Source organism: Natator depressus, chromosome 4, assembly GCF_965152275.1.
Source record: "Natator depressus isolate rNatDep1 chromosome 4, rNatDep2.hap1, whole genome shotgun sequence".
NCBI classification, from domain to species: Eukaryota; Metazoa; Chordata; order Testudines; family Cheloniidae; genus Natator; species Natator depressus.
The window spans coordinates 109,118,377-109,262,555 of record NC_134237.1 but is presented as its reverse complement, the minus strand read 5'-3'; the positions used below and the strand labels follow the sequence as shown (position 1 = coordinate 109,262,555).

The window sequence follows — 144,179 nt, the reverse complement described above, 5'->3', positions numbered from 1 at the left end:
GTTGCTGTTTGTTATGGGCGTATTTTAACTGTTATATTTTAGGGTCCATTTTGTAATGCTTCTCTATAATTCAACATTTTGTCTTCCACCAAAAGCAATATATTGGAAGTGTAAAAAACAGCCCAATGTTTCTGTTATGCTGAGGAAGTGAGTCTGACTGGAGAAGCATCTGAAATTAATGGGTCTGGATGTTTCAAATTAGCCATATTTGCACTGAAAAAAATTCAGGAAATGAAATTAATGCCAAATAAAACATCTGGAAAATCACAACAATACTGTTCATAGTCTGAATTACAAACAGAATTTCAGCTGGAGAATGGAGGATGGAGCTATAGCATTACTGCTATGATAGCTTAGACCATCTGACCCAAATGTGCTTTCAGAAGAGTGCACACCTGTGCTCCCCAGGCCCACTGTTTGCAAATCAGAATATGCAACTTCAACTTGCAAATGCGCTGTAGGCATTGCTCGTGGATAAGCTGGGAACATGCAGAAATGCACGTGCACGTCTGAAAATATGAACCTGCAGCTGTATGCACAATATAAAAGTGTCAGTCTATTTCTCTGTCATAAACAACAACAAAGAATAAGGGGCTGGATTTCAGATGAGGCCTTAGCCCAATTTGTAACTTTTCATGAGTAATTTTAGCCTTTAAATAATTATGCCTACAATGAACTGCAGGTGTGGCTGGCAGCAAATAGACTGCTTACTAGCTTATTTGTTTGTACAAACAGGCAGGGGTGCTGGAACAATTTGTATTGTAGGGGTGCTGAGAGCCATTGAACCAAACTGTAAATCCTGTATATGCTGGAAACCACTTCAAGCCAGGAGGTGCTGCAGCATGCCCAGCACCCCTAGTTCCAGCACCTATGCAAACAGGTAGTGAGATACCAAAGTGATTCCACTTGCACCTGCAAAATCAGAGGTCATCATTGAAAATCAAGCCCAAATGATATAATTCTGTTTCCTTGTTGTCTGTGAACAGGTGGTTTTATTTTGCTGAGCTAACCTTGTCGAGGAGGAGTTGTTCTTTTCATTATTCCAGGTGGATGAGTGGACTAATTATTTTGTGTTTTAAAGAGAATGTTTCCTAAGAGAGTTTTGACTTCCAAGACACAGCCAGTGGAGCAGCTGAGCTATGGATGAGCACAAAGGACAGCCTAAGGTCAACATCATCTCCATTGTATCGCATGCTCCTTGAAATGTATATGGACCCAGATCCGGAATCATGTGCTCATAGAATCATAGAATAGAATCATAGAATATCAGGGTTGGAAGGGACCTCAGGAGGTCATCTAGTTCAACCCTCTGCTCAAAGCAGGACTGATCCCCGACTAAATCATCCCAGCCAGGGCTTTGTCAAGCCTGACCTTAAAAACTTCTAGGGAAGGAGATTCCACCACCTCCCTAGGTAACGCATTCCAGTGTTTCACCACCCTCATAGTGAAAAAGTTTTTCCTAATATCCAACCTAAATCTCCCCCACTGCTCCTGAAGTCCTTACCAAAACCCCTTTATCTAAAGCCCTCAGGTAAAATGTCTTCAATTTATGCACAAAGGTCTCAAACCTGCAAATGACCCCATTGACATCAGTGGGGCTACCCATAAATGCAGGGATATGCTTGTATGGAACAAGTTATGGGGTTGGGACCAAGTTGTGATGGGTGTCTTGAGTGGAAATTCAGAGAGTGACAGGATTAGTCTTAAGATTCTTTGGTTGACCATTACTGTGTTAACATCTAATACTAGTTAAAGTGTGTGGGGTGAAGGGGAGGTGGGAGGAGGTTCTTGAGTTAGGGGGTGAGGTACCTAGGTGCTAAATAAAATGTATTATTTTTATTTTATTATTTTATTATTATTATTTTATTTATTAAGAAAGAACCAATATTCTGTTGAGAGTCCACCCTCTCCCCCTCCCCAAAAGACAGATATTTACAATCTTTACTTTTCTTGTTGTGACACTTTCTATTTCTAACTCTGGGAGTATTATCTTACTTTTGATTATATACTTTCTTACAAAAAGAAATACCAACAATCCAGTTTTATTAATGAGGTATGATAGCTTATTAAAATTGCACATAGATACTCAATGACATTCCATACCTCAAGAAATGATAATTTGGTTAAAAATCTGGTAGGGTGCAAACATACTGGAAACTGTGAAAACTCATGGGGCTTTTAACTGACAACATATTTTACCTATAAACTGCCCATAATACCTAATTTGTAACAATATTTTAATTTAAAACTGATTTTCTTAGGAGCAGATCCTCATCTGCTTAAAATCAGTATAGCTTCATTGACTTTGATGGAACTACACTAATTTACTCCAGATAAACTGAGAGTCTGTCCCTTAATGTTTTTTTTAATTGTATTTTCCTGTGAAACTCTAAGTCACCACTTTTTCTTAAATGTGTGGTAAGTTACATTCTGCTGGTCCGTAAGACATTTAACCATAGACAAATCTGTGCTATCAAAACAGGCTTTTAAAAGTTGAACCAAATCCAAGAGAAAGAAGGCTATATCCATAATAAAAGTTGGCATCAGCTTATCTATAAATTCTTAAACATAAGAAAAACACTAAAATTGTCTTAAGAATCTGAATTTTCAGACTAGCTTGTTTAGCTCAAGGGCATTTGCAAATGTAGGCGATCTCACATCTCAAAGGATACAAAGGCATCACATTTATGCTTCATATTTATTTGTTATGACATTGCCCCTAAGAAAACTAACACTACTGTTAAAAGAGTAATATGGATGGTGCAGTGCGTGATAGGTTGATACATTGTGACAGAAGCTAGGAAGCATAGGAAAGGACTGTTGTCTCCAAATTTGGCTCCTTGAACTTTTGGAAAAAAATGATGCAAGTTATGGCAATTTCAATTAAAACCAGAACTATTAGTGCAAGACATAGCCAAATGCCATACATCCTGGGAATAATTTAAACATCACTAACTATCCAGTTGCTTTCTTTTTTATGTTCATAGGTGATTTAGAGCACTATGGATGTGATTCTCATTTACAGTAAGGACAGTGGCAATATAAAGAGGCCTTAAAGTGGATGGAACAGTAAGTGTAATTCATGCCGACTTTAGGGCCACTTTGCACTGCCAGAGTGGCGTACAGAAACCTTCGTGTAAATGAGAATTAACCCTATGACTCTGATCCTGTAAGACATTCCACACAGGACCAAAGGTTGTGCATGCACAGAGCGGCTTGTTGGAGTGGGACCTATGTTACTTCTATGATTACAAGCAGGGCTGAACTTCAAGTGACAGTGAGTTCTTGAATTTTCTACATTAATTACTTTAAGAATTCACATTTTCATCTACAGCTGTACACAGTGTCGTATATATGGATTCTTTGCTAAACATGCTACTCCAAAACAAACATCTCCACTAAATAAACTATTAGAATCACCATGGTTAGGGTTATGTCAACACTTCTACAGTTTTTCCAGGGGCTATAGTTCAATTAGGAAAAAATTGCCACAGACTGAAGCTCAGTTCAAAGATAAATCAAAGTTCACCAAATATGGAAGAAAACCTCTTTGACAATTTATCACCCGTAGGAATGCAGAGCAAAGAAAATTAATGAGATCTCAGGAGCTGTTTTACATCCTTGTAGATAATAAAGGATTTTTTTAAAGGGAATCATGCAGGATTTTTGACCATAATGCCTTGGCTATTTGGGTGGATAGAGGTAAATTCTGTCCCCCAGTGCAGCCCCTGTTGCTCCAGCAGTACAAAAAAGGGGATTATAAGGACTTCTCCTTATAATTATAAGGACTTCTCCTTCCTGCACAGCCCCAGGCATATTATTGTGACTATGCGTGGAAAGGGGCAGATCAGGAGAGAAGGGGATGTGCCCAGAGAATTTAATGTTCCAGGTAATTGGGCTGATTTAATTTGCTTTGAGGACTGCATCAGCTCAGAACTAGGGAGATACAAAGAGCTGTGGCCTGCCTGAACCATGACCTTCTTGAGGTGCAGTATAGAATCTGACCCACATAGGTAAAAATAAGATGACTGAGCTATTTTTTGGGAACGGGGGGAAGCCATGCACACAAATCCTCCCCACATTTCTGAAGGAGTACACAGCATTTTAGCTATACAATTCCCCATGTCTTTAACGGGAGATGCAGTCTAACACTCTGTGTACTCTTCTGAGACTTGAGTCCTTACTCTGTTTAATGTGTGGAATTTTTGGATGGCTGGCAACAGGATTAGTAGAGGTGACCATAAGGACTCCTGCTGAGCAGTCTATTGAGCTAAGAAAGATTTACACAGTGGACACAAACAGCTCCTTAACAGCTGTTCTGTTCTAGTGCATCAAAAATCCCCTTTTTAAATAGTGCCCAAATATAGTTCGATTGTTCCATCAAAGTCATTCAGTTGGGGATATGTAAGAAGTAAATATAATGTACTAACCTGAACATTTAGTCCCTTTTTTAACCCTTTCTTTATTCCTTTTTTTCTCCCATTACATCTATTGTGCTCATCTTTGCATTTCATTCCAATTTCTCTTATTTTTTCATTCTAAATATTGCTTTTATTTTTTCTTACTATTTCCTGCCTTCCATCTTCTCACCACCTTCTCTCTATCCATCTCCAGCTACCCTCATTTTTCTTCTTCCTCTATGTTGCTCCTCATCTTCTCCACACATCCTCCTCCTTCTGTTTTTTCTCTATCTGTTACCCTTTACACCAGATCTCACTCTTCTTTTTCCTTGCCTCCACTCTATTTCTGTCCCCTTCCTGAGTCTCATCAGTCCATGGGGGTCAGTTTACCTTCAGTTGATTTTTAAAAAAATGTAAGGAAATTTACCAACAAAAAAGCATATTCAAATAGCCCTATAAGTTATAATGAAATATAATAACACAAGCCAGGAAATTCAGTCTGACACTGTCTTTAATTCATACTGCTACACTCTATTCCTTGTTAACCATCACAGGATGAAATATGAATTTCCTGATTTTATTGGGTTTTTTTTTCTAACAAGAAAGTTTCCCCATACTTTTGTTCAATGTTCTTCTAAATTATGGATGGGTTGTCTCACTAAGATTGTCAGAATATACATATAACAGAAACAATGGTCTTTTGAAAACTCTTAAATACTGATACATTTTAGACATGTATACTAGATCTATGAAAATTCATATTTTATATTTAATTGCTATTTCTGCTCATGTTACAGAATTAAACAATATAATTCTGAACAATTATTGGAAAAGATTTTGAAAATAATAATAAAACCATCAACCAATTCCTGAAATGCTACCATAATGAAATAAGCATGATTCATAATAATCCTTCCATAAAACTTAACTATTGGTTATCCACTGCTAGTAATAATTTAGTTGAAATATCAAACCTTAATGGTAGCACTTATGAAAAGTTAACTTCTAACTAGCATATTTCAAAGAGGACTAAAAATCTCTATGGCAGTGATAGTGAACATTTTTGGTACTGCATGCCAAGAAATTACAGAAGACTGACTCATCATCATTTGGCCAGTTGGCAATACAGAGGCATTTGTCCAGCAATCAGCAGGACTTCTGCTGTTACAATTTGAAAGACATCATTTTAATTCTAGTCTGTTACTTTGTGGTTTTCAATGCAACATATGCCACACTTATCTCACTCACTGCTGATTCATATTGTTATATTGGATGAAGCTGTTCAAACAAGTACATTATATTGAAGGTTGTCAACAATGCTACCAGGAATTCTCTCTCTCGCTCTCTCTTTTCCCCCTGTAGAAACAAAAGAATCAGGCAATGTATTCCAAATTTGCAAAATTGCATATTTGGGATTGATTATTTTCCTCAATGCTGCCATGCTCAATATTTTATATGTAGGAACTGAGATTAAATATGAACCATTTATTTTCCACACAGTGCTCTTTTGAAACTCAACCATTTCCATCACAAGTCTATTGATTTCTAACCACTGGAGATCTGCGATGCAGAGATCTTCAAACTTGATTGTGTGTGGCTGCCTGCTGTGTGGTGACATATTTCCAAGCAGTTGGACCTTTAGAAGCCCTTATGGAAAGATGCTCTTTCCATATGATTGGTGCACTTTTTTGATGTTGCCAGCATTGTATTTGAAAGTATCTGAATTTTTTAGATGTTCCCTCAATAAAGTAAGTAAAGCATTTCATCTTTCAGTGTCCCAATATTTCTTGAGTATTCTGCACTTCTTTTCAAATATAGAATAAGATCTTGGCTTAATTGAATCAGTGGGAAAATTCAATGGGCCAGGATCTCACCAATAGTGTCTACCATGATGCCTTAATCTTGAAGTTTTATATTTAGTTCATTGAAGTGTTGAATGGAGTCAGGAAAAATCAGAGCATTCATCCATTCGAAGCTTGTTAGTTCTGGGTAATCTTGTCCTTTATGAACTAAGAACATCCTGATTTCTTCCAAACATTCCAAAAATCAACCAAGAAAATAGCTTCAGCCTAGTCCTCTGGCACTATTGTACCTCAGGAATTCCAAATATTGAGAGCTTACTTCTAAAAGTGTTTTAAACTCTCAGTTATTAAAGCTCTTGCAGCAATGAAATTCATAGCTTTATCACCACCTTTATATGCCTTCAAACACAGCTAGACTTTCTTTAGCACAGGGCACCTTTTGATGATTGATATAATTAAATTCTACCACCCAGTGACTGACTTCCTGAACAAGATATTGACTGAAATCTGCATTACAACCAACCACAGAGGGAACTTCAACTGTTGTTACTCACGCAATGTTTGAGATGCCTCAGCCACTGCACTGAAAATATTTACGCAGTTCTTTTTGTATTTGGTATTTTGCTTTGTGTCTCATGATAAGCACAAGCCCAAGAATTTACATCTGTATAGTCATCCAAATGACTCAAGAGTGTACCAACAGTTTTCAAGTCCATTCTAAGCTGCTCGTGCATGTCTTCATTCATAGGTTGAATCAGTCTTTAGTCAAATTTCTGCTTCACAGCAGCTCTTTAAAGCATTCTCTGATTTTCTGTTTGTTCAGAAAATCTTTGAATAAAATAGTAACATGAAAGAGTATTTATTACCTCACTAATATATTCCCCATCAGGAAACGGTTTCCTTGGCTGTGTGATACATGATACTTAAACTGCAGCAGCAACAAAATCATTTGAACTATGATCTGTGTAAATACTTGAAGTGAAATTCGGGCCCCAGTGAAGCCAATGGTAAACCTCCAAATGACTTCAATGGGGTCAGGATTTCACCCTTGATCTTCAGCATCCTTACCCCTCATCCAACCTTGTGGATGCTCAAATAGCCTATTAGTGCACTCCCTACAGTGACATTTTGTTATATTTAGAGACAAAACTACCCCTTTGGAAGTGGAAATGTCAGATTCATATCTGTGTGCAGAGTTGCAGTAATTGTATCCACAAATGCAGTTGTGCAATTGCAATTCATTTTTGCCTGCAAACTTCCACCTTATTTAAAAATAGAAAAGTTAGCTTAAAGGATTATTCATTACGTCATTTGATAGTTTGTCTTGATAAGAGTCATAGCATCAGGTGGAGTCAAGATATTATAGGGGTCAGCTTTCAATAAGATACGATTACAAACACCATTAAATCATATAAGGTGCTTTAGATTTATATACTATTCATAAACATTTGAGGGATCAGAAATTTAGATTTTTATTGCCTGTTTTTATTTAAAGTCAATTCTAGGTTCCAGTGTGATTTGCTGGTTCTAATATTGATTTAATCTAAAATGTTCAGACGTGTCCACCAACTTGGGGTGCCTACTCAGGGACAACTTGGTGGATCAAACTGAGCAACTAAAACATAAGTACCCAAAATTACTGAACACTTTTGAAAAGAGTTGTCCTCAGCCAATAGCAGTCACCTTTGTGTGTGGCATACAGTGAGTCTGGTTTTTTTTCTCCCCCTCACCCTTAACTGTGCATGTTGGAGTTTGCAGTAGCTTAAGTGGGGAAAAGATATCTCTCATTATTTCTACAATTCCTCAAAAAGGAGGTGTCCATTTTAAGCAAACTGATGGGAACTTCAAGAAGCACTGGAAACGTATTACTTTTAATTCAAAATATAACACTAGGTCCAAAACTACCAACCAAATCAAACGTTAGGGAAGTACAAATCTTGATCTGAACTTAATGGCTTTGGTATTCTCCTATAATGCAAAACACCAAATCCAAACATGCAGACCTTTTGGGACGCTTGGATTTCTATTGGATCCGAATTCCATGTCTCAGTCCTCGTTTTAATCAATGTAGCATTCACTAGAGAAAGAGGCTGATATTTTAGTTTTCAAATGTCTGATGCTTTAGTTTATTTTTCTAATAACCATTTTATACACAAAACTATGTACTGATTAGCACTGAACCTCACCTAACTCACAACAGTGTGAATCAGGAATAACTTCACTGAAGTTAATGGAGTTGTATCATCATAAAGCAGGTACAAGATGAGAATCAGGCCCGTAACTTTCAAAAAAATCACTCATTTTATTATTTGATGTTCTGCTAAAAAAACAAACAAGCAATTTTTCAGCCCCTCAAGAAGTTTTTCTTTTAGAAAACATTTTCTCCTCTTTGCACTCTGTTCCCATTCCTGCTGTTGAGAACTGGAAATGCAAGAAATGTCTTTTCATGGCTATTATACATATCTCTACTGTCTAACTGGGTGCAGGGGGTTCTAATGCACATTCAGTTCATACCTTCTTCTCCCTAGGCTCAAAACTATGACTGTTCCTCTGGGATTTCTTTTTCTTTTTCTCCTTTAAAAGAAAAGCAGTGTCTTTTCACTCATGTAACCAAGATTTGGAAGTCTGCCAGCAGCTGTCTGACTCATCATTTTCCAAAGATACTGCGAATGCTGGGAATCAAGTTCTAGCTGTGAGACCGAAGGTAGACACTTAGAGTGCCAAGTTCCATTGCATTTCACTATTTGAGTCCACTGTAATGAAAGGGTGCAAAGCAGAAAGCAAAACAGCTCTTTCTGTTGCTATCCTGCTACCAATCATATCAGAGCCAACATCACTCTTTTTGCTAAGAATATGAATAATGTACAAAAGAATTTTTGAAAAATATCTTTGGGCTAGAAAACTGAGACTAATCATAGTATTGTTTTTCATGAAAATAAGTCTTGCTTTGAAGTATTTATTCTCCTTCCTTACTATTCCCTTGGCTATATTTTGTTTTCATAATGTTTATTCAGTTAACTTAGTTATTTTTGTACTTATCTGGTCTTACTGCTTTCTCTCTTTCCCCCGCCTCTCTTTTGATGCATGCGGTTTTGGTTTTCTCAAGCTGATTTATCTCTGTCAAAAATTGCTTCATTGCATAATGCACTGGACATAAATCCATTACTTATGGTATGTCTATTGCTGCTGGAAAATGTGTTTCATGTGGAGATGGATTTTTTTTCCAGTTTTTGAACACTATTTTCCATTCATGCAACATCAAGATTGATCTTTAAACCCACACACCAAAGCCTGACTGGGGTGCTGAATACTTCAGCTAAATATTTATAGGTATTGGTATGAGAAAATGTAGGGGTGGGGAACCAAATAACTTTAGCACTACTTCAGACCTTCACCAGCAACTTGTAATAAATCCATACCTTTTCAGAGGTTCAAAATAGTTTGGATTTTGAGTTTGCCTATTCTCACAGTTTGCAGCCCAAATAGGTTCAGATCATGTTCAGAAAAGCATTCAAACTTTTGATTTCTTATCCAAATATATATTTTGGACTTTTCTTTATTCCCACTTAATTTCAGTACATTTTGAATGCTGGGGATAAAATGCTAGCTGTAAGACAGAAGGTAACATAAGAACGGCCATACTGGGTCAGACCAAAGGTCCATCAAGCCCAGTATCCTGTCCTCTGACATTGGCCAATGGCAGGTGCCCCAAAGGGAATGAACAGACAGGTAATCATCAAGGGATCCATGCCCTGTCACCCAATCCCAGCTTCTGGCAAACAGAGGCTAGGGACACCACTCCTGCCTATCTTCCATGAATCTATCTAGCTCCCTTTTTAACCCTGTTATAGTATTGGCCTTCACAACATCCTCTGGCAAGGAGTTCCAGAGGTTGACAGTGCAGTGTGTGAAAAAATAGATAGACAATCACTGTCTTCTTGTTAGCGTATGCCTCACGTGGCACATAAACAGGATTCATCACTGAATTTGGTCCGGTGGTTGGATCATTAGTTTCCCTGGCTCATGCCAGGTACTGAAAGGAAGTGCATGCCGTGAATGCCGATCCATGCCCCTCACAATCACTGTGAACTGGGATGATGCTCAGAAGAGGCTAATATTCATGCACAATGTGTTTAGACACACCTAGTTTGAATTTGTGTTGCTTGAAGACTACCCAAAGCTTCTCCCTGACTGGCAAAAATCTAATCAAGGATCATTGGGATTTAGTTTGCAAGGTCTTACAGCTTGCCTATCCTGTGGTATAAGTTTTTTGTGTTAAGATAAGTTTTAGGTTTACAGTAAATTACATTTCAGTACATTTTTGGCTAACAAATGAGATTGAAGTCAGGGGTTTTCCATCACTTTTCTGTAATATAAATATACAGTACAGGGTTAAATTCTTAGCCTCATTGAAGTAACTGGGAGTTTTGCCACTGCTTCTGTGGGGTCAGGATTTCACAAAGGCCTTTCCAGGCAGGGCTGTGCTTGACTTTTATTGAGTCATGATGGTTCTTGTGACTCTAAGTAAAGCAATATTTAATATTTAAAACCTTTTTATGTTTACCAATTTATTGTTATGATCCACATTGCTGATACTAATGTGACAATTGTGTTTTATACACTTTTGTGAGGTTTCCTTTTTGGAATAAGGAGATTTTAGTTACAGTATTGTATATATATGATGTAATGTTCTCATTTATTTTGTACTTCATACCACTTGATATGATTCTCACTTGAGGAAACAAGTCAATTTTGTTCTTTTAGTTTGTCAACCTGGCCCTAATTTGGCAACTAGAAATTTCATGCTTATCCAAACTCCCAGCCCTTTTCAAATTCATCAACAACTAGCAAAACCTTACTTCTCCACTCCTTGTTCATTTTTTTATTAGGATTTGATTCATTTTCTGGTCCAATTACAAATCCAGATTTGCATTCAATGTTTTCTATGATCCTGAAGTCTAACTACTGACTGAAAAGAGTATAACTAACAGTAAATACTACCTTCAGATTTAAACCATGTACCTTTATTTTAAATTACTCAAATGAGAAGCTGGAATTAGCTTCCATGTTTAAATCTTATCTTCCTAAATTCTCCAATCTTTCAAAACTAAGGAAGATTTTTTTTCAAAAATTGTAATGTCCAGTTATGTTCCTGTCCTTAATCTATACACACATCACCTATTGTATAGAGGATAGCTCCTCAGGCAGCTAAAAAATAACTACGCTGTCAAAATGAAAGGTCAAGACAGCACTCTGCCTTGATCAGTGGGTCAAATTCCTTTTGCAAGTAGGCAAATCTGAAAAGAAACAAAACGAGAAACACCTTTGCAAGATTTAGAACACAGATCTTAGATGAAAAATACAACTACAGCTCCACACACTTTAAACAATCAAATAATTTACATTTAATATTGGAAATACCAACTATTCTTCAGCTAACAGTTGTTGAAATATTGTCAGCTTGGATGTGAATGAGTTGAACACAACTGAGCCTAAAAAGCTTTTTCAAGTATTATTTTTGTGATACTGCCGGGCCAGATGCTAGCTCTCGCCCAGGCTGCTGGCATTAGCTAAGACGTGACGGCCTCATGGATGAGGACTAGACCAGGTCACCTGTATGTTAGTATTGCTCAAAATAGGTATTAGTCTTATAAGAATGTATTTAGTGTTTGTTGTCTGTGAAATGCTTGTAAATTGCTGCATGCATTAATCTCACTTGTAAAGTCAGTATTCCATGCTATATGAAAATATGTAAATTTTGCTTTATAACTTTGAAAATATTTGCACTGATTTTGTGAACTTAGGCACAGGAATCAATCACTTCCCTACCCCCACTCACACCATCCAAAGGGACTATCAAAATCAGATTGGCCATCAAGAATCATTGCAATACAGAGGATTGGTTAATAGCGCTATCGCAGCTGGGAAATGCGACGTGCAAGGAAGCTTGTTCTGTGGGCATGGAAGCTGAATGAAGGAAATAAAACAAAGCCACAGGAAAATTTTCCATCTTTTTGGCTATCTGAACTCTGATGGGCCAGAGACTCTAAACTGAAGCCTGAGATCCCTAAGGGCTTCCCTGCCTCCGGCTCTGCCCTGAAAGACACTTTGAATAGACAGATCACTACAACTCTGTCATTCTTAGGATTTTTATGATAATGCATTTGTGTGTTTATGCTTGCTTGTTTTAGCCTGTAAATAACTCTTATTCTTTTTTTCTTAGTTAATAAACCTTTAGCTAGTTTATTATGGGATTGATTACAGGCATTGTCTTTGGTATAGGATCTAGAGTACCAGTTCATCTGGGGTAAGTGACTGGTCTCTTGAGACTGGAAGCAACCTAAATGTAGTGTGATTTTCGATGTAAGTGACCATTATCACTAAGTCCAGTTTGTCTAGGTGGCAAGATAAATTGGAGAGTCTAGGGGACTGTATGTGATTCCATGGTAAGACTGTTATAGTGATCTAGTTCACATTTGTTGCTGGCATGGCGAAATCTAATTATAGAACACACCACCAGTTTTGGGTGGCTGGCCTGTTTTTGACACTCTAAGGTGGGCACTTATGGTCGTGAGCCACTCCAGACAGCATGTCAACTTCCTCCTTATTTCTTCTTGGTATCTGTTTTTTATGGCTTGATTCACCACTGTGTGACACCAACTTTTATATTGGCAAGTCATGCTGATCAGGCTGGATGACGTGTAAAGCTGACGTGTAAAGCTGGACTGGTATTTTTCTTTTAATTTCAATGGTAGTGTCTTTCAAGTATATACTATTTACTTATCAAAGAGATGTTCTAATGCTGTGTAGCACAGACAGGGTAACATACTTAATCACACATTTATGGGAAATGAATTTCTGAACCATTTACAAATTTATTTTTACACCTTTGCATTAAAAACAAACAAACCAAAACTGGATTATATTTTTCGCTGTTTTATTGTGGTTTGCCACATGGAAAGTTTCTTCCTTTTATAACATTGAAATGTTACCCCTTGAATGCTATCTGACTGGACAAATATTTACCTGCAATAGCACTGACCATCTTATTAACTGAGTGTAGCATTAGCCATCTTATTAACTCTGAAGAACATTATGCAAGGAATAATCAATGTTTGGATGGAACTCCAAGGTCACAACAGTTCAGTCTAGGCAACATTACCTGTCAGAGAATTCTGGACAAGATTTACAATATATCTTCCCCCTTTCCAAATGTGGTATTTATTCTATAGTCCTGGATTCCTGTTGAATAATACTCCTTCAGATTAGCTGTTGGGACTCTGGAGCTTCAGCTGAACATTGATTTTCTGTAGATAATGCTATTCCTAGTGAGTAACATCGCCAATGGCATTTTGGAGAAGGTGGTAGGGGGAGGAAGAATGTTCAGTATTTGGAAGTCAGCTAATTTATACCAGCTGAGGATGTTGCCTTAATATTTCTAAAGAACTTTCCTTTACATCCCTACTGTCACTGCAATTTATTAATGTAATATTTTTGTTTCCTAATGATGTGATGCTAATTGTTAAATTCTATCTGTAATATGTTAGATACTCAGACATAATTGTTATTAGATAAGATGTGATCAAACAGAAAAACAGCTTGTTGTAGGCTGACTACCATTATCAATCCCTTAAAGCCAAAGCTGCCCTCTAGTGTCACATCTGCATTCAACAAAATGGCATCTGACCACACCCAGCCAAGTACAAACAGCTGTACTTTCATGGTATTAAAAAGCAAATATCTACAGGCAGCGTTCATTTTCTGAGATGTTGTTCTCTATGTACACATTTATACTCTATTGGATTTGCCATTGTTCTGCCAAGTAAATTCTGTTGATTTGAAATCCTTTTGAATTATAGCTATGTTCATGCTGTTATAATCCTCCGCATGATTTCCTGATCATTGCTGATAATCCCTGCTACTTGTTGCAGAATTTAGTTAGCAGTGTGTTACGATATCAAAAGTATCCATGAATTATTAGTTTATTGTGCACCAACAGCGTGCTCCATGCTGTGCAGAGCTGGGAGAAGACATGGTCCTCACTGAACAAATTTACAATCTAGAAGGCCAAAATCAGCAGAAAATGGATTTATCACACAATGAACAGTTTTCTTTTTATTTCTTTTCTTTTATTCTGGTTACAAACTAATAATACAACTGGGAAAATAGGAAGGCAATTTAAAAAATGGACACACATAGAGGTAAGCAACATTTCTTGTAGAAAAACAAATGATGTGGGTCACAGCCAGAGAAAGGGCCAGTTCTTCCTCTGGTGTAAATTGACTTCTTGCCACTGAAGTCAATGGAGCGACACTAATTCGCATCAGCTGAGGGTCTGTCCTGGAGACTACAGTGTAAATGACATAAGAAACAAGTAGGGAGAAAAGCTATTTTTTGAATAAAAGTTGTTGTTTTTTTAATCCAGCAAATAATGTCAGCATTAGCAATGAAAAGTAGCTCTTCATTCAAATACATTTTGGATAAATCTTAAATCTTGTCATTTCTTTCCACGGCTAAGACTTAACAGATTTTCATTATGCTCCTTTGGTTAGTGGATTGACACCAATAGGACTCAATGCAAACACACAAACAAAATGTATTTCATGGAGGGATTTGAATAGACACACATTTCTAAATGTTGTATCCACAGCTCTCTGTACACATTAGACTCTTAAACCCCTGTCTGTCACTTCCTGGTGGACTTTACTCTCATGGGGTGCATAAGTAACAATATAGTAGGAAGGGAGGCCATCTTCTGGGCAAGTCAAAGGAGGCTTAGGATAGGAAGTAGATTGATGGTAATAGCTTCAATATTCTGATTCCAAATGGCATATTTGAGCCATTCATATTTATGAACACCCAGCTACCTTGTACTGTCCCCTCACCTTTGGATTGATTGCAGAGCTGATTTTGAAGACAGTTCATGTTTTTTAAAATTTCCAAATAAAAACTGTCTTCTGCAGCCAAGACAACAGTAACATCCTGAAATCAGAGCAGTCAGTGCAAAAATGCTTCAGGATGATGGGGCAACTAGGACTTGAAGATTTCAGTGGGAGTGAGTTTGTCAATTAATACAAATGTTTTGGATATCAGTAAGATCAGGGAATGTCACTGTCAGTTCTCTAGACCAAGAATTATTATAAAAATAACCTCTGCCTCCATTTTCACTACCCTTGGTAACACACTTAACAAAGGCAAAAGAATGAGTCAGCTGGAGAAATCATTCCACTGGGAGAGCAATGAGTTGTTTTTGAAAGCTATACCACTGGATCTTATTGCTGTACCAAGAACATTAAATATAAGAAGCATGCCTGTGAGATGAAAAATATTTTGTTGAGCATGAAATGGTTTCAAGAGGGACCATTTGTTTATAGGGCGAAGAAATATATAGTAGGATTCAGGGACTTATTTTACAGCCACTTTCCTAAAAGTGTTCAAGCTTGTGTCTGACACAATGGTAAGTGTTTTTTTCATATTTCAGTTCTAATCAGGTTTCTAGCACATTTTCCATTAAGCCTTTCCCATTCACTCATGAACAGGATTTTCAGAGCTAGGGAATTCAAACAGGAAATATTAACATGCATGTACTGAGTTTGCAGACAATTAGATTATCCTCATATCACCAGAGGAAACCCTATCATACATTGTTGGGTAATTCAGTGCCAAGTTTAGTGCAGCTTAGATGACAATAAACACATTAAAGAATGAGACTCTAGTTATCTCAAACTCTTACCCTATCTGCTATTCAAGTAAACAGGGAGAAGTTAGAACGGGTTAAAGAATGGGCTGTCTTGAAATTGGTCTTCTGCAGATAAAACACAATCCAAAAGAGTACCTGTATTCTGTGCAGCTAAAGCACTAAGATTTGGATTTTGAAATTGAGTGTGAGTTAGGTCCTCAGGCGATGTCTACACTGCAATGTAAGCCTAGAGTTTAGAAGAACTCACGTTAACAGGTCCTGGGTTTGTTAACCTAGGACTTGAGTATCTACACTCATGTGTAAACCCAGGTGGGGAATTGTTGAACTCTGGGTCCCAACGTGGGGGTCCTGTGTATATACAGCATTATGCGAGCCTGGGTTCAACAACTCATATCCCAAACTTTTTACTGCCTTCCCAAACTGTGGCCGCTCTAGCACTTTGTTCATGGTGCAGTGTGGGAAAACTTGACTGTCCACCAACATCTATGTCCAGAGGACAAAAAATACTTTCGGTGGACTTCTAGAACATGGCTCGAGTGGGGCTATGTCTACACTGCAAAGCAATAAGGGTTAAACCCTGGCCCCATCTTGACTCAGGCTCAGACTATCCTCCCTGTAGGATCCTGGGACCCTGGTTCTGAGCCCTGGGTTAGCATGATTTATGTTTAGATAGAAGGGGGGGGGGTAGGCTTGAGCCTGAGTTTGACCCTGGTTGACATTGCAGTGTAGACATACCATTAAGCTCCTTTGAAGATTCCAGCTTAACTGTGCTAAGGGAGATACACAAAAGTATCTAAAGCAGAAGTTTCATATAAACTGCAGGCCTTCCTGACAGGCAATGGTATTGTTGAACTCTATGTGTGAAATATATATGATGGTCAGAGAAAAGAAATTCAGGGTAGAGCTGGAAAAATACATTGTATAGTGAAGTGCTGTCGGTACGACAAGGAGGAATTTTAGCATTGATTCTTCACAATATAATATTACTGAAAAAGATTTTGGACAATATATTACATATATTGGGGCAGGAGGCACAAAGGGAAGAGACTGGCTAGATCATCCAATCTGGGGATTACTCTGATGTGAGATTCTCGGCAGGGGTAGTGGCAGTTCAAGTGGAGCCTGTGCCACTACTCTTGCAGTCCCGGGGCGTATTAGATGGGGAAGTGCAGGAAGGAGGCATGGCCAGAACATGCTGAGATCGGACTAAGCTCAGCTGGTGTACAGTCCCTTGGGTTAGCGCATCCCCTGGCTGTTGTTAGCTGTGTTGAAGTTGGACAGTGAATCAGTGAGTCATGACTGTCTCTCTAACAGCCACCCCTATCCTGCCTCTGCTTTGCCCAGCATAATATAGGGGAAGCAGAGAATCTCCCACACAAACTCTAGGGAAGCTGTAAAAGAATTTGTAAAATTAATATACTGGGCCTGTTGCACATAACTGACTATTAAAGGCATTGGTTTGCCAAAATCTTCAGTACTTTTAAGGACATTCCCTGCAAAAATAAAAATAGCTACAATTAAATTGCCATCAGCAACATCACTATGAGAATAATCAATAGATTAAACACTGCTGTCTTGGAGCTTCAGTCTTAGCTTCATGGAAAATGACTGGTTGAAGCTGAGATTCATTAACAGAATAATAAGAGATACTGGGGCAGGTTCTTGCTATTTGCCAAGTTGCACATTGTATAAATTGGGGGTGCCATAGAGATGTGGTTTAAAACTCACCTTTGCACTACCCTGATTGGTTCTACTCATTGCAAACTGTTCCCTGTGCACTCTTGGAGAAGCATGAGGGCTGCTCTAATTTATGTCATTCTCCAATGGCTGCAGAGGTGTTTAAAAGGCCAGACAAGGATTACAGTAATGCAGCAGTACTTTAGCTAAATACCCGTTTCTTTGTCCTCCCTCCCTTTTCCCAGTCAGCAGCAGAGATGGTGAATATATTAAGTCCCTCTATACCATCAGAATTTCTGTCTGTTATATTTGAATGATCTTCCCTGGTCTGAATTAGCTGTTTTCAAGGTCAGATTACAAGGATGGTCTAGCACAAAATTGGTGCATTGTGGGATCTGGCCTTCTACATCTTCATTCTCACAATTTAGCATATCCACTACCCTTCATTTTTATTTATCTTAATTTTAGAAGGAATATATGATAATGTTGCAACTCTTGTGACTAATATATTATACTGTACAAAGACTCTGAACTGTTTGTTACAAATGATAGTGACTTAGACTGTGATTGCTGCAGTATAAATTCTTACTTGTTCCTGTTTTTACACTGTGGAAATATTCATAAACACACATGATTCAGCTCTTAAAACTGAAATACATCTCATGTCAGTGTTCAGCCCACTTGTACCCTTCGAAAGAGTAAACCTTGGTTCTGATTCTCTTCTCATTCTAGTTTTAAGACCATCTTAATCTCACTGAGTTTACTGGAGTTTGCTTTGATTTACCCTGGTACAACTGAGAGGAGAATCTGGTTCATCAATATTTTGCATGGACAGCACTGCATCATAAGGTTGTATGAGGCAGTAGACTCTGCCATTACTGTTGAACACAACTGGCCAGGTAGATGATGAGTGAGCAATACTGGGGTCACAAAGAATTCAATGCTCAATAAGGGCTGGATCCAAAATTCATTGAAATCAATCAAAGTTTTTCCATTTATTCACTAGGCTGTGGATCAGCCACTATAGCTTTAGTCTGGAATATTCAAAGAAGCCTAAGAGAGTAAGAACTTGAACCTGCAAGAGGCTGCTCAGCATTCTGACCCTGATCCAGCAGAACACTCCATCTGTGATTATAAGTGGTCTTAGTGAAGTCAATAGACTACTCGTGCACTTAAGATTAAGCATGTGTGTAAGTGTTCTGCTGGTTCAGGACCCAGAGTGCTCAGCACCTTGCAGGACTGAGCCTGTAGGATGGTGGAAACCATAGCCTTGTTTTGACAAATATAAAGATAAGATCCTGACATTTTCTAAGACTTTTTTCCTGTGCCTCTTGCTAATGCTGTCAGCATTTTGGGATTCAGATTCTACCTTGTTGTGGATCCTGGGTCTCCTCAATAATACTGCTACTGGGTCATAATTAGATATAATATTCTCCTGGTATTTCACTACTCAACATGTAAAACTCATATTCAACTCAAAACGTTCATCCTTAATCAAGGGCTTAGAATAAATCAGATCTGATTTATTGAGTATTACTCATTGTTTGTCTCATTTCAATTGCTTGAATACAAAAAAAACAAAACAAAAATCAGCAACTTGTGAATTGTTAGTGGTCCAACACTCTTTAAAGGTCCTCTTGCTATGATCCAGTGTGGTAAAAGCAACATAATCACTATAGTACAGTAAATGCAACACAATTCATCATGGTCAACATTCTGTATCAGGCAAGAGGGGAGCCAGTTGACCATGCCCACCAACACTACTGTCTTTGACCTGAATCTGTGTGATGAATGAGAAGATGCCAGTTGGTGAAAGACAGAGAATTTTGGCTAACGGGGGTGGATCTGCAGTTTGAGGATAGGTGTATTTGACAGGCAAGAAGATTCTTTTACTGGATGCGGGCAGAATTACAAATGGGAAAGTGATATATTAACTATATTCTGTTAAAGTGTAATGACTGATTTATGTTTAGAAGTCAGATACATCACAGAAGTAAAGCATGGACTATTTTTCCACATGCTGCCACTGCTGTTTCTCTGAGAGTCCTTTATTTCTTCCAAGAAACTCAATTTTAATTTTACATCTTAGATAAAGGCTGGGGAGATACCACACACAGCTATTCCAGAGCTCAACCTCCTCTGTGTGCCTATGTTTTTACAGTACTCCTTATTCTTTCTGGTCTGCAGTACTGTACAAATGCTGCTCGAATTGTGGTGCTGTCATTTCATAATAGCATTAACAATTTTTAGTGTCCTTCATGTTTAAGAGGAAGATATGCACTGCTGGTAGGCCAATGGTTCCTGATGCATTCCCGTCTTCTAGTTCCTTAAAAGATCATGAGTCAAACACAAAAAACTCATGAGATTGGTTTGCAAATCTGTCATTAACTGACTCAAAAGGGGATAGAACATCTACTCTGTCTCTAAACTGCATTTCAATTAATTCACAACACTTCAATAATATGTGACTATTTGGAATGCAAAATAGCATTGGTACTATATTCTCCAAGCATCTGGTTGCTGGTCTTTGGTGCATACATGCATTCCAGAACTCTGTTCCAAAGACTGGCCCTTTAAAACCAGGGGGTTGCTGGGAGTGGTAGTCACCAGACAAGACACATGATGGGTAAGGATCAGCTGACTAAGCGTTATATGACTGCCAACTGGAGACTATAAAGGAGTGCTCCTGGCCCAGTTTGGGAAAATTGGGGTTGGGCTGAGGCAAGGGGGAGGGAAGTCTTTCCATGGGGAAAGTAGTAAGAAGCCTAGTGGATAAACAGGAAGAGTTCTCTAAAGAGGAAAGATGTGCCCTCTGTCTTCGTGGCTGGTAAAAAAAAAACAAGACAGTACTCTGTTATCCTCTGTGTGTATATATATTTGCATTTTTTAATGAAACCAGCTATGAATAAAAGGTTACAGACTGAATGGTTGTTGGGAGTTTTATTCTACCTTTCCTGGCCAGTGAGTTTGGCCATTGGCTTACTGGTCGTAAATATGCATAGTCCTTAGGCCTTCTAGAATTTCTCCCTGGGAGATGAATCACCCTTACCTGCGCACCTGATAAAAATCCAAGCCTTGTTAAATTATCATCTGGAAAAGTTTGTCCAACAACACAGAAAAACAGAGATGAATAATTTACCAGTGAGTTCTCCCAGGTGTAGGGGTTCCTCTTACTGTTTGTGCATGAGTATTGCTGTCATGGGATTGTTCATTCCACACATTCCTCCAGTAGTTTCTGATCCAAAACCACTTAAGTCCCTGTCATCTGCTATATGTAACCATTGTATGGGAACTGAGGAAGGTATTTGCTGCTGTTTCTGATCACCTTCATAAAAAAAAGGTATAAATAGAAGTAATGAGATGAAATTAAGGAACGGGAAAAGTCTGACTTGCCCACAAACTTCCTGATGGTATTAGAGCCTAGAATAGTTAGGCAAGGGAAGTGATGGAAGCCCAATTGCTAGCAATTTCATAAGAAACCTCAAGAAAATAGACAAAACAGTCCTGCTTTGATAGAAAAATGGAATGCTGATCTAATAGGCCTTTCCCAACTCTAAAGTCTATGGTATAATGGTATCATCAGAATGGGGGGACCAGCAATCACCAGTGTAAGTTTTTAAAGGGTGGTTGGGGTTGAGGGGGAACAACAGCACAGAGAGTGGCCCGTTCTCAGCCCAAGTTCCTCAGAGTCACAGAGCCATGACTCCACAGTACACGTAGGGGCCTGATTCAAAGCCCACTGACTTCAATATCCTTTGGAGCAAGCTTTTCATGCAATAAGAGGAAGAGGGGAACGAAGCTGAGAACATAGCAGAGAAGATGATTGGGACAACTATATTACGATAGTGATAATTTCCCATATAAAATTCCAATATTCAAAATTTTAGTATATTTCACAAAAGATGTGAAGTACAATAGAACTTATTTTTTTTATTTTATTAGCTTCACTTCTACTGCTTCCTTGTCATTGGTTTCCAAATAGTTTCCTTGTAGGAGTTAAAAAAAAAAATTGAAATCCTGACATTTTCTAAACTAAACTGAAAGTACTTTGATAATTTACATACTGCATCTATCTGTATCCATACCTATAATGAGGTGGAGATGGGAGATGCTAAACACTGATGGATAGCCACTTTATCACAATTCTTTGTAAAACATTCTTTAGGATAAAAAAACCTGTACTTTCTTGCATGAACTGCAGAGCTTAAATCAGGAAAATTTTCAATCTCTCTACCAGGCTGATTAATTTTATTTTGTTTTCTTAATTCACAATTCTGTCTCTGTTCCTGAATCCATTCTCTTGTACAATTTGACATGTATAGTTTTTAGAATTTCATATAAAAATTACAGTGCTTTTATACAATGCAGATCAAATATCAGAGCAGCTTCTGCCTGACTATATTTGGCAGGAAGAACACTATCTAAAATGTTGTCTGCATTGCAATGTCTAATGGCAGGGTTGTTGTTTATCTTGTTTGCTATTTTTAAAGGTTAACTAGCTGTGCCTTATATTATTGAAATGAATTAATTTTTTTAAACTCAAAGATTTATACAATGTATTATTTTCCCTCTAACTGCAGTCTTTTCAGGGCTAATTGAAAATTTCTATAATTTCTAACAATAAGAAATAACATAAACAACTACCTAGTAAAGATAATTTGGGGCTTTATATGTATTTTCTCTAAGAGGAGCCAGAACTGGTAAAAGAGAGACTTTCTTTAAAGAGTCCTGGTATTTCCGCTTCTTGGTATCATCACAGCTCTCAGTCTACCAAGGTCCAAATGCAGGACATCATGCATGACAGAAATCCAAAATGATTGAGGAACATAAAAAATATCATGCAGGAAGCTTAAAATGCTGAGGGCTTTGTTCCTTTAGTGTAAATAAGTTTATGGCCTGAGATTCTTGATATCTGATGTAAACAATTTTCAATAATAAAAGTGAAGGGATGCCAATTTTGTATGGCACATAAGTAATTGTGAGAGATATGCTAAATAATTTGCTGTGTCAGGGCCTAAATTACTTGTATACTGACCCTTTGATGTCATCTGAAGTTGTAAGTGCTCAGCACCTCTTGGGATTTGAGCCACTGACTTTGATGGGCATTGGTGCTGCTCAGCACGTTGCAGGTGGCAGTCATTCCTTTGCAAAACTGGGTCCTTTAATTATAATGTGAGGGCAGAGACGTGGCAAATTTAATGATCATGCACTTATAGAGCAGTATTCATTAAAAAAGGAATAATTGTAATAATCATCATAATACTATCCCTTCCAGAGATGGACAGACTTTGAAAGGTTCAGATAAGTTGTTCCAACATACAAAACTTTAATTACTCCTCACTTACTCTATCTGAACATCTTGATTTTTTCCAAACTCTTCCCTTCAGTCCTCAGCCATCTAATGATATCCCCCCTAGTTGGATCCCAGTTTCACTCTGCTGACCATTCTATACTTATCAGTAGCCACCTTTCCAACAAGACAGTTGCCTTCCAAGTAGATCCCAGGCCAACCAGAAACTTCTCCTTCAACCTGCACACAGCTGCACATCCCCAAAAGTCCTACGTCTAGTGCTCTGTCCCAGAGCTCAAGGCCGGCCTTGAGGAAAATGGCGCCATGGGTGAACTTTTGGTGCCTTTTCTTTGAGTCTAGATGCATGGAGTTTGGATGGCTGGGGAGTCAGTTCCCCCATCCATACAGTGACCCCTCCCCCCACAGCTGGGGAGCGATCGGGGCAGGAACCAGGAGTGGGGTGTGGCGCTTTCTGCAGTTGGGGTTGAGTCTGACCTGGCCCCAGGAGCCACCCATGCAGGGGAAGAAGAAGAAGTCCAATCCCTCCACAGCCTGGCCAGGACTAGCAGCTGGTGCCTGGGGTATGGTAGGAGCTCCTGGCTGGAGCACCTCCAGCCCAGTTGCTGCTAGGCTCTGGGCCCAGAATTCAGGAGTTGAAAGGGGCCTTAGACTGGCTGTGTATGTGGTGGTGGTGGTGGGGGGGGGTTGACCACAGCGTCCCCTCTGACCATGGCACCCTGGGCAGTCGCCCATGTTGTCCACCGGTAGGGCCAGTCCTGCCAGAGCTACCATACTATTGCAATTGTTTAAGTCAAACCACTTGGATTTAGTTTGAAGATTCTTTGACTTATGTCTGGTCTACTATATGGAGCAAAAATACATTATGAAAAAAATATTTAGGATTACCACTATTTTCAGTTCCCCAAGACAAGGTGCTTTAATTGAGGCTGTCAAGATACTCTTTACCAACATCATAGCACTTAAGCAATTCAAAGTAACATGGTGAAGGGGATAAATTAAATAATCATACCCTTAGGTACTGAGAATCATAGGGCTTGGATGAATGGCTATAACCTTTCCCTTTCATTTCTCCTATCCTCAGGTACAAGTTCCTCATAACCACACCCTATGGAGTTTTTCTTTTCTTTGTATTTGAAAGAATACGTGGAAAAAAATGAAGGTGACAGTTTAGAATGCTAAGCAGCTGTTCCATCAAAGCTGTGTCCACGTGCCTCTGGCTCCCACAGATGAATCTGTCCCTTTAGAATGTCCCTCAGAATGCTCTCAGAATACGGGGAGCTTTATAATAAAGTTTGAAGGACAATGAGAACAAAGCGGCTAAATAATTGATCTTCAAAAGGCCTAGACAGGGTTAACTCACTGATTGTATGCACATCAGAAGCAAATTTTAATGAAACCCAGGATATTTCAGAGATATTTTTACAGTGGTAGTCACAGCAAAAGTGAAATAAAACTCTTGATCATACTTGACATATTCATACTAACCCAAGGAGCATAAACAGGTAAGATTCTGTAACGTGATCCTACACTACTGCAGAGCACACCTCTTCACCTTGTTGATCCTGCTTCCTTATGAATAATCTTATGCAGTACTCTGACTTAAAACCAATACCAGGGATAGTACAGACAGATAGTTCAGGCAAAGTTTTGGCTCTTCTGTGCCACTGATCTGATAACTGCCAATGAAAACATTTGAGCAGACAGTGATGAATATCATATTCCACCTGATTGTAAATGTGGTTTCTCTTGAAGAGGTACCATCAACTTCAAATTATTTTTCTGCCTGAAAAAGTTTCATTTTCTATTGTTACTGGTAACACCTATGATTACTCTGTCTGAAAGAAATTAGTAAAGAAAATATACATTTTTCTCTATTTCTAAATCTGTTTATTTTGGTGCATTTGCCAGTACCTCCTGTACAGTCCATTTCATTATAGTCAATTTCCCCTTTTATTTGTGTGGTATTTCCACACAGGAGAGAGAAAAATTAAAAAATAATATATAGTTGCAAAACCCACAAAAATTAGCAGGGGATCTCAAGGACTGGTTTGGTATCTGAAAAGATTTTTAACTCATTTTAAATTGACTAGATTTCAGATAGACAGTGTTCCTGTAAAAAGACACCTTCCAAATTTTTCAGAAAACACTTTTAGCTATGTTGATGAATTGTATCGTCTATTGCTTGAGCACACTTTGGTTCATTATGAAATGTATTCAATAGGCCAAATAATCAATGTCAATCAGGTTTATTGCTCGAAGCCAATCATAATATATTACAGGAAAAAGGTGCAAATACCAGTCTCCAGGAAACTGTCTCATCCAGCAATGTTCTGTTCACCTTACGCTGAAGATGGGCTTCCAAAGTTACACATTTAACCTGTTATATATATGATGATTTTACAAGTTACACATCTCTTTACATGTCACTAAAATCCTACCTATCAGTTTTTTGTGGTTCCCTACTTGTTGTTCTGTTCTTTCCTTATCTGTGTTTTGGATACTAGCATTCCAGGTACTGGTCTGTGAAGGCACTTCCCTAGCTTATACTAAGATATAGAACGAATGTTTCTTGTTTTAGACAAGTTTCCTATCTGCTTATGCCAAATGCTTACTTCAGCAAATGCAAGGTGTTACTGGAAACAGTATAAGTGAATAGGATTATGATATATGTCAGTTTAGGCTATACCACTTGTAGCCTTTTATTTATTTAACGTGAATTTAATAATATTGTATTACCCCACCATGCAGTCCTCTGGTGCCTACAGTTTCAAGCTCAACAGAATGAAAGTCACTGCTACTTGCTTCAGATTTAGAGTCTCTAGGAACACATGAGAACCAAGGATAGTGACCACAAATACATTCACAAGCACAAGGTCTAGTCTGTTTTACAAGTATTATTAAAGTTACAATTACTCATGCATGTAGAAATTTTATAAAGACCTATGCATGAATTACAAATATAGTGATACTCACATCCTTAACAATATTTTTAAGGTCTAAGGGCTGCTGGGTTTGAAAATCCCTCCCCGATATGCTCTAGCACATGCCTGCTATGGCCAGCTGGAAGGGGGGAGACACCCGCACCTGTTCTTGCCCGACTGCTACAGCTTGGAGATGAGCTTAAGATTCGATTCTCCTCCCCTTCCGCTACAAACTGCCTGATTTCTGCAGCCACGGGCTGGAGGGAGCTACCCCACAGTTCTGGTTGGTCTGCTATGGTTCCGAGCTACATCTGAAACTAGTTCATCCTCCCTTTCTGATACCAAACCAAACTCCTGCTTTTTCCTCTCTGCACACTGGAGAGGGGGCATTCCCCATGCCCATTTCCCTGTTCTCACTGGTCTGATACCACATGGCGCCATGAGAGAGCAAGACTGCTAAGTGGAGTCCTTGCTGCTCCGTGCAGCCAAAGTAAAAGAGGGCTTTTCCTGCACCAGCATGGACCTATATAGTCTCAGCTCTCTTCCAATCATCTGGCAGGGGGATGGGTCAGCGCCTCAATACTGACCTGGTTTGCAGCAGCAGCAGAAAGTCACTCCCTGGCTCTCTAACTCTTATGGGGGCACACACCTTTTCCAACAAGCCAGACAACAGCCCCCACTGCTTAACGTGCAGCAAGGTCATTTTACATCTTTAATTTAGTGAAATTACTCTTTGCACCAGCTAATGCTAGAATTATACTACCTTATTCAAACAAGTTGCCTGATCAAAATTCTCGCACTGACATCAATATAGGATATACAAACTGTGAATAGTTTTAATTTTCTTATTGTCTCGTATTTAAAAGTAGTGAATTTTGATGTTATATATGTTAGTGGGCTTTAATAAAATGTAAATTTAAAAGATTTCTCTAAGCTCAAAATTTGAAAATCAAGGCCCTGCACTTTTATGAAAAGCACCCTGAAGAACAGAATATGGGGAAATGAATAGGTTATCTGTAATTGGTATGTCTAAGCATCATTCACTGTGCTGTCTGATGGAAAAAAAATCAATTGTTTTCTTTAAAGAGAAGATCTTTGAAGAGCACAGGGTCTGAACAGCTCAGTAGTTTGTGAGTCCATCTATCTGACAGCAAACAGCACTGAGAGTGGCAGTGCAGCTCCACTCCCTGATTTGAATTGCCAAGTACTAAACATTTCATATTCTTGTGACGCCATCTTCGGATGAGCCGGTACAGGGAAGCTCGGTGCAGGAAGGCACCTTTCATTTGTGTTGCTTCATGGCATAGCTGGTCAGCAGTGGAACCTGAAGCCAAATATCCAACAATAGGTGGCTAAAGTAAGGCTTTTAAATCAATGTTTAGGTCTCTGAATAAGTCACCTGATTTTTCAGAGTTGCTCAGCACCCACTAATGCCAAATCAGGCCACTTTTATTTCCAAAGTGTAACAGACCATGAAATAGACAATTTTAATATGAAATAAATAATGACCTTATGATTCTGCATATGATTTGAGCTTTCTAACTACTGTAGTTGCCAGTGACATAATACAGCATTCATTTAAGACCTGTGTCTGCAATTCCTCTGTTCCTTCTATTTTTTTGCTCTGATTGCACTCCTTACCCCTCAAAAGTTAAAACTATCACCTTTGGCTAAACTTCCAGCTTGCCATCTCCTGTCCTCCCACCACTCTCAAATGCCCAGTCTTCATATACTTACTAAATAAGAACTATGCTTACCCATGAGAAAACATATTATTATTATTTATATTAGTATTGTGCCTACAGGCCCCTACTGAGATCAGGACCACGTTGTAGTAGATACTATACATATACATTGTCAACATTGCCCTTGCCCTGAAGAGGTTATAATCTAAATGAGACGGTCAAAGGGTGGGAAGGGAAACAAAGGCATAGGCAGGTGAAGTGACTTGCCTAAGGTTACAAGGTAAATCAGTGGCCAAACTTGGACTAGAACCAAAGTCTGGGGGCTCATAGTCCAGTGTCCTATCCACTGGACCCCATACAATAGGACTTAAAGTGTAAAAAGTAGATTCCCCATGCCCAGTAGTCTAAGTATAGGTATTAAAAATAGAAATGGGTCTAAACTAAACTCCAAGACTCCAACACTCCTAAAGCTCAGGTCCACATCCATTATTGTCACAGCTCTATCGCTAAAGGGGCAAACACAAGGCAGGTTACAGTCTCTGCTTGAACCCTCTCAACTAGATGGAGTCTCTTGTCTACGGCTACCAAGACCACTATCCACTGGAGCTCACTTTCCAAAACTGTGTTTTGAAAGTGATACCCAGCCATTCCTTTACCACCTTCTGACTAGGACATGTTCATAGTCCTTTCGTTCGCTTGTAACCCAGGAATGTAGTTGTGGCCAACTGCAGAAAAAGCTAATATTCTCTACCTAGTGATGTCATAGACACCTTTGGGTAAGCTCTTTGGGTTAGAGACCATCTTTTTGTTGTATATTTGTACAGCACATAGCACAATGGGTCCTGGTCCCTAGCTAGGGCCTCTAGGCATAACTACAATACAAATAAATAATACTATTTATATTAGCAGTACATTCCTCCACAGTATGCCTGATGACGCTGAAACAGCAAGTCTGTGAAAAGCCATGATTAATGTAGATGATGGGCACTAGGGATGGATGATGATTTGGCTCTGATAAAATCAAAACAGAACATAACCTTCAAACAAAATGGAAATTGAACATACAAACTAAAACTGGGTTGAAGTTCTCTTACTTACTGTACACTGGCTTTACAATGGTGTAACTCCCTTAACTTCAAGGAATGCATTGCATTGGCTTCAATGATTTACACAGGTATATGTGTCCGTAGAATCAGACTACAGATACTGTAATGCTCAGACTGGTTGTATTCATGATGGTTCTGGCCTGATTAAGAGCAGAAAGTAATAGAAATCTCGCAAGAAGATATTCTATTCCTAGCCCAATTTTGCAGGCCAAATAGGTGTGACATTTTCAGAAAATACCTGTATTTTTAGTACTTATCTTAATGACACTTTTGAATCTTTTGAGGTTTGCCAGTTATACTTGTTGGGTGCTTTACTGTCAAAAGTAGAAAATATCTGATTTTCTATATCTGACTTCAGATATATACTGCCAAGGCTGAGACAGACCAGAGAGGAAATTAGGAGAATTTGTGAAGTACACTTTTTTTGAAATTATGGGTGGTAACCAAAACCAGAGTGTTGGTTAGGTTGTAAATAAAGGGCCTGATTATAAAGGTCCTGCTTCTGCTCTCATTATATACTAAATGATATGTATCTCATGAGTAAAGGGTGAGTAACTAATAAAAAGTTGGTCCAAAAATTGGAATATTAGCCTGCATAGTGTCAGATACTAGATATACAGGCATATGTATAACCTTCTGTTTTCTGTCTCTAAAATGCAAAGAAACATAGCTTTCCCTATCAGATCAACTGTAAGCAACCTCTGCTTTAGTAGAAAGAGAAAAATCTCATACGGGTGTAAACTGACATCAGTGGAGACACTCCAGATTTATTCTGAGATCAGAACCTAGCCCTATGAATTCCATCTATGGCATTTTTATAAGGTAAGAGTGAGATTTTATTGACACAACACCAATGTCAACGTTTTAAAAGACCAACCTCATCACATCACCCACATGATTATTTTCCCCCTCTGCTTTCTACATTACAGCAGCTGAATTTTGATATTTCTAGCCAAGTGACTGATCCAATATAATTTATCTTTTTCAAATTTTCATTATTGTTTTTCAGCTGTATGTACTAAGCTAGTCCTGTGCTGCTGTACAGGGATGCATTTATTGATCACTTCTTCCCTTGGGACCTTGGATATTTAAATCAAAGTGCCCTTTGGCCCTTTTAAAATCTGATAATGTCTCTCATCACACCCGAAGACTTGCACGGCAGGAAATAGTGTCCAACCATTAAAGCAAAATATGGAGCATTCTTTTGAAAGAAGAAGTGATTACACTGATTTCACAGTTGAAAAAGAGAGAGTCAGTGGGACAATTTAAATTTTTAAAGATCAAGAGACCAAGCCATATGGTTTTAATCAGTATACATCCATCATCTGAATTAGCCACATAATTAAGGACCTCATAAAAAACCGCTGTGTGAGGAAGAACTTTTGAGCTCCATAATTCAGAAATAATTCTCTGTAAAATAAGTACTTCATGTTTCCCTTATACATACAAACACACACACAAAGAAAGATCTTTAATTAAATAGATAAGGTTAAGATTGTGTCAATGTTTCCAACAGAAGCTTACTGATTTAAGAGGCTTTTTGTGATGGTATAGCTATGGAAAATACAGTAGCTGTGACTGGAAAATTACCATTTGGGGTAATTAGTCTATAATGTAGTCTAATTACTTTATATATTTTCAATATTTTGTTAAAAAGTGGGAGGGAATTATCACATTAGAATAATCTGGGAGGACAACAATATTTGTGCACAAAGTATTCAGCAAGGTTTCCTTTGTTGTTTTTGCAGACGGTTAATTTTGAACTGGAGTTTCCTTCCTCTCCCCAAACCTAGTTCTCTGCTTGATCCTGCAGTAAAATGGGTAACCATGGAATTGACTGTGATCATGCAAATATATATAGGACGAGATTCTGGGCCCTGTTTTATGGTTGCTCAAGGAATGGCCAGTAGCAGTCGCCGGGAGCCCTTCCTAGCCTGTGCAGAATTGCACATGAGAGAGCCAGAATACCACTAGCATTCTGTGGGGGCATTAGTACTTCCACTAGTGCTAGATATTCCAAAGAGGCAGAACCATGTCTCTGGTGGTAAGAGGCTGGTACTGGAGGATCCCATGCTGTACCCTCTGAAAGGGTCCCCCAGTGCCAAAAGACTGTGTCCTTCACGAAAGATATCTACAGAGGATTGCCCCCCCCAAGGCCACCCTAAAGGCCTCCCTAATGGTTTTTACAACAGCAATGGACTCCTTCAAACTATAAAACGAAGGAAAAGGCAGAATATTAAAGAGGAGAAAAAAAATCATGTACGAATACCTTTGACAATAAATTATACTGAGCACTTCATATCTTTAAAGTAGGGTAAAAAAACCACCAAAAATCACAACCCATCATGGAAGATAGGTAAGATTAGTATTATCCACCTTTTACAGATGGGGAAATGTAAGGAGTCTACTTCAGAGCCCTGATTAGGGTTTTCTGCACCCGTTTGTAGCTCAGTCTACTAGACCCTGTACCCTCAGCCTTATATTGGTAATAATCAATTATTGAAAAGAAGAAGAAGATGACAAGGACTAAGGCCCACCTATACTTCCTTCTCTAATTTGCATAAATTAGAGAAGGAAGTATATTAACTATGCTGGTTAGGCCGAGCTGATCTGAAAGGATCCCCCAGCTCAAACATTATTGACGATTTAACATTTGTGTGTAGCGCAGTGCAGCATGCATGGCATATGTATTTGTCACTTGATGCTCCAGAGCAAGGAAAAAAACTACCTGAAAGTCTTGACCAATACTTCCTCAGTAAGCTCCTTTTCAACCCCATGTTTCAGGCCAAATTGCAGTGGCCAAAAGAGGCAAGGAAGAGTTGGGGTCATTTCCCATTCCAAACAGTTTGGCGGAAATGGTTTCCCATGCTGTTCCCCTTATAAGCAGGAGAGATCTTCCCGTGCTCGTAGGAGGTATCAGAGGCAATGCATTCCCAGTTCTTGCTGAGACACTGCAACTCCACACTATCCACAGCATGGGACTATTCACTAAAGTTAAATCATCTAATCCTATATAAACACAGACTTAACATTGGCCGTCAGAGACCATGCCTTTGTCTTGAATCCTCCTATAATGTAATCTTCCAGCAACTCAAAAGGCAAAAAATTCCAGGCCTTGATTATAGGAGCTAAACTATCCACTGCATAATTATTTTTTTTAAATGTCTAGTAATGTCAGTGGGTGTTGCTCTTGCTGCTAATACATATGTATGGTGAATAAATGTGCCTGTGTAATACGTTGAAGAGTTTTTCTTGCCTTCTCTAAATTAGGAATGATATAATTTAAAGTAGTGACTCTAATCTATTTAGGCCTGCCAGGCACCCTTTCCATTCTTAAACTCATAAGAACAGAGCAATGATCTATCTAGTCTGGCACCCTGTTTTTGTGAGTGGCCCATACCAAAGGCTTCAGAGTAAGGCAAAAAGCCCTCTGAACGAAACTTGCCAGATGTGCTATGTTAGATCATGGGGGTGGGACAAGAGGAGGGTTCCTTTCTAATCCAAGCAGTGATCATTTTATCTCCTGAAACACCTGGTCCCTGAAATTTTGATACTTACCTATTCCTTTCTGTGTGTCTGACTATTTCCAAAGCATCCATCACCATAGTGTCTAAGACTTATTAATTATAGAAGTCTGTCCCCTGCCACAGCATATGGTGTATGCATTCAGAAGAGTCAAAATAAGGTGATTTTATTTCTTTCTCATTGAATAATTCAGGGATTTCAAATCATGCAAGAAAACATACCTAATCTGCATTACTGATGAACAGCATGTAACATTTCATTATAAAGAAAATCACTCGCTCCTCTTCATATAACAGAATCTGTAATCAGTCAGTCAGACAAGGGTTATTGTTTTGCACCTTCCTACCTTCTAAAGGAGCAATGGGGAGTTAAAAACAAAATTTAAAAAAATTAAAATTGCTTTTGAGCTGAGCACTTCTATGCCAAGTCTCAGCATGGAGGGAATTTTAGCTGCTGAGCAACCTCATACAATAGTGCTTTAGAACAGAAATGCCAAAGAACAGACCCTTAACTACAGTATTGAGGCTTTGGTATGGGTGCCACTGTGATGAAAGTACTCTGATATAAAAGTGTCTGCCTTGAAAATAAAGACATAGCGACGGCTTTGTAGGTGGAACTTGAGCTCTTTTATATAAAGGCTGACCCAGGCAGTCAGAAAGGGAGAGTAAGAGGGCAAGGCCTACATCATGTGGGCACATAGCTGCCTGAACAAGGGAGACAGGGAAATAAATGTTGTGCAGTACAGGGGTTATTCCAGCATCGTTTCCAGCTCAACCATGAATGCATTTGTACAGCTTCCATATACTCTCATAGATGCAAATAAGACTTACACCCCTAGTTACCTCCTCACTCTCCTGCAAAGTTTTGAGTGTGGTACTTTGGGAAATATCAGAGGGGAGCGTGTTAGTCTGGATCTGTAAAAGCGGCAAAGAGTCCTGTGGCACTTTCTAGACTAACAGATGCGTTGGAGCATAAGCTTTCATGGGTGAATACCCACTTAGTTGGATGCATGAATATTTTGGGAAATATTGTAGCCTTCAGTGTCCCAGAAGAAGAGCAAAAAATACTGTATTTTAGTGCAGGATGAGCTTTTTCTCCTCAAGCAGCATGGCTGATGTCAAACTAGCCACATTAATCTATGTAGAATTACATGCTTACAATATATATATGGAAATACTTATGAGTTTAATAGGAACAAAAACTTTTAAGAATGTTACTGATTTCCTGCTGACCTGGTGCAGTCAGACCTCAGACATAATATAAAACACTGACTTTAAGGAGGAACAGCCTAGTATTAGTCTTGCCACCTGTCACTTATTTGCCAATCTATAGTCACTTGTTTCAGATTAAGTATATCTATGTGATTAGAGAGTAGTGTTTTAAAAAGGATAGTAACCCCCCAAAATCCCAATATTCCAATCTAGTCTACTGTACTCTATTCTATGTCGGTTCTTATACGATGCTCTTCACTATAGTATTTGAGGTACCAGTGAGTATTCCAACTTCATATGCTTTAGCATTGCTTCAGTACATGTAACTTCCATCTGGCACATAAGCAGACAACTGTATATCCAAATTGGTAATATTATTACTCACAATAATTCCTTTTGGGGAAGTGGGAAGAGGAAACTAGGATTGTCAAACTTTCTGTTTTTCTGTATTAACTAAAGGTTTGGGGACCTTTCTATAGGGAAACTAGAGCAAATAACTGTTTTCTTCTGTTGCAGGACATTGTAGGTAGATTTCAGAAAGTAGTTTTTGTGCTAATTATTATTGGTATGGATTCTTTTAAATTATTATTTATTTACTTGTTGGCTTTATATACCATCTAAGGCACCTATCAAAATATTCTAGGCCCTCCATGAATGCATGCTTTTATTTTTCCTCACAGGGGTTTGTTACAGAATAACTTTGAAATGGGAACGTACAAGCTGTTGATGGCTAATGCCTGGATTTATTCAAATATATGACAAGTCATTACAAATTTGCAATCTACTGGTATTTTGTCAGAGAGAGTTGGCAGGTATGTGATGTTTTTATCAGTCTTGTGAAAAAAGAGGTTATGTCCACTGCACATGGATAGTGTAACAGTGAGATCAAGCTATTCCTCTAGGCAAAGGGCTGGGCAGCATCCGATGGTTGGGGATGCCTCATTCTTAGGACTGCTGTCCTGCAAACCTTACATTATATTACCTCTTCCATATCTGGACTAGTTCATCTGGGAAATGTCTCTTCTAGTAGAAAATGGTTATGTAATAAACCACTTAAATTTTGTTTGTATTTTGCCACTTGAGGGCATCCTGTCATTATGTTTTGTAATAAAGCTGCACTTCTAAATTCCCATAAAAATAATGGATCTCTGCCGAAAAGTGATATTTGCCAGAAATGCTGATGCAGCACTGGAAATGATAATTTGCCGTGCTAAACAGGCATTTCCTGGAGTACCAGGTCAGAAAGGACGGTATTTCAGGAAATGTTAAGTCAACAGAGGGGGAAAAGTGGCACAGATACAAGTAGATGAAGTTTTTCTGGCAGAGACCAATGTGCATTTTAGAGATGTGCAGAGACTGTTGTAATTAGTCAAGTCCAGGCTGGTCAGCCTGATTAGGGTGGTGTGTGAATGGACACCACTCATTCCCTCCCTATTGCTAGTTCCAGTAAACTAGGTTTTGGATACCGTAAGGTTCCTAATAAGGCCAGGGCAGGAGTCTTAACCCCTGAATAAGAATCCTGAATGAGTTAATAAATTGTTAGGAATCACTTTATTTAGATCTGATCCTCAGTACTCACAGAAGTACACATGCCAGGCCTCTTAATGATGCTGGCTCTTAAACTCCTAGATGCTTGATCCCCTCTGTTCAGACTGAGTCCTGGTTTTGGTGCAACAGCCAAGTCACATTGATCCTGAGTCTGATATCCCAGTCGTTTTACACCAGCTGAATTCCATTGACTGTAACGATAGTACTGCTGAGTTACACCAGTGTAAGTGAGATCATAGTCAAGTCCCGTGTCACAGGCACTTTGGAGTGTCGGAGTCTTTTGTCTCCTGGCTGGGGAAGAGATTCCTCTCTTGGAATATCTGAGGCTGAGTACAGAACTTTAAGCACACCTGAGCTATTACATTGGCCTTCCATAGTATCATAACCTACTTTCCCTTTTCTAGACTATGGCAAACTGTGACAGCTTCAAATCACGGTGTACATTGATGTCACACTGACTCGAATGGGGAGTTGCATCCAATGGGATATTCAGGCCTAAAACTGCAATGCGTGGAAAGGAATTTACTAGCCCTGATGATGCAGCAAGCTTTCGGTATAGCCCTGAGCAATATGATCATACACTCTTTCTGCTTCCTTGCATGCATCTTGCATGCTCCATGGGACATTTTGACCCAAAGAGAAGAAAGATCAGGGCTACCATAAATTATCCCAACCACAAACAACTTCCCCATATTAAATAAGGAATATGATGCTCCAATATGGACCTGTATCCCTGTAAGGTTTCTTCCCTCCACATTTGGCCTACATTCAAACTTTTTGCCCATTCCATCTTATAACTTCTCTCCACCTAGACCAGAAACCACATGCTGTCCCTTTATTAACCTCCCATTTAACCAACCTTTCTCACTAGGCCCATAAACACAACCCTTGCAATAAAACTTTATGTACAAGGAACATGATTACATTTAAAAGTCAGTTTAACCTCCCCCATCCCTGTTTGCTACTCACATTGGGAAAGAGACTCATTGACACACCTTTCCACATGCTCTCTTCACCTCCAATCACACTGTTGTGCAGCAAACCGAAGTCCTCCCACCCCAAGCAGACGCCCTGACTGCTGCTCCTTTTGGCTTAGTGTGCTTCACCTCTCCTGTCTTCCTATAGAAGAGAATGTAGGAGAGTGGCTGAGTGCACCCTAAACCTATGCATACAGATAGCTCCACCACAGCCCTGCAACAGCTGGCAGCTAGTCAACATTGACAGGGTTAGAATCCGTGGCCTCCTCTCATCTGTGAAATGCTACTCTTCTCCAGTCTGCTGACACAGAGCTAGCCTTTTACCTGGTAGGCTCCACTGCTCCAGACCACCAGCATGGCTGGCTCCACCTCTTAGGCGCTCCACTTCAGTGACTTGCACAGGCCCAGGACCTTCTGTGTCCTGGTTTACTGGGTCACCCTGTCTTCCAACTCTCCTTTGTGCAACTGTCTGGACCTCAGTGACTCTCCAAACAGGCCCAGGTTACACAAAGCTACAGGTAGTGTCAGGTGAGTTCTTGGACCTGGGCAAGGCCAGGAATAGTCTTCGAGTTTTATTGTACAGATTATAAGAAACTAAACAAGCAGAACTCTTTCTTTCAGCAGCTGGGCACCGCTCTAAAGGGGTTGAGGGCTAGGAAAACGAGAGGGAATCAGAACCTTTTAATTAGCCAGTAAGTTAACAAAACTCACGGTATTTATCTCAGAACCTACCAGGAAGTACTCTGCTTAGAATCAGAACTGTTCAACGATGTGTCATGGGTCCTTTATTGATAACAGTTAATGTAGATTTTATTTAGATTGTAAGATTTTATTGAGCTTGCTAGCATAGATTTATTTAGAGTGTAAGTTCTGTGGTATGGTACATAAAGTACACAAAAGGTTGTTACAAGGAGGAGGAAGAAAAATTGTTTTTTTTAAACCTCTGAGGATAGGACAAGAACCAATGGGCTTAAATTGCAGCAAGGGCGGTTTAGGTCGGGACATTAGAAAAAACTTCCTAACTGTCAGCGTGGTTAAGGAATAAATTGCTCAGGGAGGTTGTGGAATCTTCATCATTGGAGGTTTTTAAGAACAGGTAAGACAAACACCTGTCAGGTATGGTCTGGGTAATACTTAGCCCTGCCATGAGTGCAGGGGGCTGGACTCGAAGACCTCGTGAGGTCCCTCCCAGTCCTACGATTCTATGGGGCTGCTTCTCAACATTTTTGTGCACTATGTGAGGAAAGGCAGCATGGACTGGTGGACAGAGCACTGGACTAGGACTCAGGAGACCTGGATCCTAGCTCTGACTCTGGCTGGCTGGGTGACCTTGGGCAAGTCACTTTCCCCTCTCTCTGTGCCTCAGTTTCCCCATCTGTAAAATGGGATTAAGATACTGACCTCCTTTGTAAAGCACTTCAGGATATATAGAGCTTTTCATCAGTATAAGTGTTTGTTAAAATTATTAATTATTATTATCATTTAATATTATTGTCCACAGCTTAGCAGAAACTTGGCTGGGTCCTTAAGCATTGTAATACAAATAATAATAAATGGAATGATTTTTCATTAGCTCTAATATGGCATGTGCTTTCAGAGTAGGAGGATATAAATTCAATTATTGCAGACACTGTGAAATTCTAAGTGGCCACAGTGAGCAGCATAGCAGCAGTTATGCTAACCTGGTAGGTAATATGTTTGTGACAATATCTATTTTACTGATATTCTCTGGGACAAGGGACATCAAGTATAAAATGGTGGGTGAGGGAGCAGATCTGTTATATAAATAAAGCATGACATACTGTTACTATGTGAGGTTTGCTGGCCCCCGCCAGCTACAGGTCAGTAACCCCCTTAAAACCTTTTATTCCTCTTAGCAGCATAACTGTTTTCTGCAAATATGGCTACTAGTAAATAGCAGCTGACTAGATTTAGAAAGGCTTGTTTCAATACCTTATCCAGCAATTTTTCAAGCTAAGAGCTCTTAGATGTTAGATTTATGTTCACGGTTCTATAAAGAAGTTTGCTAAGTCTTTTGTTTTTCACTATTAGCAGCAGCAGCAACAAAAGCAGAAGGTCACCAGAGGAATGTACTTTGTCAAGTAGCTATTGTTGTGCCTGTGTATTTTTTTTACACGTTGGCATGACTGCTTTAATCTGTCATGACTGCTACTTCTTTCATAGATCTGAAAGCAGGTCTCTGCTATGCGATGTCTGGGTTCAGTTTCCTCAGCTCTGTAACCATTTGTCTAGTTTTTTCATTTGTAAGTGTCAGACTTGGAGATGCCTGTTAGATTTCTGTTCAAAACGGGGATAAAGACACAAATTGTTGGCAGTTAAAAAATGGAAAGACGTGAAATTGCATAAAATCAAACATTTTACCACTTTGTGTACGCTGATTGCCTGTGACTGAAGGATACGCTGTCAGTCATAAAGAAAAGACATTTAGGGCCCCATCCTACCGAAGCAATCCTCCTATTAAATTAAATGGGCCTGATTCTCCATTGCATCGCACCTTGTGTGGTCATTTTAACTTGAACAAAGTGGATGTAAAAACATTACCACTCTGATTCAGTAGCATTTTGCCCACTTCGTGCTCACTCTGTACACATGGTAAGGGCCTGATCCAAAGCCTATAGAAGCCAATGGGAATGCATGACTTCGATGTGCTTAGGAGCAGAACCTACGTGAATACTCAAGGGCTGAGGCAGTGGACAATCAGTACAAATGCTTGCAGAATCCAGCAAAATGAGTGCGCTAGATCTACAAGATCAGGCGCTCAGAGCAGCATGTTCATGCAGAAATATAATAAATTAAGCAAGAATATTTTAATGATGAGAATGAATTGCAGTAGTTATGAGATTAATGGTAAACATTTCTAAATCTTTTTCCAGGAAAAAGTTTATCCAGTCCATTTCCAAAGTCATTTGAAAAAAGCATAAAAAAGATCATTTCTCAGAAATATCAAACTATTTTATAATTGGAAAAAAGAAATTGATACATGGGGATAACTTCTATGCCATCCAAGTAACAAGCTGCTCATGCTCCATGAAATGAAATGAATGCCATGGCCTTTTTAACTGGCACAGGGGAGCTATTTATGGTGAAAAGAGATTTGCTGAACTACTGTAGAATGTAGAGATAATTTTAGAAATCAGATAACACTTTTGACACTAAACACCTCACTGCCCATGAGTCCACAACATCTGTTCCACCTGAGAGGTTACCCAATACGCTTGGATGTGATCACAGGCCTAAGTCTATCGTACACATCTATCCAAAAACAAGTTATAAACTGACTAGGCAATTACATTATTGGCCTCCTGGAGATCTGGAGTTGTGGTCATTAAAACAACACCTGATAATATCAATTAATATATTTAGTTATGCCAAAATATTTTCACAATTTTTATGTCATCTTACAATGCATTTGTGTGAAAACTTTCATTATGAAGGACCCCAGAGCACATTAAAAATACCAAATGAAATGCAACCTATGGCTTTGATCCTGCAAACACTTACATATGTGCTTAACTTTAAGCAGATGAGTAGTCCCAATGATTTCAATGGGACAATTCACCTGCTAGAGGTTAACCAAATATGTCAATGTTTTCAGGTTCACACCTATAATAATAATAATAATAATAATTAATTAATAATATCTAGTTCTTACATTCTTTTCATCAGTAGATCTCAAAGAGCTTGACACTAGTGCTCAACAGTTGCTCCAGAACCTCTCAGGCTGAAACTCTGTAATTAGTATCACTTCACTCAACACTGACATGCAGCCCCTTCCAGGGAAAAGTGCAACAGTGTTTAACAGCACACTGCAGATGTATGAAGGGTCGGAAGTGAAGACAAATACTACATCCAATTGAAAGTATATTGTTTGCCTTAGTTAGGCACTACATACAACAGTGAATGGTCCATTAGAAATATAATGGAGAGGTAAACATATTTCAGAGCAAATTGTCTGTTCACTGTTGATACTTGATTTAGCCTTACTTCTATTTTATGTAAAAACATAATAGCAATTTAAAAAAAATTAATAATGAAGAAGCTAGACAGGAATATTTGGTTGGTCCCAGATTAATTATTCATTATTCATATTAGAATTAGTCAGAATATGGGGGCTAAAAGCCTATCTTTGGAGAAAAGTGCTATAGAGTGTTTATTACAAAGACATAGTTTTACTTTTCTGAAAAATAGCATTATTAGTCAGTTGATGAGAGGCCCTCCAGTATGAAAGTTCACCTTACTACATGCTGGAGCCCTGAGTCACTAAGGACAGACTGTAGAGAAGTATTGTATATGGGAGTGTACCATCTACTGAATTCCTTAACATCACTTCCTATGGTAGGTAACTTTTTCTTGAAGTTCTCCCATATTGATCAGCCCCAACACTATTCAGCTTATGAGACACTGTGAGATCAAAACATCAGGAGGTATGGCTGGAATGTAATGGTGAATAAGTGTAATTGAAGGGAGATTTGGGACCTAAGTGATTTTCCTATCTTCATGTAAACATGTCTTTTGCTACTTCCTGTGCAATATTCATTCTGATCCAGTGTCCATTCGAGTCAATGATAATTTTTCCATTAAGTTCACTGGATCTGGGTCAGGCCACTGATTAGTAGAGGACTTAACTCCCCAAAACTCTCACACTAGTACCTTTCCTAAGGATTCACTCACAACTTTGAAAAAGAGAGAAATAAAATCTTGTGCTTCTATTGTACATTGGTTCTGGGCCACTCTGTGTGACTCATGAATCATGCAAAATCTGAATTAAAAAAAAATCCTGCTAGATCAGGTACATCATATTGCTCCATCCTTCCAGCCAGAGGTTCTAAAGATCTATCCCTCTGAAGGCTGTCATTACACCATTCCAGATTGCCTAGACAGAGCTGGATTTCTTTAAAATAATTAAATCATTTCCTACAATATAATTCTCTCTCGTATAGTTTAGCTATTATGTAAACCTTCAGCAGTAATTTTTATTTGTGTATTTTGTAATGTGACTTTATAACAATTAATATGCCTTCAGAAAAAGTCTTAACTTTTGGCTTATCTTACCTCCAACCTTGAGCTAGAAATATGAATAAGCCACCCCTTCATAGCCTATGCAAATAAACATGCATCTTCATCTGTTCTGTATATTGCGGATACAACTGTCCCCTTACATGGCAAAAACAATTCATTTAGTCCATTCACCAGAGAAGCCTGAGGCTTTACTTCTGCTCTCAGCCATGTTTGCTGCTAGGGTGACCAGATGTCCCGATTTTATAGGGATAGTGCCGATTTTGGGGTCTTTTTCTTATATAGGCTCCTATTACCCCCTACCCCCGTCCCAATTTTTCACATTTCACATTTGCTGTCTGGTCACCCTATTTGCCGCAGCCTGCTTTAACCAACTTTCCATTCTCTCTGATTATCTACATCCTTCATTGTCATGGTAACAGCATTGTGTCCAGCATCAGATTCCATAGGATCTTCCCATTCAATTTCACAATCATATAATAGACATAGAGAAAAGGAAGGACTAATCAGTTTTCAAAATGTTTCATATTTCAATGAAGCCCCCTCTAAATCTTCCCTGTTCCAAACTAAATCATTCTTGTTGGCCATCTTGTGTCATATTTAGAGACTGTTATACTAAAAACAATTATTGTTATCCCTTTCTGGAGCTTAACATTTTTAGATGAAGTATTTAGAATTGTAAAAAAAAGTCACTATCTGTAAAATAGTAATACTATAGTGCTTTAGGCCATTAGTATAGAATACTGTTGTATTTTCTGAGAGTGTTCCAAGTGATGGTGAGTCATTATTGATAAAATGTCATTACACTGTTGATATGACTTTCTATCACTTTCTATCCTAAGCTTACTTGCTTTTTAACTAAGCAGGGATTTTCACTATTTATTCTTATTCTTATTATTTTTAGTTAATTATCTGCTGAACATAATGTACACTCTTCTAGCAACATTGACTTTGATCTCCCTCATATAAGAAGATCCTCTAAGTTGAAAGCACATGAATGTATATGAGAAGGCTTACACCATTTTGCCAGTGTGTCTTGCCTAATATTTATCCTATTTCTGAATTCTTACCTCCATTATGCTGCATTTATATCCTTCTGGATTTTCTTACAAACCACTTATTTTCAATACATAGACGGGTTACTGTAAGGTTCATGGAGTTAAATCAACACAGAACTTGGTCCTTGGTGCCATCAGAAATTGTCACCGTCAGTCTGCTTTGTCCCCCAGATCATTGCTAACAATTTTCAGTAACATAGTCCAGTACTGTCCTATTAGGGAATACATCAATATTAACTTCTATCCACTCTAAGGAATATTAACTTCTATCCACTCTAAGCCATTCACTCAAAATGTGCTTTCAGTCACTTTTTATCCCCTTTTGGCCTTTACTCCATGGTTATTTCTTTTACTTAGTAGTCTCTTAGTGATGGTACCTTATGAAAAGCTGTTGAAAATTCAGGTAAAATATGATAACTGTGTGACCTTTATCTGCTCCTTTATTAACTTTCTCAAAGAACTCTGGCAGGTTAAAGAAGCCCGATTTCAATATACACCAGCCATGCTGATTCAACCGTATCATTTTATACATGTGCTTCCTTGGTCTATCCTCAATCTGTTGCCTTGGAACGGAGACAAGACTCACCAGTATAATTAAGCAATTTCACTTGGCTCCACATTAGCAACTTTCCCATTTTAGGGCCCAATCTTGCACCCACTGAAATCGAAATTTATTCCTGTGTAAAGAGGCCTATGCACAAGGTGTATGCAACATTTAAGCTCTCTAAAAAGCATTCAACCATAGTGTTAAGAAATTGCTTCTTCAAACTGGTCCCTGGATCATTCAAATTCTGCATGTTAATGCTGAGCTAGTTGCAATCTCCCATTGCCATTATTATACCATCATATTTTACAGCTTCTTTAATCTCTTTTTCTGTACTAAGGGTCTTATCCTGAAGACTCTTACTCTCATGAGTTGTTCTTACTCATGTGCGTAGTCTCACTGATGTCACACAAGAATAAGATATTGCAGATTCATACCCCAAATTCTTTACTTCTGTGTATCTAAATACAGAGATCAATTTTGCTCTCTCAGACAAAATTTTCATGGACTTCAATGAGAGCAGATTCAGATCTTTAGTTTGGACATGCTTAATTATTTTAGCTTGAAAATCAGGAAGGGCAAGCATTAGAGATTCCCAAGAAGTACATGTAACTTAGCAGACATGAACACCATCACAACAGTTTTCTGAATGCCGGTTATAAAATAACTAGTGGATAATTTGGAAAAGGAGATATTCAGTATTATGGACAAAACTCCCATTCATTTCAGTGGGGCCAGCATTTCATCCTCGTTATGCTAGATACAATGGTTTGGCTATTTTCTTGTGGGAATGATTCCTTTGCTGTGCCATAGGGCATGGTCTGATACTGAGCATATAAAATAGGTGTATTTGCTTACCTGATACTAATAACTAAATAACCATGCTATTACATGGGTGTGGCAGGGCAGTTGGGGGCAAGTTATCCACTATCTGTGCAGTCTCCTTCATACAACCAATGAAAATGTTGCATGCAAATTAGCTTTAGTGTAAGGGTGGTGATGGGTTGCATTATCTCTGATATCCAACGGTCAAGGACTCTTTTTGCCTTACTGTAGCTGAAAGCTCGTGCTGTTGCATGGGTATAATTCATAAAGTCAAAATGGCTGAGAACTTAAAAACTGGGGACAGTGATTCCCAGTGATTCTCAGTGATGACTGAAACTGGTGATACTCTGAATAAAACCATCTCAACCATGCTTGTAGTTGTTTTCATCACTTCACACTGACTCAACAGATGTCCTAGGCTTCAGAGTGACACATTGAACTACACTCCTGGAATCTTACTACGTAGATTGTAGAAATATTCAGTTGCCACTACAGCACAATACTACAAGGTTAAATATACGTGTTTCTGTCTATGCAGTATATACCACAGCAAAATTGGTTACACCCAAACAAAGCATTACATAGTCACTTGGGATTCAAACTTGAGCTTTGGCTGCTTTGCAGTGCTCAGGCAGACTGTGAGGAACTTCAGGGAGAGCTAATAAAGCTAGACAAATTGGCAACATGACAGATGATATTCAGTGTTGACAAAGGTAAGATAATGGGCACTGGGAGGAATAATTTGAACTACTTATGAACATATTGCTAGTACAACCCCTCTAGAAAAAGATCAGAGAATCATTGTAGACAGCCCAATGGAGATGTCTCCTCAATGTTCAGCGGTGTTCAGACAAGCAAACCAAATGTTAGGAGGAGTACAGAATGATATAGAAAATAATACTTGAAAGCATTATCATTTAATTGTATAAAGAAATGATATGCCCTTCTCTGGAATACTCTTTTCAGCTCTGGTCACTCTATCAATTTACCTGTTTGCATGAGAAGACCAGTTGCAGATTCCAAAATAAGGGCCCAGTGGGCAAACAGGCATCCTTCTTTCTCTCTCAGGGACCTTCAGTCATTTATCCTTCCCACATTACCAGGGATTATGTGAGCGCTGTTCCCTCGTGATGCCTCACCACTGCTATCTCGTTTTCCTTTTCATTACCCTGAGGCAAGGAGAGACTGGCACCTCCATGCTTGGAGAGTACAGTGATACAGTCACAAACACATGTGCACCTACCACTCAGTCTTTGAGCTCATCCATACACTGTCTCTGGACTGCCTTCCCCCACCCCAGACACACACACACTCATACATTTTAATCCCACTGTCTCTGGCTGCTCTCCTATCTTCTCTCACACACACTCACATGTGCTATCTATCTGCTTACACAGCAAGCTATCCAGAGCAGGTTCCTTATCTACCTTTTTGTTTGTACGGCACTTGGTCCTAACCAGGGCTTTTTGCTTCATTGTCATAGAAAATAATAATAATAAAAATCACTAGAACCTGACTCCACATATATTTCTCTCCACAACTTCTCGCTGCCCTCATTATTTTCCCCGATTCCATTCCTCTTCAAGGGTCCCTATTCCTAAATTTTTGCCCCCTATTCTCTCCTCCTTTTTGCTGGACTCCATCCTCAATTCTCTGCCCTCCTTCTGCCCCCAGTTCTCTCTGGCACTTCCCCATTTGGGAACACACTTCTTTGTCCAGATCCCAAAGTTCTCCTTGACATCCCTCTTTAGAGCTCTGTTTCCCATAGTATGTGGTGATGCAATTCAAGATGTTGGTTTTACTATATAAAGCCTTACATAGTTTGGGACCTTGCAGCCTTATGGATCGCCTCTCTCCCTACGAGAGCAACAGAGGTGCTTCTGCTGACAGCCCTTAAATGTACTCTCAGCAATTTAAAGGAAGGTCACTCTCAGCGTAGGGATCCTGTCTATAAAACCAACTTCCCTCAAGTAGTCTGGCAGAGAGTGATTTTGCTAAGCTTTAGTGCATCATGCGAGGCTCATCTCTTTGGCCAAGTGAGTCTTTTATCTAAGGCATCTCTTTCTCCCTTTTTTTCTCTCCACTTTGTTTATTTATTCATGATTGTTTTTGTATGTAATGTGGTCAGATGTCACAGCAATGGATGCACTATAAATTATTAAATATATAAATAAGGTGCATATCAAGTGACTTGGATGTACAGAGTGTTGGGTTTTTTTTTAAATTCACTTGAAAGAGCAGGAATACCAGCTCTCTTTGCTCAGATTGCAGGCTGTACGTGTTATTTACCATAAAAAAACAAAAAGAAAGGGAGCACATTTCTGTCCAAGCAGAATCTCAGCAGACAGAGGGCTTTGATTTTATTGGCCATGGATTTTTTTTTTTTTGTAAACAGAGATTCTGATAATTTTCCAGAGAGGTTTGTATTTTTCATTGAATTTTTATATAGCATAATAAGCTTTTACTTTAAAAGTAAAAGGCAAGACTGGATGTCAATTTTCCAATACTATACTCTGACCAGAAAGCAAGATTTCATAGGTCTAGTGTTTCACAAATGAAAAACCGCTTTTGTTAGTGGTAGAAAATTGCCTTAGAGTAAGGCCAGAATTTGTGATTTGATATTTTAACTACCATTTGTGACCTATGAGATTTTAATTACAGTTGGAACTTCATACCTTTCACAGAGACAAATTGTGGTATGTGGAACTCAAGTGAGGTAAAATTTTCATCAGAAAAATATGTTAAATTAAAAGGCCAGTCAACGTGTGTGACAGATTCATTAATTGAATGTGAAGGGTTTAAACTATCTTAAAATCATGATGCTGGAAATTCTTATGGCAGGAATAATTTGCACACTGAGGGTCACATGCCCTCACACGAGGCTTTGAGGTGGCGAGCCGAGCAAGGAGATGAGGTATGGCAGTGGCAAGCAGTTGGAAGGGCAGTGGAAAGCAGCCCCAGTAGAAGGGCCATCCATGGTGGACAAACATTCCTCAAATTGTGGGTAGCATTAGCTGGGGAAGCAACAGGAAGTGACCAAAGAAGATGCTGATTCAGTACATCCTTTCTGCAGCTTTTGCCAACAGGACTCATATAGCCATAAAATAAAGCAGTCCCTCCTCCTCAACACTCACACACAGCACAAAATCCAGAGGGATGACAACAGCAACAACCCTGTCTCCCTGCCCTTGGGGTGATTCCTCTTGTGGTGCAAGAGACCACACTGGCATAGGGAGGTGTGATTTACATCTCCTTGGGCCATCTTCAATTAAACTTATCCTTCAGTTGAATCACTTTATACAAACTGTTTTTCAGATTGAGTCTGTGTAGCAGAAAGTCAATTGAATTGTATTTCAGGCAATGGTCAGTAACTCCAGGACTGGTGCTAGTACATTTTTTTTCAGTAGGAATAAAAGTATTTCTAATCACTGCAAGCTAGCTGTAGTCATTCTAGTTTGGAAAGGGCAATAACTAATAGCAGGAATAGCCAGAGGAAGTGATAGATGATATAGGTATGAAAACTTTAAATAGCTTCCACTTATGATTATAAAATTATTATTTTAAAATTACATATATGTCACCAAAGAAAGGTGGATCTGTTCAACAGAATTAAAAACTATACAAAAGTAATTAAAATTGCCTCCACGTTAACAATCATGCTGCCTCTGCGGAGATCAGAATCTTCATACATGTGGAAACCAGGTATTGAAAGTTCACTGTCTGCATTGCTGCTGTTGTCAAACCAGACAGGGTGGGAATCTGCAGCTGTGTTTAAGAAAGCAGACCTCTGAGATAATCAGTTCCGTTAGGTAAACTTCTCACATTTAACCAGCTTATTCTGAGCCTTTTGTTGCAAAATACTGAGGAATGAAGGTCGTGTCCAAGACAATCAGAGTTGAAGATGGCTGATGCAGTAGATTTATTGAATGGAAACTGTCTGATAAAAATGAAAGTTCAAACAATGGATCAGAGAAGTGAGTCATGGAGCAGTTCCAACATCATCAGATTTTCTTCAGATCTGTGCAAAAATCTGAAAACCCAGATGTACTTATAAACCAGACAGATACAAAATAGAAAACCAGGAATTCCATAAATCACAGCGAAGAGCATCTTATTTATTTCTCACCAAAGGGGTCATAAAGAATATCAGGATGAGCAAGAATGTCACCAGGAATTGAAAGTAGCAAAAGCAAAAAGAACCTTTACTAATATAGAAAAAACCTCATGTCTTATCAAATTCATGTGCAAATAATAAATGATTAACCTGGCTTCAGTCATCAGGGATCTGATTTTGAAAAAGTTAGCTAGGTAATTTCAGACATATCACTAGTCACCAGTGAATACAAATAGATTTAGGTGTGCAATTATGGTTATTGTACATGCAAATTAGGTGCTTAATCACATATAATTTTTTAATTTTTATTTGTTGCTGTCAATGGAATCCCTAACTGAGTCACTAGGGGTGCAAAGGGTACATTAGAGTTGAACTGTGGGCAGTGGAAGGTTCAAGTCCCACCCCCCCTTTTACAATGAACAAGATGGAAAAAAAGCTGACAGCTGTGTCTTGCTAAGGGGAATTGGAGGGGTGGGAGAAGAGAGAGATGGAAAAATCATTCCCCATTTGCATTCCAGGAACCAACAGAGTCTAACTGATGATAAGGAGAAAAGTGTTCAGCCCCAATATAGCTGCCTCCTCAGATATCCAGATTGGCCCCTGCCAAGATGTGTTGGTATAAGATGCTCTTATCCACCTCTGGCAGGAGGTGTAAGTGATGAATGAGGATGTGGTAGCAAATTCAGACTTCTTGAATAAGGCAGAATTGAGAATGGAGTTGTACTCCATCCTGAAGTCCTACACGCTACTGATGCTCAAGGTCTATCATGGTCCCTATATTCAAAATGGCAAAGGATGTCTCAGAGCCCATGTAAGTGAGGCAAGTTGCACAAATGAGCCATCAGTTCACACAGATATAGCAAATAAATGCCAACAAATGGTCCTGCTAAGATACCTCTTAGTGAGTAAAGCATCTGAGCCTCAGGCAAGTTTCTCAAACATCCTGCAAACAGATGAATGCCTTTGCATCAAACAATCTAATTCTAAGGCTTTCAAGCCAGGAGAGGATGGGATGGCTCTTTCAGTCTCTGGAATAAGAATAGAAGAATCAGTTTAGACAATTCTACAGTCCTTCATTCCTATATAAAAGCCAGACATTCCTCCTGGTATGTCAAGAACCAATGTCAGTCTAAGCCTTCGGGTGGGTAAACAAAATTTATCTGTAGCTATGAAATGCGTCTGGGCCTCAAAAGACAGGAGGAAAATTCAGATTCTTCATGGACAACTGAGCCCAGAAAACCCAGGATTTCAGGAGAATTCAAATGATCTGGAGTTTCCACATAGATTTTAAAGACAACATCCTTCACCCCCAGCTCTTCCCTTTATGTTAAATCCAATGATATTCTCAAACACAGACAAAAGTCTTATGCAAGAGAAAGTGATCTCTCTTGTGACAAAGAAGGCAATGGTAAAAATTTCCCCAGGCCAAGCAACGCTTGCAAGCAATTTGTTCCTGATGTCCAAAAGAACAGAGGAAGGAGCATAAATCTGTGATAAATCTGAGAGAACTGAATGCTTGGGTACTATATGAATACACACATTGCAAGATGAAGGGATCCATCTCCTAAGAGACACCTCAATGCGGGATGATTGGATAGTGAGATTAGACCTGAAGGATGTCTCACTATCCTGCTGGTGAAAGAATGTCAAAGGGTCCTCCAAGTTTTGCTGGGAAGGAGAACTTTGGCAGTCCTCCAACCTACCATTTGGCCTCTTGTCAGCTCCATGGTAGCAGCCTTCTGTGAGACAGGGCTCAGGATAACAGTCTGTTTAGACAACATGCTGATTGTGGCACAGAACAGAGAACTGTTAGCGGTGCAAGCGGATTTGGTGAAAACAATCCTAGAGAGCCCAGAGTTCATGAAAAATGACCAAAAATCAAATCTGGCCCTTGTCCAGCAAAATCCCAGGGATTTACGGTGATGAGGTCTCTGTTCAAGGAATTTTCAAACCGTCTCCAGAATTAATCATACAAACTCTTCAGACAGTAAAAGGGCTGTGAGGACAGCAGTCATCCCTCTCCGTGAGTCACTTTGGATCACAGAATCATTGAAGATAGAATTGGGAAAGATATCTTAGGTCATCTCCTCGTAAATGGGGAATTGCTCTCTTTGGTACCTTTTCTGTGTTTTTATCTGAAATAACTTCCCAAGCAATGGGGCTTTCCTTGAGAGCCTGTTTCATTATCTAATACCTTGACTGTCAGGAAACTTTTGCCTGTGACATTCTGCATTTCTTAATTTAATCTCAGGTTTCAGAGTAGCAGCCGTGTTAGTCTGTATCCGTAAAAAGAAAAGGAGTACTTGTGGCACTTTAGAGACTAACAAATTTGTTAGTCTCTAAAGTGCCACAAGTACTCCTTTAATTTAATCTCATTACTCCTGGTTATATCCATGTGTTACACCCGTAATAGCATGTTTCATTCCACCCCAGGTATCTCCACCTTTCAAATATTTGTAGACTTTTGTTACCCTACCAACTGCCATTATGGGCTCTTATTCAAGAGATACATTTACAGTACTTAGGATTCTTTTGGAAGGGGGGAGAAGGCAGATTTTCAGATCTGTATGCACTAACTAAAGACTGAACCTCATTGGAATTGTTGGGGTTTATTTTCTGCAAAAGCTTTAGGTTTTTTTTTTTAACTATTTCAATGAAAATATTCAGAACAAAACTTTTGGAAATGAATTGATTTTTTTTCATTTAATTTCAAAATATTTCATTTCAGACTTTCACATCTTTTTCTCCTTTCACTATTTTACTTATCCCTCCTTACTTATTATTTCCCCCACTGGAAAGGATATTTTTTTTAAAAATCAATAAACAAACAGTGTAACAGGGTGGTCTTCCTCTTTAAGGGCCAGTGTGCCTGGGGCCAGCCAGCCCTGTCTGACTATCAGACCCAGCTGGGAGGGGTCAGATGATCCCTATAAAGCTCAGTTTGGAGGAGCTCTTGGAGGGAGAGGGGCTCCTGTAGAAGGTCCTGAGGCAGGAAGATTTAGGAAAGGGTGTGTTGTCCTTTCAGTACTGAGGGAGGCAAGAGAAAAAACCCTAGGGGCTGTAGCCCTTGGTGAGCAAAGGAATTGCTTTGTTTTGATGGTTTAAGTTTTATCTTTAAAGAATAAAGGTACAGTCTGAGGGAAGGGCCTTCTGAGAGATGGGCTTTTTCCTAGGCTGGTGAGAGAGTATACAAGGGTTTCCAGTAGAATAAACTTAAGGAGTGTGATAAAGGGTTTTCAAATATGTAAGGGGAAAAGTGGGTTTTTCTCCCTGTTAATTTGTTCCTTTGCTCTGCTTTACCAGTGGGGGGAGAAAAAATGGGGGGGGGGTGTAAAAACACTTGAGAGAAAGTGGTAATTTTCCCAATTAAAAAATGTGTAAGTTCATTTCAAAAATTGTTGAGAAATGAAAAGTCAACAAACAAACAAACCCCTTCTGGGTAAGTTTAGTTTTCAATTGCCCCCCCCTTTTTTTTAAAATGAAAAACCTGCTGGAAAAAAAATGTTGACCAGCCCTTCTACAGACTGTAGTATTTGGTCCAGAAGAATTAGTAAAATACCTGTACAACTAAATCTAGACTATTTAAACATATTGAATAGGTGAATTACTAAGTATTACAGCACTCCCTTTTTAAAGCATTATTAATTATGTTCCATAGGGAAACATATTGACAAAAACTTTGGACTTTAGAGGGATTTTTAATTAATGCAATATTTTGATGTAATATTAGTATGGTAATGTGACTAGTTTGTTGACCAACAATATACGCCCAGGGTGACTGAAAGAATTTGGCCTGCATCCTCAGGGTTATCACAACGCATGCAAGATACGTATTAGTGGACCACTAAATAGCCATACTAGTGCCCATCTGCAGGACATGCACTACCATAGACCACTTCTTTATGCAATTGTGAAGTGTTTCCTTGAATGAAATCTGGGAAATATCTGCGGCAGACAAATAGCTTTTAATCAAAATACAGAAGAGTAATTCAGATTTTCAGGAAGCTTCTAAATTTTTCTCACTAAAAGATCAATGGGCATGTGAATTTCTATGGCCTGTATTATACTGGAGGTCAGACTAGATGATCTAATGGTCCCTTCTGGCCTTAAAAATTAATGACTCTATATGGCCAAGCTTTAGATCACTTGATTCTGCTTGTTCATTTGGATTTCTTTAGGTCCTTCTAACTCCCCACTTGGCTCTCTATTCGTGAATAACTTCCTCTAGTTAACTTGCCGTTTCTCTTCAGATATGTCTACAGTGCTGCTGGGAGTGAGCCTCCCCAGCCCAGGTAGACAGACTTATGTGATAAGGCTCATGCTAGTACACTAAAAATAGATGTGTGGTCATTGCATTACCAATAGTGCTCGGCCGAGCCCCCCTAGCTTGGACCCATCCTACTTCTTGGTTACAAGCTTGGGTGTTCAGCTCGTGCCTCCAACCAGTGTTGCAATGTCCAAACTGCTATTTTTAGTGCACTAACATGAGTTCCCCACTAGCACAAGTCTAGGAAGTCCTAGGCTTCTGGCCTAGGAAGCTTTCTTCCCAGCTGCAGTGTAGACATACTCTTAGTGAGCCATGTGCAGCTGGGACCTTGTGGTCTCAGATGTGCCCCTGGATCTCTGTGTCAGAAGCTGTATCAGACTTCCTGAAAAAAGATAGGCAACTGGATAGAAGTTGAAGGGAGCCAGATCCAAAGCTAGCGTCATAGCTCTGTGGTTTCCCCAAATGTTACGCTCATTAAAAATAAAAAGGAGAAAGAAAAGTGAAGGAGAGATACAAAGGACTCATACACAATCCACATCTTCAGTATGCACATTCTAGTGTTTTCCAAAAGCACAAAAGATTTCAATCTATTCTAATTTATTCCAAATAAACCAAAAGTAACAATATCTGAATGTCTGAAAAATGAAAAGCAGGTATTAAAAACAATACCATTTTGTAAATCCTGTTACATCGAAGTAAATTCTTAAAACACTATTTTTAGGACAGCAGAAATTCAGTGACTTTTTAGTTTAAATGCACTTCAGATGCGGTTACAGTAATTTCACAATTTAACCTTTGGCCACATGGAACTTAACAGAAGTTGATATTTGTAATAATAGACAGTTCTTTCTTCACTGAAAAGGATATAAAATAGGTACATTAACTGAAAGCAAGCATTCTTTACCAGTGCATCACCTAGTATAAATAATTCTATTTATATACTATGTACTTATATGCCACCTTTACTGTACGTCTGTGCACCTCACAACCTTACATCTTCACAACTCCCTTGTGAGGTAGGGAAATACTATTGTTCCCATTTTACAAGTGGGGAAGTGAGTCACAAAGAGGCTAAATAAACTTGCCCAGGGTCACATAGGAAGTCTGTGGTGGAGAAGGAATTTGAACCAAGTCTTAGGCCACTGCCGTAACCACTAGATCGTCCTTCCCCTCTGAGTTTGATTTGAACTGACTGCTAATCTTTGGGATTATCTCATACCAGCACTGATCCAGCAAAGCATTTAAGCACGTATAATATATAAACACATGAGTAGTGAAGTCAGTTTGACTGCTTTTGTGCTCAAAGTTATACATGCACTATGTGATTCGCTAGATCAGGGCCAGAGAGCTGCACCACTATAGGGGAGTTCTGAGAGACATTCTTGCAGAGCTCCCTGGCATTCAAAGCAAGCATGTCCATACTCTTTGTACTCCACAAATCACCATCAGCAGAAACCCTCTGGAAAACATGTACCATTTTCCATAGCTTGGCAGCCACCTCTCCCAAACAGCCAGCATTGCCACAGAAATTGAATACAGGATCTGCTGTGTCAGCACATCTTTTGGAAGACTACTCAAATGAGTCTTCAGTGATAGGGATCTGTAAACAGGCACCAAAATCTTGGTTTACAAGGCATTTGTCATCCCCACCCTTCTCTATGGGTGTGAGACCTGGGTAACCTACAGTCAACATCTCAAGCAGCTGGAGTGATTCCAACAGCACTGCCTCAGGAGGATTCTCAGGATCAACTGGGAAGACAGATACACTAACATCAGCGTTCTCTCTGCGGCCAATATCAGCAGTGTAGAAGCGCAGGTCATGAAACACCAACTCCGCTGGGCTGGCCACTGTGTATGTATGCCTGACACTCGCCTCCCAAAGCAAGTACTCTTCTCTCAGGTAAGTCAGGAAAGAAGGGCTATCGGAGGACAGTGGAAGTGCTTCAAAGACATACTGAAAGGACATCTTAAAAAGGGAGGCATCAACCCAGCAAACTGGGAGGACTTGGCATGGAACAAAACACAGTGGCTACACCATACACCAAGCCACAGCTCACTTTGAGGAGAACAGATGTGCTCATGATAGAGAAGCGACAAAGGAGGAAAGAAAGGGCACAGTCCAGCCAACAACTATGTCTCCTCCAAGATTACACCTGTCACTTCTTTGGGAAAATCTGCAGGGCATGAATTGGGCTCCTCAGCCACTTTAAAACCCACCAATGAACCCCCTTGGCAGACACCACCCTCTCATTGAGAGATAGCCGAAGACAAGATTCCATTCCAGCCTGGCAGGATGGGTGTCTATAGCGTCAAAGCCCCATTTCCTTCCCACATTTGGTTTACTGTGTGCCCTAAACAGATAGCAGAGTATGGAGAGACCCATCATTGCATGCTCTTGATCTCTGCTACTGCATTTGTGCCTGGATTTTATGCAAGCAGTGCAAGTGGGAAGGAAAGTTCCTAGTGGCTCCCACCTACCCACTGTGCACCTCCATAAGGACCAGTCACAATCTAGCATTCAAAAACCAGTAGGAGAACACTTCAATCTCTCTGGTCACTCAATAAGAGACCTGAAAGTGGCAATTCTTCAACAAAAAAAACTTCAAAAACAGACTCCAATGTGAAGCTGCAGAACTGGAATTAATTTGAAAACTGGATACCATCAGATTAGGTTTGAATAGAGACTGGAAGTGGTTGGGTCATTACAAAATCTAAACTTAATTTCCCCAATACTAATCTCTCCCTACTGTTACTCACACCTTCTTGTCAACTGTCTGTAATGGGCCACTCTCTTAGCACTTCAGAAGTTATTTTCCTTCCCTTGGTAATCTGCTGTTAATTGATTTATCTCATTAGACTGACCTCACACTTGATAAAGCAATCCCCATCCTTTCATGTATTTATACCTGCTCCTGTATTTTCACTCCATGCACCTTATGAAGTGGGTTCTAACCCACGAAAGCTTATGCCCAAATAAATTGGTTAGTCTGTAAGGTGCCACAAGGATTCCTCATTATTTTTGCTGATACAGACTAACATGGCTACCACTCTGAAATCTAGCCCTTAGTCGTTCCATTGTTTCAACTGGGACAAAAAATGCAAAAAAAGTTATTTTTCATGCAAACAGAAGAAGCATGGCACTAGGACAAAGCAATCATAATCCTAAAAAGTGATTATGCAAAACTGAAATCTATTACCTGACAGATCTGCATCCTCCGTGTGTGTCAGTCATAGCTGCTGCCATCAGTAACAAAATGAAAGTGTTTACTGCTGTTTATTCCTGATAGCACTGCACAGCCACCAGTTCATACAATATTAGCAGAATTAACTAAATCCCAACAGAAGAATACCTAAAACTGGGGATGTCAAAGCTAGAAAGAATCCCTCTTGATTTTCAAAGCCCAGGATGTGTTTGCAGGCTGGCAGTTACAAAAAAACCTTCCTTTTTCTTGTAAACCGAGCAACACAAAATCTGGAAGTAATTGAGAGATAGTAAAGAGGAAACCCCATGATGCCATTTTTACCGAGTGACCTTTCAAAGATTAACTGATCTTTAAAAGCCTACCCCTTTGAACAAAACACTTTTTTCTGTGCCCAGGCAATTCCATGTGCTATGGGAGATATTTTTTGCAGTAACTAACAGGTTAAAAAATAAAGAGCTGCAAGACAGATTTCTGTGCATATTGATTACGTGGTCATCACTATTTATTAATTGTATTGTGGTAGCACCTAAGAGTCCCAGTCATGGACCAGGCCCCTATTGTGCTAGGTGTTGTACAAACACAGAACAAAAAAGATGGTCTGTGCCCTAAAGAGGTCACAGCCTAAGTAATTAGGTTTGAATTTGCATTTCTTCTGTAATCACAGAGGATTATGTCAGCTTTTGTTCAGTGTGTAACATTCTCTTTATTGATTTTTTTGTATACTTAAAGCCAGCATAACAGAAGTCAAAATAAGAAATATGATGATAATACTACCCAGAAATATGACAATGTGCTTAAGGAGTTTCTGCCACTAAGCTTAAAATCTATTGAACAACATCGGAAAGACAGGACATTCAATGAAATCCAATAATTAAGGAGTAATTAATCTGCCTTTAAAAAACCCCCCACAACAAATAACAAAACTCCATGGAGTAATTATCTGATTATAGTTCCTGTCACACATTCCATTCTCTACCTTGATCCACAGTGTCAGAATACAAACATTTCCCAACAGTTCCTGACTCGATACATTCTCCAAGGAGCATGGTCTAATCAGAGTTAGTGAAGGTATAGGTACATCCCACAAAAACAGTCCTCAGTTTTCTGGGACCAATAAGTGATACTCAAAGCCCAAGACATGTGTGTCTCTTTCTAAATATCCCTCTCCCTGAAATATGACATGGTACTTATCTGTGATGGCTTCTTATGGAAATGGTTATTAGCAGAGCCTTGATAACACTTCTTCAGTTTGACATTATTCCTTTTCTATTTTAGGAAACTATGGTCCAGAAATCTTTATGTACAATCCTAGAGAAAGAGAGAGAGAGAGAGAGAGAGACGGCTCTGCGGTTGGAATTTTCAGAAAAGCTGAGCATTGGCCTAACTCCTTCAGTGGAAGTCAATGGGAGTTTTACCACTGATTTCAGTGAGAGAGAGTTAGACTAACACAGAATGTTCTGAAAATCACATTCTATGTCTTTTTGTGAAAAGCGTCATATAATTCTGGAATGATCTCACAGAAGTACCATCTATTGTATGTTGTTTCTTCTGGGGTTTTATTTAGCAGAAGCTGGTTGTTGTCATTTATGAAGTACAGACATCCAGAATTACACATAATGATTTCTGCCACTCAATTTTCTTACATAGGAAGGGAATAATGGCTTCATGCTAAAGAAAGGGTAGCCTGGCTTGTGATGATAACAATTGCCATGAGCAATCATCACAAATGCTATCAGGCAACAGCTCCATAGTCTAATATTTTCCTCATTATGCTGTCTACTGAACCATTTTGGGCAGGATTTTTCAGAATGACTAAGTGACTTAGAAGCACAAGTGCAACTGAAAAACCAATGGGACTTGTGCTCCTAATTCACTTAGGTGCTTTCAAAAATCTCACCTTTTGGTTTTTTAAAATTTTTGCCGGTATTGTACAATAGTCCTTTACTGTGACTTTCTCTTATGTAGATCCAACATCTGGACGTTACAGTCTATAGGAATTACTAGTTCCTGTGAGAATTAAATTGGACCATTTAATTACTGATTTATTCAATGAGGTCAGAAAACATTGAAAAGCTCAAGTCTGCATTAGGGGCTAGAGCTAGAAAGCAGTAGCAGTGGGTAAGATTTGGATACTTTGGTGTTTCTGAGATGTTTCAGAGCAGGCTGTTCAAACATTTTAGTATTGCAAGAGTTAAGAAGAAATATTTTTTTTTCCAGAATAATTGAATAATTTAATGAAAGAATGGAGGGTTCAGAATCCAAAGTTAACCTCCATAACACCATACTTAAAAGAAAAAAAAACTAATCCAGATCGTTTAGCAGGCTGCAGGGGGAAAAACAGAAATATAAGGTAGTGTTCTTTCATATACCAAATACTGAGTCCATGTACCATCCTGTGATGGGGTGTCCACCCCATACAAGGTTTGAAAGAGTTAAGGTAGTCAGGTAGCCCAATTAACTCCCTTGGCTGCACCAGGAGGAGGAGTCGAGAGTTGATTAAATGAGGCCCAGCTAGGGCCTGTGTAAAGCTAAGGACCTGAGAGCAGAAGGGGACTGCTGGAAGGCAGGCTGCAGTCACTCCTGGGAGGAGGGAGGTGTGTTCAGGACTATAGAAGGTAGTCTATGCTTACTTCCTGAGAGGAGGGAGTTGGGAGGCTGGCAAACCCAGAGAGAGCAGAAGTCAGGAAGGTGGGAGAAGGCTCCATGGAAAAGCAGCAAGGAAAAGCAGTTCAGGCCTTGACTGTGATTAGAAGGCCCTTGAGCTGGAACCTGGAGAAGAGGGAGGGCCCGGGTTCCCCTACCAGCCACTGGGGATCTGGCACTAATCAGGCAGAGGACAGTGGATTGCCCGATTTGTTCTGGAAAGACTTTGTAACATACCCGAGAAAGGGGATTCACATAGTGACCTGGCTGGAGGGGCAAGTCACAAAGAGGAGGCTGCAGTCCCTAGAGCAAGAGGCATCATCAGAAGACACTGCCAGGGCTCACTGCCAGAGGAGGGCACAATACCTAGTCAGAGCTAATTCCCAGGATGGTCAGGAGGAGGCTCCACAAGCAATGTGTCCCCTGTGATACACCCCATAGCAATGTCATGACATTAGTAGTAGTAGCAGGCATCCTTCAGTCTCAAGAGACCATGGGTATGTGCCCCTGAGGTAAAGAATGTACTCAGTTGGTTTTATGGCTGAAGAGACCCATTCAAGAGAGACAATCTTTGCCACATCTGTCACATTTAAAGGTGATGTTTTCAATCCTTTGGGCTCTGCCTTTTGCGAGCTCTTTTCTCCTCAGCTAATCTGGATTGCTTCCTCTCATAACTCCGGAGACCTTTGTTAAGCTCTTGTTTCCAAAGGCTGTGGTCTTGAATGTGATCTTCCCATTTGTCCACATCCATGTCCATTTCTTTGAGGTCTCGCTTACACACTTCCTTGAAACAGAATTTTGGGCATCCTTTGGGTCTTTTTCGAGATGCCAATTCATTGTAGAGGATGTCCTTTGGTATTCCCATCATTCTTTCGGCACAAATGCCCAAGCCAGCGGAGACGTCTCTGTTTGAGGAGCATTTGCAAACTGGGCATGCTGGGCCATTTGAGCACCTCAGTGTTGGTGACTCTGTCCCTCCAGGAGATTCCAAAGATTTGACAAAGGCAACATATATGAAAGCTGTTGAGCCCCTTTTCCTGATGAGAGTACAAGGTCCATGTCTCACTCGCATACAAAAGTGTGCTGATAACACATGCATGATACACACAGATCTTTGTGTGTTCTGTCATGACATTAGAAAAAGAGAAAAAAAAAACACAGCAGTTCTTTCAGGTGACCAAAGGCAGGACCAGTTGAAAACTAGCTAATGAAAGATGATCAAAAGAAAAAATTAGCAGAACACTGTTACTATACTTCCAGCTTTATAGTTGACCTAATGACATCCCCATCCAACTAAGACAACTAAGGATAAGATTCTACTCTGCTCACAGGAGATGTGGAGTAGGCAGGACGCTTACATCAGACAGTGGTAACTCCACCACCATTTGAGAGGGTGTTGCATACCTCCTGCGCCACAATGCATAAGGGACAGTCTCTTGCCCTGTCTTCAATCCAGCCTCCCCTACCCTCTTACTGACAGCTGAGCCCATGCAGGGACTGCATTCCCCAAAGAGATTCTGGACATCTCCTGTGGGAGGGAACTTTTGTCTTTTCCCAGTTGCAGAGTCATATAGCAGCAATCCAGAGTCTGGCCTTAATTGTAGCTAAAATGAGGAGTGGTGGCTTGGAATCCACAAGGAAAATGATCTTCCTGAACTTACAAAGAAGTATTTCTCTATCTATTTTTCACAGTGTAGACATGACAAACAAACCATTACACCTGTATAGTTAAGATATCTGTTAAGACTAATTTCTGTTCCCCAAAAAGAGGAATTCTGGTAGATAGGGTGCAGCTGTGGCTCCACTGGACATCCTGTTCTGGCCTGGGTTCTGTTTCTACCTCTACTACTGTCTCACTGTATAACCTTCAGCAAGACACTTTTCTATGTCCCAGTTACACATACTTGTAGAAGTGGGTTAATAATGCTTATCCAGTTTCGAAAAGTTTTTGAGAAAATCTATGGATAAAAATCGCTGATAGCTTTAAAATATTGTGATTGGTGGCATAAACAAAATTGATATTTTCCTTTTTCTAGCTCTTTGAAGACAAAGTTCCACAAATAGCAACAGAAATTTTTCATGGCATGAATGTGGTCATGTGAATTCTGACATATATTCTGCCTTTACTTTTCATAAAATCTGCATTGACAGATATTAGTTTAGGGCAAGATTTGTATCCCTGGACTTCATTTTAGCCAGGACAAATATGATAAATTAAAACCTTTACTTTGGTCCTTGCATGATTTGTTACTACACATTTTTATGCTCAATTCCAATACAGAACTAGGTTCCCAAATGCTTAAATGATGAGCACCTTAGAAAGCCAAACAATTAATAATAATACTACATCATCATCATCTTGGTATCTTCACTCTAGCAGAGAAAGGTATAACAGTGGCTGGAAGTCGAAGCTAGACAAATTCAGACTGGAAACAAGGTGTACATTTTAAACCATGAGGGGCATTAATGATTACAACTATTTACCAAGGGTCGTGATGGATTCTCCATCACCGATAATTTTAAAGTCAAGCTTGGATGTTTGTCTAAAAGATGTGCTGTGGGAATTATTTTGGGGAAGTTCTATATCCTGTGTTAGACAGAAAATCAGACTAGAAGACCACAATGGTCCCTTCTGGCCTTAAAATCTACAAATCTAAGAATCATCATAAATAATACAATGCAGGGTAATTACATTCCCTCATCTGAAATAACCATCTCACTAACTAGGAACAGCAAGATTAGAATATTCATGACAGCATCCTGGGAATAATTATAAATAAATAGTGCATTATCAAAACTAGAGCAACTACCACTGAAACGATGCACAGGCTTCTCAGTCCAATAATGTGTGTTAGGACTGAGAGTTGAGGTACCACAGTTTCAACTGGACACCAATGATTATTCAGATAATTCTATTTAAGGCTTTGTCCTATCAAATAAAAATGGCATTCGGTGCATAAATATTTGTTTAACAAATAAGCATAAAAATTAGAAAGGGGAGTCTTGTGATTAAGGCACAGGTCTGGAACTCAGGAGATCTGGGTTCCATTTTCGGCTCTGCCTCAGGCTTCCTGAGTTATCTAGGACAACTCATTTAATTTGTACATATCTCAGCTGCCCGTCTGTAAAATGGGGATGATAATAATTCCTTTCTCCCACTATTTGTCTGTCTTTTCTGTTCAGATTATAAATTCTTGAGACCAGGGTCTTCCTCTTATTATGTGTTTGTACAGCAGCTAGCACAATGGGGGCCCTGATTGTGGTTGGGGTCCATAGGCACTACTGGAATAAAAATAACAAATTACAGTGCTAATTCTGATCGATTTTACCCTGATGTAATTCCATTGACTTTAGTAGATTTGCATCTGATGGTGTAATACTGGTGTAAGTGAAACCAGAATAATGTCCTGTGTCCCAAACTGGGACTTCCTGAATACTTTCAGAAGGAGCAGTCACTCACCAGAGCAGCTGGCAGAACTGTTGCTCATCATGTATGCTGCCAGCTGCCTCAGTTGAGTAACTGCTGTTTCTTCTGCTATAGAGCAGAAAAAACTCTATTCCTGTCCCATGATCATTGTGCACCTGTTTAGGGAGTCAGAATTCAGGTATAAGTCAGTCCTCCCCACTCTTCTTCCAGCCTCCCATCTGAAAGTGCAAGATGGGAGAGCCTCCACATTATGTGTGAGTAAGCATTCCAGATGGAGATCTCTATAACATGAGCTAACTGCTCTGTTCCAGCTAGGGTAAGGAAAGCCTTACCGTGCCCCTTTTGCTATGCCATAAGATGTGGTGTGGTAGGGGCCTAAAAGTAAGCATGAACAGCAAGATACAGTATAGAATATTTGCTCTACCGTTGCTTTCCTAATCAGTATTCCATTACATCATGGAATGGGATTCCATACCAGCAAAGGGTGTTTATGGTTTTTCCCCATTTTGAATGCAATACCCTCAAAAGAAAGACATTCTGAAGAAATTGTGGAGTTTGGAAAGTGTTCAGCATGCTAACAATTTCCTTCAAATAATAAGCCTATAATGTTTTCTGTAGCATTTCTTCCATCTGATGAAACAAAACAAAAAGAAAAGAAAAGACCAAGAATGACCTCAACCAGATCAACCAACTCAGCTCTGATGTGAAAATCTTTAGGGTTTAGTTAAATGTGTTAAGAGTAGAGTTACTGTGGGAACACAATCATTCCAACTAAAGACATTTAATCATTCTTTGAGGTTTTGAATAATATTTTTGCAAATACATTTCAAACCCATGATTATTGAGTATAAAGTTCATCTTGTAAATTGGAGCAATTTGTTTCAGAGTTTGAAAATGTCCTTTGGGGGAGGATCCAAAACAGCAAATAAGTGTAGCCATCCCTCTCTCCTGACTTGGAAAACACCCCCATTGATTTCTGTGTAAAGTAACTTGCCTCCTGCCACATATTAAGTTAGTGGCACAGCCAAGATTACAACTCAGGAATTTTTCCCCCTATAATCCTGGTCCTTCTCATCTCCCAGCATGTTGCCACTCAGAATGAGATAGACAACCACCTCTGACAAAACCGCTAATTTTCCACAAGACATAGGCCTCAGTTCAGCAAATGCCTTTAGTATGTGCTTTACTTTAAGAATGTTGGTAGCCTCATTGAACTCAAGCATTTACTGAAGTCCTTTGCTGAACTGAGGCCTTAAATAGGAAATTCTAAATAATGCAGAGGCAGGGCCAGCCCACAACATTTTGGCACCTGAGGCGGGGAGCTCAAATGACACCCCCCTGCCCCCTTGCTTGGGCCAAAACTTTGAAAGGTCTCAATTCTGCCTTCTTCCTGTTCTACTCTTCTCATGGTACTGCTCTGCTACCTACCCCAATAAAGGAAAACTAACAACTTTAAATGCCTTGTTTAAAAATTTTAAGTAAAACTTAACTTTCAAATGCCTGAACAGCAAATGTAACTTTTCTTGTCTGCATAGTAAACACTGGCATTTTTATCTGTTTGAATAATCAAAGTGGTGCTTTCCATGCCTTCTTGGTTGCAAAGATTTGAACTGCTTCCTGAAGGTCCACAGTCTGGGCCAGCTCATGCTCTATTGAGATGGTTGCAAGGCCGACCGGCCTCTCCTGTGTCATTGTGGAGCGTAGATGTGTTTTTATTAACTTCAGCTTGGAGAAGCTGCATTCTCCACTGGCAACTGTTACAGAAAGTGTTAGAAGTATGCGCAGAGCAACAAAAGCATTTGGAAAGAGGGTGGTGATCTTATTTGTGCACATATATTCCAGAACAGCCTTTGGAGTTGATCCTGCTGAAATGTATCTTGAAAGGGCTTTCAATTCATCACCTAAATCACTCGCATCAATATCGCGCACATCATCATGTGTCAACACTGTCTCTAGTGCCCTGCATTGCTGGTGTAGGTCTTCTTCAGGTGTAGTGAGGAGTGTTGGAATATCATACAACATACCAAATATACTGCTGGGTTCCTTGAGCTGCATGAAATGTTCAACTGACTGTATTGCACAATCTAGCACCTGGTTAAATAATTCAACTTTGAATTGTTGGTTGGGGTCTCTTATGGGATTATCCCATGCCACGTAATCAAAATGTCTTCTTCTTCTGTGACTCTGGTATTCTTGAATGGGTGGGAAAATAGCTTCAGTGGGAAGTTCCTCTGCCCACTTCTGTGCACTCTTCAGAATGTTTTGAAATCCCTCATCTGACCAGTAAAACTATAGGTATGACTTTGCTTTGTCTAGTTGTTCCATTGCTCCAGATATATTAAAGTCAACACCTTGAAGTCTCTTGCTTACAACATTTATTTCAAACAGTATGTCATGCCACAACACTAAGCCACACAGAAATTTGAAGTTATCTATGTTTCTGGTGATTCCATTTCCCTCTGCCACTGTTCTCCCATGAACAGTTCCTCTCATAGCATTATCCTCCATAATGGCAACTATGGCATCATCTATCTTCCCAATTTGGTGTTTGATAGGCTTTATCACCTCCACTCGACTTTCCCATCGTGTGACACTCAGTGGTTTCAGTATCAGAGAGCATGTTCCCAGATGTTGCTTCAAAATTTGCCATCGATGCGTTGATGCAGAGAAAAATACAGAAGCTGATGTTGCATCACTGACTACCGAGTTCAATGAATGAGAATTGCATGGGACAAAAAAAGCTCACGGGTTTAACTCTCGGATCTGTGTCTGCACTCCTCTGTTCTTTCCTCTCTTGTTGGCACCATTATTGTAGCCCTGACCTCTCATGTCAGCTATCACAATTCCCGTATCTTTCAGCTTTTTAAGAAGCCCTTTTGTCATACCAGCTCCTGTAGTATCATCAATGTCAATACATTCTAGAAAATGCTCTGGCAGTCACCATTGCAGGGACATTTCCACTAGGTTCTGTTGTTGTTACAAAACGCACCATTAAAGTCATTTGTTCCATATGCCTGATGTCAGGTGTGCAGTGCAGAATAACAGAGTAATATCTTGCTGACTTCAGATCTGCCACAATCTTCTGTTTGACTTTTGTTGCCAGTTACTGTATGACCTCATTTTGAATTGTTTTTCCAAGGTAGTGGTGCATGTACATTTCTTGGGTGGTGACTCTTCTTCGATGCTCCTGGAGTACAGCATCAAACTCAGCCATCAGCTCCACAATTTTAAGGAAGTTTCCATTGTTTGGCACATACAGCTGATCTGAAGTGCCACGCAGTGGGGGGTTTTGGGTAGCAAGCATTCTCACAATGGCAATGAGCCTTTTCAGAACATTTTGCCGGTAAAGAGACTCTGATGCAATCTTCTCTTGATGCTGATCATCTATGGTGGCCTTTAACCTTAGTCTCATCTCAAGCTCTTTCCCCCTATGGAATGCTCTCTGATGATTTGCTGCCTTCTCATGGCATGCCAGATTTCTAGCCAGATTTTTCCAGTCCTTTGTTCCTGTAGAACCCAATGTCGCTGTAACATTAGACTGGAAGAGTTTGCAACAAAAACAGTATGCAGCATTCTGGGTTTTTGAGTACATAAGCCATGGCCTCTCCACTTTGTCACCATTGGGGATTTCACACCAGTAATGTGTTGGATGGAAACTTCTATTTTCATTGTCTTTGGGGAACATGAAGTTTTTCACTTGCTGTGGCCCATGCAGTACAAGGAAGTCCCTCAGGCTGCTGTGCAAGTGGGTCCACAGTCCTGGATCATTTAGACTTAAGGAAATAAACGCAGCAGCAGCTGTTTCTTGCGCCTCCACCACACTGTTCTCTGATCTACACTTTTCTTCAGGAATGTGCATGGTTATATCCATTTGAGATGGAGATATGGATGCTGCAGTAGCTGCCAGGTCACCTGCACTCTGACTAACTGGAAGATCAGGCATCTCCTCACCACTCCTATCCTCACTGGGGCCGGAAGGCTCACCGTGAACATTTGTGTCTATGTATCTCAGCAGAGCTCCTTCCTGCTTAGATAGAAAAGCTTCCTTTGTTTGCTTTCTTTTTCTGAATGCTGTCCCAGAGGGGCGTTTTCTTCTTTCACTCATGACTGCTGTTCTGTGCCAGCTACAGTGGGTCTCAACACTTAATTGAAGGGGACAAATAAGCAGGCTGATAGCAGGGCCTGAGTGAGGGAAGATACCAGTGTCTTAAGGGCCTAACTGGCTCCTACTACTTCAGTTGACTGTCTGTTCTCCTCAAGTGGGTTCAGGGAAGCAGCAGGAAACAGGAAGCTCCCTGAGAACTGGTGTTAATCAGTCCAGGCTCCTGGGGGTTCTAGAGAGGTACATAAGAGGCTCCTCCTCCTGTCTCTCCCTGCAGCTCCTGCTGCTTTCTGTTATTCCCTCTCACCTTTTCTCCTGCCTGCCAGTTATGTCTTTTGTGCCCTCCTTCCTCCAGCACAGCACTCCACCATCTCTGTGCATCTAGAGCAGAGAGGATACATATGCACCAGCAGCAGACACAATTTTCTACACTCTGGGTCCTAGTGGTGCCCCCGCACACACACACACAGTCTGGCACCTGAGGCAGCTGCCTCAGTTCACCTCATGGTAAGGCCAGCCCTGTGCAGAGGGGAATTCAAGCCAAACATTCCAGACCATTAAAAAATATGAACCATTTACAAATTTGCAATCTATCTGTATTTTTTAGGATTTTTCTTTGGCTCCCTGCACTATAGTATCCGAAAGACCCATTACAATGGCCACATTTTCTGCTTGAAGAGTGTCTGCAAACCCCATTGCACAGGCATTATCTTACTAACATTGTTCATTCCGTTCATTGGTCTCCAGACTGTCACTCGACTTAAAAGGGTGTTTTCAGTTTAAATATAATCCTTATCACGAACGTGCTGCTGCTAATGTTACATGAAACTACTAAGGGACGATGCAGTAGGAAAATGAATCAAATGAGTTGAATTAGTGTTAAGACACCTAGACATGAATCATCACTAATGTAGGGCTCAATTAATGCTCCTAGAGCCGAAGCTGCACAAGTAGGAGGCAGAAGATGCAAAGCTTGAGTGGCAGTTACTGGAAGCATCATGCCTGGAGCAGGCATAATGCCTCCAGGCGAGCTGTGCTCAGTGGTGGCCCTTTCTTCACTCTTTCGAAAGCCCAGTGCTCCAGTTGCATGCAGTTTAGTAGGGAAGGGCACTGTGGCAATGCCCCCACCTCACCAGACAAACCTTTGGCATGTTCAGCATTGCTGGCAGTGCTAGTGGTGCCCTTGTGCCCAGAGAGGGCAGTTAACTGTCTGCTGGGCAGCGGAGAATTCTCATCTCTTCCCTGCCAATGCATCTCTTCTGGGAAGTCATAACTTGACTAACAGCATGTTTCTTCCCCCTGAAGATAAACTGTTGACAACGCTGACTCCTTTCCAGCATTTTTTGGTCAACGTTACTGACATTCTTCATTTTAGGAATGCATCTGGCATATAAATGGATACTGAGGAGTCATCACCCTAATTAAGAGTCTGTAACTCTGCTTAATTAGCAATGCAATACAGCTTGGGTATTCCTCAGCATCAGTTTTGTTTTTGTTTTGTTTTCATAGCAATAACATGCCCAATAAAAAGAGTTAATTAATATTCTATAACAAAACCCTGAAATCAAAGGATCCTATATGGACATGGTTTTAATCAGCAGTCACCACTATTTTGCATTTGGAAGCCAGCCTAGATCCAGCTGCCTTGTGTTTTCTTGGCCCCAGTCTCACATGGCTCTGACCAGCTTCTATTCAGTTCTAGAGTTTAGCTCCCCAGATCCAATGAAAACTCCATGGCCCAGGCACACCCCACTGTACATCTCCTTGGCTCTTTCATAGACTTTCAAATACTCTAAACCACAAAACACAGTGGAGTTTTGTTTTTTATTCTCAGGTGAGCTCTCCTATAGGCATTAATAGAGAAACCTTTCACTTTTGCAAAAAGAAAAGGAGGACTTGTGGCACCTTAGAGACTAACCAATTTATTTGAGCATAAGCTTTCGTGAGCTACTGCTTACTTCATCGGATGCATTCAGTAGCCACAAGTACTCCTTTTCTTTTTGCTAATACAGACTAACACAGCTGCTACTCTGTAACCTTTCACTTTTGGTTTTTCTTCTCTGAGGGCACAGTCTGGTGTTGTGTGATGATGACAATATTAGCATGTCATGTGAGTACTATCTACTGTGAGAGAGGCACGCAGAAAAAATGGAAAGAAGAGCTCTATGATCTCTGAATTTATCTCTCACATGCCCCTGCTTATATTGGTATACACTGAGCTACTTCATTTAGGCAAAATGAAGACAAGAGGTTTTTTTAGGTTTACCAGAATAATCTATCTGCACCTAATTACTGCCTGAAGGGGCATTTCATGCAAGTTTACTACATGCACTGTGATCAGGCTGAGATTTTCTGCTGAAAGATTAATCCCTTAGCTCTGCGTGAATGCTCATTAAAAGCAAACATTAGGTGAGGCTTTCAAAACAGCATCATGCCAAAATCCCTCTGTGACAGAATGCACCCTGTTGTCCTAATCTTTGTACAAAGCATGCCTTGTGAGGTATCACTTGAAAACGCATACCTTGATGGTCAGTATTGTCATGGTGAAATATACTTAGGAACATTATATGTGAAGTTATAAGATTCCCCTGTATGAGGCAATTAACACATGTTCCAAGCCCCACAGCTCTGCCCAGGCAGAAGCTGGCAAACAAAGGCTGTGTGTTTGCCTTCATTTGGATTTAAGCGGTAAACAGAGTCATCAAGCAGAAAGGGGAAAGGGAGGAAAGAAAAGGAAACCTGCACGTAAGCGTACACAGGTGGAAAAAACCGAACAGGGAATATCCTTCCACACAGAACATCCTTCCACACAGACTCTTTGTCTCCTGATTCTCATCTGAAAATGTGTTTTCAAGATTGGGACTGAAACCATAAAAAGGAGGGGGCAAACCCCCAAGAAACCCCTCCTCTCTCTCCCTGCCCATCTCACTCTTTGCACCTGAGAAGACAAAAAGAAGCTGCTGTTGGTTATGGGGTAAGAATCCTGACCTGAAGAGTTTGGTCAATAATGTAGTTGGAAGCATGTGGTGAAAAACTGTGCTTTAAATCTAATGTAGATTGTTAAATTAGGCACTAGAATTCATTTTATCTTTATTTTTCCTGTAACCATTTCTGAATCTTATGCCTCATTGCTTGTACTCACTTAAAATCTGTCTTTTTGTAGTTAATAAACTTGTTTGATTGTTTTATCTAATCCAGTTTGTTTAAACTGAAGTGTCTGGGTAACTCCATTTGAGGTGGTAAACTCATGTATATTATTCCCTTAAGGCAGGGGCATGCACAAGGGGGGGGCAACCTGGGACATTGGGCCCCCCCAAATCTCCATGTGTTCCTTGAGCCCGGAGAGGGAGGAAGCACCAGGGTGTCTGGCCGCCGGGTGAGCTCCTCCTCTTTCCGCCCCTACAGCTGCAGCCTGCTGCTTCTCCTTCCCTGCAATTGGAGTCCCATGTGTTGCCTCTGCCTCCAGCCCCTGACTCTGTAAAGCAGACAGCAGCGCTGAAACTCCAGCAGCAGGGAAGGAGAAGCAGCAGGCTGCAGCTGTAGGGGTCGGGGGAGGACCCTGCTGCCAGCTGCCCTGCTGCTTCCTCCCTGCCCAGGCTGCAGGGACACAGAGAGTGCCGGTGCCAGAAGAGCTGCTGCCTCCTCACTGCTGGGTGTCCCCGCCAGAGGTGTCCCAAGAAATGGGGAGGGGGTCACACAAACCTTTCATTTGTGTGTGTTTAACATGCCCCTCCAAAAGTTTTCAAATTTAAATTCCTGTGCACGCCCCTGCTTAAAGGAGTAACAAACTTAATATATTTGGCCTGTCTAGAAGAGGGCTGGGCAGAACACGACCTACATTTCTGGGGGGAAATCTGGGACTGGGACTGTGTGGGCCCTCCTGCAGTATAACCAGGGCTGGTAAAAGCCAGAAGGTAGCCCACTGTAGGCTGGCAGGTTGCTGTCACACACAGACACTCAGTGTGTGACTTGCATACTGGAAGGCTGTTTGTGAGTGGCCCAAGTGGGAACTACCGCAGCAAGGTATTGTAAGACACACAAGGCTGCAGTGCAGGGGTGACACAGCACCTCACTGGTCTAGATTGCACTTTGCTATGTCACACCATGAACCTGGCCTATAACACTTGGATAGCTGAAAATAACCCTAGGAATGATAAAGAATCAGATACATATTGAATTATTCCTAAAAACTATAAATTCACATGTTGTAAATAAAAACCATAATACATATAATTGGTAACTTAAAAAATATTGGCCAAAATTTTCAAATGTGGGAGCCTCAAATTAATATTCTAAATCCTTATTTAGGCACCTACCCAAAGGCAGCACATTTTTCAGATGTACTGAGCACCCAAAACTCCAGTTGACCCTTTTATCTCCTCACAGATTATTTCTGTACAGAGTTGGATTTTTACGAATTGGATGTTTGAATTTGTGCAACAACAGGTCATGTAAATGTTAGAGCTGGTAGGAAGGTAGCAAAAAGTATTACTACTTTCATGACATTTAGTTTCTGTTGTTCAACAAAATTTCATTTTCATCACTTTTTTCTGACCAGTTCCCAGGGTCTGAGAGTTCAGGCTGCAGCCCAAACCCGACGGCCTATGCCTCAATTAAACAGCCCCTTTGCCTGAGTCAGCTGGCATGGGCCAGTCATAGGTTTTTTATTACAGTCTAAACATACACAAACACAGGTTTCAGAGCAGCAGCCGTATTAGTCTGTATCCGCAAAAAGAAAAGGAGTACTTGTGGCACCTTAGAGACTAACAAATTTATTTGAGCATAAGCTTTCGTGAGCTACATCAGATGCATTCAGTGGAAAATACAGTGGGGAGGTTTTATATACACAGAGAACATGAAACAATGGGTGTTACCATACACACTGTAACAAGAGTGATCAGGTAAGGTGAGCGATTATGGAGCCTGGCCACCTCACTCAGGGCTGTGGATTCCACTAGGTGTTTGGGCATCTAAAGTTAGGTGTTGTAACACGGAGTCTAACACTGGGCTAGATCCTCCTTCGTGGATCTAGCCCATACTCCCCAGAGGAGATAGAGATCTGCTTTCAAGGAGAATTTTGTCAAATGAAAATAATTAGCATGAATGTTCGTACAAAACAGGTGAAAAGGTTGTGAGTACCATCAAAGCTAATTTATGTTTTGTATTTGAACCTATGTATATGAAATACTTTTTACAGTATTCACTGAGCTCTAACTACACTGGCTTTCTATTTACTTCCGGCTATAACTAAGGGGTTTGATATTTATCTTTAGAGTCCCACAGAGTTTGGGTCTTCTCTGCAGTGCAATGACAGTTAAGATTAATTGATCTATTGGCACATAAGAATATGAAGCATTGTCTATAAGTTAGCAGGTTCAATAATTGTAGTTTTTGTTATGCAGTGGAAATGACTTCCTGTGTGCAGCTGCTAACATGCAGCTCTTAAGAATGGTCACAGTTCCATGGACAATTGCACAATTGCTATGTACAATCTAGCCATATTAGATTTGTGGAAGCTAGTGCCCAGCTAGCTATCTCTCCAACTCTGTCACTGAGAGTGCTGGAAATTTGTCTACATATTCAAGCAATCAATTACATGGTTAAACAGTCATGTTCTGCAAGCCTGGTTTTGGGGGAAGAAATTCTTAATGATTTCTATTTGAAGTTTTAGCCACACATCCTCTCTATAGTTAATTACACAGTGCTTATTTGAAAGTCATTGATATATCTGAGAGAGTCCCTTCCAATGTGCTTTTATAATATTTTTGTTCAGTTACTTCATAAGTTTTTATATACATATATACACACATACATATTTATATTGTGAAATCAATGGAATGACACCATTGTAAAACTGGTGTAATGGAATGGAGAATACCAATATTACATTCCATATTAAATTACATCTTTATTTTATTGTTAAAGGATAAAATGATTCCCCTAGCTTGATTTGCTTATCTTTGGAAAGTGATCCTAGGAAACTGTATGGGTTGAATCCAGAGCTACACAAATTGATAGAATATATGTCTGAATAATATGAAATTCATACAAACCTTCTGGTAGCAGCTCTATGGAATATCAGAAAGACAACAGATATTTTGATAGGTTCTCTTTGTAATAATATTTTGAACTTCATGTTTGATTAACTATGCCTGTTGCATGAAAGATTATGAATGATACATGCTTTCATTACCAGTGATGAAACTCCTATCAAACTCTTTGGATACACACACTTCTTTAATAAGGACAGATCAGTACAGGGAACTTAGATCCTATTATAATTCATATAAGATAATGACACAGATTTAGATCAGATCTATCAGATGTCAAAGAGTTTCTTGATATTTCTTCATCCCTCAGAGCGCATTCACTTTGACAATGGAGGGCTCTTGCTGAACTGGGCTGTTTAAGGCAAGTTGGTTACACTCTCATAGTACTTTCATACTTCTCAAGACTGTGTATCTCCTCTCCTGATCACAGGAAGAAGGGGAGGGATGAAGGAGAAGCCATTCTACCTACATAGACTGTCCTTGCAACATGGTGTGAAAGAGATGGGAATGTCAGGGGATTCAAGGAAGAGAAATAGGTGGGGGAACCAAAGGACCCCTAGAGAAAGGGAATAAACAATAAATCGGAAAAGAATAGACAGCAAGAAGGATGTGGAAAGAAAATGGTTGGAGGAAATAAATGAAGACATGGACCTAAATGTTAGAAAAAATTGTGTTCACTGACCTTCTTTCCCACTCTCAGGTTTCTAATGCAACTTTGGCTGGACTCCTGAAGTCTCCTACCACCACCACCACCACACTCTTTCTCTAACTCCCTTCCACCCGTGCCCTGAGCTTCCCCATCTCTCTTTGCTTCTGCCCTGCAAAAACAAAGGATGTATGAAGAGGAAAAGAGTGTCACTTTCTCCTCCTCACTTATAACCCTTTGAAGAAGCCACAAAGCCAACTTGTTGCAGGAATAAGAACAAGGGAGTAGCTCCTCCTGACCATGTGAGGAAGCCAGAGATGAGCTACAACACTCTTCCTCTGCTGTCATGAGAAGTGGGGAGGAAAGAAGCATCAGAACCAGCCCTGCTGCTGCAGCCAGGTACTGTAGGAATGTTGAATTTTTTCCCTGAAGCTAAATATTGATATTTTAGCTGGAATTCCCAGATTAAAGTGGTTGCCATTAAATGTTCAACATTTTTCATGCCATGGATTTTGATTTTCCCACATTTTCTATTCTAAGTAAAAGAAAGGACACACATATCAGGGGAAGATCAAATCCTAGGGATTGTAAATGCTCAGTATTTAATGTTGACCCACTCTTCCCATTCAAAGCCAATTTTCAATGCAATCTTACTGATTAGTAAAATGGGTAATAATTTGTTCACCAAACTACATTTTCACTAGCCTGAAATGAATATTTATTTTTGTCCTCTCTCAAATCCCTCTTTTCAGCCAAACAGATCAGATGTTTGCATCTCAAAGGTCTTATACAATATAAGTAAATGTAATCAATAATATCAGAGGACTAATTAGCTGAAGATCACTCTAGGATATTTTTAAAGCCTAAAACCATATAATTAAGCAATGAGTTTGCTATAGTAATAATCCATGATTGTTATTAGAGTAAAAAAAAATTAAATAAACAATGTCCATGTCCATTCAGCACGAGAGTTTAATCCTATAAAATTGTTTAAGCTAAATTTTCCATGTAGAATAATGACTTAGGGCATGTCTATATTGAAATAAAAGACCCACGGCTGGCCCAGGTCAGCAGAATCAGCTCATGGGCCTTGGGCTGTGGAACTATAAAATCTCAGTGTAGACATTGAGGCTCAATCTGGAGCCTGGGATCTGAGATCCCACAAGAGGGGAGAGTCCCAGAGCCCGGGCTCCAGCTCACGCCTGAATATCTGCACTGCAATTGCATGGCCCCGCAGCCCAAGCCCCATGAGCCTGAGTCAGCTGATCTGGGCCAGCCACAGCTGTGCCATGGGTCTTTTATTGTTGTGTAGATGTAACCTGGAGGCTAATATTGCCCTCAAACTCTCATTTGGTCCCAGAGTTCCAGTCCTTGTTAAATTTTCCCATGGTCCTGCCTTTTTCTCAGGCTAAATGCACACTGAAGTCATTGCCTGAGTAAGGATGGAGTAAAATCTGGTTGTGAGATCCCATTCATTCCTGTCTTAAGGATGCTTTGCCCACAGCACAAGCACAAAGTTGCCATAAAGCTGGCTGAACAGGCCATGAAAGGATCCTTTCAAGTTAGGGAATCCACAGCTGTCTCAGAGCCATGGTAGCAGCCCCTGTGCCACACCCCTCCATAGCTGCTCATACAGGCAGTATGGCCAGGGGAAGGAAGCTGTGATCTTCAGGGATTTGCAAAATGTTATGCATTGAAAAGGATACAGTTAAACAGTGTGTCTAAAGCTGAAGGACAACATTAACACTGGAAAGTTCAAGATACTGGGGGCCTATTTCCAACTCTGTGTTTGGGAACACACAGTATAATTCTCTGTGCATTCAAATTAAAATACACTTGAACAATCATAAATATATTGTAATGAACCTGCTGAGCCATTAGTATGTTCTGTTACCATCCAGTTGGCTCCATAATCCCTCCAGCACAGGAAAGGGAAGTACTACCTGAAGTCACAGGAGAACAGGCTCAAGAAGAATCCAAAGACTATAGGAGCAGGAGAATAGGCCAAAGGCAGCTGCCTCGGCACTGAATGCAGAGGGGAGTACTGATAGCAATGAAGTGGGACTGGCGGGCCTTAAAGTTGGACAGAAATACACACCCCTTGTTGGCAGGAGGCCAGCAATAGCCATAGCAAGAGAACACAAGGCTGCGGCCTGCAGGCAAGAGGATGATGCACAGGGATTATACCAGAACATTCTACCTTTATACTCACGGACTGTACAGGACAGCCCCTTGGGGCTGCGTTGTGCAATGTTGCATTTGTTTTCTAACCATTAAATAGGCTTGGAAGGATTAGACTTTTATCAGTAAATGTCAATTTCAACTTACACACACAAACCAATGAAATTTTTTCCCCATTAATAAGAACCAAAATTTACAGATAGGCAAAGGAAGAAAAAATGTTGCTTAAGAGCTTACTAGTGTCAAAATCCAGTGATTTAGACTTTTGAATAAGACTCATTACAAATAGACTAGGGAGTGAATAGAAACAAGAGGTATGATTAGCTGAAGGAAGGATACTGACTTTGTACATTTTGACATGTGATATTGACAGTTTGTGTTTTAACGATGTATAAAGCTTCAACTTGTTGAATCCCAATGTCTACTTTCATTAAATAATGGCTGAACCCCACCCTCTTGCTTTCCCTCAACTATGAAAATTTAAATTGAGAAAAATGAGGAAAAAATTACTTAAAACTCATAATTTTGCACAACTGGGAAAATTTAAATTGATAAAAACCTCTAAAACAATGCTCAAAAATAAACAATGATATTATCAGTCAGAATTATAAAAGAATACAAATCGAACTCTGACAAGTTTACAACTAAAGCAGGTGTGCCGAGTGTGTTTGCCCCTTTCATTTCTGGTAGCCCTTGTAAAGAAATCCTCTTTCTTATCTGAAGTGTCTGAGTGATATTAGGAAACACTATTTCGCTAGGAGGGTGGTGAAGCACTGGAATTGGTTACCTAGAGAGGTGGTGGAATCTGCACAAAGCCCTGGCTGGGATGATTTAGTTGGTGTTGGTCCTGCTTTGAGCAGGAGATTGGACTAGATGACCTCCTGAGGTCTCTTCGAACCTTAATCTTCTATGATTCTTGGGAATCTGCTGAGGGCTAGAGCTTGAAGAACCTAATGCTTGTAGCACCTTACAGGACTTCCCTCTGATTGTGTAGTACACCCAGTGCACTACTAAATATTTAGGGGACTGGCACCCATGACACTAGCAACAGCAGCCCACAGTGGGATCAGTTGTAATATTTTCTTCTTTTCATCATATATGGAAAGACCCAGAATAATCCAAACATTCAGATGAAACAACCATATTGCGTTTTATTTTTAGCAAATAGGCTGCTGTAAAATTCTGCAATGCAACAAGCCTCTGAGTCTGAGATGAGAGGCATCTGGACCTTGAAAGGGAAAGGATCAGCAGCTGTAGTTTGTCACAGGAAAGAGGGAATAAGCCCAGTGACACTATTGAGGTGGAGAAGGAGTTATGGTTTCAGGGGTTCAGGTTGCCAGTTAGTGAGCCAGGTGGTGTATGTAACTGGGAAAGAGGAAAGAAGAATAGTGTTAAAAATTAAGGAGGTAAGATAAGATTTGGACTTGGTAAAGCAAAGGGAGAATCACTTACTCCCAAAACAATCTCATCACAATGTTTTGAGTTGCCAGTAATACGGGAGGCCAGAAGCACGTATCACACAAGGGAAAATGTTTAGCTCATGGAGCCATGGGATCCATGGAACAAACCTGTTACACTATCCACCATCTTGACATTACTGTATTTATTACAAAGAAAAGAGAAACCAGCAACTGAAGGATAGCCCGTTCTTCTACACCAGCAAGCAGTCAGAAGACTGTGCATTCCTACTTTCTTTCCCTCTCTTAAAAAAAGTTGTTTCATTTACAAATCAAAACGTTAAAGAAACTAAAATTGTTGTCCTGTCCATATACATACAATTTTGAGTGCAGAAAACAACCAAAAATTGGGTGCCAGCACTCTAAGGGCCTAATTAGCATATACCTAATCTCCACAATTACCACAATTGTAGTTAGCACAATTATTTATGCAGAAGATCAGGTAAATACACAGGGTAACATTGGGACTGGCCCTCATACAGGAGCATGGTGTGGGGGAGGGTCACAGGAGCTCCTCCTAGAAGTTGCACACTTTTACAAAAGCCCCAGTAGCAGTTTCTGCACTCAGGGGCGCACATACAACTAGGTGGTGCATATCAGTCCTATGATGATGAGAATGTGAGGAGGTGAAGTCATATCCTGTCTGTCTTCCACAAGGGGCCAAAGAACAACCCAGGTTCAGTGGGGCACCAGACTACAGCCTCTCTTAGGATTGTGGGTTCAATTCCCTGCTCCCATATAACCTTGGACAATTGGCTTATCTTTCTGTACCTCAGTTCCCCATCTGTAAAATGGGAACATCCTCTCAGGGATGTTGTGAGGATAAATATATTAATGACTGTGAGGCTCCCAGTTACCATGGTAATAGGGGTGATATTATATAACCTTAGATAGATTGTTGATCCACCAGTTGATCCACTTTATACTTCCAAACCAGATCCAACAATGCAACAGCGTCCAATCGCCCAATACAATACTTTAAATAGATTAGACTCAGAAGCTGGAATATGGGCACACTGCTGCTATTCTATGCAGAGAAGAACTTTCATTCATCAATACTATTGCATTAGAATTTTTTTTTAAAGATCTTCTCTTGAAGGAGGAGATGTGGAAAGAATATTCAGAAGAAGCATTGCACTGTATTTCGAAATAATGTTCTCTTAAATTGCCTCATTTATTCTACATGAATATATTATGACACTATCTCCCTGCACAGCACAGTGAGATGATATAATGGAACATAGAATACTCTGGAAAAAGTCTACAAAATATTCTAAACCCATACCAATTGTAGGGTAAAGCCTGCTGTACATAATAGAGAAATGCATATTTATAAAACGAAATAAACTGTGTGTCATGTAAAACGTGAAGAGCATCCACAGAAATTCAAAAGATATTCTCCTCGATTTTGGTGTGTGAAACTAGAGGTCTCTATTTCATTATTATGGAGCTCCCATGGGAAGCTCTTTTTTTGATCAGCATATTCACAGTCCTGCAGGGACAACATTTGTTATTATTAAAAGTATCACAGCATTTGAAATCAGAGGTAAAAAATTTATTGCAAGGTTTATGAGGAGAATATGAATCTCCAGTGAATACACTAAATAGAAAAGTGAATTTATTATTTGCTGTATAAAGGAGTCTTCTGAATAACTGTAGCTCACGAAAGGTTATGCTCAAATAAATTTGTTAGTCTCTAAGGTTCCACAAGTACTCCTTTTCTTTTTTTCTGAATATTTAACACACTCCATTAAGCTCTGTAGTAAACTCTTTACCTCAGTCATATGAAATTCCAGCATCTGGAAAGCAAGCTGACCAGTAAGACCTACCCTTTTGCTATATCTGTAAATAATGGATTATTCTCTGACGCCCCCAAATCAGCAAGTATTTAAGCAAGTGAGTAACTCCACTGAATCCAATTCACTTGAAGTGCTCTGCTGAATGGGGGCCTTATTTTGTCACAATGCAGAGTTCTGTGGTTTTGAAAAAGGTTCTGAGAAATGGCAGTTTATCTGCTTGGCTTCAGCAAACTCCAGGGAAGAGTATATTTTGATGCTGAGGATTTTTTTCCCAATATATTTAGAATGGCACCATTGGCCCTGCTCCTGCAAACAGTTAACCATGTGCTTATCTTTACGCACATGAATAGCCTTATGAAAATCAATGGAAGCTACTCATGGCTGTATGTGATTGAAAGATCAGGGCCTAAGTTAAAGGCTGAATATAGAAAAAGACCATACTGCTAGGTTTAAAAATTACAACTAATTCAGTAAACATGGACTGTTAATCCCCAGATGTATTCTATGGAAGAAGACAGTGTGAACTAATGAGAAAAAAAATCAGCTTTAATAAGGAATGCCCCTAAATCTTAAGAGCTGGCAATTAATCCTGATAATATTAAAAGAGATTTCAGATTAATTTAAATTAAGGATAAATTATGTATTCCCCACCAAAAGCTGGAAACAGATTAACTTTCTCAGAGACTCATGTTTTCTTACACATTTACTTCTGAGGTGAAATCCAGTCTACACTGGCAAAATTCTAACTGACTTCAGCAGGGCCAGAATTTCACCCTTAGAGAGGAAAGTGTACGCATGGAAGGATGATGCTCTGCCTCTGTGTCATGCAGGTCAGCATTTTCAAAGCGGCCTAAGCATACATCTAAGACCTGATACATTGTCAGACCCTGCAGCAGGGCACCAATAAGTGGTGGAGCAATACAACAGCCACACAAAAAGACAGCCAAGAGCACAAGGACATTCAGGGTGAGCTTGAAAGTGGTATTGAGTGTGAGCAGGAGACAGAGAGATGGTTTCAGTTGCTAGGGCATTGGTTATCTGAGCAGCTGACCTGTCTTAGGTTCCTAACTCCAGGAGAGGGTTCGTGGTTGAGGATCCTGAGAAGAGGGAGGTACCTATCCCTGGCAAGTCAGCTAGATACACCAGGTCTGCCACCTAAGCGCCTCTCCTCTCCCTGCTCCTCTCCCAGGCACATCACTCCTGGCTACTTACATGGCTTCCTTCTCAGCTGTATGTCTTCTGAAAATCCTTTTCTTAGGCACTTAACTATCCCCCTGCACTCAGCTAAACAATGCCTAAATCCCTATAAAAATTGGGCCCCACAAGATGGGGTCCTATCGGAGCTGCTACGTAGGTCTTATATCACCCAGAGATTCCCCATATGAAAGAAATTTGTGGATAGTCTGTTAATTCATCTTTGCATCTGCTTTGTACTGCCAGAATGGCACGCAGCAGCTGGGGGAATGGGGGGCAGAATCTTTATCTGAACCGGTTCTCCCATCATCTCCTTTAATGCCTCTGTTTTCAACAATCCTTGGTTTAGTGGGTACTGGTTTATATTTATTCTCCAAAGCCACTTCACATTCAAATTCTAAAAGAAATCTTCCCATTTTAAAATGAACTGTATGCCAGAGAGGTAAGTCATAAAATAATATACCTTTCCACGGAAGCCAAACATATGGCGAACACTTAAGGAAGGAGGTCAGGAAAGAAATAGCATCTTTTGCTACTGAAACAAAAGCTTTTAAAAAAATTACTGTTACCTTCTGGCCTGTAAAAATAATGCAGGTTTGAGCAGTGCTCTACAGTAAATAGTTTGTCAGTTTCCCTCAGAAGTTTTATAATTTTCTTCTTTTTATTACTTCAGAGGACTTGTTTGTTGAATCTCCCTGTATTTTAATATTTTACCTTTTGTGTAATAAAAAAAAAGATTTTGTAGAGAATGCAATTAAGGGTGCCTTGGTAAGAGTAGTGGCATGGCGTGACATTTTTAGTCAAGCAAGCAATTTTACACTTGCATACAAAACAGCATCCTCCATGCGGCATGACCTTCTATGTATAGTGTGTGCAAGGTCACACTTTGTGGAGGACAACCATTTTGTGGAACAATATGGTGCCTTCTGTGTGAATTTGGGGGCGGGATGGAATCTTCCCAAGGGCATTGCTGATTCTGGGGCAATACAATGCATATACAAATTGCATGCAACTGGGAAAGAGAGAGAAAAATGCAGTCTTCCAAGTGTTCATATTTTCAAAGTAACCTGAGTTTCATGTTACATCTGTTACCTGCATAATATTGTGAATGAAGGTAATGAGTTTCTGAAAAGAGGACAATCAAAAGTGTCCTCACAAGGAGCTAATGGTTTAAGCATTGAATGCAAAATGAACTGTAGCTGACCAGCATTAAATGCCACTGTGTTGTGTTCTGTATTGTAACACATTTATCCAAGGGACTATCTTTCTGGATTCCATACTTGCCACTGTAATTCTGTTTATTTATAGTACTGGAATTTTAGTCTGTGTAAGTGGAGGAATTCCCACACAATTCATTCATGACTCACAAAGCTATCTGAATTTTAATGTTTTATGTCAGGACTCTATTATAACATGATAGATTGCCACATTATTGTTATTATTGTTGTTGTCATTTATTTATTTGTGTGGTGGTCTGCATTCTGTTATGTCAGGCACTGCATAAACACATAGGAGGACAGGGTCCCAAAAGCTTTACAATCTAATTTAAAACAAAGTGGAACTAATCAGTGCAATGAACAATAGGATGGAAGGCAGGAGTAAAGATGAGGATAACAGTGGAGAGAAGGTGGCTCCAACCGGTTGATTTCAAGGGGACTACTTGCAAAGTAAGGCCCTGTTCCTGCAAAACGCACTTTTGCTTGAACATGTGAGTACATGTGAGTAGATAACTAGTTCTGCTAGTTAGTTTAATCTTCTGCCAGAAGAAGGCCACAGCTGGCCCGGTCAATTGACTCAGGCTCACAGGCCTCAGGCTGCAGGGCTAAATATTGCTATGTAGACATTCAGACTTGGGCTTGAACCTGGGATCTGAGACCCTCCCCACTTGTGGAGGTGGGAGCCAGCCATGGGTGTTTTATTGCTGTGTAAATGTACCCTAAGTGGACAGAGAAAACTCTTCCCTAATTACCTAAAAGTGTAGCAGCTATTTATGTTCATTTTACCCTCGCTTTGGTAAGGGCTAAGATACACAGTTACCAGTGATCATGCATGACCTCCACCATTTTACCTTTTCGCTGTTAATATGGAAATAAAAAACACACACTCAAGAGCAGCTGAAGTGAAGGGACCACATGCTTTCTTGAACACTAACCTATGGCAGTAAACAGCTATGGTAAAATGTCGAAAGACTGGATTGGGCCCAACCAAAATAAAAAGAATAAAGATAACATCTGGACCTGTTGGAAACATATCAAGACTAAGGCCGGCTTCAGGTTTTGCTTGGTGTGGAGAACTTTCATATTTTTTTGTAAACAGCATAATAGGAAAACAGTTTGTAAGTATGAAGCTTGTATTAAAAAATATGGTTATCCTTCTTTCATATTGTACTATGATTTTAATACTTTAAAATACAATTCCTCCTACTATCATCTATTCAGCACACATGAATGAGTTTTAGGAAGGGTTTTGTTTGTTTGTTTTTATGGTTTATTAATCAGAACTGACACTTTAATCTCATTTTAGGCTCTCTCGCTTGTGTACTTGTCTGAGGCTGTCACACTCTTTAATGTGTTTATCCTTCAGATACCCCTGTAAGGTAGGGAAGTGCTAATACTCCTGTTTTACAGATGGTGAACTGAGTCAAAGAGTGAATAAGGCCTTTTCTTCAGTATGTAAAAAAAGGTGTTTTCTTAACTCAAATTAGTTAGCTTGAGGAAGGAGGAGGGATAGCTTAGTGGTTTGAGCATTGGCCTACAAAACCCAGGATTGTGAGTTCAATCCTTGAGAGGGTCATTTAGGGATCTGGGACAAAAATTGGGGATTGGTCCTGCTTTGAGCAGGGGGTTGTATTAGATGATCTCCTGAGGTCGCTTCCAACCCTGATATTCTATGAGGTAAAATTCTAATGAAAACAAAGTAGTTTGTAGTTTTCATATAAGTTAGCAAGATGAGTTAAACTGTAAGCTTCTCCACAGTGTTTAACTCAAACAAAAAATTACAAACAAGCTCATCTTTACTTTTGTAGTGAAGACAAGACCAAAGTGACTTATATAAGGCCCCGCAGGAAGGCCAGGGAACTGAACATGGATCTCCCAAGTTCCAGGCTAACACCCTATTCACGATATCAGCTGGACCATGCTGCTTCTCCTTTTAGTATTTGCAATCCCATAATAAATTTATGGGTAGGATTTTTTGTTGTATCTTACTAAACTGAGCCCCCAACACTGTTATTACCTTTGGCCACACTTTGGGTCTGATTCTCCTCTCACATCTGCATAAATTAGGAGTAATTCCATTGAAATCAATGAATTCACACTGCTGTGAAACCAGAATAATGAGATCAAAATGAGGCCCTTTTGGATCCAAGTTCAGGTGCAGTTGGATGGTTTAAATGTTATCATTCACATCTGCAGTTTCAGGCTTTTCTACACAAATGTTTAGTTCATGGCAAGTTGTAGTGTGAATCTACCTTCCTCCCAGCCTGCCGCATACTAACTGTCCATGTGGACACTGCTGCTGTGTATTAACAATTAATTACTGTGCTTTGATCTAGTCCTCTTTGAAACAGGAGTAGACCAAAGCCCATTAACAAATTGCTAACGCTCGTCAACACGGTCCACACACATAGTTATTCAATGGCAGGCTTGTGTGGGGTAGAGTAACACTCCAGCTTGCCATGAACTAAATGTTTGTTTAGATAAGCCCTAACTGTACATGAGTGTGCATAATCAGAGGCAGTTAAAAGTGTGATCTTGTATATCTTAAATCATTATCAGTGGTCTGGCACATTTGAAAATCTGTACCATTCCTTAGTGGAAAATTGTTACTGAAACATGTAGACTCACCAGTTTTCTACAGTAAAATAGGCCCTATAAATCCAATGTGTATGACATCAGATTTGACTATTGCAACACAATCAAGGAAGATGCTGCAATGGGTGTTCTGCATCTACACAGTAAAATTGTATGCAAGTTAAAAAGAGATAGTGCTAGAATCAAGGCAAACAATATTTTTTCTTCTTTAATTCTTAATTATATGTGTAATTCTCTTAGAGTGAGAGACATTTAATTTGTGCAGTCAGTATCTAAAACCATAATTATAAACTCATCTCAAATCAAAAAATTCCACTTGGGAATAAAGCTGAATAGTAAATCAAACACACATGACATAAACAAGTGTTCTTCGTTACAAAAGCTTTCAAGTATAACTTCCATCATAAGCCAATTCTAGCAAGCAGTACAATTTTGCTATATAAGGAAGACATTATAATATCTACTCATTTCCCCCTTTTTTGCCAAATTTATTTCTAAACTTATATAAAAAATAGGTGATACATGTTTTATAATAAGAAAAGGAGTACTTGTGACACTTCAGAGACTAACAAATTAACAAAGCTCAAATAAATTTGTTAGTCTCTAAGGTGCCACAAGTACTCCTTTTCTTTTTGCGAATACAGACTAACACGGCTGCTGCTCTGAAACATGTTTTATAATGCATTACTAGTACCTAATGTGCTCTAGTTTCCATTGTTAAATAAGTTGTTGGGTTATTCCAAAGTGTTTCATCAGGGATGCTGTGTGGTGATGATATCAATGCGACTAATAATGGGGCCAGGCCATAACTTTCATTTATCGTGGGGTTTTTTTTTCAAATGTATCACCTATATTTTGTCCAATGATCCATCTTCTTTGGTTTTCTGGAACATTTCAAACAACTTCAAAGAGCTGCCACATTTGGGGGGGGGGCAGGGGGAACAATTTACCACAAATATATTCCCTTTTGTCTCAGATAAATTCAGAGTTTCTTTCCCTAACCTACACCAGCTGTAGTGAAAACTAGTGACAGACAATAATCAATCTGGATCAACAGGTTGAAAGTCCAATGACATGCAACTACTCAGGACTAGAAATCAAATATATATAGCATTGGAAAGAATAGGTTAGGTTTTCTGAAAGTTTCAGTTTCATCTGAGGGGGAAGTAAAGGGGAAGATTTAAGGTTGTTTGGGTGCCATTAATTGTATATTTCCATGCCTTCCAATGTTTGTTTATTTAAGCAGAACCTTAACTGAATTTTCAGGCCTTCCAGTGTTTATTTTTGAGTTTTGTGTTTTTGTATATTTTTTTAACCACAATGTCCTTTAAAGTATTCTCCAAAAAGATTACAGTTAGTAAAGGAGCGTCATTCCTACAGTCTTTAAAATAACTGTTTAATTCTTATAGGAGTTATCACAGTGCAAGGCACACACCAATGCAAACATAAGCTATTCTTCTTGAACAGCTTTATTTTCTCTAATGGCTCTTCATCTTGTGGGACCGCCTTACAACTGTTTCTGGCATTATGCAGGAAGCCTTGCAAAACAGTTTTACGTCAAGCAATATTTGCTTTACAGCCAATTTTGTAACAGATTTTACAAAAATAAGTAAAAACAGGTTTAGCCCAGTGCTTTTTTATTAAATGATGCAATGGGTAAAAAGCTGTTTTCACTAAGCAAAAGCACAATACAAAGGGAGCTAAAGATCAAGGTTCAAATTTAGTATGCTGCATCCCTTTGAGCTAGATCATCTGCCTTGGACCCCCACTTGTGGACTGATCCAACGAAGTTCCATTGAAGTCAGTGGGATTTTTTCCATTGACTTCAGTGAGTCTTGTACTGGAAGCTTGATGAAGACCTTTCACATACAGATCCACATAAATGGGGTCCTCAAACATCTCCATGGCACCATCTCTCCTTCCTTGAACCCAAAAGAGCTCTTTCTCCTGCAGCTTTTTCCATGGGAGCATGAGATTTTCTTAATCATACTTTCTCCATATGACAAGTAGCAATCATGAGCATAATGGAAACACCAAAACTCTACAGAAAAAAAAGTCATAATAAATAAATATACTGAAAAAGTGTCTAAAATCTTGTATTTTGAGCCAGATCCTCAACTTACATAAATTGTCAGTGCAGTGATGACAATTTACACCTGTTGAGAATCTGAACCCTGGTCTTTAAAGTCCTTCTATAGTTGTGTTAGATACAGAAAATAGTTTAATAGATGTAGTTTTGTTACTGAATTCCTTGATCATCATCATCATTATTATCAAGGGGTTTCTTTATCAGCACATCCTGGACTCCTATTGCAAGCAACTGGCCTGGAAATGAAAGTAACATAACCATCTTGTACTTTTATAATTATTTTGCCATGTCTTGTTTCATGATCACATATTTATTGTTTTCTTTCTTATTGTTTATTTGCAGATGAGAAATCAATATATTTTGTCAACATGAAAAACATTTGTAAGGCAAAAAATAAAAGCGTTTTCAAAGGCTTCTTTGCGAAAGCCTCTTATTGCATTCATATACTGTATCAGTCCCAGCTTAGATGATGAAAACACACAGATAAAGCAGTTGGAGGAAAATTGAGTTTAATTTATTTGTCACAGTTCAGTACTTGGGCAGGCAACTGAAATTACAAAATACTGATACTAATATGTATAGTATTTTGTGCTTTTGTTACATTTTTCACCTGAGGATCCCATTGTGGTTTGCAATATTGACTAATCCCTATAGCAGCCCCACTAGACAAGTAAGTGTTGTAATCATCATTTTACAGATGAGACAGAGGGGGCAAAAAATCATCCATGGTGTAATTCCTTTGAAGTTTACGGTGTTACATGATACACACATATAGGTCTGAGAGTTTATGGCCACACTGTGAACCAGTGGCAAAGACGGGAGACCTGACTCCTGGGCCAATGTTCCAGCCACTAGACAAGCCTCCCCCAAGTTTTACATAAAAAGTAGATGGCAAACACTCTGATGTTCCTGGACAGAAATCAGGTCTCAGACATGTGTGGAAGAAGCAGAATAGGAGTTGTCAAAATGTTGGCAGGTTATTGTTTTAGTCCCAAATCAGGATCTTCTACTCAGATAAGTTTTTGATGGATGATCGTCTCAGTAGAACAGAAAAGGTACAGTACAAGGATAAAAACTCATTATACCTTTGTAAGGGAATAAGGAGAAAACACAATCTAACACAGGAAAGGAAGGTAGAGAAGTAACGGGGTGTGTGTGAAATAGGTAAGTGAATTCAAAGGCCCCAAAGCCCTCAAATTTCTTGCTGTATGTGACAGAAGTTTGCGGAAGCAACAGCATCATCTCTGTTCTCCAGGCAAAGGGAGAGTTAGGATGTGAATATCCTTCCCTCATCTGTGAGTCACACAGTCACACAGAGCAATACTGAAAATGCAAGTAAAGGGAAATGCTGTCATTGTGGCTCTACTAATACAATTAACAGTTTTCCCTAATCATTCATATCAGACAGTCAGAGGAAACAGTAAAGTCACCTACTGCCTCAGGTGTTCTTTCTCTAATTTTAGTTCGGGGGCGGGGGGAGGTTAACATTCATTTTGATTCACTGAACTGGATCCCTTTTCATGATTCGTTTACAGTAGTGGTTTGACAGAGGTAACAGGGGATGCTGTAGCTGGTACTTCCAGAAGTGTTAGGTGCTAATTTTATTTTATATATACCAGTATTTGTTTCCAGCCACACAAGATCAGGAAGTAAGTGCTCCAACTTTTCTTATAGTAGCTGTAACTCGTATTAATAAATAATTTGCCTATATATGGGACCTTTTCTCCAAAAACCTCAAAATGCTTTACAGAGGTTAATGAACTAAACTTCCCCTAATCACCATGAGCTAGGAAAGGATTTTGCAGTAAATAAGGTAAGTAATTTACTCAATATGCTGATGAGGAAATGTAGGCATCAAGAGGTTAAGTGTCTTGCCCAAGGTCACACAGTGAAACAATGTCTGGCCAGTACTGGAATGTAATATTCTGGTATTTTTCATCAACCTTTTGAAAAGTTTGGATTTTCCAACCAGTTCTCTTTGCAATGTTCTTTGTGATTTCAAAAATGTTGGTATTCACAGCAACATCAGCCCTTTACATAGGTCGGAAGTGGCTGAAACATGTTTTTGTACATTCTACTCCATTATGCATGGGTACATTTTTCCAGTCAGTTTAAAAAGATGACGTGAAAACTAAAGATAACACTACTAGACTAGTTGGGCCAGCTACAGCTTTATCCAAAGACCACGGAAGTCAATGGAAAGACTCCCATTCAATGGACTTTGGAGCAAGCCTGCAATGAAGACCGATAAAATACACAGTTAGGACAAGAGGAGAATTATCTGAACTTGTAAAGTTTTGGTATTACTTTCAATAGAGGCTTTAGCCTGTGATCAAATATCTGGTATATCATATGATTTTTCTCTCCCAGTTCAACACACAGTTACAAGAATGAATCTCTCTATATAATGTACCTTTTTAACACTTTCACTATGGTAGTGCCCAGATGCATCATCAGAATCAAGGTCCTACTGGGCCCTTATTACAAACATAAATTCTAGGACAGTGCCTGGCCCCACGAGCTTATGTGAGGATTGCCATCTTGGTTATGACCAGGGTATCACACAGTGCCTCCATCACTACCCAGTGAATCTCACTGCCTGGCCCGTTCAGATGGTTTCACAATCACAGTCACACACCAGACTTTATCTTACATCAAGGTGTGTATTTATTTCCCTCTTCCATAGTAATACTTTTGCAATACACACTTACAGCAAGGTACGCTTCCCTGCAGTCCTCGCTCCCTGGGCTTCCTTCTGAGCTCCTCTTGAGCTACTCCTTACTTCCTCTTTCCTCCTCTTATATTCTCCCCACTTATCTTGTTATCCCCATGACTGTCACCAAACAGGTGCTCACCATCCCCCCAACAGAAAGTGTATAACTGCCCTCAGCCGGGCCTGCAGCCTTCCTTAGGCTGCAGCAATGTCAGTGAGCAGGGTGCTGCTGATAGCATTCTGTCACACAGTGTTTGATCTGGACATCTCCAAAGCTAAAGGCAGAAGTGTCTATAGCTTGAGTTAAAGTACCAATTCCCACAGCCGGGAGCTGTAACAAACTCACACCCTCACAAAGTGATATTTTTCCTAATATCCAACCTAAACCTCCCCCACCCTCACTTGACTAAATTCAAGTTGCAGTGGGGGAGGTTTAGGTTGGATATTAGGAAAAACTTTTTCACTAGGAGGGTGGTGAAACACTGGAATGCGTTACCTAGGGAGGTGGTAGAATCTCCTTCCTTGGAAGTTTTTAAGGTCAGGCTTGACAAAGCCTTGGCTGGGATGATTTGATTGGGGATTGGTCCTGCTTTGAGCAGGGGGTTGGACTAGATGACCTCCTGAGGTCCCTTCCAACCCTGATATTCTATAATTCTATGATTCTATGAAAGTGGGCACAGAGGGAGATACATAACATGTTAAATAGCAGGTTATGCTTAAAGGCTAAGAGTAAAATCCTGGCTCACCTCGGGGGCTTGATCCAATTCCCAATGAAGTCATTGCAAAGATTTCCAGTTACAGCTGGTCGGAAAATTGGGAGGTGAGGGGGTGAGGGAGGGAGGATGATACCCTCTTAGAAAATATCAAATGAAAATGGGGGGAAAGGCCAGAATTTGGATTTTCAGTTTTCCAACCAAAAAATCATTTTTTGAGGAAGAGCAGACACTTCAGACAACATTTTTTGTTTAGCTGAAAAACCTAAGTTTTGGTTGGAAAAAAATGACTGAACAGTTTTAATCAACTCTGCATATAATGACCTCACTATGCCCCAGCTAAAGACAAAAGATACAAAAGGGGTAGAGGCGGGGGAAAAATGAGGTGCTTAGCCATTGCCCTCAGCCATTTACAGTAGGCATTACCTTACAGGTGAGTCTGAGGGAAGAGATCTGCAAAGCCACTGCATTATCTGTAGTTCTACTGTAATTTTTCCCTTAAGGTTCAGTACTGCATAGGGGAAAATATGACACAGCTATGAAAAGAAAGGAGAAGAAAAATATATTTTGCAAATGGTCTTTAATGACTATTTTGTGACTTAATTTCCCTTTTTGAAACCTATTCTTTAAAAAGTAATCTCTGGGGAAAGTTTTCTTTGACTTTCTTTGAACATGTCTCTTTTTCTCCTTGGCTATTTCCAGCATTAACAATCCCCAACTCATCGTCTATGCCAGATGCATCCATCCATTCTAACAATTTTGAAATATATATTGGGAAACTGGGACTGCTGCCTAGTTCTGATTGCTTCATCAAGTTAAAGACAACATTTTGCCCTTCTCTTTCAGATCCCATTAATATGTTTCATAAACAACAATCACAATCTCTTCACCCCCCCCCCAAAAAAAAACCCAAAAAACCAAAAAACCAACCCTCTCATTCAGGAAAGTTACTCTGTACCCAGTGTTCTTTGGAAAGAACCCAATCTGTAATTAGTAATAGGATAGATGTCATCTGACTTGAAGACCTGTACCTCAAGAATACTTTCCCCTTAGGCAGAACATGACCTTGGTTTAAGGGTAGAATAACTATGAACAACAGAAAATGCACAAACTTTCGTGGTACTCCTTTATATCCCTTCTTCAGATTTACTGGTACTGCAATGCCTAGAAAACACTGTATGTCAGCTGATAATTGCTAGGCTATGCTACTGATCTGTGGTTTTGGCTCACTTAAAAACTCTCTACCTGCAAATTATGAACATAGTCTATGAAAAAACAAGTGTATCTTATTATTACCCCATTCTCCCTTTCCTTACCATTGGTTTCATCCACCTGTTATGTCTTGCCTTAAACTAGATTGTAAATTATTGGGGGCAGGGACTGTCTCTTTTTGAACAACTTTATAGCGCCTAGTACAATGGGAACCAACCTCGTCAGGGATTCTAGGAACCATTGTAATAATAATAAAACATAATAAATTAATAATAATGTTTAAAGATTTCTATTGAAACATGATACCTTTAAGATATACAGCTCTATAATTGATCATAGTAAAATGAAAGGTTTTTGAAAGTTCTGAACCTGAATAGCTATAGCATCCTGGAATATATCATGCTTAAATATTGTCCTTTATATTGTAAATTACTGATGTGTCATTACACACTGCCCCTCCCCCTCTTCCTAGACACATGCTTGTCAGGGAACACACTGCATCTTCGTGTGTATGTGAACAGTGCCTACACATTGTCAGCATTATTGTATATAATCCTTCTCTTGTTTGGCTAGTCAACATTTTGTGTTTATCATCACAACTTGAAGTTTGTATTAAACTAGGCGTGTTACCACATTCTCCACAGTGCATAGCTCATAATAATAATTATAATGATAAATATCTAGTTGTTATCTAGCATTTTTCATCAGTAGATCTCCAGCACTTTACAAAGGAGATCGGATCATTACCTTTGGGCCCTATATGCAGAATGCCCTCCTTCTGGTGTGCCAAATGAACACCCTTTCTTCGCTCAAAATCTTCCTTCAAACATATGTCTCCCTGTGACAGGGTGAATAAACCCCACACTGCCAGGAAAGGGGTTGGGAAGATCTGTGTGCTAAGGTAGTCCCGCCTCTCTGGTTCTGCCCATCATGCATCACAGGGAGGAGGGCTTTAAAAGGAGGAAGCTGCAGTCAACAAGGGGGATGCTCTGAAGCAATGTGGGGGTACACCCCACACCAGATCCCCCAGCTCTGTGAGGATCCAGCAACCCCCAGGGCCAAGCCCAGCTATCTGGCCATAAGGACTCCAGCAAAGCTGCTCCCCTGATACCCCTGAAATAAGGTGGTGCCACTGATCTTTTTGGTTGTTGTTGACCCTAAGAGGGGCTTGTTCTCTGTTAAATCTGAACTTTTGCTTTTCTCTCACTTGTGAATAAAGTAAGTGTAACCTATGCCTGCTTGGTGTGGTGCTCTGTCCCCCTCTAGTAGCACCTAGCCCAGCTCTAGCTTAATGAGTTTGCTACAGCCTTGGCTAAGTTCCATGTAGCATTTAGCTCCAGGGGTCCCAGGTTTAATCCCACCTGCCGACAGCCTGGATCTGTTGATGTTACATAAGCAGATGCACAAAGGTGTGGCCCACTTCAGGGACTAAGGCCATGGTCTGGGCCAACTCTGTGGTGGTAACTGGGCAAGGCACCCAGCCAGGGAGGTGCTCCAGAGAGACTCTTTTTATACTCTCACAAACCTATCAATATTAGTTTACCAAAGAGATAAGAAGTAGTTGGGAACATCCTTAAAATGGAGAAAGTTACTGCCCTAAACATTGGCTACATCCATATTATCTTGCTACCTGGGACCATTTGTTCTTTCTATTCAGTCTAACTATATGGCCTAAAACCATTGTCATGTGATACCTATTAAAAGTGTAATGTTTGTTATGACATTTGTTTGTGTCTATATGTGGAAGTATTTCCTTCTTTCCAAATGTACCATTTTCCCAAAAAAATTACACTTGCTGGTGACACAGGATGACAAGATGTAGTCATACATTAGTGAATGCTTTTCTACACATAAAAAGAACAGTAACGAAAGAATATGGTTTCAGAGGGAGACAAGAAACTGTCCCAATACATTTTTGAAGATGATTTAAAACATTGCTAACAGTTTGCCTCCTAACTGGCGTATTTTGTATAAAATAATGGGTTGTGTGTGTGTGAAATGAATACCACGAGCAGAATCTGGTCTTGGTTAAATGTATTTTGAAGACATAAGAACGACCATATAGGGTCAGACCAAAGGTCCATTTAGCTCATTATCCTGTCTTCTGACAGTGGCCAATGCCAGGTGCCACAGAGGGAATGAACAGAATAGGTAATCATCAAGTGATCCATCCCCTGTCGCCCAGTCCCAGATTCTGGCAAACAGAGGCTAAGGACACCATCCCGGCCATTCCTGGCTAATAGCCATTGATGGACCTATCCTCCATTAATTTATCTAGTTCTTTGTACCCTGTTATAGTCTTGGTTTTCACAACCTCCTCTCGCAAGGAGTTCCACAGGTTGACTGTGTGTTGTGTGAAGAAATACTTCTTTTTGTTTGTTTTAAACCTGCTGCCTATTAATTTCATTTCATGACCCCTAGTTCTTGTGTTATGAGAAGAAGTAAATAGCACTTCCTTATTTACTTTGTCCATACCAGCCATGATCTTAATCTTAGCTGTCTCTTTTCCAAGCTGAAAAGTCCCAGTCTTATTAATTTCTCCTCATGTGGAAGTTGTTCCATATCCCTAATCATTTTTGTTGCCCATTCTGTTCCTTTTCAAATTCCAATATATCTTTTTTGAGATGGGGTGACCAGATCTGCACGCAGTATATAAAATGTGGGCATATCATGGATTTACATAAAGGCAATATGATAGTTTCTGTCTTATTATCTACCTCTTTCCTAATGATTCCCAACCTTCTGTTTGCCTTTTTGACAGCTGCTGCACATTGAGTGGATGATTTCAGAGAACTATCCACAATGACTCCAAGATCTCTTTCTTGGGTGATAACAGCTAATTTAGAACCCATCACTTTATATGTATAGTTGGGATTATGTTTTCCAATGTGCATTACTTTGCATTTATCAACATTGAATTTCATCTGCCATTTTGTTGCCCAGTCACCCAGTTTTGTGAGATCCCTTTGTAATTCTTTGCAGTCTGCCTTGGACTTAACTATCTTGAATAGTTTTTTATCATCTGCAAATTTTCCCACCTCACTATTTACTCCTTTTTCATGATTATTTATGAATATGTTGAACAGTACTCGTCCCAGTACAGATCCCTGGGGGACACCCCTATTTGCTTCTCTCCATTCTGAAAATTGACCATTTATTCCAACCCTTTGTTTCCTATCTTTTAACCAGTTACTGATCTATGAGAGGACCTTTCCTCTTATCCCGTGACAGCTTATTTCACTTAAGAGCCTTTGGTGAGGGACCTTGTCAAAGGCTTTCTGAAAATCTAAGTACACTATATCCACTGGATCACCCTTGTCCACAAGCTTGTTGACCCCCTGAAAAAATTTTAGTAGATTGGTGAGGCATGAATTCCCTTTACAAAAAACATGTTGACTCTTTCCCAACAAATTGTCTTCATCTATATGTCTGATAATTCTGTTCTTTACTATAGTTTCAACCAATTTGCCTGGTATTGAAGTTATGCTTACTGGCCTGTAATTGCTGGGATCACCGCTGGAGCCTTTTTAAAAAATTGGTGTCACATTAGCTATCCTCCAGTCATCTGGTACAGAACCTGGTTTAAGGTTATCACATATAACATATCACAGTTAGTAGTTCTGCAATTTCACATTTGAGTTCCTTTAGAGAATTTGGGTGAATACCGTCTGGTCCTGGTGACTTATTACTGTCTAATTTATCAATTTGTTTCAATACCTCCTCAAATGTCACCTCAATTTGGGACAGTTCCTCTGATTTGTCACCTAAAAAGAATATGAAGTGTTGTGATATATATTTAATAGAGCAATGTTATACCTTAAGCATGATATTACTGTGCTATCACCATAACAGCAAAAAAGTTCTTGCACCAACTTATCAACCACACACACTTTCATTATTTCAGTGTGCTTTTTCCCCCGCGGAGGACCCCAGCACTGCTCTGCATCTGAGGGCGCACCACTACCACAAACTGCCTCTTACTCAGGGCTAGTAGTAAATCCACTCTTAAAGGATACCAAACTTTCTCTCTGTAGACCTGATTTGGTAGCTTTTGGTCTGACTTAATTTTAAATCACCTATCTATTTTTCCATTACTGGGAATATTATAACTTTTGCCAGCACCATGCCAGAATGGTTTTGCATTTACTTCTGACTATGTCTGAGTTGTAGGAAATGTTTCTTCATCTTCTTCTTCTTCTCTTCCTCCTCCTCTTCTGGAATATCCCAGGGTAGAAAAACTGAACATCTATTTAAATAATTTATATTCAAAGTACTGTACATGATTACATAGAATCACAGAAGTGTAGGACTGGATGGGACCATAATAGGTCTTCTAGTCCAGTCCCCTGCACTCCAAGCAAGTAAGCGTATGTTTTGCACCAGAGTAAGGTATATTTACTGTAGAAAATAATTCCATACAGAGTTGTATGAATAAATCCTGAATATTAAGGGTTAACCACACACACACACAAACAGTTTCTAAGAGGAAAACAGCCACAAAAACCTTGGCCCAAAATAACTGACCCAAAGGCAACTCCAAAGCCACCAATTTAATGGCATCTGGAGCTAAGTGAAAAACCAGATGTTACTGCAAAAATATCTTCCATAGTTTGACATTTGGTTCTGTGACCAACATCCAAAATGCAGTTGTAAATATGATGGAATACACTGCCACTGTACCAGAGTTTTTTACATTATTGAGCGAAACACAGTATAACGTGATTTAAGAGTAGCGATGGTGGTTTGGGAGTGGGGATGGAAATGTCCAGCAAAAGTAGTGTCTGTAAACCAAATTCAGTCTTACTAATTAAACACTATTAGTATCCTGAAGGGGTTACTCAGCTTCTAGTCACTCATTACTTAGACAAACTCCTATGAAACTCAAGATTTGGCTCAATAATAATAAAATCAATGCTTAAGTGTCTGTGGCACCTTTCATATCAGGATTTCAAGCCACTCTCTGGAAAAGAGAAAAGGAGTACTTGTGGCACCTTAGAGACTAACCAATTTATTTGAGCATGAGCTTTCGTGAGCTACAGCTCACTTCATCGGATGCATACTGTGGAAACTGCAGAAGACATTATATACACAGAGACCATGAAACAATACCTCCTCCCACCCCACTCTCCTGCTGGTAATAGCTTATCTAAAGTGATCATCAAGTTGGGCCATTTCCAGCACAAATCCAGGTTTTCTCACCCTCCGCCCCCCCTTCCCCCCACAAACTCACTCTCCTGCTGGTAATAGCCCATCCAAAGTGACCACTCTCTTCACAATGTGTATGATAATCAAGGTGGGCCATTTCCTGCAGAAATCCAGGTTCTCTCACCCCCTCACCCCCCTCCAAAAACCACACACACAAACTCACTCTCCTGCTGGTAATAGCCTATCCAAAGTGACCACTCTCCTTACAACGTGCATGAAAATCAAGGTGGGCCATTTCCAGCACAAATACAGGTTCTCACCCCCCCCCCTTTTCCCAAAAAACACACACACACAAACTCACTCTCCTGCTGGTAATAGGAAAAGAGAAGACAGAGAGGGGACAGGATAACAGTTTTCAAGTACATAAAAGGTCGTTACAAGGAGGAGGGAGAAAAATTGTTCTTTTTAACCTCTGAGGATAGGACAAGAAGCAGTGGGCTTAAATTGCAGCAAGGGAGGTTTAGGTTGGACATTAGGAAAAACTTCTTAACTGTCAGAGTAGTTAAGCACTGGAATAAATTGCCTCTGGAGGTTTTGGATTTTTTTAAGAGCAGGTTAGACAAACACCTGTCAGGAATAGTCTAGATAATATAGTCATGTCATGAGTGCAGGGGACAGGACTGGATGACCTCTCGAGGTCTCTTCCAGTCCTATGATTCTATGATTTATTAGACTTTGGAGCACTTGTTTGGGCTAGGCACTGTGATGATTATTAACACAAATGAGGATGCTGAAGCACAGAGAAGCTAAGATCATGCATGGCCCTACACAAGCAAACAAGAGGTGGGCAAAGGGAGCAAGGGCCTTTCCCCAATCTGGCCCTGATTCAGGAAAGCACTTAAGCAATTTCTTAAATTTAATCCTATTGACTTCCGTTCTGCTTAAAGTAAGCACCTGCTTACTTGAATCAGGGCTCCTCTGCAGACGCTTTGTACAATCCAGTTCATGAGCTCAGGGAGAATAAGGACTACACTAATTTAGTCCTGATACCAATGTAACAATGTCTGATCAGTTGTGCTGTGACTGCTTCTTACTACACTAATCATAATCATCTCACTACTTGTGCTTTATGCTCCCTGCATCTGTTTATTGTATCCACCTGTTATCTCTTACACTGACTCCTGATTACTGCTCTAGGTGCTACTGCAATAGAAATAAATAATAACAGCAGCAGTACTAATAATGAATACTGATGAGTTTATCGTGGAACACTGAGCATGTGTTGACAGCATTCACTTTCAGAAGAAGAACAGCTTTGATAGTGTCTACACTTATTAAGAACATAAGAACGGCCATACTGGGTCAGACCAATGGTCCATCTAGCCCAGTATCCTGTCTTCTGACAGTGACCAGTGCCAGATGTTTCAGAGGGAATGAACAAAACAGGGCAATTTTGAGTGATCCATTTCCTGTTGTCAAGTCCCAGTTTCTCGCAGGTGGAGGTTAAGGGACACCCAGAGCATGGGATGTGCCCCTGACCATCTTGGCTAATAGTCATTGATGGACCTATCCTCCATGAACTTATCACATTTTTTTTAACCTAGTTACACTTTTGGCCTTCACAACATCCCATGGTATGATGTTCCACAGGCTGACTTTGCATTGTGTGAAGTATTTCCTTTTGTTAGTTTAAAACCAGCTGCTTGTTAATTTCATCAGGCGACCCCTAGTTCTTGTGTTATGTGAAGGGGTAAACATACTTCCCTATTTACTTTCCGATATCATTCATGATTTTATAAACCTCTATCAAACCCCCTTAGTCATCTCTTTTCTAAATTGAACAGTTCCAATCATCTTAATCTGTAATCTCTTACGGAAGCTGTTCCATACTGCTAATCATTTTTCTCTGTACCTTTTCCAAGTCTAATACATCTTTTTGGAGATGAGGTGACCAGACTGCACACAGTGTTCAAGGTATGGACATATGATGGATTTATAGAGTGGATTTATGATATTTTCTGTTCTATTATCCATCCCTTTCCTATCCCATTCAGCTTTTCTCTTCACTCCAAACACTGGTGGTAACAGTGAACGCTCCTTCCACCACACTGTTTGTAGCTGGTAAACACAGGCACCAAGATTTTCACAAGCAACTAGTGATTTTTGGTATCCAGTTTGAGATCCCACAGAGAGGCCTGATTTTCAGAGTGCAGATACTCAGCACTTTGTTAAAAAAATAGGCCCTTTTAAAGGCTGGAACTCAATATCACTAACCACTTTTGAAAATCTTGGCCAGAGCAAATTCTCTGTGTAACAGTCAGTCTTGAACTAACAATTTGTAGTTTTAAAAAAATCCAAATGCTTTCACTGATTAAATGAAAAACTGGGATGTTTCAGGTATTCCTGGGACACAGATATCATATGAAAAACTGGCATAATCTCGGTAAAACCAGGATAGATGGCTGTGTCCTTGCATTCCTCCTCAGCACCCTCTATCACGGGCTGTGACAAAAATGCATAGCTGAGACCTAAGTGTCTTAACCAAGTTCTCAGAAAAAGGCATGACTGTGCCAAGAATAACATTCAGTCTCCTGTCTGAACCACAAGACCACATTAAAAGTTTTATTTGCTTGCTTGCTTGCTTTTGTTTTTGACTTGAGCATTTTCCTCTTTTGTTAATAATTAAACAGATCTATTATTTGACTGTAAATTCATTTTCTCACTTTAGTTTTGTGAGTGATGTGAACACATTAGGACATAACACCAGAGCCACAGCCAGCTTTTTGAAGTAAAGCAAACTCCTGCAAACAAGCACTCCGATGTTAGAGCTAACAGTCATCCATTAGAAGTTAAAGTCTGAAAACATGCTAGTGATAAAGAGCGACAGAGTGAATGAGCCTAAAATATTATGCAAAAAGAAAAGGAGTACTGGTGGCACCTTAGAGACTAACCAATTGATTTGAGCATAAGCTTTCGTGAGCTACAGCTCACTTCATCGGATGCATACTGTGGAAAGTGTAGAAGATCTTTTTATACACACAAAGCATGAAAAATACGTCCCCTCACCCCACTCTCCTGCTGGTAATAGCTTATCTAAAGTGATCACTCTCCTTACAATGTGCATGATAATCAAGTTGGGCCATTTCCAGCACAAATACTGGTTTTCTCTCCCCCCCCCCACAGAAACCCACTCTCCTGTTGGTAATAGCTTATCTAAAGTGACCACTCTCCTTACAATGTGTATGATAATCAAGGTGGGCCATTTCCAGCACAAATCCAGGGTTTAACAAGAACGTCTGAGGACGGGAGGGGTAGGAAAAAACAAAGGGAAATAGGTTACCTCGCTAAGGTGCCACAAGTACTCCTTTTCTTTTTGCGAATACAGACTAACACGGCTGCTACTCTGAAACCTAAAATATTATGGAAATTGGACCAGCTCAAAGTCCATTTAGACCAGAAGGTAGTATAGTTCATATAATGCTGGGAATGGTAATGACTGAGGACATTGTTACAGGAAAGTGCAGTGTGGTTCAGTGCTCAGGTGGGAGGGGGTTCTTGGCTTACTATGAGGCGGATGCAAGGGTAGAATTAGAAGGTTCCCTGTTAGTTGGTTTAAGAGTGTGCGGTACCCTGCATCATTTTTCTTAATCCACGCCCACAATGGCCTTCACCAGCCCTTGTGGTTGAGAAGGGTCTGCCTGCTCCTCCTCTCTGTCTGAGATGATGGGCCAAATCCTAACTCATACTTTGTCTGCTTTACCCAGTCTGGTGGTCCAAAGCAGCCAGAAAGCCAGTTTACTTGTCTACTTGGGAATTCCCCCTGTGTAGAAGATATTCATGAGTGTCACAGAGTCATTTAAACCTGACTCATGATCATACATTATTAATATAAATATTACATATATACTTGTGTCTGAGTTTGAAAAAACAGTTGTTTGGGAAGATGGGAACACAAACCGTGGCAGCTAGTGGTGGGAATATCTTGCCAGGTCTCTGTGGATTAACTAAAATGTAGATCCCAGTGTATGGAGTCAGAAATGCTAGTTAGGCCTTACGATGAGAGGCCTTATGCTATTTCTGTCCAAGAACTTGCAGCAATCCCTGTGTAAGGGGAAACAAATAGCAGTTCCTCCTGAGGAGCAGTGCAGGAAAGGAATTCTATATATAAGAGCACAGTTACTTCACTTTTACCATCTAGCTCTATAGGGGAAGGAGGAGGGTCATTTATTACTCATCTATATGAGCAGCAAATTACAATGCCAATACATTGTGAGAGCAGAGTCAAGGCTCCACCCACTCCCCAAACGTTTTTGAAAAGTCAGGTTCTAAATGTTAAGTTATAATATGCATCTCCCACTCCTGCTCACTGGGTCTCTCTCATTCTCCCTTCTGCATATATGTGTTTTATTACACTGAGAGAGAGGATTTGTGAAATTCACTACTTGGGATGGATGGACATGAAAAGATTCAGAGGTTGTAATTATTCAGCAAAAGCCTCTGCAAGTTAGAATGTTTATGCAAAGCTTATTTGAACTTGACCAAACCTCTTTGGTTTGGAAACTAGGCTGGAAATACTGTGAGAACAGTCATATTTTGTGGTATTTCTGCCTCCAGGCCCTGCCAAAACTAAATGGTTCATGAAAACTGAGAAAAATAACAAAACATTTGAACCTTAGAATAGGTTCAGGTCAGTTCTTCTTGTAACCAGACTGGTTGACTATTCTACTCTATAGGTAAACTATAAAGGGTTTGGGATCCAGGAACAGGATAGCTAAGAAGCCAACAGCTTGGAGACCAGATTGTCATCTGGAGCAGTGGTTCTCAACCGGGGGTACATGTATCCCTAGGGTACACAGAGGTGTTTCAGGTGGTACATCAATTCATTTAGATATTTGCTTAGTTTTACAATAGGCTTCCTAAAAAGCACTAGCAAAGTCAGTACTAACTGAAATTTCATACAGACAATGACTTGTTTATCTTGCTCTACATGCTATACACTGAAATGTAAGTACAATATTTATATTCCAATTGATTTATTTTAGAATTATATGGTAAAAATGAGAAAGTAAGCAATTTGTCAGTAGTAGTGTGCTGTAACACACTTGTATTTTTATGTTTGATTTTGTACGCACGTAGTCTTTAAGCAAGGTGAAACATGGGGGTACACAAGACAAATCAGACTCCTTAAAGAGGTACAATAATCTGGAAAGGTTGAAAGCTCCTGTTCTGGAAGATCAGTTGAAGTCAATAGAATTACACTGATTTACACCATCTTAATATCTACCCTGGAGCCTTATCTAGAACTTTTCAAGTCTTTCCCTGCCAGCCTCTCCAGCTGTGAGTCCCTTTTTCGCAAGTCCTCACACAACACAATGACTCCAAGAGACCCCATTTTGTTATTCTATTCTGAAAGATTTAGTCATTCAATTAAATGGAAGAAACAATTTCACATGATTTAGGTAACCAAACAGTTTGTGAGTATCCAATAACTTGGAAATAATTTTCATCAAAAGTATTTGTTGAATAGTTATGAGTAAATTGATGCATTCAGAAAAGCAAGACTGGATCATGAATGGTTCACTAACATAGGTGCTGGAACTAACGGTTCTGGGGGTGTGGCAGCACCCCCAGCTTGAAATAGAAAAAAACAAATACATTGGTAATAGTTTTCGCACCCCCACTATAAAAATTGTTCCAGCACCTATGTTCACTAGCCAAAAAATGGGCTCCATTTATAATGAATATTATTAATAATGAATGGCTCTATTCAAAACTTTAATTTTCCCTTCATTATATGTTAACTTCCCTTGCATTTAAAACCTGGAATAGTAAAATAATTTAAAATATAAAATGCACTCTGAAAAGAGGAAAGGGGACTAAATATAAATATAGTTAAATGTCTTGAGGAAAGGTCTTATTCAATCCAAAAAAAAGTTGGCCTTCAAAGAGTGGAATGGAAACAGAAAATGGTTCCAGTAAAAAGGAACCTAAATTATGGCAGGTAAAATATGAAACTGAAGGCTAGGAAGATACCTGCAGAGCCAAATAGCTAAGGACATATTAAAGAGAGATATATCAAAAGTAAAAAAGCTGGGAGAAAATTAGTGGATCTGGAGAATAGCACAACCAAGGAGGATAAGGATATTACAGAGAACCTAAATTACTTCTTCCCAGCAGCCCTCAATGAAAAGGATGATGGGATGATACTTAACCTCTGAGCTACTTTTCACATGTAATAAAGATGAGGCATTCTCAAAGATGAGGGAAGTGGTGTTGGAACACTGTGGTGATGACAGTTTTATTATGTGCTCAGGTATTCTAGTGATGTGCACAGTTGAATCTGAATCCTTCCCAACACTGCCAAACATCACCTAGAGCACAAACAGGGCTCTGCTATTTCTGTCTACTCTTAGCCCTCCTCATTAATTCACATAAGGTTTCCCTCTCTAAGAACTGTTAATCAGAGGGATTTTTCTTTGTTGACCCCTTTTTCCATGTTCCTCCAACTGTCCAATGGCACTTCTGCCATGACAGATATTCTGGCTCTATTCTTAACTCATGCCCCAGATATTTCCACCTTCTTTTCTGGATAACTTCAGAGATAAGAAATCGTTGGTTTCAGAGTAGCAGCTGTGTTAGTCTGTATCCGCAAAAAGAAAAGGAGTACTTGTGGCACCTTAGAGCCTAACAAATTTATTTGAGCATAAGCTTTCGTGAGCTAAAACCCACTTCATCAGATGCATGCAGTGGAAAATACAGTAGGAAGATATATATATACACAGAGAACATGAAACAATGAGTGTTATCATACACACTATAATGAGAGTGGTCAGTTAAGCTGAGCTATTACCAACAGGAGAGAAAAAAAACCTTTTGTAGTGATAATCAAGATGGGCCATTTCCAGCAGTTGACAAGAACGTGTGAGGAACAGTAGGGGGGAAAATAAACATGGGGAAATAGTTTTACTTTGTGTAATGACACATCCACTCCCAGTCTTTATTCAAGCCTAATTTAATCATGTCCAGTTTGCAAATTAATTCCAATTCAGCAGTCTCTTGTTGGAGTCTGGTTTTGAAGTTTTTTTGTTGTAATATTGTGACTTTTAGGTCTGTAATCGAGTGACCAGGGAGACTGAAGTGTTCTCCAACTGGTTTTTGAATGTTATAATTCTTGACATCTGATTTGTGTCCATTTATTCTTTTACATAGAGACTGCCCAGTTTGACCAATGTACGTGGCAGAGGGGCATTGCTGGCACATGATGGCATATATCACATTGGTAGATGTGCAGGTGAATGAGCCTCTGATAGTGTGGCTGATGTGATTAGGCCTTATGATGGTGTCCCCTGAATAGACATGTGGAAATTGTTGCTCTCTCTCTGATGAAACTCGGCAATTGTTATAAATTCATTCCATTTAATATTTAGAATTTTCCTGAGGCATTTTCTTTGAAAGGCATTTAGATGTCTGTACCTTTGGCGGATTTCCAGCTTTCACAACCATACATTAAGGTGGAAATAACATTTTAGTTGAAGTATTGTAGTTTGGTTATAAATTGTACATTTTCAATGACCAAATCTTGTTTAAGCTGGTGAATGCAGCTGCTCACCAGGACATTTTGTGACATTATTTCCCTCTGGATATCCCCAGGGGCTTGCAAATTACAGGCAAGGTATGTGAATTGACTCATCTCTAGAGTTTGTTTGCCTTCTAACATAATGACTGAGTTGGGAGTTGCTAGGGTTCACTTTAGAGTTGTTTTTTCAGTTGTATTTTCAGCAAAATCTAAATCTTCTATTGTACTGTTGTTAAACCATCTGCCACCTGCATAGTATCGATCTACACTTCTTCTCATAATGAAGAGAATACCTCTTTGTATGACACCAGTGTCTATATTAAACCATTAGCTCAAGTCTGCATTAACTTTAACTGTGTAAGCTGCACCGTGATATAGAGTCTTGATTATGTAAATTTTTTTGCCTACCGTAACACTTCAAGATGTTTCAGAGTGAATCATGATAGAGTCTGCCAAATGCTTTCCTGAAATCTATGGAGCTTATGATTAGTGGTTTTTGCCATTTGATGAGCCCAATCTCACAGTATTAATGCACAGAGAGATGACATTGCTAGAACATCATGATCATTTAAATTATAGTTAAGTCAGCAGGATCCAATGATATTAATCTAATAGTTTGGAGGGAAGTTATGAATATTGTTGGTGTAATTCTAAGAAAAATATGCAATCCATCATTAAAATTAGCTACTGTGCTAGAGAATTGGAGAGTAAGCATGCACCTAGCTTTGAAAAATGTGCTAGCGATTATCCTGTGGATTATGAATCAGTAAACCTTTCTTCAGTCCCAGGTATTTTTTGTTGAAAAAAATCATTAAAGGAAGAGTTATAGGACACACACATAAAGAATTCTAATAATTTGGAGAGGGTTTGAGGGAATCAACAAGTCAGTAGACAAATGAGATCTAGATATAATGTGTTTGGACTTTCAAAACCCTTTGATAAAATTGCTCGCAGGAGGCTAGTAGCTCAGTATCCACAGGGTGAGAGGTAAGATTCAGTTCTGGATTAGAAACTGATTAAGATATAGAAACGAAGACATGGAAATCAGCAGGCCTGAATTTTCTGCACTTTAACCTGCTAGAGTAGACAGTAAATTTTATTGTCCGTTGACATCATAGATTCATAGATATTTAGGTCAGAAGGGACCTTATGATCATCTAGTCTGACCTCCTGCACAACATCAGTAACAGTAGCCAACACTACTCAGGCAAGAATCACAGATCATTCTTTTCTATGAGGATGACTCTGAGACAGAAACTAACAGTTATAGATCTGTGACCACTTTATAAATGTTGCCCTGTTTTCTAAGTGTGTGGGGGGATATCTGTTAGCAGGCCACTGAGAGTGTTTCGTGAACATGGCTCAGGAAACTATCATCAGAAACACTGCACAGAAACAGCTTGGACTGATCTGACATTTGAACTGCCAACACTATGAGACAGTGATATTGCAGATAGAGAGTACTGTAATTATCATAGTTAGAGTATCCCTTTTTTGACAAAGTATGTTTTTAGCAATTTTTTAAAATATTTCAGGAAGTATTGAAGACAAGAGTTGGGTTTAGCCTGTATTCGTTGCTGAAATTCAGTGTGTAGCCATAGATAAATATATGTCATTTGCAACCTCTGGGATTCAAAAATTTAGTTCTTCTGAGTCTTATCAACATAAGTACCTAGCTACAATACCAGCTACATTATTGTTTACAAAAGTGCTCACTACTATTCCTACCAGCATTTGTCAAAATAAACTGGGATGTGTAATATGAGTCTTGACTGCTGCTGCCATCAATGTACTACTTGAAGCCTGGGTTAAAGTCTCGGTCAGATATTGTTGCATTACAATTATTACATGTATGTCCATAGGAATTAGCTGGGGAACATTCTAAGTTCCCAGTAAAACTTCTATTGGGAGTCTTTCTATAACCTTCAGTGTGTGTTGGGTTGGGCCCTGAAAGAGTACACTGATTTACACAAACCAGACAATATTTACTGCAGAAATAAGGCAATATTTTCATTCTACTCCTTCCACTCCTGCTTTGTTATTTAAAAACATTTGTGCACAATAACAGGTGTTTGTTTTTGTTCCAGAATTCAAAAGCTATGTTATTTTTGACAGTCTATGGACCAGATTCTATCACACTCATTCACACTGAGTGGCAACTTGTTCCATAAGTAGTCTCATTGATTTTAATCGGAACAAGGGTGGTAGAATCTATCGCTCATTAAGGCTGGGTGTTCTTGCTGCATTGTCAGCATATAGTTTGGAAATTTCTTTAAGTGCCATACCAGACAATTCATTATTGCTACACGACGAAGCTCCACTCAGAATGGGCTACTTGGAGTTCTCACCTTGACAGATATTGGTGTCATTGTCAATTCATTAATCTCTCTGAGGTAAATTCTGCCTTGACAGGCATCCTGTTAAAATTCACTGAAATTTTAAAGAGTGCCCAGAGGGGCAAAGTATAGTCTGTATGCCTTATTTTATCCATTGATAACACAGTGTTTAATCATTTTAAATATGTGTACAGTGCTTTACATTTTGTGTAGTGTCCTCTACAAAAATAATATAGATGAGTATAATCCTTATCTGTCTCATGGGGGTGTTGTGAAGCTGAATTAATGTTTGTGATTTGCTTTGAGATCCTCAGATGGAAAGTACAATATGCATTAGCAGCCAAATTCTGATTTCACTTTCACTAGTGCAAATCTGTAGTAATTACATTTACTATGACTCAATAAAGCCCTGATCCAAAGCATACTGAAGTCAATAAACGTCTTTCTGTTGACTTCACTGGCCATGGGATCAACTTGAAAGGCAAACTATAATTATTTCACATTTTCACCTCAGCTATTCCATTATTCATAGCTATATATTATTGTAATATCAGAACAATTCCATTGTGGTTCTATCTTATTCCACTGACGCCATTACTGATTACAATAACTGGGGATTTACCAGAACAATGTTAGCCTTAATCAAGGCAGAATCCAGGAATAACGGTCTATTATAATCTACCACCAAATATTGCTTTATGAAGAAAACTATACTTATTAAAACACTGAGGAAAATGTATATGACTGAAATAGAGTCAATAGGTTGTATTTGGACAAAATTAGGAACTGCATTCCTGGGTCATTGCAAGTATGATGTCAAGAGGCTGGCATTGTAACACCCAGGTATGTAGTTCTGGCATAATTTTGGTTAGATTTTAACATGAGAATTGTGTGGAATCTGTCAGGAGAAGGAAGTTGGAGGCATGGGTTGAAATGTTTGTTCCCCAGTGGATTGGGAAATCACTGAGAATGGTAACTTTGAGCTCCCTCTACAATGTGCTATTGTCACATCATAAACCTCAGCAGGCCTATCAGTATGTTCTATTATTGTTTATTATTTCCTAAACATCAACATTGTTCTGGGTACTGCCCGGAAGAGTTTACAATCTTAGCAGTGCTGCTAAGAGTTCTGATTGTATAATCTGCAACTCCGAGAAACAGTATACTGAAGTTAGCACTTTAATATTAATGTTCTTTTCAAGGTTCGATAGAGTAGGTCTCCACACCTTCCAAAAGAAAACAATGCAGTAGGTAGGGGAATCCAACCTGTTTGAGGAAGGTTGCATTGTTTGCTGATGGGGACTGGGGAGGAGCACAGACTTGGTAGAACCTGGTGAAGCATGTCTCAAACTTTTGGATAAACTGCATATAAGTATATGGCCTTTTGGATACTTAACCTCAGTCTCTCATCCTCTTCATGGCAAATCCCCAAGTGACATAGCCTCCTTGCAGATCAAGCACCAGCTGGATTGATCTGTATCTAGGAACCTCAGTCTCTGAACCCTTGCACTTTGCCCATCATTTTTAAAACCCCAGCACAGACCTAAAAAGAAATATAAATTTGCTTCATTCAAATATGAATGTTTTATTTTCCTAACAATTTGCTTGGCAGATTACATACATCTAACTGAACCTAAGAATCCCTCACTGCCAAGGGGCAAAGGGTGAACTGTTCTGTAACAGGCCTGACAAAAACTCACTATGCCTTACATATTGGTTCCATAGACTCCTCACACAACACCTTCTGGTTTCAACTCAGACAAGGTTGTGTGAGGTGTCTATGGAAATTTATGTCATACTGATCCTCGTATTCATTCTGTGATGCAAGTACTGGTATGTCAGAGGGCACTTTTTCAGCTATCTGGTGACCAGCACTGCCTAGCCTCTTTCCATGGTCTCTCAGTCACACATAGTCTGTTTAGTTTCTGGAAAGGGCAGGTGCTTCCAAATTAAGAGCTCAAGTGTCAGCTGTCTGGTTTGCAATGTGGGAAGAGCACACAGAGTGCCCCAATCCCTGTGTTGGATTTTGGAGGTCAGGCACCACTCCCTGACAATGCTCCTGCAGGAACTAGCTGTCTGAAAAACGAAGAGGACTGGGCCCTAGTGGGAGGCAAATGTGTGTTTGAAAGGGCAGCAGAGCCCTCACTGCAGCAGAGTTCTTTGGAGCCTCCTGAAGGTATCAAGCCAAATCAGTCAGAATTGTTCATGGTGGCTCCCACAGCAGAGTGGCCATTCAACAGCACATCCATACCATGCATTTTCTTTCATGTTATAAATCCTTTCTGGTCAACTTTGATCAACAAATAAATCTGCCTGTGCCCGCACCCTGTGCAGCCCTCTAGCCTGTCATTACATGCATCAGCACATTTTAGCCATGGTGGCCGTCAAGTTCTCTATTCTCCTTCACTACATCTTTTATATAACTTGGTGAAAAACAGCTTCTCATTCAATTCTCAATCCATTTCCTTGGTCAACCATTATCTGAATCCAATGAGGCTGCTCTCACCATTTTTCTTATCTCTGTCATTTTACATTATGGCTTTCTTTTTCTACCTTTAGAATGGCAGCTCCCTCAGGAAGAGATCCACAGTTGGAACACAATTATAGGAAGTGTTTCTTGCCATCTGGTAGGAATATGCTGGAGAATGTTCAGCTATTTAATATCTACAAAAGTAAAAATAAAAAATGTATTAATTCACCTCCTTGCTTGGTTGAGGGATAAATTCCGCAAGCCTCAAACTGTATCTGGTTTACTATGTCTGGCTCCAGCACATACAGTGAAAGCCAGATAATTTGGAAGAAAATGACGCTCCTCTCTTAGCTTTCAGCATTTGGTGCACAAAATGATGTTATTCACTGTTTGATTTTTATAGTCTGTAATGGAACGCTAACCTGCATTATACTGTTCAGCCACTAGCTAGCACTGTGTGTAAAAATCTTATTTAAACCAAGGTATCTCAGCCATACCTGACAGAGCATTAAAGAGTCTTATGATGAACAAATCTGGTGTGTGTGTAAACAAGCTCTGTGACCATATCTGATACAGAAGTACATGGGACAAAGAACAGAAATAGAAGGGAAACAGCAACAAGTTTACAGACAGAAAGTACAAAGCAACAAAGGTTGCAAGATCTCATCAACATGCTACTTTAGTGTCCCAAAGAACTTCAGCTTCCACAGACCTTCACAATGGACAGACTGGGAGCAGTATTTTGGAAGATTTCAAATTGCAAGCAACCTGTACAAAGAAACTGGAGATATACAGGTTTCTTTTTAATTTATGCTTTGGGGAAGCAGGCAGAGCATATTTTAAAATCCTTTGACTTTACTGAAGACAGTCACAAAGGTGACTGTAAAAGGGTTCTGGCTATGTTTGATGGATAGTTTATATCTCAGAGAAATGTGGTTTATGAAAAAGCATGTTTTCACCAGAGAATTTGTTGCCCTTCTCTGTACCTTTTCCAAATCTACAATATCTTTTTTGAGATGGGGTAATCACAATTGCAAATAGTATTCAAGGTGTAGGAGTACCTGGATTTATATAGAGGCATTATGATATTTTCTGTCTTATTATCTTTCCCTTTCCCAATGGTTCCTAACATTCTCTTAACTTTTTTGATTAATTGAGCGGATGTTTTCAAAGAACTATCCACAATGCCTCCAAGATCTCTTTCTTGAGTGGTAACAGCTAATTAAGACCCCAACATTTTAAAGGTATAGTTGGATGTGACAGGGCACACTCACCCCTCATGAGCATCTCCTGTCACCTGGATGTGATCCTGCACTCTTTTTCTCTGCTGTCAGCACCCCCCATTGGCTGATGCCCCCTTCAGGTGGGTCTTCAGTGGCTCAGCCCTCTGGCTAAGTGACACATAATCTAAAATGGATAAACCCTTCTGGGTTAACAAAGTTCCAACAAGGACTATCACTGTGCCCTTGTTGGTACCCACAACACTGTCTCTGGGCCAGTTCTCAGGCCCTTCTGAACCTTGTTACAGAGCAATGCCCCCAGAGCTTTCTCCCTGGAGACTCTGTCTTTATTGGTTCTCCATGCCCAAGCTCTCCAGCCAGGTCATCTCTTAACAAAGCCCAACAAATAGTCCTCTCCAGGTCTTCAGCCCCATCTCTGGGCCTGTTTAAATTTTGCCCCTTTCTCAGCATTTTAGCACAAAGCCTTATCCCATTCTTATTCCAACCTAGGGACCTTATAAACAGCAGCCACATACTGCTTCCCTTAATAGTTGCTGCTGCTTTCCATGGGCTGCTTCCCACTCAGTTACATCACCTTCACCCATTACCTTAGGGTACAGTCCTCGGGTTCATAGAATCATAGAATATCAGGGTTGGAAGGGACCTCAGGAGGTCATCTAGTCCAACCCCCTGCTCAAAGCAGGACCAATCCCCAACTAAATCATCCCAGCCAGGGCTTTGTCAAGCCTGACCTTAAAAACTTCTAAGGAAGGAAATTCCACCACCTCCCTAGGTAACGCATTCCAGTGTTTCACCACCCTCCTAGTGAAAATTTTTTTCCTAATATCCAACCTAAACCTCCCCCACTGCAACTTGAGACCATTACTCCTCATTCTGTCATCTGCTACCACTGAGAACAGTCGAGATCCATCCTCTTTGGAACCCCCTTTCAGGTAGTTGAAAGGAGCTATCAAATCCCCCCTAATTCTTCTTTTCCACAGACTAAACAATCCCAGTTCCCTCAGCCTCTCCTCATAAGTCATGTGTTCCAGTCCCCTAATCATTTTTGTTGCCCTCCGCTAGACTCTCTCTCCAATTTTTCCACATCCTTCTTGTAGTGTGGGGCCCAAAACAGGACACAGTACTCCAGATGAGGCCTCACCAATGTCAAATAGAGGGGAACGATCAAGTCCCTCAATTTGCTGGCAATGCCCCTACTTATACATCCCAAAATGCCATTGGCCTTCTTGGCAACAACAGCACACTGTCGAATCATATCCAGCTTCTCGTCCACTGTAACCCCTAGGTCCTTTTCTGCAGAACTGCAGCCTAGCCATTCAGTCCCTAGTCTATAGCAGTGCATGGGATTCTTCCATCCTAGGTGCAGGATTCTGCACTTGTCCTTGTTGAACCTCATCAGATTTCTTTTGGCCCAATCCTCTAATTTGTCTATGGCCCTCTGTATCCTATCCCTACCCTCCAGCGTATCTACCTCTCCTCCCAGTTTAGTGTCATCTACAAACTTGCTGAGGGTGCAATTCACACCATCTTCCAGATCATTAATGAAGATATTGAACAAAACTGGCCCGAGGACCGACCCTTGGGGCACTCCACTTGATACCGGCTGCCAGCTAGACATGGAGCCATTGATCACTATCTGTTGAGCCTGACAATCTAGCCAGCTTTCTATCCACCTTATAGTCCATTCATCCAGCCCATACTTCTTTAACTTGCTGGCAAGAATACTATGGGTTCTCTGTGTCTCTTCCCTGTTTGTGCAGGATCTCCCCCCAGCCTTCTTGCCTGAAGAGTTTCAGAGTCTTCCAACCCTTCCTCAACCTTCTGGTCCCAGCCAGCAACTGCCCTGCTCAAGCCCTGCAACTTCTTTTAACTAAGCCTGCTGCATTCTGATTGGCTGCTTCTCTGCAGTCTTCATAGGCAGGCCTAGGAGACCCACCTTCACTGTTTCTTTCCTGGATTAGGGTGTGAGGCCTCAGCATGTCTGGTATACGCCATCACATTGGGATTATGTTTTCCAATGTGCATTACTTTGCATTTATCAATGTTGAATTTCATCTACCATTTTATTGCCTAGTCACCCAGTTTTGTGATATCCCTTTGTAATTCTTCACAGTCTGCTTTGGACTTAACTATCTTGAGTGATTTTGTATTATCTGCAAATTTTGCCACCTCGCTGTTTACCCCTTTCTCCAGATCATTTATGAATATGTTGAACAGTACTAGTCCCAGTACAGATCCCTGGGGGACACCACTATTTACCTCTCTCCATTCTGAAAACTGACCATTTATTCCAACCCTTTGTTTTCTACCTTTTAACCAGTTACTAATCCATGAGAGGACCTTCCCTCTTATCCCATGACTGCATACTTTGTTTAAGAGTGTTTGGTGAAGGACCTTGTCAAAGTCCAACTATGCTATATCCACTGGATCACCCTAGTCCACATGTTTGTTGACCCCCTCAAATAATTCTAATAGAATTCTAATACAACTGCTGAAGGGAAGACAACTCAGAACTATTGTTCGAATTTTGGAAAAGAATCTATCTCAAAAATGGCCAGACATGAAGAGAAGAGACAAACTGGATAAAAAGTCTAAAAGAACCTGTGAACACTTTTATGACATGTGACATTACACTCCATATTCTTCATAGAAATATGGTTATGATATGAATATCGCCTAAGATATATTTTATACAAGATTGGTCTTGTAAGTATCATTGGAAAGGTTATGATTTACTGAATGTGATTATCTAATTTGTATGCATGTATCATTTATGTATCTAAAGGTAGAAATATTGACTATGTAACAATTACAACTGTGTGTGTATTTGGGAGATACCCCCTAGACAACTGGCCATCACAGCCTTGAAGGGCCATTAGGAAGAAATGATAAAACTGTGAAGATACTAATCTTTCTCCTTCCTGAGAGGCATCCTGGGACGTAGCTGTGACACAACCAGGTCAGGTGATAAAATCACCAGATACCAAATACCACTTTGGACACTGCTGGTACTTTTCCTCTATAGGAGGATGGGGATCAAACAAAGGTTTCCTGCCTTAGGAAAATCCTTTTTAAGGCTGGGGAGGGGGTTAATCTTGACTCTCCTCCATTGCCTACCCAAGAAGAAAGACTTCTGAAAGTATCTGAGGGGAAAAGCAGGGGTGAGTCAAGAATGAGACAGGGGTCCAGTCTGTAAGAAGAGATAATTAGAACTCTAAGCTACAGAAACTCTGCGCCCTGCCTAATTCAACATTTAGGGTAAGAAATTACATTTTGTAACCTGTTTCTTTAGTGAATCAAGTTTAGTTTGCATGTTTTGTTGTATTTGCTTAGTAATCTGCTTTGTTCTGTTTGCTATTGCTTATGATCACTTAAAATCTGTCTTTTGTAGTTAATAAACATATTTCTTGTTTATAACGTAACCCAGTGTGTACAATACATATTGGGGGGAGAGGGGTGGCAAGAAGCTGTGCATACCTCTCTTTACATTGAGGGAGAGGGCAAATTTTTATGAGCTTGCACTGTGCAGATTTTTCTATACAGCTCAAGACAATATACCTTTGGGTCTGCACCCCAAGGGAGTGGGCACCAAAGTGCTGGGGCAAGTCTCTTAAGCTGAGTCTTCCCAGAGCTGATCTCAGTGTCTGTTTCTTTCTGCAGCTGGGTGTGACCCTGCCTGTGTGTGACAGGGTAAAGGGGGCCCAGGCTGACAGAACAGATGGGCTCAGTTGTATCCCAGTACATTATGTGGCACCTTAAAGGGGGACAACCTGTCACACAGTGGATGTTACTCAGTTAGAGAAATGCCAGGTCTAGAACCTGGTGACCATGTTCATGTCAAATTGGATGGAGAAAAAGAATGGACAACTCTAGCTGTCATAATGAAAAAGAATTCAGTGCCCAGATCACATGTAATCAAGAGTGACAGTGGAGAGTTCAACAAACCATTGTCATCTACAGTTTGTTCCTCAGAAAGAACAATCAAGAGCGCAAACTCTATAGATGGCAGATGCAGACCAAGAGACAACTCAAGGATTTCAAACTGACCACAGCCAGTTTTTGCAACTAATGGACAGCCTAATGACCATGTTGTTATGAGTTTGGGTGATGTAATTAGAAAACCAGTATGTTTCAGAAACTCTTAACAGACTGATGCATACTGAACTTCAAAGACAGCATGATGTAAATACTGTAAATAGGAATGTAGAATTTAAAGGGGGAGATGTAATGGAATGCTAAACTGTACTATACTCAAAAAGAAAAGGAGTACTTGTGGCACCTTAGAGACTAACCAATTTATTATGCTCAAATAAATTGGTTAGTCTCTAAGATGCCACAAGTACTCCTTTTCTTTTTGCAAATACAGACTAACACGGCTGTTACTCTGAAACCTGTACTATACTGTTCAGCCACTAGGTGGCACTGTGAGTAAAATACCTTATGTAAAAGAACCTCAGCTATACCTGGCAGAGCATTAAAGGATCTTATGATGATCACATCTGGTGTGTATAAGCAAGTTCTGTGGTTAGTCCACATCTGGTACAGAAGTACGTGACATAGTCACTCTCATTGATCTGAAACCCATAGTCTGTTTGTTTGGGAAGGAAACCTTTTGTCTTGGTATTAGGATTAATTATGTGGTCATAAAAATCCCTCACCACTCCCAGTGAAAAACAATATTAAAATAGATCCACTGCACTTTATTATCCCACACATGAAAACAACTCAGTTCTGAACATTTTAAATGTGATTTTCCATTTCAATCCTCGGACTTTAGAAACATTTGATTTCCGTTATAACTGTCAGCAAAATGCTTAGGGTGGGGCAGATTACAATGGTTAAATGATAGATTCCAGGCACTATGGAATTCATAGTTTTGGGAACAATAACATTTTTAAATAGTGAAAGAGGCATTTAAAGAAGGAATCAAATACATTTACAATAAAGTGATCATACTATTCCAAGTTACTTTGGCATTGTATTACTATCAGTAAATATAAAGGAGACTGAGTAGCCAAAATACTTCATCCAGTAACAGTTTCCAACAATACCTATGTCATTAGAGGTAATCACATTTTTATGATCAAGTCCAGACTATCTCTGATGTTGAATGTGGAAGAGGAATGAGATTTCTCACTGATCCAGTGTCAGAGAAGTAAGTCTTGCTCAGAGTATTTTCATTAGCATTTTATATTTAGCACCCCAGGTTGTATTTATTTAATGTGCCCAAAGTCAGAAGGAATCATAGTTCTATAAAGCAATGTGGTGATAAATAACACGCCTAATGGAGTTATAAATTGAGACTAATTGGTTTACATGATTGTTATTAAGTCCCATTTCAGCTGGTTAATGGAATTTTGTTTGGCAGGGGAATAGAACTGTTATCAGATAATTTTCTTTTGAAATCAGCTTAAATTTCAGTCTTTTGGATCCATACGTTCTAAATAAGTAAGAAACATTCCCACTTAAAATGCTAAAAGTGGGGGGAAAGTATCAACATGGGAAAATTACAAACTGTCAATAAAGTGGCCTTAATATTTCAGTACACTTTCACACCTTTTCACCATACTTTAAGTGGCCTCCAAAGATGGCCAATACATTCCAGTCAGTGAAACATTTTAGTGGAGACTTTAATTCCATCTCACAACTGCTTAAATGGTTTCAAATGTCACATAATGAACAAATAAATTGTTCTCATGTAAACCAGATTTGGCAGGAATGCATGAGCGCCTAGTTAAATAAGCAAACTGGGACTTAGGGGTATTCTACCCAATTTGTTGTTTTTTAATGTGTAATTGTTCCTAAATTGGTCTCCCAAACATGGACTTGTTGAAATTTGAAATCAGTATTCACATATATGGTTTGAAATCTGATGGCTTGCTTGACTATATATGGGATTTTGATGAATTCTCTTTTAAATTATCAGTGCATTCCAACCATAAACACTACATCATACCTGTACTGCATTTCATCTGTATCAACTATCTATGGATCTCTGCTAGGGATAGTCATTTAAAGACACTGTAGAATGCAAATTGCAGTTATACTCTGAAAAGTGGCTTTATAAATAAGATTATGGAGTTCTATTCTTAGAAGCCTCTACCAAGTCTATACTTGTGCACATGCATAACAACTAAACTGAGCAGGTACCAACACCAGTGCAAATACTAAAAAAATACTGACACCTGAGTTTATAATTTCTGAGGATTAACAGCTGTGAGTCCAGGCACATGTTATAATTTCTATCCACAAAACTTAATCTAGCTAAAGTACAGCTTTTCCAAATAGAAATGGTAGAAGGTTGTTGGGTAACACAGTGTCTAGCCCACTGCTCACTGACACTGGAGGCAGGCATGTCCACAGATGGGGAAATCGGGGATAGCTTTCTGCGTGGCTGAGCAAAGGTATGTGTGGGCCCTGGAAGAACAGTGCTTAGGTGGCCCCGAATGTAGGCATGAGTGCAGCTGTTCTCTATTGTGATGCTGGTGCAGAGGGAGACAGGAGGTTCTCAGACAGCTAGGACTGAAAGCATGTAGGGATTTATAGATCAACAGGAACATATTGAAAGGAAATCTGGAGCTAAGACAGTCTTTGGAACATTAATGTATTATTCTCTCTGTAGCTATCATCACCAAGCAACCTGGCCTCTGCATACTGCACCAGCTGTAGCTTCTGAACGGCCTTCAAGTGTAATCCCATACTGAGTGAATTACAATAACTGAAACTGGAGGTCACAAAGACAAAGATAAGTTTGAGAAAGAGAGCAAAACAGTTGTAACTGTCACACAAAATGCAAATGTCTATTTCAGTAGCACCATTAGGGAATTCAGCAGCAAGGGGCGGGGAATCCAAAACATCCTAAAATTGTGATATTCATTGACAAAGCTATGGTGGATGCTCTAAACCTTGGGATCAGACATCTTTTCTGCCATATTTATTAGAGTATGATAAGAGATCAACCATCTCTTACCTGCACTGAACCTCACCCAGCGCCCTCTGTATTGACGAGGCACAGGGAAAGCACTATTAATGTGTTCTTACATCAGAATACCAAACAGATGTATCTTTAAAAAACATTTGGAATTTGATATTTTCTGTAATTTATTAGCACGCAGCATGGCTATCAAAGCTAACAAATACTAAATAAACTCTGACTGTTCTTCCTTGTCTCCTCCCCTCTTTCCTGTAGTGTAAATGTTCTGTGAACAATGAGAATTTATTTAGAAGACAGACCAGAAAAAGACACCCAAAAGATACAGTAGAAGTTACTTTCTTTCCCTCCTGCTACCCAAAAATCCCCTCCCCTCCCACTGACCATTTCAATAAGCTGTACTAGCTCCCTTTGCCGTGTGGGTTTTGCTTCCTTTCTGTTTCATCTCTTGTTTCCTGCTGCCATAAGCATAAATATTATTGCTTTCCTGATATAGTCCCTGAGGACTACACAGGAGCACTCCTCTGCCAGTGCAATTCTCAGTGCAGGACTGGGGACATAGGAATTAGAAGAATTGAGTTACGGTAGATGTAATAAAATACAGAAACTGATTACAAATCAGAGAGAGAGAGAGATCAGTCACGTAATGACTGCACTGGAGCCCAAACCACACAGCTATTTCCCACAGAGGCCTCCCAAACTCACTGAACAGGAGTGATGGAATAGAACTTTCCAGAACCCCACACAAATATCTATTGCTTTACATGAACAGTCACCCAAGAACATGCTATGAGATGTCTCAGAAAAGAAGGACGGAATCATTGATGTGCAATTCCAACCATCCCAACTAAGGTCTGCAGTTGAGTTACCAAAAACTTGTGGACTAGAGTATTAAAGACTCCAGACAGATCAACAGGAAACAGCATAGACCTTTGCCCACAGTAGAAGGAAATCATCAGCCGATGAGAGCAGTATAGTTTCTGTGCCATCTCCAGGCTTAAGCCCTGATTTTCAGAGGTCTCCAGGTGTTATCAAACGTGCTTAATCATTGCCTTTTCAATAACTGTTCCAAAAAATGGCAAGTAACTGGTAGGATGACAGTGAGATTGGTCATGTCAACAGATGGTTTCTTGAGTAAGAGGCTGACAACACCCGATCTGATGCAAACTGGTAGGCTGGCTCCCTTTAAGGAAGTGTCAGTAATCTCAAAAAGCAATATACCCAATGCCATTCAGGTTGAGTTTACTGACCATCAATAACTTATGTCCAACTTCCCTGTAGCACTCCAAAGCTCCTTTGTCCCCTCCAGAAGCCTAGTGAGCAAGTCTAATTGAAATTCATCCAGAAAAAGTTTGACATAAACCAATCTAATCTGAATCTGATCAGACATATCCATGAAGCAAATAGAGTACACTTCACAGTGAGAAATATTCAGCTTGTTCTCCAAATGAATCCACCAAGCCATCAGCCACCCAGAATAATTTAATTGGATAAGACGTAAGGGATGTTGTCATCGAGGAAAAGAATGCATGCTTTGTCTCCACAACAGCCTGTCACCATGGTATGGAAGCACTCAACAACTGACAGTTGCTTGGAGTAATCCCCCAAAATGCTCTACTGCCTTCATTTTTCTCATCTGTTTCTCTTGCACTTCCTTATCTTCCTCCCCTCCATGGTGCTTCTTTTTTTTTTACTCGTCTTCTCCATTTTCACCAACTCTTCCTACCATGAAATAGTCATGGGGAATTGCTACGACTGAGGAAAGGCTTTATTTAAAAAGATAGGTCTCGCATGTAGACCTGAACATGCTAGGATCTGAATTTAGTCTAATCTCCTCTATGAGACAAATCCAGAAGAGCATATCCTTTAATTTTGAATTTCACACCAAAATTCAATGACTCGCAATTAGCAATGGGGGAGTTGGGCACAGAAACTGCCATTAGCCCTAACCCTACTACCCCTGTAAGTTCTGTAACATTTACTATAGCTGAGTTAGAGATCAATGCATATCAGTTAGAAAAATCTATCAAAGAGATGGCTAACTAATCCAAGATATCCACACCACAAAAAATGTTGAACAAGACAAGCAAATACAGCTAATAACATTGTCTGCATCTAATTAATTAATGGACATTAAGTTACAGTTGTAGAGAGCTGTGACATTAAATTACTGTACTGTGGAAACACTTCCATGTGAGAACCTTTAAGAACTTTTTTTAAAAGTGCATTCTGAAAAATTATGCTTTTCCAATGAGAATGTAGTCTCCCTCCTAGCCCTTTCTGTACCTGCACCATCTGCTGTTATTTGAGTCCAAATTATTTTATGACCTGCCTTAAAAGCTTCATATATACATGTTAAAAATGGTAAGGGAAAGACCCTTGTGAATACCATAGGATAGTGCTTGGGAAGTGGAAGAACAATTGCCCATCACAACCACTTGAGTATGTTCAAAGGGGAAAGCTATGAATTATTTTGGTATGTTCCCACTAACTCCTGCTACATCTGTCAGATGAGACAGCAGCATTCCATGATCAACAGTGGATAAATCTTACAGTCTAAGTATGCCCCTTAAAATCAGTGAGGCCTATAGTGTTTAGCATCTCCTTTGAAAATCCTGCAAAAAGTTAGGAGGAACTGGAGCTTTCTAGGCACAGGTGTAGCAAGGCAGAAAGTGGTCAGATGAGAAAGAATCCATGTTTCAGACACATTATTTATGTATGTATTTTCACTTGGGCCCTGTTGCCTTGGCTCTTAAGCACCACAACAATAATTAAATCCAGCAACTTAAGTGTAGTTAGTACAGATAACCTTTGGATAAACATCCAAGGTTTTTGCTGCTTCCCTGAATCAAACTAAGCTCAGTACCTTTTGAAGTTTAACCAGCACATCATTGCACGTTGTTCATTTTTTGATTTTGTAGTGTATGCCTGCTTAGTTGCTATTTGGTCTCTGACAGAGGTGGAGAGTGACATCAACGCAGAAAGCAGAATATATTTTGCTTTTAATTAGAATTTAATATTGATTTCCTTTTAATTTGTTTAGAGTCATAATTTGGTAAAATCTGCCTGTCCATAACATTTAATTAGATTGTGGGGTATGAATTTTCTAGTTATTCTGCACTAATGTATCTTTATTTATAAACACGCATAGTCTTAGATGAGTGATCACTATACAAATATACAGAATTGGGGGGAGGGCATTGGGATGACTCTGTTGCGTCTGTTGTCTATTTTCATACATAATGTTTAAAATATTAGCTCCTCATGTTTATCTTTATTCATAACTGTACCACAACAAAAAGTCAGATATGATTAAGGGTATGTTAAGGCATATGATAAAATTATTACTGGAAGAACATGAGATCATTAAATAATGTATACTACCCTGTGCCAAAAAAATAAAACTCATATTATTTCAAATCCAAGCTATTTAGTTTCAGCATATGGTATATATATGGTAATATATTTTAAATGGCATGAAAATTGTCCAGTTACAGTATGTAAGATTGAAAATATACACATTCTTTATTGACATTAAGTCTGAGCAAATAATTCATATAAAATAATTTCTTTAATGAACTTCTCTTTTTCTCTGCTCAGGAAATATCTTTGAGTAGATAATGATAAGTCTTGAATTTATTAGTTATTCAAGATAATTCACTGAAATTTTCATAAAATTCCTTGGAGGCTTGCTAGTTAAACTGAGTTCTTAGTTACAATCAGTCACATAAATCATTTAGTATCGTTTATGTTCTCTGACTGGAAGAGCAATGTTCTTTTATACTCAGGTTTCTAGTGTCAATGGTCAGAGACAGTGAATATAAAATTAGCTTCCTGTGAGTGTTCAGGTTTAAAAATACTTGAAGTATTTGTGCTAGTAAACCTGGATCACATCACATGGATAGTGGAGGAAAATGAACATACAAGGGGCACAACCATGACAGAAGCAAATTCATTTACAAATTTTTGACTAAGAGCTCAATGACAAAACCCTCTTCTGAAATGCTGTAAATTTCAGGAATCAGTGGAAACTGAGATCACTGGCACAGGCACAGAACCAGGCCAGAAGAGCCTGATTGGTGAGGGGGCTCAGCAACATAGAGGAGGCACACTGCATCTTGTAGGATCAGACCTTTGGTTAGCAGGCAGGGAAACTGATCTTGCAACCTTAGTCTCATGACCTGAAGGATCCAATCACATATTGACTGGGTGTCTGTAGCGCCTATTGAGTTTGATAGGCATTATTGATGTCCAGCACCTCTGAAAATCAAGCCACTGGAGTAGAAGCCTGATAGGTGGAATTTCATATGGCTTTTTTTCCAGCTAAGTAAATACTGTATGATTTTAAATGGCAGACATCAAAAATGAGGCAGGTGAGGGAATATCCTTCATTGGACCAACTTCTGTTGGTGGAAGGGACCAGCTTTCAGGCTTCACGGAGCTCTTTTAGAAGAGCTTGAACAGAGGTTAGAAGAGCTCTGTGAAGTTTGAAAGCTTGTCCCCTCCACCATCAGAAGTTGGTGCAATAAAAGATACTATCAGCTACAACAACACTGCAGACGGACATCAAAATATCATTTTAAACTGGGGGGACGTATACACTGTGCAAATATTTTTTTAAAATGAATTGCCTTTAAATTTTCATATAAACTCTGATATTGGCTCAGAGTGTTATGTGAATAACTGACGTAGTCAAATTCTCAGGGCCAAAGTATGGTAGGAAATGCAAAATCACAGAAATGTTTCTTAAATGCTTGAGACAAACGTATGTGCTTATGGAAGTTGAAGGTTTGCCAGCCATCTTGAAAACAATAAAATGTATTTCACTTAACATGTGCAGCTGTATTTTTATTGCCATCTGTATGGTAAGTGATTCTCAAAGAACATTGGAGGGAAATCTAGAAATAATCCAAATCAGCAAATTGCGGTATCTAATTTGATGAATTGTCATAATTATGTTAAGTACTAAAATAATTGTGCACCTGGCCTACAGAGTCCTTCTTGCAGAGTGCCACATGCCTCCTGTTCAATATGAAACATAGTCTGTTAAGAAGGAGATATAGATTGCAGTATCTTCTGTATGCTGATGAGTCCCAGATCTGTGTGTCTATCACTTTCAACCCTGTTGGTTCAGTGAAATGAATGGCATAGTGTTAGCATGAGACTGGGGTATGGATGAGGGTATGGCTAAAGTTCAATCCAGACTTCACTAGGACAGTATTAATAGGTTGGGGATAAGAACCAGAAAAAAATTGGCAAGGATTACATCAGCATTGCTGACTGCAAATGGTGGGCCCTGTTTGATACACAACTTCACAATTTAGGAGTCTTGTTAAAACTTGCCTGTTCCTAGGTGCTTAGGTACTGTAGCCCCAGGAGCCAAGAACTTGTTTTCTCAGATGTGTCAGGTCATATAAGTGGGGCCCTTTCTTTCAGATACAGTTTATCCATGTCTTTGTCATCATGAACATAGACTACTGTACATAGACTACTGTAAAGCACTCTACATGGGGCTATACTTTAACATTATCTGGAGCTTACAGCTAGTGCTGCAAGCTTATTAAATGGAGCTTCCCACTGAGAGTACTTCACAACAGTTTAGCCTGATCTGCACTGGATGCCAGTTAGTTTTCAGGTGAAGTTTAGAGTGATGATTTTAAAGTATAAAGTCATAAATAATTTGAAATCTGTGTCTCTCCCCATATGATACTGCAGTTGCAATCAGAGAAGGTCAGAAGGAGGCTTCTGACAATGCAGTTTCCATGAAGTCTGCTATTCTGTAACTGGTTTCCCTGCTTGTTCCTGGATTTGTTAACCTTCCAGACATGCTGCATAGCTCATCTTTTTTCTCAGATGTTTGAAGAGTGGAGTGAGTTGAAGGATGTGGGTTTGTGGATTTGTTAGATGCATGGTTTTTATAATTATTACTGTTCTCAAAGTATGCAATAGAACTGTTATTTCTCTATCTCTTCATCTGTGTTTTTATAAGATCACTTATCATCATGGAAGCTGATAGGTGATTATTTTTAACATTGTGTATTTGAAACTTTGATAAAAAAAAAGCAACCAACAGATTTTCACTTTGATAGAAATCTAACGTAAGAAAATAAATAAATAAAAATTCTTATCTCTGCTGTTAATTTCCTCTCTCCCAGTGTACAAACTTCACATTTATTTACACTTGCCCTCAGTCTCCATCTACTGTAATCTCTTCAGGTAATTTCATGTTTTGGCCCTATGCTCATGTGTTTTTGCTTCCCTTCCAATATTGATGTCACCATCAACATCATCATTTTTATTATTATTGGAGAACCCAAAATGTGTCAGGTGTGTTCACAACCTACATGAAGACACAATTTCTCCATTAAAGTCTTTACATTATAAGGAGAAACAGGAAAAGACAAGGGGAGACAAAACAGAGGAAATGGGTAAGGAAAATGGAGAATACAAAATTAGGAGTTAGTTCAATGGGACTGCACAGCTCTTGGGTTTTTTGTTTCTATTTATTTATTTTGCTTTATGTTTTGGAGGGACAGCTCACAACCCTTAACTATAAAATCAGCCACTATCCATGACTACTTCTTCCTGCATTAGCTCCACACAGTCACCCCTCACCTCACTTCGCTCCCAGCCTGCTCTATGCTCCTCCCACAAAACTGTCTCCCTCTAATTTCAGCTGGAGTGAAAGTTCAGAGAATTGGCAGTGCTCATATTAGAAAGTTCCTTGCCCTCTGGTTGCTTCTGCACTGCCTTATCCCCCACCCCCCAGTGAGACCCTTCTTCTAGGGGTAAGGCTTACACACTGGGAGATGTTGGAACTTCTACGCCACACCTGGTGGGTGGGTGGTTAGTGGAGGGCACCCCATAGTGGATCAGTCCTGTGCTCCAAGGAAGGAAAAAAAAGAAGTTCTCTCAGGCCCATACGAACCCACTGCCCTGTTGCAGCTTCCCCAGCTGCTGTTTCATTCTCTAGCTACCCCACCCATGGCAGAACTTGTCCTGGGGGAGGTCCTAGGAGTACAGTATCTCATGTAGCTAGTGAGGCAGTTGTAGAATTTTCACCAAACCCCCAACAAAGAAGGGTTGGGGACTTCCATTGGGTTCTAGAAACCCAAACAAACCGGCACATAAGGGAGATCTGGCAGGCATGAAAGGGAATTCTGCTTGAAGGCTGATACATGTGCATTTGTAATTGTCTGCCTAATCTATCCATGCATTTCTGATATGTCCTTCACCACAGTACCTGAGAGCCATGCACCATGATATGGTTCATGTTGCAGTCACTTCTATTGTTCACTAGGAAGGCTTTTCATGTGAATAGATGATTATTGTGAAACAACATTTTTCATCCATTCTGTTCCCTTTTCTTCCACTTTCCTGCCACATTATTGAGAGAAGAGAGATCTTATGTTGTGTCCAAAGTGACCTAAGGTTGGGGCACATTCAGATATCTTGTAGTAAATTACTCAGGTATAGAAAATGTTTGCAAACAGATTACATTTTCTTCAATCTGCCCTACATGGGAAGAATTTGTTGTCACCCTGTGAAGGGATGTACTGGTTCCTTAGAGGCCCCTTGCTGGAGGCCTCATGGTCCTACCACACCCTTCCTCAGAAAAGGAGCGTTGAAGGTGGGTCCTTCAGGCCTGCCTAGAGAAGCTTCAGGGAAGAAGCCAATCAGAGTGCACCAGCCCAAGTTAAAAGGAGCTGCAGAGCCTCAGCAGATTAGTTGCTGGCTGAGAACAGCAGGGTGAGGTAGTTGAGGAGTTGAGATCTTTGGCCCTGAGGTAAGGGTGAAGTGGAAGGGGCTATGTGGGAAATTGCCTAGGGAATAGCAGCAGCAACTATTACAGGAAGCAGCATGTGGCTGCTATGTATAGGGTCCCTGGGTCAAGATCTGGATCCCCGCACTAGCCATGGGGGTGGTGACCCAAGCCCTGAAAAGGGAAAGGGCTTGTTCAGAGGCCCAAGTGAAGGGCAGGACTTAAAGGGACACCAGAGAACTGCTAAAGTACTTAGAGTCTCTAGGGAGAAAGCCCTGGGGGCACTCTTCTATCCCAGGGCAGACACAGACTTAAAACTAGCCCAGAGACATGGGCTAAAAATGGTAACAAGGGCACAGGAACAGGTCCTGTTGGACCTTTTACCCTGGAAGGGGTTCCTTCGTCTGTTTAGACTGTGTGTGACTCGGCCGGGGGGCTCAGTCAGTGAAGACCTGTCTGATGAGGGCAAGAACTGACAGGGGGCACGACGAGCAGAGAGAGTGCAGGTTTGCACCCAGCTGACAGAAGTGCTCATGAGAGGTCAGTGTGCCCCATCACACACCCAAACTATTATTATTAGTCACAGCTTCGAAAGAGTCCAACAAATGGCAGCAGCTAATGAGCTTTTGACATCAGGTGAATGTATGTTACTGTCTCTTGTCAACATGCCAGAAGACTCCCTACTGTTGTAGGCAGTCAGAGCAGATTGGCTTATCTAAGAATAAAACTAGGTCACACTTAATCTATCCTGGGAAACAAGGAGGACGATTTTTGGACCAATGTGGGTGGGATGCCAGTGGGAGCTCTGGTAGTGAGTGTGGGCTCCACACCTCACTCTTTGAAGGTACTTAACATGCTGAACTCTCACTGAGAATCCTCCTCTCCATAACCCCAACACTTACAACAATTTCCCCACATCAGGATGAGGCTTCATGCAGTCCTCATAGCCTTGGTGAGCCCAAATTCACTGCACTGAAGCAATGTCATCAAACATTAGGAAAAAAGAAAAGGAGTACTAGTGGCACCTTAGAGACTAACCAATTTATTTGAGCATAAGCTTTCGTGAGCTACAGCTCACTTCATCGGATGCCTCCAATGAAGTGAGCTGTAGCTCACGAAAGCTTATGCTCAAATAAATTGGTTAGTCTCTAAGGTGCCACTAGTACTCCTTTTCTTTTTGCGAATACAGACTAACACGGCCGCTACTCTGAAACCAAACATTAGGAAGTGAACAGTAAGGAAAGTTAGTGGGTCAGACTTTCCATGATCCCAACTGACAAGTGCAATTTAAAGTTTAAAATACGATGAATGAACAATCCCAGATTAAGCACAGTGGTGATTTGCCTGTTCCCATACTTCCCTGCTGTCGTGATTTTACACGTTATGCCATGGCAGCCATGCAAATCAATTACAACTGGAAATGACAACTCTTCCAGTAATGCATATCACCATTGTTTCAAGGAGCAAAAAGCATTCCACAAGTAATATAAAATCTCTTACTTCATCATGTAGTCGCCATTGAGGAAAAGAACATTTCTGTCATGCATACAATTAAACTCATGAGATTTGCACATGAGCACTCACAGATAAGGCACTTTAATGCGTTAATGTATTGTGTGATTCATGTGATTCTGTTTTACAATATTTAGCATTCTACTACGTATGAAATAAATAACATACCGACATCAAATATATTGAAGAACCAGAATTTGGTATATAATAACTGGTGCAACAACTATCAGACTTTAAACTATGTTCTGTTGTTGTTTTTATGTTGAATGGATTCATTTTCAGTTAATTTAGGAGATAAGTTACAAATAGAAATCTCTCTGTTTCGTTATAATTATGCATAGAAAGTTCAGATGTCCAGAATTTGGAATGGGAGTCTTTCTAAAGGAATAATTTAATGGCTAGTTGCATCATTAGGTTTTATGTATGCTATATCTAAATATGTCTGGTTTTCATTTCCATTATCCATAGCATAATGAGTAGAGATGCGCAAAACTAACAATATTTGAGTTGTCAAATTTTGCCTCCACAAAATTGGCCATTTAATCTTGTGTGATTTTGCAAACCCTCTAAGTTTTCTTTATTTGCAGTTTAGGTTTGATAGTAACATGCAAAATGGTGAACATTCACATGCACAGCTTCAAAGTCCTCTTTCCTTGAGAACTGGGCCCATTTTTGCTCAAAATTTGGCCCATTTTTACTTAAAAGTTAGTCCATATGCACAGGATATTAGACCCATTTTTACTTCCAAAAAATTACAAAAAAGTTTCAGGAAAATGGGTCCATTTTTCAATTTGTAATTAAATGAAAAACAAATACCTTGAATTCTGAATTTTACATTTCATTCAGATTCTTTTGGACATCTCTGGTAGTCAGAGTTTATAAAAATCTGCCTGATAAGTAACCTCCAGCAAGATATAATAATGTCATATGCTGTTGTCCTCAAGTACGTCTTGTCCTGCTTTGTTGGTATTTTAGAAACCCGCTATTCTGACGCTGCATAGTTAGAGGAGGCTACAGTATTTCAAAGTGACAGGCTTAGAATATACAATTCACCACTTGCCCTTCTTCTCCCAGATAAGAATCCCAGGCCTTCAGTGAACTCTGTTTTTATCCCTGACGTACATAAATATTTTAAATAAATATATTGCCTTTCCTTTGGCTTGTCTTCCAGTTGCAGTTGCCAGCCCTGATCTCTACTGTAAGACGTGATGATTAAATAAATATGTTGGGCCTGTCTTGCCATTGCCTTTCACCATGTACTCTTGGAGGCAACTTCTGTGCCTACGTTGACTGTTTGTTAAACTCTCAGATTCAGAATCCAAAGCTCAAGAAGTCCCAAAAAGTTGCATTCTTTACTACCCACCATCTGTACAATAAACATAAGGAGATTGGCTGATGGCCTCACAGCTATATTCCTCCCTCACTTGTCACCAATAAAACAACTTCATTGTTTGTACACTGTATCTGAGCCTAGACATGAAAGCCACTTTCTTTGGCTGCTCTTATTGTCCTAAATGTTTTGCAAAGCAATTTTCTACACAGAAACAACACGGAGCAGAGCGTGCAATTCCCAGTGAATGTGCATATGTAGAATATTTGCTGCCATCAAAGCTTAGGGATGGTGTAGCAGATCAGTCCAAGGCCAGCTGGCCTAGGGGTCAGGCCATGGCTCCACAGTCCTTTTCACCCTCTGTTCTGGAGAGAGACCCTGCCATGTCATATTTGGCGGGCGTCAGTCCCTTTTGTGGTTCCCCTATTCTCCCCTTGGGGCTTTTTCATGACAGAGGAATGGGGAGACCTGGGCCTCCCCCTCCACTGGGTCCCATCCCGGTGTTCTGCAGGAGTGTTGAAGTGTTCAGATCCATCAGTCCATCCCCAAATTACACTCCCCCAGAGTTTCTTCCTACTAGGCTGGAGCTCCTCTCCAGACTTGAGAGAAGGCTTCAATAGAGAGCACTTCTTCCCAGTTTCTCTCCATCCCTGCCCTTAAGTTTTGTCCCACCTAGATTTTTTTCCATTGAAATCCAGGTCAAATGGAATTTGTTCGCAGCAGGATGAGGCCCTAATTCTGTATTCAAAGAGGGCTTGTGATAGGGGTTCTATTTCATAGAATCATAGAACTGGAAGGGACCTCAAAATATCATCTAGTCCAGTTCCCTGCTACCTTTTGCTACCTGTTTTCCATTAGCTTTATCCTCTGTCTTCTTATTTCTCTTGAAAAGAATAAAATAATTATGGGAGCTTGCACACAGCTTCCCAGTTTCATTTGGTTCCCCGTTTCATAATATGACTTCGCATGCCATGAGATTTTGGTAGGTTAAGAGAACATGTCCCATCCAGTAATGCACAGTAGGAAGAAAAGTCCATCTTTTTTTTTCAGATTCTGTTTCTTGTGTTTAGTAATGCATCTAATCCCCATACTCAGCCAGAATTTTGCAGAGGACCTAAACCTCAAAGAATGGGATTAGTGCATATTTCTTGTAAATCCATTAATATCCAGAGATCCTGCTTCCTTGCAAGATATTTGTGAGAACTTAGTAATGTCCACAGCAAATTATGCAAATGTGCTGTTCAACTTCCCAACACAGCTCAGCCCAGCACAAATCCTGACCTTCCGATACTTCTGCTGTTCCAGCCCTGGGATTCTCCTGGTCAGCCTGCCAATCATATGGTATGATGCCATACTATTTGGTGGTTTTGCAGTTTGGATAAATGTCCACTTGGGACTAGGATAACATCAACTAATTTAGTGACACGTGGGACCTAAAACACGATCTGAAGACCAGCATTCAGAAGTGAAAGTGTTCTGAACTAAACTCAACCACAAGTTCTTGGGCTAGACACAGGAATCCCTAGGTGAACTATATGACTTGTATATATATGCAGGAGATCAAATTAAGTAGTTATATGGTCCATTCAGACCTTAATATTTAGGAATCTTTGAAACTGATGAACCACTTAGCTCCTTGGGATCTCCTGTTAAGAACCAAGCTATTATTATTATTAATTTATTATTTATTAGTATTTTTATGTATTTATTGTTATTACATATTGAATTCATCTACTGCTAAGAAGGAAGTGGGGTAAATTTGTACACCCTTGTATATGCTGTGCAAGACTCACATGGTAGCATCTGGGGATCAAGTGGGCCATAAAATGTCTAATACACGAGGGTTGTACACAATAAGTGTTGCAAACATCTTTATAAATATAACATTTTTAAAAGTGTTTTGCCTATTATAATATATTTTCAGACTCACAGGAAGATACCCAAAGGCATTCAAACATTAAAAACAATAGCAGCTGTGCAGAAACAATGCTACACTGTGATAGCTGCAATTAGGATAATTTGCAGTGGAAATGTTAATCAGATCTAACATTCTGACTGGAAAATGGAAATGTATGTCAATTTCAGCTGAATAGTTGGCAGAAAAGGAAAGCAATCCATTACAGTGTTGAGTGTGTAAGGATTCAAAAAAACAATGTCTAAAAAGACCTTGGGACCCCCATGGTTTTGAGGTCACACCTTTGCTTTCTTTCCAAGGGAGGCCATGGAGCCTCATTGGAGAAAAGTACAGAAACTAAAAGGGACCTGGTGGTGTTTCCTGTCCACTGTCACTACCATCCAGGAAGAAAGATAAGGTGCAAAGGATGTGGTTTCATTAGGCTGCAGCTTTATTAACTTGTCTGGGAAATACCCAACAATAATTGTACAATGCAGGTCCCTTCTTTCCTTAAGCATTTCCACTTATTGGGGTAGTATTGTTGTTAGTCCTCCCCACTCCCAGCTTGATCCCAGCCCATTGCTGGGATCCCACCGCCCTCCCCTGCTATGAGGGCTAAGGGGAATCTTGGGAAAAGGGGTTTGTCTCCCTGGTGCAGTTTCCTTCCCATTATGTGTGTATTACCATGCAAAGGAATGATCTGTCCCTTAGTTTGTTCCCATCTTCTTTGTCTTTTCTTGCTCATGATAGGTTATTTTGCTGACTAAATTTGCCTTTACACTCAGAACTCTCAGATTTTATTGCTGTGTTTACCATGATCAGTAGCAAACCAATTCTTGTGTTTTAAAAAGAGGTTTTTTGGTTTTTTTACTTATTCCAAAATGGTAAGCAATAATCAAGTTTAGAAACTTCCTGTTCTGAGCTCAACAAGCATAGACCACTGACAGCAATGACATCTACATTCTTTAACATCTTTTTGTTATTGTCTGCCAAGTGTATCTGTTGTGACAAAGTTCCTCCTCTGCCTTGGTGGGTCCTGCGCCTATTGGCGGATTTGCTCGCCTCAGAGATCCATGGCCGCCCTCAGTTTGGCCACTTTTGCTAGTGGCTCAAACCTGCCGTTCACTCAGCTAACCTCATCACTGGCCAGCATGGGGAAAGGGAGGAGAACAATCCCCGCAGTCTCTGCTGACCCACCTAAGTGGGTCAGAGGATAGGCCAGGGACCTTCACCTCTGGTGGGACCAACAGTCCAGGTCACCTCCTCTTGTCTCAAATAGGGAGTTGAGGGGGATGAGGGGAACCCAGGCCCGCCCTCTACTCCAGGTTCCAGCCCAGGGCTCTGTGGATTGCAGCTGTCTGCGGTGTCTCTTGTAACAGCTGTGTGACAGCTGCAACTCCCTGGGCTACTTCCCCATGGCCTCCTCCCAACACCTTCTTTACCCTCACCACAGGATCTTCCTCCTGAAGCCTGATCACACTTGTACTCCTCCAGCAGCACACCTTCTCGCTCCTTGCACACACACACACACACCCCTAACTGATGGGAGGTTCTTTTTAAACTAGGTGTCCTGATTAGTCTGCCTGACATAATTGATTCTAGTATGTTCTTAATTGGCTCCAGGTGTCTTAATTAGTTTGCCTGTCTTAATTGGTTCTATCAGGTTCTTGATTGCTCTAGTGCAGCCCCTGCTCTGGTCACTCAGGGAACAGAAAACTGTTCATCCAGTGGCCACTATATTTGCCTTCTACCAGACTCCTGTGCCCCACTGGTCTGAGTCTGTCACACTGTGCACTGCCCTTTTGCCTCTTAGGAACCTCTGACTCTCTTTGTAAAAGGAAAAAACTATAGTACATAAACTTAGTTGTCCTTGATAATTCCACAACACAAATAATAGAATCATAGAAATGTAGGGCTGGAAGAGAAGTCATCAAGTCCAGCCTCCTATGCTGAGGCAGGACCAAATAACCCCTGACAAGTGTTTGTTCAACTTCTCTTGTGTACTGATGTGTTTTGATGATTAAATTCTCCTTAGAAGCAGTCCATTTACATTAGCAAAGGAGGACTTTTTTTTTATCAGTTTCACCTCACATTCATTGCCACTTTCACCTGCCATTTTGCAACAACAAGACCTGTACTGATTTCATTAATTATAAAACACAGATAATGATCTTCATTCCCTCGCCCCCAGTACAGGAGCTTGCTAAGAAATTAAGTAGTATTGCAAGACATAGAGTAACATTAGTAACAGAATATTGTCACCTCAGTCTACACAAGTAGATTTTTTGGCTAAATGTAATGCTTGTCTGTTTAATGTCACAGTGCTTGCAAATGGGAAGCAGGTTAAATTCATATCACTTTTATAAACAATTGCATGTAAATAAATGAATTGATTTGCTTTTCATTATAGTCTCGTTAAGATGAGCATAACAACTCACACGGGAAGACATTAAAGAACAAATGTGATATGGTTACATTTACCACATGAAGACCAAGATGTAATTTTAATTAGGTCTTGGAAAAGGTATTTCTGTTAAAATAAAATGAAAATACAGGTGGTTGTTACTTGTAGTGTGTTCACTCTAACTCCCAAAAATGCTATTTAAAGCAAAAACTAGAAGAATCATTTTCTGCTTAGCCCTCACTGAGTAGACAAACACCTTCTCAGCTCCAAGTAGTCAGAAACATTCACAAACCAACTTGCTTGGAATTGGAGCAGCTGGTCTGTATTTTAATGTTTTTGAAGTTTAAAAAGGCATAGGTCACCTTAAAAAATTGAGGCAGTTTTCAAGAGTGATAACAGTTCTACTTGGTTCTTCTTTAGCTATATTTGATATGAGTTTATCTCGCAGAAATCTTAGCAGCTAAGAAGGCAAAGGCATTGAAAACGCTTGGATGCAAGCAAAGGATCAACAAGGAAACTGTGAATCTGATGGGGAGGAGGGCACGTATTAAATTAGAAGGAAAAATGGGCAAAGAATATAGAACACTGTGCAAAGAAATTCATGTGAAGATCAGAGAAGACTACAAAGACTTTAGAAAGAAAAAGCTAACGAGGCGGCCGAAAAGAATGAGAGTCTGAAGAAGGTAGAAAGAGATGTTAGACTGAAACAGATTATCCTGGCAGCGCTGAAAGATGAAAATGGTGAAAGGATATCGGAAGGGAGCAAGTTGAATGAAATATGTACAAAATTCTACAATGATCTCTACTCCTCACATGTCACTGCCCAGCATGCACTCTCAAGGCAATAGGTTAGAGAAGAAGTTCCCGACAGTATGTGGGAAGAAATTGAATAAGAAGTCCAGGAGTGGACGATGTTTGGCTGGAATATCTCAAAGTAGAGGAAGATACTTTCTTCAAAGCGTTGGCTCCACGGTTCACCATCAACATCAATAGCAAGTATGTTCCAGATGCAAGGAAGAAATCAAAAACAATACTATTGATGAAGAAAGTCGATCCAGAAGAACTGAGCAACTACCATCCGACCACACTCCTCTCACAAGTATATAAAGTCTTCACCTGCGTCATACTCAGTCAGATTAAGAAGGATCTTGAAATGCACAGAAGCAGAGAACAAGCTGGTTTCTGCTCAGGGTATTCGACAACTGATCACATCCACTCAGTTCGGCAGCTCATCGAAAAATGCAAGGAATACAAAGTACCATTGTGTATTGCATTTGTCAACTATAAAAAGGCATTCGACTTGGTAGAGATTAATGCTGTACTCAACGTGTTCAATGAAATCGGAATCGACTTGAGGTACATCAACCTGCTGGAAGAAATTAGCCACAATTGCTTCACAGAGATAACATGATTAAATGTCCCCTGCATTATTACTATACACAGAGGAGTCAGACAAGGTGACACAGTGTCACTGAAGCTGTTGGCAGAAGTCCTGGAGTCGCTGTACAAGAAATTGAACGGGGAAGAAGGAATCAGAATTGACAGAGAACAGTTAACACAACTTCTCTTTGCTGACAACTATGTAATATTGGCAAAGGACATTGCAGAACTGGAGAACAAATTGCAGCAACTGCACACACTTTTGCATGATATCGGGTTGGAAGTGAACACATCGAAGATGAAGTGGATGCAGAATGAGCATTGTGCAGCAGGAATCATCACTGTAAACAGGAAAGAAATTGAGGCAGTCAACAAATACATTTACCTGGGTCAGCAGCTGAGCAGGGACAACTCATTCGAAGGGGAATGCAGTAGGAGGAGAAGGGGAGGGGCAAGTTTCAAGAAAATAAAGATATCTCTAACAGATGATGAACTGCCCATGAAGAAAAGGAAAGAACTGTTTAACTCCACTGTTCTGCCAGCAATGATATACGGAGCAGAAAGCTGGTCAATGACAAAAGCGGAGGAAGAAAAATTCACTGTCACTCAGAGAGCAATGGAAAGGCGAATGTGCAGTATATCACTGCATGATCATATACCGAATGAGGAGATCAGAAGGCGTACAGAGGTGACCGATGTAGTGCAGGCAATGTATGATGCAAAGCGAAGATGGGCAGGTCATGCAGTCCGTAAGCAAGACAATAGGTGGACAACATGCATCAGGCTGGATTCCCAGAAACCACAAGCGACTGCTGGGCAGACCAAAAACGCTCTGGGCCAATCCCATGATAAAACTCTTTGGCCAGAAATGGAAAGAACGTGCTCACAACAAAATAGAATGGTGTGACATCGACTTGCGTTCGTGGAGGGATGGACAAGGACAAGCTGGACAAAGGTGACAAAGGTGAGATTTGACATTTTAAAACAGTTATAATAGACTCTATAACTGACTATTTGTCAAGATTGAATCACATCCAATTTCTAATTAGCATTACCCCTATTGATAGCACTGTCCATCTTTCAGGGTCATTCCCTTGTAAGTGTTTGTGCTACTGTATAAACTCTTGTAACTAGTGATGGTCAAACTATAAAAGCTTCTGAGGTTTGGATAAGTACCAAAAATGTCAATGCTTCTGAGACTTTTCTAAATGATCTGCACTCTTTAGTTACTTAAAATGGGACAAGATATCACATAAGAACAGGTTTCAGAGTAGCAGCCGTGTTCGTCTGTATTCGCAAAAAGAAAAGGAGTACTTGTGGCACCTTAGAGACTAACAAATTTATTTGAGCATAAGCTTTAGTGAGCTACAGCTCACTTCATAAGAACAGGCTTTTTTGTGAGCATATAGATATCTTTTACTCCAAATCCCACACATAGGAGGCTGTGTGGCATCATATCATGATGAATAAGCATTTCAAATTGATTACAAAGACTAGGGTACAGATATACTATATCTGAATGAAAGCAAAGATCAGGACAATATGTATACAATCCTGGAGCAGTTAAATGTTTTACATTAAATACGTGCAGGATTTTTTCCCTCAGAAGTATCAAAACAATTAGTCACATCACTAGGTCCAGCCAGTCTGGAGGATCTGAAGGGGCAGCAAATATGAATTTATGTCACCTTGGTGCTCCCTTGATTCTAGAGTCAGCCAGTGGCCAGTTTGGCCCCCTGCACAACTCAGAGAAGCCTTAAGACTGCTCTAAGTTACAGCTAACTGCAACTGTCTCCTAGGGGGAACCATTGCAAAATTTGAGAAGACAGCAGAACTTAGGCATTCACCTTGTTAATACCATCAGCATGCCTCCTATGTATGTAGGGGAGTGAGGTAGACCCTGCAATGAGGAAACATCAGCTGGCTTTTTGTGTTATTACAGCCTCTTTTTATGCTGGTGATGCGCAGGAACCACAGCAGGGCCAATGAGCCTGACCCAGTATCTGGATGAAGTTGTTATTTCTATACCTCAGTAAATCATTTCTATACTGTGGCAAATATATGCTTATCTATGTGTATTTAATTTAGATTAAGATTCCAACCCAACACCGTTAAATTGTGGCTGTCCCTAGTGAGACATGACACTATTGTCAATACAAAAATAAATGTTCTGTTTCTTCTTATCTTTAGCAGAAAGCCACACAGGAGGAGCTGGGGAAGTTTGTAGGCAGATGCTCTGAAGTGAAGGAAAGAGATGAAGAGAAAATAGGTTTAATGTTTTAATGGCAAAACTCCCATTCATTTTAATGGTGCAGCATCAAGGCCCCAGCCATTTAGGAGAATTATAGAGGGTCTAATATAAAGGTAAGTTATAATACAAGAAAAGAAAATTACATATGAATGTTGATATTGTCACAGCAGCCTTCTAGACCCTGCCAACTTTAGTGAATTACACAAGGATTATTCTTTGGAAAAAAATTCACATGACTACTCTGACAGCAGACATGAAGTGTGAGCTACCTTTCTACAATCCAAGGACTCCTTCTTGCAAACGCTTAGGCATAATTTTCATATTAGTATTTCTGTAGACTACTCATATATTAGGGTTAATTGAGACTGTTTGTGTGCATAAACTCATACATATGTATAAATGTATACCAGATCAGAGCCTAAGTGAACTTATTTTTTCCAATCTCATTTCACTAATTGTTCTACAAGTACCATATCATATACTTCAAGCTCAGTTTTGTAGAAAATTGGTAAGCAAAGGGACACAAGGAGAAATATATGGGAGCACAGTTAAGTATAATTAGAGCAGGTTTTTAAAGTTTATTAGGAACAAAAAGAATCCTAACAATGGTATTGGTCCATTAGTAGATCAGTATGGTATAATTATCAAGAATAATGCAGAAAAGGCAGAAATGTTCAATAAATATTTCTGTTCTGTATTTGGGAAAAACAGATGATGCAGTCATATCAGATCATAACTCTAGTATCTCAGGAGGATGTTGAACAGCAACTACTAAAGTTAAACCTTTTAAAATCAGCCAGTCAAGATAACTTGCATCCAAGAGTTTTAAAAGAGCTTGTGGAGGAACTCAGTGGACCATTAATGCTGATTTTTCAATAAGCTTGGAATACCAGGAAAGTGCCAGAAGACTAGAAGAAAGCTAATGGTGTGCCAATATTTTAAAACGATAAATGACAACACTAGCAATTGTAAGACTGTCAGTCTGACATTAGTCTTGGGCAAGATAATAGGGTGACTGATATGGGACTCCATTAATAAAGAAATAGAGGGTAATATAATTAATGCCAGTCGACCTGGGTTTATGGAAAACAGGTCCTGTCAAACTAACAATATTTTTGATGAGATTACAAATGTGGTTGATAAGGGAATAGTGTTGATGTAATGTACTTAGACCTCTGCAAGGCATTTGACTTGGTACAGCATGACATCTTGATTAAAAACCTAAACCAATATAAAATTAATATAGCTCATATTAAATGGATTAAAAGCTGGATAACTAATAGGTCTCAAAATGTTGTTATAAAGAGAGAATCAACAAACGTGTGTGATTTCAGAGGGATCCTGCAAGGAATGATGCTTGGCCCTATTCTATTTAAAAATTTTAAATCCTGAACCTGCAGCTGCTCCCACACCCCAACTCTCTGCCCCAGCCTGGAGCCCCCTCTGACACCCTGAACCCCTCATTTCTGGTCCCACCATGGAGACTGCACCCAGAGACCATATCCCCCACATACCCCAACCCCCTGCCTCAGCCCGGAGCTGCCTCCCACAGTCCGAACCCCTCGGCTCAACCCCCTAGCCCAGAGCCCCCTCCTGCACCCCAAACCCCTTATCCCTGGCCCACCCCAGAGCCCACACCCCAAACCCCTACCCCAGCCCAGAGCCCCCTCCTGCTCCCTGAACCCCTCATTTCTGGCCCCAGTCTGGAGCCCACAACCCCAGCCGGAACCCTCATCCCCTCCCACACCCTAACCCCCAGCCCCTGCCCCAGCCCAGTTAAAATGAGTGAGGGTGGGGGAGAGCGAGGGACAGAGGGAGGGGGGGTTGAGTGAGCGGGAGCGGGGGGAATGGGTTTTCGGTTTTGTGCAATTAGAAACTTGGCAACCCTAATATCAAATAGGAGTAGAGAAGTTATTTTACCTCTTTATTTGGCACTGGTGTGACCACTGCTGGAATACTACAGAATGTCTAGTTCTGGTGCCCACAATTCGAAAAGGATGTCGATAAATGGAAGAGGGTTCAGAGAAAAGCCATGAGAGTGATTAAAGGATTAGAAAATCTGCCTTGGAGCAATAGACTCAAGGTGCTCAATATAGTTGGTTTAACAAAGAGATGACTTAATTACAATATATAAGTACCTGGATAGGGAACAGATTTAATACTGAGGTGTTCAGTCTAATAGAGACAGGTATAACATGATCCAATGACTGGAAGTTGAAGCTAAACAAACTCGAAATAAAGCATACATTTTTAACAGTGAGAGAAATAAGTCATAGGAACAATTTACCAAGGGTTGTGCTAGATTCTCTGTCACTGACCATTTTTAAATCAACATTGGATGTTTTTCTAAAACATATGCTTTAGGAATTACTTTGGGGAAGTTCTATGGCCTGACGCGATGATCACAGTCGTTCCTTCTGGCCTTAGAATCTATGAATTTTCTTGCTTAACTCAAAATGAAATATTCAGCTGCATTCATGAAAGGAAGTTGATACATATGGACACATCCTCTCTTTTTATTTCACACCAACTTATGATTTGACTAGAAGGGTGTGAAGCACAGACAATCATCTCAGCTTGGCTGCCTTTTTTAATTAATCATCCCAACTCATATTTTGCCTCCCTGAGAACCTGAAACTCTTTTCAACTGTAAAACCAAACTATTTCAGAATGTCTGAAATGCAAAAAGGGCTGCAATCCAGTGGAATTTTTAGTGGAGGGAGCCAGCCAATAAAAGACTCCAAGGGAATCACCTAAATTTTTCCTCCCTACCTTCTTTTTAATCAGTTCATCTATGCGAGGGGGTGAACTGTCCATCATTTATTACTCTCAGTCCTTACTCATGCAATCTCCCATATTTTCAGTGACATTTGGCTTGAGTAAAACCTGAGTAAAACACTAAGACCTCCAGAGTTTTGGTCTTTGGTGCCATGGGCTGTATGGTAGGAACAGTACTGTGACTCAATGATTCTGTTTGATATTCCCTAATTTATAGTACTGATGCAGCCCCCATTTTATTTTCATTTTCTTAATGTGCTATTTTTGCTATAATTATATTTTTGCTCCATTTACTTGTGTTGTCGGTTCATAGTGAAACCCATGACACTAAAAAAACAAGTTGTTTAGCAGATAAGAATAGAACTTTAACAGGAAAATATTTATTTCATAAGGTACAATTTGTGGTAACATTGTAGTAGACAGTAAATTGGGTAAACTTGTTTAAAAATATATTGAGAATTATTGATTCCCTTTAAGGTAACAATAAAGCAAATGTGAAAAGAAAGTTACTAATCATATGCACTATTGACAAGTGTGTTTTCTGTGTTTGACAGTAAATTTTGTTTTACATTTTCTATTAAAAAACCACACTGTAGTGATCCAGGAAGAAATCTGCACTGATTTATTCTCTGACTTTCCCAGAAGAAATAGTGAAGAAAGTGGTGTTCATGAATATGATGCACTACATTAATCAATGCTGACTATCAGAACTGTGAACAGTTTGTTGGGGAATTTAATCCCTTTTATTTCGCTAGTTATTTTTACAAAATTTGTTGATTATTCAAAACTGTCAAACCATTGTTATAAACGTATTTGAGATATCGAATATTCACAAATTGTTAGCAGCGAACAGTCAATTAATTTGAGGTCATAATCTGCCAATACTTTGTGACTGGACTCCTGAGTTACATGGTGTTGTATCTGTTCCCTGATTGGATGACCTAGACCTAGATTCAGCAAAGTAGGCAAGCACATGCTTAACTTTAAATGTGTAAATTCATCCCTATTCAGAAAAGACACATGCTTCAATCCCATTTAGGTCAATGGGATCTAAGTATATGCTTATAGTTCAGCATGAGGTTAAGTGCTTTGCCAAACTCAGATCCTCAACTACTTCTACTTCCACCTGAAACAAATTTTGTTTTATCACAAAATAATTCCTTTTCTTGATTAAATGAATCTTGGCTATGGCCTAAAATTCTCATCCAGAGACCATTTGTATGACTCAAACATCACTCATGTGACTTGTGAGCAACTAACAGTATAGGGGTGTGACTAGACAGAATCAAAACACATTTTCTAATATGACAAGCTACTTACACACAGGGTTTTTTATTATATTTTATTTTTTGCTGTTTGAGCAGCTCCCTTGATTAGATACTGTGGCAGATCGTTGGAAGTGTGGTAATAGAGGCTGTGTCTTTAAGGGCTGAGGTTCCCAAACAGAGAGAAAGAAAACTATTCACGGCAATACATGACAAGCTTCTTTCACTGATGATAACTAGCAGCTATGAGTATGATGAGTAGTACATGTATTTCTTATCTATTCATCACCATTTTATCTACAGCTTTAAATCGCTTCAAGGATTTTTTTTTACCCCAGATGGGAATACTCTTCCTCTAAGCTCCTTTTTCAGAACTGCTTTCTTAAATGGGGATGTTCCAGGCACTGCAAGATCAGCTTCACACCTGAGGAAAACATCTGAATGAAAAAATAAGTCTTTCATCATGTCATAAAGCTGGCAAGATTTTGACTCCGTCTAACCTCTGCACGTGGCAGTGGGTCCCAAAACCTTTCACAAAAAAGCTCTCTGCCCTCTGCTCTCCACAAGATCCACTCTACTGAAGCATCCCCACTGATCACTCTGTTAGATTAGATGTCAAATTTTCAACAGTATTTAGGTGCTTAAATATGCAATTGAGGTATCTAAATATGCATAGTGGGATTTTCAAAAGCATCTACACAAGACAAATACCAACTCACGCTGATGGGAGGATTTACTCCGGAAAGAACTCAATGGGAGTTAGGCACCTAACCTGCCTAAGTTCTTTTATAAATCTATATTCTCTTCATGTCATGTGTGGAGGAAAAAAATGTCTAATGTGTTGAGACTTTAACATTACAAATATTGTCTTTCTTACCCTATGTTTATAATTTTGATAATCAAATCAATGATTAATCTAATTTGGTTGTTATCCACACCTTTCTGTCCTCAGATGGTGTCAGGAGACTGGGTCCTGGGCAATCTGGCCTAATGGTTGGCCCAGGAGTCAGTCTGAATGCCAGGGCCAAGGTTTGAGGCAGAGCCAGGAATTGGAATCCAAGATCAGATTACCTGGAATTAAGGAAGGCAGGAGCAGGACAGATTTAAGGCAGAAGCAAGGCTGGGACAGGAGTGGAACAATGCCAGGTGCAGGCAGGGTCGAGGTTAGAGTAAGGCAGAAGCAAGGCAAGCACAGGGAGACAGAGAATACATAAGCATTTGCACTGAGCTGCTGCTGGCCTTAAGAACAGGCCTGCTAACTTCCTCAGCCAAATCGGGAGGGTAGTCAGTCAGCCAGCCTAGCTGATGCTGTGCTCATTAGGCCATCAGGAGACTGAGCAGGTGCAGCTGCAGGGCTTTATTCCTGACTGATCTGAATGAACCTTGAAAACTGAATGAACAATAGCTCGTCCAAGCCATTGAGATAAAAGAGAATCTTATTTAGCTGTTAGCAGTATAGGAACTATGAAATAGCTGAGCAATTGTAATTCCAACCAGTAGAGGACAGAGGTACACAAGTACACTTAGCACAACATGTTCAGCAAAATGAGAGAAAGAGAATACTTTCCAAGCTTTAAAACAGGTTTAAGCCCTTATATACATCTTCCCTACCATGTCTGTTGCTTTGTTTCAGACAGAGCACACTTCATATATTACCTTTGTTGTGTCAGTTGTTAACCTCAGTATTAAAGCACTGCAACTTTTATTCTGTGCTCTCATGACAATGATTGTTATACTGAGGACAGGGAATCACAGAAAATTAATTCCATTCCTTTGACAATAATTGTAAAGAGACGAGTAAATGGTAGACACCAAATGCATTACCATAACAATTCTCATAGTGTTCTGATTACTATCATATGGTCCTTCCGGATGTCATCCCTCTGCAAAGAAAGGAGATGTAAGTATTGCTAGAATCTGTGGTAAAACTCTTTCCACAGTTCCAATAACCAACAATTTAAATGCATTACATCAGGAAAAAGTTTTTTTTAAAAAAAGAAGGTGTCTGCATCTGCAAGATTATATGTTACCTCAAATACCAAGGTAATGATGGAACATCACTGTCTGAATACCCAATATTCAGTCATCTGCTGAAACACAGAACCTTAAAACTTTGTTTGTTACAATGTAGCACTTTTTTCTGTATTTTAAGGCTCATCACACTTCAAAGTCATGGGAAATGATGAAATATCCTAGAGTTTGACATCTCTTGCCTCGTGAAAGAACACCAGTGTTTAATGGTTGGATGCAACTCTCTCAGCAGAAAAGAAAGGTCAAGCTAATCATTTTTTCCATGTGTATTTGAAAGCATTTTAACAATAAAGAGAGAAAATGTAAATGGTACCAAATAGATAAACTGTTATCATGCAAACTTGGAATTTAACAACCATGCATAGAAATTGAAATGTTGGGAATACCTTAATTGTCCTAACTTGTTGATAATATATAACCAGTTTGATAAGCAAACAAAATGAAGTATTTCTTCACACAACGCACAGTCAACCTGTGGAACTCTTTGCCAAAGGATGTTGTGAAAGCCAAGACTATAAAAGGGGTCAAAAAAGAACTAGATAAGTTCACAGATGATTGGTCCATCAATGGCTATTAGCCAGAATGGACAGGGATGAAAAACCATGCTATGAAGTGTCCCTAGCTCTGTTTGCCAGAAGCTGGGAATTGGCAATAGGGGATGAATCACTTGATGATTACCTGTTCTGTTCATTCCCCCTGGGGCACCTGGCATTGGCCACTGTCAGAAGACAGGATACTGAGTTAGATGAACCATTTGTCTGACCGAGTAGGGCTGTTCTTATGTTCATTTGCATAGCCGTTCACAAACAGCAAACTATAAGGGGTATAGAATCATAGAACTGGAAGGGACCTTGAGAGGTCATCTAGTCCAGTCCTCTGCACTCAAGGCAGGACTAAGTATTATCTATACCATCCCTGACAGGTGTTTGTCCAACCTGCTCTGAAAAATCCCCAATGATGAAGATTCCACAACCTCCCTAGGCAATTTATTCCAGTGCTTAACCACACTGAGAGTTAGGAAGTTTTTCCTAATGTCCACGCTAAACCACCCTTGCTGCAATTTAAGCCCATTGCTTCTTGTCCTATCATCAGAGGTTAAAAAACAATTTTCTCCCTCCTCCTTGTAACAACCTTTTATGTGCTTGAAAACTGTTATCATGTCCCTCTCATTCTTCTCTTCTCCAGACTAAACAAACCCAATTTTTTCAATCTTCCGTCATAGGCATGTTTTCTAGACGTTTAATCATTTTTGTTGCTCTTCTCTGGACTTTCTCCAATTTGTCCACATCTTTCCTGAAATGTGGTGCCCAGAACTGGACATAATACTACAGATGAGGCCTAATCAGTGTGGAGTAGAGTAGAAGAATTACTTTTTGTGTCTTGCTTACAATACTCCTGCTAATACATCCCAGAATGATGTTTGCTTTTTTTGCAACAGTGTTACACCGTTGACTCATATTTAGCTAGTGATCTACTATGAACCCCAGATCCCTATCCTCAGTACTCCTTCCTAGGCATGAATTCTAAACAGTCATTTGGAATCCATGCATTTTTATAAGTGCATTTTACAGTATTTTCTCAGCCCTGAGAGTGAGTGACAAAAAGCAGGCATGTGCACAGAACCAATATCCCCGTCTTGCATTTTAAGGCATGTATGTTGTACAGTTCCTAGCACAGAGAGGCCCTAATCCTAGTTGGGGTATCTCAGGGCTACTGCTAGGTACATACAGAAGAGGAAAGGAAGAAGGCAAAGTAGTCAGATTAATGCTTTAGTTGCTATGTTTACAAGGTGTCACTTTCCCTATCTGCAGTGAAGTGGCACTGAAGAAGGTGAGATTTAATTTCCCACCTTTTAAAACATCAACAAAATTATTGCTAATCTGATCCTTCCAATTGACCAAAAACCTACTAAGTCATATAAGCAATAGACAAATGCACAAGCATAATAGGAGCTGGGGTTTGGAAAGTAAATTGGCCTATGTAGTTGAATGATAGTTGAATGATCACTACAAACAGTGAGCACTAAAACTGAATTACAGTATTCACAAGATTGAGAGACCGAAAGCATTATCATTCATAAATAATTATCCCTAGACACCCACGACACATTACATGGCTCATGCACCCTGTTCCCCTGGTGAAAATAATGGGACTCTAGTAAAAAGTAAAGTTTTTAGTGTTACAAAGTGGCACAGCACCCCAGGGGTATTGTACAAAAAATGAATCTGTAGCAACAGAAAATGGCAGCTATCTCAGTTCTCATTCCACAGTAGTGAAATGTGTAAAGTGTTATTGCACTTAACACAGAGCTGTGTGATCTTTGAAAACAATTTTATTGGCAAATAAGCATGTATAACATTCACCAGGCTTTTTGTGTGATCTCTTAATGCTGAATGGTAATTCAGACAGGCTTCCTCCAAAATAGAATAAATATAAAATAGGACCTTCGGGCTAGTCATAAATGAAACTTCAAAGCAGCTAAACTGGATCTCCTTGAGTGCAAACCTCTTTTTACATTCCCCACCCCCACATATGTAGATCCCACCCACTGAATATTCCCTAAGGACTGCATCCATTTGTTCAGTAGACTACAAAGTCAGAGCTATTTCAGAAACTGAAATATACTAAAAAGAAAAGGAGTACTTGTGGCACCTTCGAGACTAACAAATTTATTTGTACTCCTTTTCTTTTTGTGAATACAGACTAACACGCCTGCTGCTCTGAAACCTGAAATATACTAATAGATACATATGGTGGTAAAAACATCCATATAAATACCTAAATATCTCTCCCTGTTAAGAAGCCAAAAGGACATGCAGTAGATTTAGATGACATATCGTGACTCAATATTTATTAATATTTAAGTGCAACTATATATTTTAAGTATGGTGTCTTGTTTAAGCTTCACAAAGAATTCCACCCAAACCAGTAGTTGAATGGCAACAAATGCAACCAATGAAACACACCAAATCAAGTAATTCAGAGGGTAGAAATTTCTGAGAGTTATTCTAATCTTTTCATGGTTGTCACAAACAAGACTGCAGTAACAAAAGATAGTTCAAAGCATTTTTATGCTACTTTGAAGGTATTAAGCAGCATATGTTTTCCCTTGTGTGCTTTGTTATGAAATTAAAATATATACTCTGAATGTAAATACATTGTCACTGAAGGTAAGTAATATGAAGCCTTAGTTACTTAAGCAAATTCCAAGTAAATCTGACCTGAACATGAGGGGGGAAATTCAGACTTGGTGTAGGAAGGTGCAACTTCTTTGACTTAATTATGGAAATTTAGGAGTGGAGCAACTATGGCAATGACTGTGTAAATCCCCTGAGAATGCTCTGTGTGTACTATCGCTCAGATTCACTAGAGTGCCTGTGAAGTTAATAAAAGCTCTGCATACTTCCCCCTAAACTGAATTCTGGTTATATAGTCCTGATAATGAATTAAAAAGAAATGTCCTTCATGAGTAACATTTTTCATTAGGTGATAGTACCTGCCCCATTTATTCTTCATCTGTTTCTTATCCTCTTTGCCTTCTTACTACTCTCATTTAAGGGCAAGCTCACTGGAAATTCCAATGGAACGACTTCCATTAAAGTCAATGGAGTTGTGCCACTGTAAATGAGATCAGAATCAGGTCCATTATGTACCTGCCGTGCTGCAGAGCCTCCCATGTGAAGAATGTCGCTTCCTGCATTTTTGGCAAATATCATGCGAAAATATCATTGCCTGCGTTCGTCATTGAACTACAACATATTGGCTTTATTTATGAAGAAAAGGACATTTTAAAAAAATGACATTAGCTGCACAAACAGTAGTGTTAGAGAGCTTATTCCTTCACTCTCCCACTTCCCTGGTTCTTCTCGGATGAACAGAGAGCAACAATACCCAAAGTCCGAAGGTGCAAACAATTCGATGTTTATTGGGGTGAACTTCCAGCAAGCTTAAATACACGTTCCTTTTTCCTTATTTTCGAATCCCAACTCACTTCCTGTTTGCCCCTAATTTATATAGTAATATTCTTAGCTATACCCTAACCAATCATTAACTAACCAATCCTAACATATTGTAACATGATTAGCTAACCAATTATATCCCACCACCTTAATTAGTTTACACCCAGCAAAATTAATTATACAGCAGACAGAAACAATCACAGAACCAGACAGAGACCATGCCAATAAACAATAGCAAAGTGGGAACTATAATGACAAAACAATACAGAAGTGAGGATTTCACAACTACATCTATAAGACATAAGAGTTTCCCAGCTGTGTCTATTGATAAGTGAGTTCTTACCAGACAGAAAACTATCAACCTCAATTTCCTTTTACATCTTCTAGGCACTTCCCTTTCTCTGGAGGTGATAGGCACTATCAGGACAGGATTGTATTCCTAACAGCCCAATAGCACCTTCTTTCAATGTGACTACTTTGGAATGTGAGGATGTGACCGGTCGCTTCCCAGCTTATGGCTGCCTCTGTCGCTTAGCCAAAGGCCTTAGCCTAAGAACAGGGCCTCAGACTGTCACAGTAGGAGAAGGACCTTACACTGGCAGACAGTGATTTTGATTCTTTCTTTTATACCTCTAACTAGCCAAGTGATAAGAATACACCTAAATTCTTAAAGTACAGGCCTCTGCAGACAGGCCTGAATATCTATATCCTAACAAGTAGAGCTAGTCAGAATTTCACAAGGAGTTTGCAGAGAATTTTTCACAAAATATATCACTATGTTTTGACTAGATCTAATTAACACACAGCTCATTGTCACTGCTCAGGTTTCTGGGAAGATATAGTTCTCATATGGACTTCAGTGGGACCACTCAGTGGCTTAAAATTAAGCAAGCGCTAAGAGCTTTGTTGGATCAGAGCCGAATGTGTAGAATCCATGCAAGGCCAAGCCCTAAATAATTCTGAGT

At 39.8% G+C, this 144,179-nt stretch overlaps 1 pseudogene; it reads left to right on the top strand.

The window, feature by feature from the left end:
• The first annotated feature begins 58,435 nt into the window (after positions 1–58,435).
• LOC141986970 (uncharacterized) lies at positions 58,436–131,889 on the top strand (annotated as a pseudogene).
• Positions 131,890–144,179: the final 12,290 nt, after the last annotated feature.